The 130,116-nt window shown below is 47.3% G+C and overlaps 4 protein-coding genes across 6 annotated transcripts; 3 read left to right on the top strand and 1 right to left on the bottom strand.

The window, feature by feature from the left end:
• The first annotated feature begins 5,490 nt into the window (after positions 1-5,490).
• Positions 5,491-11,694, top strand: LOC144937939 (transcriptional activator protein Pur-alpha-like). The gene has a single exon (XM_078865566.1). It carries the CDS (start codon positions 5,507-5,509, stop codon positions 6,503-6,505), a length of 999 nt encoding a protein of 332 aa, XP_078721692.1. The 5' UTR covers positions 5,491-5,506; the 3' UTR covers positions 6,506-11,694.
• A 25,275-nt stretch (positions 11,695-36,969) lies between these two features.
• On the bottom strand, positions 36,970-46,027 carry LOC144937938 (CDGSH iron-sulfur domain-containing protein 1-like). Its single transcript, XM_078865565.1, has 3 exons — positions 45,890-46,027; positions 40,548-40,768; positions 36,970-38,326 (listed from the first exon to the last, which is right to left on the bottom strand). Exons 1-3 carry the CDS (start codon positions 45,903-45,905, stop codon positions 38,234-38,236), a joined length of 330 nt encoding a protein of 109 aa, XP_078721691.1. The 5' UTR covers positions 45,906-46,027; the 3' UTR covers positions 36,970-38,233.
• Positions 46,028-52,977: 6,950 nt separating this feature from the next.
• On the top strand, positions 52,978-66,147 carry LOC144937937 (ubiquitin-conjugating enzyme E2 D2). The gene is made up of 7 exons (XM_078865564.1): positions 52,978-53,221; positions 57,774-57,837; positions 59,779-59,810; positions 60,368-60,445; positions 63,313-63,418; positions 65,233-65,326; positions 65,978-66,147. The coding sequence occupies exons 1-7, from the start codon at positions 53,198-53,200 to the stop codon at positions 66,021-66,023; spliced, it is 444 nt and encodes a 147-aa protein (XP_078721690.1). The 5' UTR covers positions 52,978-53,197; the 3' UTR covers positions 66,024-66,147.
• Positions 66,148-71,355: 5,208 nt separating this feature from the next.
• LOC144937942 (prolyl 4-hydroxylase subunit alpha-1-like) lies at positions 71,356-126,162 on the top strand. 3 transcript variants are annotated; one of them, XM_078865577.1, is made up of 16 exons: positions 71,356-71,477; positions 81,002-81,308; positions 84,855-84,957; positions 88,714-88,810; positions 96,735-96,880; positions 98,010-98,147; positions 100,434-100,697; positions 101,868-102,106; positions 103,991-104,167; positions 107,614-107,684; positions 111,989-112,088; positions 112,695-112,748; positions 116,409-116,468; positions 122,906-122,974; positions 124,605-124,701; positions 124,832-126,162. In XM_078865577.1, exons 3-16 carry the CDS (start codon positions 84,870-84,872, stop codon positions 124,900-124,902), a joined length of 1,671 nt encoding a protein of 556 aa, XP_078721703.1. In that variant the 5' UTR covers positions 71,356-71,477; positions 81,002-81,308; positions 84,855-84,869; the 3' UTR covers positions 124,903-126,162. The 3 variants fall into 3 exon arrangements, with proteins under 3 accessions (XP_078721703.1, XP_078721701.1, XP_078721700.1); XM_078865575.1 differs by having other exon boundaries at positions 81,002-81,336; XM_078865574.1 differs by lacking the exon at positions 81,002-81,308 and having other exon boundaries at positions 71,356-71,584.
• The last annotated feature ends 3,954 nt before the right edge of the window (positions 126,163-130,116 follow it).

Here is a 130,116-nt window from a genome sequence, read left to right as displayed (position 1 = left end):
AAGTGATATCTGATCCAGTCCTGAACCCTCTTACTTCACCAATCCAGATCAGCATTGCAAAGAATGGTAAAACCAATCACCATGATTGACACACCACAAGGCTTTCATCCAACAGTAGATGTACAAAAGGGCTATAAACTATATTTTTATTTTAAAGGAAGTGGTGGTGCAGCAATTCACACAACATATTATAGAACTCAGTTTCTTTTTTATCTCATTTATTTGGTATAGCCCTGTGAGCCATTCGACTCTTGAATCGGGTGCAACTGCAACAAACAAAAAACAAAAACATGAACAAGAAAACATCTTAAAGTGACTATGCGCAAACAGAAAATTCCAGGAAAAAAACGGCAAAAATCTTCCAGAAAAAGCACCATATACCAACGCTGTGTGCAAAAATCCCAATGGGATGCAAGTCAAACAACAACAACCACAAGACAACTTAGATTAAAGCCATCAGTTATAACCTGAGTCTGACTCCTGGCAACAGCATCAGTGATTGGTGATATCTCAACTGCTCCTTTGCCCACCACCTTCAATTAACGCGAACCGAGGTGGTGAAGTATAGTCAAACAACCTCATGAAAAACACGGGACGGGGAATTCGTTATCAGCAGTGGATTGACAGAGCTCTTTATTATTGCGTGCAATTACCAGCCTCTGAAAGAAGACAAGTTGCAAAGAAGCCAAGAAGAAAGCACATTTTTAAACGTCATCAAAACTCGGACATTAATTTTCTTCACAGAGGAATGTTTAAGCTTGCAGGCGACAGCCTTTGGTAATCGATCTGAAGGCTCAGATGGCCATTGCTGGGGAATTTCCATCCTTTTCAATCAGCTGATTCTAAAAGTGGCCAGAGGGTGTCATGTAAAAGCGCACACCCCACGTGGCACAGCCACGCTCAGTGTGGGCCACCCAAAGCCAACACACCCATCCATCATCATACTCAAGGTCATCCCAAATATATATATTTTTAATACGTGTATTAATTAAAAGTACATAAAGCGAGATTAAGGGGCACCACAAGCTGTCTGTGCTAATTGTTAATAAATTGCAAATGTAATTGGGAGCTTTTTCTCATTTAAAAACTATTTCTTACCATATTTGAATGGGTTATTGGATTTTCCAGCACAGTATACATTTGGGCGCAAGTGATCTTGAGTTATATTGTACCTCATTTTAAAACGCATCAAAATCTTAATTTGTACATTCATACAATTTTGTTGGCTGACATTTAATATTGAGCACTTCTTCACTGACGTTTGATGTTTTCTTTTCACTTTGCCAAACCCATTTTTGAGGCTGTATACAGTACGTTATAAACTGTTTATTTATTAAACTAGCCTTTTGTCCGTCGAAGGACGGGTAGATTGCAGTAAATCCGAAACTTGGAAGCGAAAAAAAGACCACGACGTGATATTCATTGCATCCAATCGTGTGCAATTTGTAAGGCCGCGGAGACACAGACTTATTTCATTTAAAGGTTATAATCCCTTGTTCATCATGACGTCCTTTTTACTTTGATGTCTCAACAGCGTTACGGAGATCGCGTGACGTGAGGGTTCTGCCTTTGTAGTGAGGGTTGTAAGTTGACGCCGAGGAGGGGGGAGGAGGTGCCTCGCCCCCCCCCCATGTATTCATGCACATCACCTGTTCATGATTATTAATGAAGGGGGCTATTCTATGTGGAGTGACGTCACCTGCTCATGATTATTAATGAGGGGGGTTCTCCATGCGGAGTGACGTCACCCGCTCATGATTATTAATGAGGGGTGGGTCCATGTGGAGGACGTAACCTGTTCATGATTATTAATGAGGGGGGCTGGTCGACGTGGAGTGACGTCACGTACGTTGCACACAGACATTCTTGGGTAACACGCTTTGGTTCTTTCGGTAAAGTCACGTAGAAAGAAAAATACATTAAATAATAGCATACGACGTTTCGATTGCAACACAAGCAATCTTGGGTAACTATAGTAGTAAATGCATGGCTGTATCTTTGAAGGACTCAAGGGGTTTTAAAGCAACTGTCAGTTATAAAAGTATTTTATTGTCACTGTGTGGTGCCGGCCCCAGAGGGGCACGGCGTGCGATGTACTCACATAGCGGACATCACGTATGTAGCGACATCGTGAATGTCACCGAGTAATGCCGGCTCCAGCAAGGCACGGTGTGCGATGCACCGTCATCGCGGACACCCCGTAGGTGGGTGTAGTACCAGCCCTAGAGGGGGCTCGGTGAGCGCTGGGATAGCGCTCAGTGGCACCACGCGTGGCGTGCAGTGCTGACTCCTACAGCAGGGAATGTGAGAGTGTCAGTAATGGGATGAGGTTACCCTAGGCCAGGGGTGGGGAACGTCCGGCCCGCGGGCCGTGGAGGCCCGTGAAATCATTTGATCTGGCCCTGCCAAGGCAACCGCAGGTGGGACTCGAAATTCAATCAATCTAGGAGCAAACCTGGAAAAGCAGTTGTGAGTAGCAACATCATCAACACCAGCTAACATCACACGCCTCACCAAAGAGAAGTAGTTCCAGCCCATCACATTAGGGGTGAGTTAATTAAATGTTTGACCAAGTATAACAGGCTAATTTTTAAGTTGATCATTTTTTATGGCCCGTGAATGATGTTATACATATCCAAATGGCCCCTGGCAGAAAAAAGGTTCCCCACCCCTGCCCTAGGCCATGGCACTCTGGTTGACCCTGGAAGGCACGTGACCAGTAAGATCTACACAAGGGCCCCAGGTGGGGGCTAGGGGGTGGTCACGTGTCCTACGGGAAGGATCGAGAAACGACAAGAGGTTTCTCGAAGGTGGTCGTGGCCAAGGGCGGGGCCAGCCACAACCCAGCAGCATATAAACCGGGTCCACACAGGAACCGGGGTTCAGCATTGCTATCGTCATCTGAAGATCTCCAATCTATGTTCTACGTCCAAGAAGAAGTCACCAACATGTGGACAAGGACCCCAGCTAGGGTCCTGTCCATTGTAGCTACTCCCAGTAACTAGCGTAGTTAGCCTGGTGGTCCACCACCCTAGGTTATTTGGTAAAGGGGCAGTATCCCCTTTGTGTTATGTGTTGGTGTTAATAAATGTGTTGCCTCCAAGAAGTACGTCTGTGACTCCGTTGAATCCACTACACATGTATTTATCTCGTATTGCTGCATGCTTCGCAAATGTAACAACCCCTTTCTTTGGTGTACCACAGTTGGCTTGTGACCCAGGCCTCCCTTGTAATCCACTGCTGGATGAGAGCCCCCTACACCGATTTAAACACAGCTCAGCGCGCACGCTGCTGATCATGCAGTGCAGGCTGGCGAAGTCAAGGCGTATGGGGCCGTCCATAAATGACGTCACGCGATTTTGACGATTTTTGATCCCTCCCCGCCTTCGTCACAGGACGTCACAAAAAGTCAGACCCCCCCTCAAATATGACGTCACAAAGCTCTGTCCCCCCCCCTTAAAAATAAAACATGCTTCAAATCACTTTAAACTATTGCCATTGTAGTGCGTATTTAATGTGCCGCTGCACTTTGATATTGTAGCAGAAAACATTTATAAAAAACTATATTTAATTAAGTAGAACGTGTTGTCTATATTTATTAAAAGTTGCACATTTTGATGTGACGTCACATTTCTCACCCCCCCCCCCCCTCGTCACACATCATCACAAATGTCTGACCCCCCCCCCCGCCTAGGTGCATGACGTCATTTATGGACGGCCCCTATCGAGGTGTACCAATGCCACCGATTTTTCGCACTACCCTGAGACGTGACCTCAAATTACCTTTTGTTGCTAAGAACTGAAAATGCCGCTGGATATTTTTTTTGTGACAGGAGTCAAAGGTGTCGCAGAGATTACAGAAACAAAAGCAACTTTTCAAGCAGTCAAGCGGTAGGTAAGCTCCATAATACAGGTTTTGTGGAGGTTAGATCGAGTAAATGTCGTTAAACCCGCCACCACCCGACACAGCCAATTCGTAAGGTTTGTCACGTAAACAGAACATGCCAATTCGTTACTAGCACAGCAACACCGGTGTGTGTGTTGGAGAGCAAAGCCACGACATTTACAATCTGAGTACAACGTTTCGCCAGTAATTGCAACCAGCATCATCAGGCGACAGCCAGACTTGTAAGCTGTGTTCAGTCATTGCACCTCGTGGGTCTGTCCAATGGGTCAGAACAGACCGCACAACACACACAAAGTAACGACGCAATGCCCCGATCCACAAATACGAAGGAGACATCACAAGGGGCAATGTTTGTTGCGGTTGCACCCGACTTAAGAGCCGCATGGCTCACAGGGCTAGTACCAAATAAATTAATCGTGAAACGCTCCCCACGTGGTTACCATCCGGCTAGACCACCCGAAATGTGAAATTGCCATTTGTCGCTCTGCTCTGTGTCTACATCAGCCATACGAAAGGGCGAACAAGTCAAGTCCACCGTACAGCAATTGCAATGCAGCTTTTGCATTGCAATGCCCTTGTTGAGTGCATTGCAGCGAGAGAAGATGGGAGACGGTGGGGGGAGGGTCACTGCAGTCTCGTATGCAAATGAGGCTCTGACCCGCCGGAGCAGACGTCACGTGACCCCCGCGGAGCACTTCCCACAACGCACGCGCGCGCTTCGTCTCATTTACATATTGAAAGGGAGGGGTTGGGGGGCAATGGGGGCGGGGCGCGAACAACCCACGTGACGCGAGGAGGGGGTGGAGCTACTCATCCACCGCTGGGCAAATTTTAATGCCCCGCCCTCTCGCCGCTTCGATTCTCCGGCTCCGGTTGAAAAAGCCTCGCTCTGATTGGACAAAACTCACCCCCCCTGCCACCCCCCGGCGTGACGTCAAACTGTAACCTAATTGGACCAATCGCAGCGGGTCTTCCTAGAAGCACGCGGGGGGGATTGGTTATGAAGGGGGGGTTGACGGCGCCAACACCGCCTCTTGTGATTGGGTGTCGTGTTTGCGGGGGCCTTACGTCACGACCGCGCGTGCCTGCTCCACCAATCATGAGTTGCGTTATGTAAAGGCACCCCGCCCCCTGTTGGGGTCCTTGTGTTGAGAGAGGGGGGCGGGGTTAGCCGGTGTGGGGGGGAGGAGAAATAAAAAAAGTGGCGCCTCGCTCTCAAAGCCGCGTGCTACGATTGGCTCTGATCCGTTCTGACGTCACCTAAACGCGGTCCCACCGACCAATGGGAAGCGTCGTCTATCCACGTCGGCAATAACCGTCGCACCGATTCGTCGTTTGAAGCGAGTTGAGTGTCCGCGGGGAGGGGGGGGTCAAAAAAGCCCCCCCCTCCCACCCCCCCGGGGTTCGTCTCCGCCCCTTTGCCAAACCGTCACGCGCCCCTTTGAAAGCTCAACGGCCATTGGTCCAGCCGCCGAGCTCGCGGCGCCGCCGACCAATCGTGAGCCGAGTGACACGGAGTTGTCCGAGGGGCGGGGCTGGAGAGGGGGGAGGGGGGGCAGGGGGGGGGGGCTGCGAGGGGAGGGGCTTGGGAAGACGGCAATGATGATGGCGGACAGGGACAGTGGCAGCGAGCAGGGGGCGACGGGCAGCGGTGGTGGCGGCGGCCTTGTTGCCGGCACGGGCCCCGCGTCCTCATCGGGAGGCGGGATGATGATGCAGCAACAGCAGCAGGAGACGCAGGAGTTGGCGTCGAAGCGCGTCGACATCCAGAACAAGCGCTTTTACCTGGACGTGAAGCAGAACGCCAAGGGCCGCTTCCTCAAGATCGCCGAGGTTGGCGCGGGCGGCAGCAAGAGCCGCCTCACGCTCTCCATGTCCGTGGCCGTCGAGTTCCGAGACTACCTGGGCGACTTCATCGAGCACTACGCGCAGCTCGGGCCCAGCTCCGGCATGAGTGGAGGAGGAGGAGGAAGCGGAGGAGGCGGCGGCGGCAGCAGCAGCAGCGGCGGTATCGGAGGTGATTCGCTCCACCACCATCACCAATCCCACCACCACCAGCAGCAGCAGCTCCAGCAGCCTGACGAGCCACGCCGTGCCCTCAAGAGCGAGTTCCTGGTGAGGGAGAACAGAAAGTACTACATGGACCTCAAGGAGAACCAGCGCGGGCGATTCTTGCGCGTCCGCCAGACCGTGAGCCGGGGCCCCGGCCTGGGTGCCCAGGGCCAGACCATCGCCCTGCCGGCACAGGGGATGATCGAGTTCCGAGACGCGCTTGCCAAGCTCATCGATGACTTCGGCGTGGACGAGGAGCCCGCGGAGCTGCCAGAGGGCACGGCGGTGACGGTGGATAACAAGCGCTTCTTCTTCGACGTGGGCTCCAACAAGTACGGCGTGTTCATGCGTGTGAGCGAGGTGAAGCCCAGCTACCGCAACTCCATCACGGTGCCGCTCAAGGCGTGGGCCAAGTTCGGCGCCACGTTCAGCCGCTACGCCGACGAGATGCGCAAAATCCACGACAAGCAACGTGAGAAGAGAGCCGAGCATCTGCCCCAGGAGGAAGAGGAGGAGGCAGGCGATGATGATGGAGAGGAAGATTGACTCGGTGGTGACCGTGCCCCCCTGCCTCCATCCATTGTCTCGTCCCCACTTTCCGCCACCACCTCGCCCTCAATCTCCTCCACCACCACCTCGCCCTCAGCCTCCTCCACCACCACCCCACCACCCTCAGCATCACTCCTGGTTCACGCCGAAGTTTAAAGCCGCTACCCAGATGTGTACACCCACTCTGAGTTCACCACCACCAACCACCACCCTCGCGATTGTCAACTCCACCTACTTAAGCAGATGTAACCGGCTCTATCGTTAATGAATTAAACTCGCAATCTACTAAACTCGTCCTACTGTAAACCTACCCAGTTCCACTCGAAACCCACCTAACGCTAAACCCCTTACCCAACCCCTTCACGCTCTTAATCTCATGCAACCTTACACTCACCAAGTTTCCTCTACACTCGAAACTCACCGCGTGCTAAGTCCTAATTTCCTTCCACTAACCCCCCCCCCAGCTCCTTCCCACTCTTAACACCACCTCTCCAGAATTCCATCCAACTCTCAGACACTATAATCCCACAAATCACGAACTCGTCTAAGGTTACCTCCTGCTCAAAATCCATAACCCCACTGTAAACCCGCTCGACTTTAAACCTGTGTTGGGCGCTTTCCTATTCTAAACCCACCTTGTCATTCCACTCTAAATACATACAAAACCAAACCCACCCATCTCCAGACGAATTCAAAACATCTAACGAAACCTGCCCATGCCCTTTGAACTCAATGCTCACCCAATCCCACTCGAAATCTACCCATCCAGCATAACTCCAAACTCACCCACACAATCTAATCGCCTCCCCAACTCGCTGCCCCCAGAAATTCGCTTAGCCACAACATCAAATGCTGCTAACGCTAAACTCCAGCACGCGTTTCCAACATCGCGTGTCTTGTGTCATTCTTCTGCCCGCTTGTATCACCCCGATTCACTCTGTTAAGGTTGTCACTTTCTCACCCCTCTCGTCGATGGCACCCAACCTCTCAATACTGTATTACGAGTGCGTGTCTCCCTGCTTGTAACACCCTAGCACACTTCAACAACGAGCGTGCCTAATTCTCTCACTTCCCTCGTCACCTGTAATCCACCTCAATGTGTTGTCCCATATCCGCCCTCCTCAACCGCGACACCCCTTTACACCACCACTACAACTTTCCCAATGTCTCTCACTTTCTCTCCGACTGTCACTTTCCCCTCCCCTGCCCTTAACCTTGAGGCCGAAGATGGCTTTGTAGTCGGCCACCTTATTCGAGTCTAAGAAGCCGAAGTTGGCTTCGTATTAGGCTGCCGTTACCACCTTGTGCGAATGAGAGGCCAATTTGGCTTTTTATTCGGCCGCCTTGGACAAGACTGCAGTTGGCTCCTCAAGTCCGCCACCAAACCTTATTCTCATGCGAGGCACGGAAGCTGGCTTCTTATTTGGCACCTCAACCTTCGCTTGCAGAACAGGAGGCCCAATCTGCAGCTACATATTCGGAGAAGTCAAAAGGTCCAAATTTAACCCTTGGGGCTCTAAATGTAGCCAATTTTGTCCTCCGCTAAGACGCCGGCGTGTGACCTCTTGTTGGAATAAGTATTTGGCTGAATTAGAAGTCAACTTTGGCCTTTTTCCTCAACCCACGCTCCCTACCTCTCTCTCCCAGTGGAGAGGCTTTTTTCCCCCCTAAAGGCCCCATTACTTAACCTACCCAACACCCCCAAGGCACCCATACTTTCCCTTTTCCCAGGCCCCGCTTTGCCCCGGGACTGTTTAGCCTAGCAGATCCGTCATCACTTGAGTTTATTAAAGAAAAAAAATATATTAAGGAAATAACAAAAAAATATAAAAAAACGAAAAATTACACAAAAAAATGCCGGCACTTGAACTGTTCCAGACTTAGACTATTCAATTGATAGGTAAAACTACAACTCTCAACAGCCAGCAGCAGCGAATTTGATGAAAACCACTCGTAGAGCTGTAACCCACCCATCCATCTGCATTTAAATCAGTTGAAATATATATACAACAAAAAAATAGGTCATTGCAAAATGTGTATCCACCTCTGGTCTCTATATCCGCTGTCGAGAAAGCCACACACATCGGTAACAGCTGCTATATACTAAGTAAGACGTTGATAAGAACTGTTTTTCCTACTTGACGAAAAAGAAATATAACATTTCTTGTACTAAGCGTTTTATTTCCCTAAAATAAAATTTTGTACTGTAAATGTAAGAGCAATTGAATATTTGCAGATGAAAAGAGAGCATTAGATTATATACATAATTATATGTGTAATGGAGTCTACAATCGAGGCTTTTTTCCATTTGGAATGTAGCACAACAGAGATTGAGGAATATTTTAAAGGAAAATATTGCATAAAAGTTTGAAACTATTTTTAGTTTTGCATTAAAAAAACACAAAAAATTATAATTGCAGTCCATGGTCTAAATTTAAATGCAAAATAACCTCGAATACGCCGAGGCTTTCATTGACCGTAGGTTATGATTTGGATGGGGTGGATGCTCTATGACAGTCGTACCAATGCACAGTTAACCCCATCTGTCCAAAAAGCAACGGTGAACACAACACATTTCCCACGTCCGTAGAGAAAAAAAACAGATACAAAACAATTGGTTACGGTCATTTAGATGTCATTTTTTCCCCGCGAGGTGCACATCCCAATTGTGTCACGAATGAAAAGAGATGCAATATAATTTTTTTGTTGAACCCATCACAAGTTAGGAGTGCACTACTGGGTTGTTATTATGATTACGAGGGGAGGGGGGGTTATTTTGTTTTCTCCTAGGCAGTTAACTGGACCAGACTCGGGCTGCAATCGATTAATAAGCAGGGGGCAATCGGCTCGTTTCGTGCATTGACGCCGATTCGGCTTGCCACTGTGTTATAATATAATACAACCATGGTGCTAAATATGTTTGCATTAAAACGGCTGACAGGGACCACGGGTTGCTTTGGCAAAGCTTCAAGTGGCCTTTTTTTTTTGGGAGGTGGGGGGGGCATTGGTTTGGTGGTGCAGATGGCAACGACTGCATATAACGCCCACCCCCTGGTTGTTGACTGCCCCTGGGAGAGGTTGCATTTTGCTGTACTGCTTTTTGGTTGCATTGAGTAAGTAGAAGGTGGTTTTCTGCGGTTGTTTTTTTTTCATTTCGATTGTTTCGTTTGGAAAATTTGTACGGCTGATTGATGATGAGAGTGCATTGCATCCCCGACCTTTGTGTTACCGTGGGGTGATCTTGTGTGCGTACAGGTGTGTGACCATTAAACAACAAAAAAAAGCTTAAAAAAACAAAAAAGTATATAAAAGGTGGTTTCATAATCTAGTCCATTATTGTGATTCTTGTAATCCTGAAAGGCCCATGGAGAAGGCAGCAGTGGAAAGAAAGTTCTGATTATATGCTGCTATTTTTTATTAAAAAAGAATACACACCAAACCCTATTTTCGTCATCGGTCTGTGTGAGGCGCATGCACCTTCTGCAGTTTTCAACGCAAGCTGGACGTGCCTGTGTGTGAGCTAAGCAAAATTAAAAGGGGGAGATTATAATCAGTACTGTACAGCATTTTCGTGGTTTAACCCAAAGCTTCTTTTCCAACGCTTGTTAAAACTGTCGATGCTTTGAGTTCAAGTTGTTGAATGTGTGTTTCGTGCACTGGTGAAACCCACACAATGTGTTGTACCCTTGGCACTTTTTGGAAGAAAAGAAACCTTGACATGATCGCAAGTTTTTATATTTGTCTCGGATGAAGATAAATCATGGCGAGCAGAAGTGATTTTGAATTGGAAAATGATCATTAATTATTATATTGATTCGCATGATTAAAGATCCAGAGGGAAACATTACATTTGTTTTATACGAATATTGAAATCCTCGCGTAAAAATTACTGAATTGTTTTCATACCCTGGTAGTGATATTTCATTGGAAGTGACGCAATTTTAATGACTTTAATGTGCCGTTCATTGTGACCCGTTCATTTGTAACAGGGACTTTAAACCCTCGTTAATTTACAGTCGCTAAAACATTTCCAGTAATGAAATCAGCGCGTTGCATTCCTGCATCGTGTATTCAGCAGGAAATAGCTTGGAGCCAACGACTCCATTCTCTTTCCCTGTTCCTCTGGTCAAAATTGTTGGCATATTTTGTCGTCAAATATTTACAAGGCTGATAGCGGTTTAATTGAAAAACAAAATGATAACGTGGATCCTCACAGGCAAATTTCCGGCCGACGATGGCGTATGAGATTCGTCATAAGATGCTATTAATTTTGAAATGAATTCCCGATACAATTTCTTCTACTCGTCATATAAAACTAGGTATGGGAAAATGGATTGACCTAAGCCTGACTGTTAATGAAGCCCAGTGTGTTTATGCTAAAGCAGTACCACATTGCTCACACTGGTGTCATTGATTTCTGGTTCTGAAAAATAATTGTGCCGTTTTAGAACCAAGGGCTAACTCAAAAAGCACGAATGCAATCTAAAAAAAATGTCTGTCTCAAACCTTGGTAAACCTCTGCTGCTGCAAAAAAAAACCAGTGCACCTTGTCTGCTAGTTTAATTTTTTGTTCTAATAACGATAAGCCATGGAGCCTTTTCATCGGTAAATACTTTTGAAGTCAACCGTAATGACAATTGCTTTCTTGCAGGAAGTTGGTGCTTCTGTCGATGTCCTCTGCAGTCGGTTTTGTCCGCTGACCCCATTGTTCAATGTTGGCATAAGATATCGTATGTACATGCATACTTGCATCAAGGACTTCTGCATGTATCGTAAATATTGTGTTTTTACGACTTACAGACGTTTGGCCAGTCTTTGCAAAGATACAAACAAAATACACTGCACTGATAACCAATGTTACTGTCTTGCCGCTTTTTGTTTGAGTCAGGGAGAGCGTACGGAACCGGTGTATGCTGGCAAAGGGAGGCACAGCGGTGAGAAGGGCCCAACGTTTTCAGCTATATGAGCCTCCGCAAGGGCTCAGTGTGTGTCCCAGCCAGGGGCAGGGCGGGTGCGTCCAGGTTTGACCGTGGTTCACAGGCCCTGGACGTGAGTGCGCACACACGAGCAATTACAGCCTCAAGTGGGTCTCGCTGTGACCCTGTGGAAGTGCCAAAGCGGTCTTTTATTTCCCTTACAAGACGCACATGTATGCAAAATCTACAACGACGTGTACCAAATATATACGCATGCTGTACAGTATATTATCCAAGGAAGCCTCACTGAATTGCAAGACCCCCAGGAGGGTGTCGCTCAGGATATTACATTAAAATAAGTGCTATTGCACAACAGATTTAACGGTTTACATATGCGCGTCTTCAATAGTCGTTTCCCGACGAAGTGCGTTTGCATGGCATTCTTCTCCATTGGTAGCCCTGAGTCAGCAGTGGAAATTCCACATTCCAAAGATGAGGGCCAGTCTCCGTAGGTTGACTCCCGCTGTGCGTTAACGTGTGTCACTTGTTTCTTTTCGCACAGTCTGTCCGCTGTAATACGTAGACAACGTGCATGTCTCCCATACGCTATGTTTACGTGAAAGTCGCTCGTTGAGGAGGAACGGTGGCACAGAGGTTCGTACGCTGCGCTGCAAATTCCAGTGACCTAAGTTCAGTTCCCAGCAATGGTGCGCGCCCTTGGCGAGCGATATCCAAACCGGTCCTGGCACCCGCCAACTTTACCAAGCCGCACTCACTATTATGGTGAAGTATGGTCCAACACTACGGTACCTTAGAATTTACAATGTTGTGGATTTTACTCTCCAACACACTGCTGAACTAGTAACGAATTGCCACGTTCTGTTTACGTGACAACCCTTACCGATTGGCTGTCTCGGGTGCTGGCGGGTTTAACGACACATTTATATTTACGCGATTTAACCAAAAAAACTTATTGCGGATAATATTGGTCGCGAAAGCCTACATGTTAAATACAGTACCTATGACCAACATATGGGCAGCCTTTATCCAGCAGTGGATTTGCATATTGTTGAGAGATGTTCACAATCGCTCCGTGCTGTCGTTCCCAGGCACCGCAGTCATGAAATGCAGCGTCGTACCAAATTGCTGCAAATGCACTTCATTTATTCAGATCTTGGAAGCTAAGCAGACTTGAGGCTGGTTAGTACATGGATGGGTGATCACCAGGGCTTGGCAGGTGTTGTGGTGTCCAGGAGATGGCTGTGCTAAGCATCACTCCCTCAAATGTGTAGGTATTCTCCGGTTGCTCTGATTTCCGTCCACGTGAAGCAAAACGCCCGTTAACCAGTATTTATCGAAAGTTCCGATGCAGGACTCCCTCCCCCCTGGAAAAGTCTTGAATCTTGGCGAGGCTTTCTTGGGTACGTAAGGGGCATTGTGGATCGTCACAAAGGCTTTGGGAGCATCGTTTGCCACTGCATGATCGGTGCCGATGTGCCGTCGAGGCTCGCGCCGAGCAACGTTTACCTCCCGCGTTAAGTTTCAAGAAGTTATCCAACTCGGGGTTGGGGCTTTCTTGCACCGCAAGCGGCTGCCGTGCTCGTTGAAGGATATCGGCCGGGAATAAATTGCCGGGCTGGCGTTTGAGACTTGTGGCACCATCCCGTGCGTGCTAATTTTGCGTCGGGTTTCTCTCTGTTCCGCGGTCGAAATGCCTTGTAAAAACATCGACGAGGCATTCGACTGCATTTTGTCGTGACGTGGGCTGAGCCATCCGAGCTATGTTTACTATTTAGTCCACGTACACCATGAGAGGTTGCCTCTTTCTGCCGAGATTAGAGTATATATCTGGCCAGGGGAAACTTCCACCAGGCTACAACGAATTACTATTTATGAACAGAACATGTACACAATATTAATTTAGGAGCTTTCGTGACTGCAGGAATTATTCTTTGGTTCTTTTCGGTTAAGTCACGTCTAAAAATAAAATAATAAATTAAAATAAAATAACATATTACGACGTTTCGATTGCAACACAAGCAATCATCATCAGGCATAAAAGAAATAGCAACAAAAACCGAAAAGAACCAAAGAATGTACACAATAGAATAGTAATGGCATGAGAATATATTTTACTTTCATCATGTACATCCCTGTAGTGCATTCGTGGTCATGTTTGGTAATTACACATTACCCAAACACGTGTGTTATCTACTATGTATTAAATCATTTTTAAGTTTGACATTGTCTGATTAACATTTTTTTTAATTGTGAATATTAATACCGCAGTGTACATGGGTAATTGTACATGTAGCCTGTTCATGCAAATGACCTGAACTGACGTCTTCACAGCTCGGTGCACAAACTTGTGTACAGCTTGTCCCGTGATGTCAACGCATGGCGCTCTCATGCGCTGCAGAGGAGTCTTTAACATCTCCTTTACAGTCAACCGTGATGTCTGCGAGGGCCAGACATCTTTTAGCGGTCAGTGCGCCCTTCACTGGAACATTTCAAATTTGATTCCCACGACCTCCCAGTAATTTGTACAATGTAATCGCCAAAACGCGTCGCCATGGGCAGTGTACTCTTGAACTGCCGATGACAATCGTTTACAAGAAGCTCAATGGGATCTCACCTAGTTAAGGAAGTCATTTAATCGATAATGCCAGTAATACGAGAACGAGAAGCGAACCCATTTGACTTTTAGACTGCCGCCTAAGTAGCCAGTGTGCAAGTGCAAGTTAGAATTGATGTGTTTTTTTAATCGCACATTTACCCTACATTGTTTTCAGTTTCAAAGTCCACGTGATGATGTACTCTTTGATTCCACCAACTTGTTCAAGAAGTCTTGAGAGAAATACCTTTTAAAGTCACCGTTGGTTTTCAGCACTCGTCAAATTTCCGAGTTCATCTGTGCAGTAAAAAAAACAACAACCCCTAAAAACAACGTTCCTTCGCCCCGGCCAGCCAAAGATCCCAGTGAAGCCCAAAAACAAATCCTATATCTCCATTTGTTGAAGAGCCCTTCCCTGTGTGGCCTGTCTTCCCCGTGCTCATTAATCGAAATGTGACATCCGCAGCCGCCCATGCGAAGGTCAGGCCACGTCAGCCACTGGAAGCCAAGTTGCGCTGTGCATGGTCACCTCCTCGTACTGCGCCTGCAATTAGTGACTGCAATTAGTGACTGCCACTACCTACGACCATGTTGGGCACTGTTTGTAAGAGCTCATCAAACAGGGCTCTCGGCACGATTATCAGCGATCCATCATCTCGCTGATAGAAAATCAAATGGCGGTTACCCTACTAATCAAACGTGGACACTCGCTTAAGTGTTAACCCACAACAATGCACGGTGGTTTTTGGAAATTGGTCAAATGGACACGCGATCCCCATGGCTTGCTGTGCACAATGAGACTGTATTATGTCTAATTGAGGTGCGGTAATCGGTGACGAGTTCCATTCTGAGAGGTCGGCTTAAAATGAAAGCTCGCGCCGTGCTGATCCAGAGTAACTTGGGTGCAGGTCACTGTGGTTCAAGCGCCCCTCCAGTGACCGTGCGCAGGTTGCTTGTGCCACTGGCGTTGGGGTAACTCTGCATGCCTGCTGGTGCCTGTCCCTAGGCAAGCGTTGCACACAGAGGACGGTGCGAGTGGCCGTGACTCGAGCTTCGAGCGGTGCCAAAGAGGCCAAAGATTTCGAGCTCGCGACGACCTCGCAGGTGAAGGGACGTGCAAATGAGGTACTATGCCCCCCCCCCCCCTGCACGACGGAATGGTTTGGATTTAGAACCAGGGTGGAGAACCTACGGCACGGGTGCTGGAACTCTACCCGCCAATCCATAATCGGTGCATTTCTAATCCCACACCTCCGATTAGCGCAGTTGGCTACGTATGGTGCGAAAGAAGTTCAGCATAAATACACACGGTCCGTGGTCAGGTGAGGCCTACCACTTGGAAAAGGTCACTGCAAGCATCTTGGCGGCACTAATTGGGAACTACCATTAGCGGGGGATATATTTGACCTGGCGCCACTGTGTTTCTGATATTAGCGCGCTCGGTAACTGCTGCCATTGCCAGGACCTATTGCTGCAAGGATAAAAGTGACCGAGGCCTGTGATCATTTGTGGCCTGCCGAAGGTATTTGGAAGTCCGATTTGACCCTCTGGTTAGTATAATAATGTAAACGCCGCCACCGCGTACAAGTGTTGGGATGCAGAGGTGTACGATTTGCTTAGACGGAGCACGGTTCACAGGTCAATGGAATAAAAATTTGTGGTAAAACGACCGACTTTGCAAAAATAAATGTTTAAAATTTGTCAGTCATGCAAAGTCAACCACCTTCGTGGAAATGCATGGATTGTGCTGCAGTCCTTTCGAACGGGCTGGCTAAATGGGAGCAGCTTGGAGAGGTGTGGGATTCGTGCCTAATAGCCGTGCGAGAGATAGCAGGTCAAGTTATGTAACCCGAATACGAGCGCATTGCAGCGCCAAGCGGCATCTCGGCAAGCCGCGATGCCACTTGGCGTGTGCGCATTTTGTACCAGGGCACCGTGGGTGCAAAGCGTGGGCTCCCCCTGCATTGTGAAAACGTTTTGACAATGTGATATAAATATTTAGCGATTTTATTTAGTGGTACGTTTTGATCGTTCACGGAGTGTGTTACTCAATAGCTACTGTGAGTGTAACTGTTCGTATGCCTATTTAAACACGAGGGTCATCAGAAAACATTTTAAGAATATAATTCTCATAAGGCCCCATGACGTTATGCGCTGTCTCATTAGCTCTGCCTCCTCTCGCCACTCAATTCACGTGCTATGAGGATTGGGCATTGCCCGTAATGTCGCCTATTGTATATATATTTTTTGTTCAAGTAAATGTTTTATTGACGAATGTGTTTATTTTTTTGTTTACGTTGTGACAGTGACGTTAAGTGATCCTCGCTCACTCGAACGAATTGAAAAATGGTTTCAGTTATTCCGTGCGAAAAGGGGGATCTGTGAACGTTATTGACGGACATTTTTGTTTCATTCGAGTTTGCCTTTGAGCCCGTCATGAATGTGCATGCACGCACACACACACACAAAACAACAACACCAAAAAAAAAATCTGAAAAATCCACAATGTCATCAAAAAATGTAATCCTTGTGCATGTATGGTGTAGTCCAGGGTCATTGAAAGGCCTCATTGGCATGACAACGAGGGGAGCTGGTGGGAGGGGGATGGCAGGAGGAGGGAACAGTTAATAGTCCAATTTTAGTGCAGTTTTACACAAACTCATCCCATACGGTTATTTTATTTTGCTCAAACCTTCACGGCCTGTTTGCATGCTACTGCAATGCGAATAATCCAGGGGTGCCTCGCCTTGAGCAAGCCATCATCTCCCGGTGGCCAACGAGGTGGCAGTACAGCCAGTGGGTTTATGTGCCCATCTGTGTGGCCCTTGGAGAGTCACGGTCTCATATGCGTGGGGATTTCTCCGAGGACCCGGATTTTCGCCCCACATACAAAATACAGCTTAGTTGGCACTGGATAAATAGATTAACATTGCTATAGCTTCATTATTTTATTATTATCGCAAGTAAAGAGTTTTTTGCAGTTAACCGTTCTACAGCATTTGCGTTAAATCATGTCTTGCTCTGTGTTTGGCGAAAATAAAGTCACGTGGCTCTTGATCAAGATCCAGCCCAAAGCATTAAAATGACGTTCCAGTATTAAAACAAGCATAGCCGATGACATGCAAAGAGTCAATATTATCAATGGTATCCAAGGTAGAAGGAACTTTTGCGGCTCAGGTGAGAGAGGCTGTTTGGAATTGAGCAAGCGAGCAATCGACATTCTGCCAACAGTCCACGATATTTAGTTAGCAAAATCTTTCAAGAGAGAAAATATATTTGGGGTGGGGGGGGGGACAGGTGGAGCTCCCGGGCAGGGGATATAACTGTGACATTCCGTCCAGAAGTCCCTTTTATGGACTTCCTTGGCAAAGACACCTGTCTTTGAGAATCCCTTGCGAAAACACGTACAAGACTGCGCCTGCGAGCTAGCACGGCCATATACGATCCCTTGTGCAGTATCCAGCGTGAATATACATCTCGGGTAGGCACACTGTAGACGTGGTGCTGCTGGTGGTGGAGGCCTTGTGCTAATAAAATGGCAGTGCCGCTGCCGGCGTGAAGGCCACACCATTTGCCAAGTTCCTAGAAACCCCACGTAACCCAATCCCCTTGCCCTATTTTGCAGCCGCGAGCCTGCTACTAATACAGTGGACGTCTTGTTTACAGGATTGCAGGGCGTCTTATCCCCACGCAGCGGGCTGTGGCTTGCCACCACCTCCCCCCGTCCGCGGGGGGGCACCTGGGCAAGGAGGCCCTAACAGGGGCAGCACCAACAACAACAACCACTCAGTGGCGGTGATGTCACCACGGCGCTTTGTGCCAGGCTAGGTGGACTTTAAGGCCACGCGAAGTGGCATTGATGGCACCGGGCCTCACCGGCGAAGGGGCAGCCCCGACCAGAGCTGCGCTCTCCGCTTTGTGAAGTCATCGATTACCCAACCGATTATTCGGTGGCAAATACTCAACTGCATCGGGTGACGATGCATAATGATGCATGTTGAACTTCTATCGCACCGTACGTAGCCAACCGTGCTAAACGCAGATTGCGGGGAAGGACAACGCCATTGCCATCAACCGTGGGCGTAGCTTGTAGGAAGTTTCCCACCTTCGGCAGACAGGATGTTAATTAGGCCACCGTTTCTTTTAAAGAGCCTGAGAAATGGACCACGTTGCCGAATCGACCCGGCTCTCGCCCTGACACAGAGACCGTGGCTTTCCCTGGTGACGGCGGGCCGTGTTGTGTCCGTGTTGCGTCCCCCGCGTCATGTGTTTGAGAATTCGTGACCGACGGTGACGAGCGTGATTGCAATCCAGTAATTCTACTGGGGGCGGGGGGGGGGAGAGGTGGGGTTGGTGGTTCACACGGAGATTGCCATGCTCACAAGGCTCCCAACTCCTGCACGGAAATGTTTACGTCATGACGATCCTTGTGCCTGGACGAACAATGCATTGCCCGTTAGTTCAGCGTGCATTACATCTGAGTCTGGTATTTAAGTGACAGTTTGGCGGATTTTCAAGGGACTTTGTGTTTTACCTTTATACCTCATTTTACCATCCATCTGTTTCAAACATTATGCTTCCAATAATATGAAATAGCTTTATCGTTTGTAATCGGGTTTTTTTTTACATATATACATATTTTGACCCAAAGGGATGCGATTTAGTCTCAATGGGTTCTCACCTGATGTAAATTATGGATTCATTTGACTGAGAGATGAGCCTGCGGCAAATTGAATTAAATTATTAAGTTACACGGTACAGAAAGTAGGCTGTGCACCAGTTTGTGTGGCTTTAAAACACTTTCAAACTCAAGGTTCCCATTGTCAACCCACTATCACCTGGGAAAGCCAGTCTTTGCTGAGCTCTGTCCGTCTGTCTGGTGCAGTGGGGGGGGGGGGAGGTCATAATAATGTTTGTAAATACCATTAAGTATATGTGCACAACTTTAGGATAAAGCTGTGTTGCTGTTAGTTACTAACTCCATAGCGTAGGGGCCACATTGATTTATGGGTTGCCCAAAAACTTTCCCATTCAAACCAAAGTAGATGCCTTGTCGACCAACAGCAGCTGCACCACTTGCACACTCGATAGCTAACGCACTGACAGATCACAGGAAATAGATGCAGCTCAGAGACATAACATGGACTTAAACACGTAGGCTTTCGCAACCAATATTATTCATAATCAACGTTTTTGGGTTTAGATCGCGTTATTTATAAATGTGTCGTAACCCTCCACCACCCGACACAGCCAATCAGTAAAAAAGTGTCACGTTGACAAAAGACAAATAGTTCACTGCTTTAGCCCACCGGTGTGTTGAAGTGTGGAACCACAACATTTACAATTTGAGTACGACGTTTCGCTGGTAATTGCATCCAGCATCATCGGGCAATTCGCCAGAATGGCGTGACACTTTTTTACTGATTGGCCGTGTCGGGTGGTGGAGGGTTACGACACATTTATAAATAACGCGATCTAAACCCAAAAACGTTGATTATGAATAATACGGACTATTAAGAAGAGTGAGTATGGACAGGACACAACAATGGCCGATAGACAATACTTGTGATGGAATTGCAGACCAAGGAGAGAATGTGCGGAGGGGACGCCCCCAACGTGGAGATGGAGCGATGGCAACTCGGCCCAACTACTCGTGTAGCTCCCGTCCTTTTGCCCATAGCCCAGAGGTCGCAAACGGGTTTTGATTCCTTACCCGTACCCGGCCGCACCAGGGTCGCAAATGGGTACCCGTACCCGTACCCGGCCGGGTACGGGTAGCCGTTCCGTACCCTACCCGAAATGAGTGACAAACAGTGACTCACCAGTGACTCACGGCCTACCCGTACCCGTACCCGGCCACACCAGGGTCGCAAACGGTAGCCGGGTATCGGGTAGGGTACGGGTATCGGGTACCCGGTTGCGACCTCTGCCATAGCCGCGAGTCGAGTGAGTGGCCGGCAAATACAAGAGCGGCACAAAAATTCAGATTTTCACGTGGATCTGTAGGACACTGGAGGACAGCCTTTTCTTGAGAGTGGAACTTTTCCTTACCGTCCAGGACGTTTGGTCGCTTGACTTGTAAGAGCCCCTTTAAACACATGGTTGGATAGCATGTGTCAGTGCACAGTAGACATCCCTCTTTTAAGTTGTTTTTGCTGAATCTGCAGAGTGGCCATGCGGGCTGGTATGCCGCACACCCCAAATGGGCACAACAATCATTCTTGTCATTCTCTTTTGAGGTTGGGCGGATGAGGTTGTTTTTTTTTGTTTGTTTGACTCGTGGAAAGAGTGAGCCAAAAAGGCTAAGATGCTCTGGCCTACGTGGTTGCTCTTGAAGCGGTTGCTTCAGAACAAACTAAATAAATACGAACTTGCGCCCCCCCCCCTCCCACCATTACAAAAGTACCGTCTTGTTTGCAAAGGTGCGGGCGTAACGGGAGCGGGCGGCATGGCCGTGTCTCCAGTGAGGCTGGAGGTAGCCGTCGGCCAAAATTTAGCAGACGAACGGCTCCACAAGCTCTCTTCGGCGAGGAGCAAGCCCAAGTGGCCGTGCTGAGTCTGTCACCCGAAGGCGCGTTTGCACCTCCTAATGCATCGAGCCTCGAGGAGACACGCGACGGATCCGCGGGGCTCCGAAGCCAGCCCCTAATTTATTTCGTCAGAAGTTTTTTTTTGTCGTGGTGGCAACTTTTGGAATGTTGTAGGGGTTTTTAAATCCTTTATATTAAGTTCACTTGCTTGCTTGCTTGCGCGCTTACGACCGTGCAAATCTTTCCGTCGTTTTTTTACCCACTTCCCGTGATCCAATCGAGCTGACATTTTGCACACAGACTCGTTGTGTGTGACAATTTATTTTCGTGAAAAAATATTTCCAAAATGTTACACTTTCTAGAAGAAAAGAAATTATATGTAATTACCAATTGCTTAATGGTGGCAGGCAATCATCTGACCCATAGGTGGCAGCCATCTCAAGCCAGAGGACGAGAGGACTCTAGCCGCCACGCATATAAAGGATTTATAGTGAAAAACTTTGTTTTTACGGGTTAATTTTTTTTCTTTCTGTGTGGTGCATTTCAGAAGTGCTGCCCTCTGTTGGGTTCTTTGTGCCTCTATGTGACAGCCCCCCCCCCACGCACACTCTCCCAGAGAGGCTGGTCCTAACCCGGTGGTTCAGCAAAGGCAGCCGATAAAGACGCAGTGGCCAGGGCACTTGGCCGGCAATGCGGCCCAGCGGTGGCCGTTTCGACACTCGTTGCAGAGTTTCACGGTGCGAAACCAAGCAGCGGCCCGCATGATAACTGCGGGATGTAAGAGCCGTGATAATATTAAAAATTTTACTATTTTTTATTTTACCAGGTAAGGCCCACCGAGCTATTTAGCTCTAGTTTAGAAGCCATCTTGTCCACGAATGATAGCTCAACGAAGTGGCTTATCACCTGAATATGTATAGCAGCCAAATACTCTAAACGCATGTTGCTTCGAAATGTGGAGGGGAATAACCAGGGGACCCGGAGAAAAATCCCCACGACCACGGGGAGAGAACATGCAACCTCCATAGATACAGCAAGCGTCAGGGTTGGAATCGAACCCATGACCTCCTGTATACCAGGCGAGGTAGTTAACATCTCGCTACCGTGACTCATAATGCATAATAATAATAATATGCGCCGCCCACTTCATGGTGGTACGTTAAAGATCCCCTGACATTATTCGCAAGAGTAGGCCATTGCGCGAGCCGGCGTCAGGGTGCAAATTCACCGAATTCGAAAATGACACCGCAAAATCTTTTAACGATGATTGTACACAGCAGCAATCACCACTCGCGACTGGCAGACAAATGCCCCAGGTCACTCTTGCAAATGAGTCTCTATCCTGGTACCTTGAATTATCACCTGGTTTAACAAAATAAACTTGAACTGCTGTGCTGATGATCCTATTAATGGTTAAGACGAGTTATGCAGAAGTGGGAGCGGAGAATCGTCCTATTTGCGTTCGTCCGTGGATGAACCATGCCAGCCGTGGTCTCTCGTAAGCGCTAAATTAATTCTTTTGTCTGTGTTTTTGTTGTTGTGGATTAGGTTAATCACCCAGAAGTGATGGAAATTTCGTCATATCATCCGTGGGTAACATCAAGGATACCGGGAGTTGTTGGATCGACGCTGATTGTATGACGCACCAATAGCACACGCCACCTCACATCAATGTGTACGAGAGGAATTTCGCCGTAATGTTAATTGCTCGCATATATCCGAGGACTTCTGTGGAGCACGGTGGCTAACGCTTTGCGTTATGAACCTGGCGACCTGAGGTCAGTTCCGATCGTTTGCTAACGTACGTGGCGAGCGATGTGTGAACTGGTCCTGAAACCCCCTCGGATTTCATCAAACTCCATTGACCAGCGTGGTGAATAATCAACGTTTTTGGGTTTAGATTGCGTTATTTATAAATGTGTCGTAACCCTCCACCACCCGACACGGCCAATCAGTAAAAAAAAAGTGTCACGTTGACAAAAGACAAATAGTTCACTGCTTTAGCCCACCTGTGTGTTGAAGCGTGAAACCACAACATTTACAATTTTTGAGTACGACGTTTCGCTGGTAATTGCGTCCAGCATCATCGGGCAATTCGCCAGAATGGTGAAGTATAGTCCCGTTGTGGAGAGGCATTCATCAAGCCTTGGATTGGCTTCACAAATTGCTGAAATTTTGCTTATCATAGGATCTCGCCGAGCCCCTAAAACATTGCAAATTGTGGGCCCTGCCGGGGAGGTTTGGCCCATTGGCCCATTCGTGTTGGCGGCAAGGCTGACGTTAGGGGTTTGAGAGGGGGGGGGTGGGGAGCTATTTTGGGGGAGGGGGGTGCAAGGAGTGAAGACCAGGGCCTCGGCTCAGTCAGCTGTCATCGTACTCTTGCAAGGGCCCTGCCGCGCCTCCTGCGGCCCTCGCTCAGGGCTCTGCCCACCGCGTTTGTTTAGACCCAGCCACCTGTTCTCCCTTAATCCCCCACTGCCGCTCTCCCACCCCGCCCCACCCCACCCCCCCCTCCAATGCGCTCGTGTAGAGGGTCCACGGAGGGTTTTACTTCTCTGCGCTTCTTAAAAGGTGGCCCTCGGATTTCGTTTAAAATTACTCGCTCATTACTCAGTCATCGTGCTCCGTCGGCGTCGCAAGTAGCGGTGTTATACGGTGATTTGGTTGCGTCAAATTGAGTGTTTCTCTGCTCAAACAAGAAGTGCGGTGGCACTCATTTTGCTTCACTGGTAGCCACGAGCCAGAGGTTGAAATTCCACGTCGCTGTGACTGGGACCAGTCTATTCATATAAGACATTAAATTCTCACAAAGTTTCAGGACTTTTCACAAGGGATCTCATTTTAGATCTGTGTCTGACTGAGTACACCGAGGGGAGAGCCAGACCAGGCTCAAAGACGCTAATTGTGACGTGGCTCAGATACCACGTGCAAACTGGGCCACGATGTCGAGCGCAATCCACTCCCGTGGCCACTCTCCCCTGCGAACGTAGAGCTCCACGAACACGTGCACAATAATTCTAGATTTGAAGCTTTCGTGACTGCAAGGATTCATACTCTTAGTTTTTTCGGTAAAGTCACGTAGGTAAAAAATAAAATAATAAAAATCACGACGTTTCGGAGGCAACACAAGTCTCCGTCATCAGGTGGGACCGTCACAGCCAGATTTGCTGTATCATACATACGTCATACATACAGCAAATCTGGCTGTGACGGTCCCACCTGATGACGGAGACTTGTGTTGCCTCCGAAACGTCGTGATTTTTATTATTTTATTTTTTATTAATTTTAATTTAATTTTTTACCTACGTGGTAACTTTACCGAAAAAACTAAGAGTACGTGCACAATAACCGTCGATGATGCGCGTGCAACACGCGTAGCTAGTGTTCATTCCAGTTAATTCAGGACTCCTTGAGCACTACTGTTCGCAGATTTCCGAGCTCCGGGGAAACGTGGCAGCGCCTATAGCCTCATCGCAGAGAATTCATAGAATATTCTTAGGTTTTTTCGGTAAAGTCACGTAGGTAAAAGATTAAAATTAATAAAAAAATTAATAAAAATCACAACGTTTCGGAAGCAACACAAACTTCCGTCTTCAGGTGGAACAGTCACAGCACGATAAGCTTGTGTTGCTTCTGAAACGTTGTGATTTTTTTTATTTTACTTTTATTAATTTTAATTTTTTACCTACGTGACTTTACCGAAAAAACCTAAGAATATGAATCCTTGCAGTCACGAAAGCTTCAAATCTAGAATTCATAGAATGACAAATAGCAGGAATGCAGCGGGAAGTTCGCTCTTTGACTGTGGGTAGAGCAGCAGCATTTGTCCCGCACGTGTTCATTTTGCCCGATGCTCCCCTTAAACTGTGGCCATTGAGCAGGAAACTCAGAGCTCAAATAGGGGAACCGTGAGACCTCGCATGCTGCGTGCGTGCATACATAGATCCCTTTTGTCAATCCACTGTTGAATGAGGGCCTCCCCGCGCTGTTCGGCTCGTGAGGGTGAAATGTCCATACTTCACCACGTTGGTCGGCGCGGGTTAGTAATGGCAAGGAGAGCTCGAGTGGGGGAGCATACGAAGTACAGTACAACTGTAGCTTTTGTTTGTACCAACCCCTGCATCCCACCGCATAGCCCATCCAAGCAGTGGCCAGGCTATAAAAAAAATCCTGCTTAGCTTTTGTGGTCTGATGAGATTGGGGTTTTCCGGGTGATTTGTTTAAAGGAGCGATACGTGTTGAGAGAACGCGCGGCTCACGTGGTGCGTACAGGTTGGAGGTCAGTGTTTGTTGCCGAGCCACTTGGGTTTAAGGTGTAATTCTTACGGTCATGCTGACTTCTTTTTTTTAATGGCCAAAGCGAGGTCTGCCTTCAATTGCATCTTAAAGACCCCGTGACTCTTCCATTCAGAGAGCAGTCGATGATGCGCCAATTTGAAATTTAAATTCCATCCAAACTCTGAATTGGTTCCATAAAAAAAGTTCCCGTATAATTAATGCAAATATTGTATGCCCAATGCAAAACAATGCCATTGTTCACTGAGCCGATTACGTGAGGCACGTTCGTATTTAATGGCTCTATCTGTACATATGGGGGGCAGCAGTGGTGAGTTAGTGGACTCTGCAGTGAGCTTGATACAGGGCCACAGCTAACGTCACGTGTGGTGGGGTTAGGGGCCATCCATTCAGTACGTACGCATGGAGGGGGCACGGGGGGTTAACCCAAACGCGTACGCTTGCGGGGGATCTACTGATTATGTTGCGTACGCGTAGGAAACGGAGGGGGGGGGGGGAAGCCTCGATAATAATTTGTCTACATTGGCCTTAAAATGAGTTAGATACATCTGCTTTGTTCTTTCGGTAAAGTCACGTAGAAGGGAAGTAATAAAATAATAAAAATAAAACATAATAAAATAATTCTCACGACGTTTCGGCCACAATTATGTTTTATTTTTATTATTTTATTACTTCCCTTCTACGTGACTTTACCGAAAGAACCAAGAAGATGAATCCCTGCAGTCACGAAAGCTTTAAATCGAAAAATGAGTTAGATTGTCCGGCGGTGGACTATCTGTTTACTTAAACACGTTAATATTATTCATCCTTGATCGTTTCTGCGTGGATTAAACATGGGCCGTTCTATAGGATTCGGCGGGGGGGGGGGGTGTAAAAAGTCCGCGTGCGTACAGGGAAGGGGGGGGGTCAAGTTTTGACAGATTTTTACGTACCTACTAAATGGATGGCCCCTAAAAGTGTGGGTTACTCCCACCCCTTCCAATACGCGTGACCACGCGCGAAAGAGTTAGGCCACAATACCCTCCAGTGATCTCATCGAACGAAACAAACGGGACGGGCACAGAGGCGCAACGCTGTCACGTGCTCGCGTGAAATGCCGCCGCACGCTGTGTAGGCAGTCCTGGTGATCCTAGTGGCACAAGTAGCTACATGTGTAGAGAAGTTCCGACGGACGCACTCGAAGACGGAGGTAAGTTAAGGGCTTTCGCCAGGGTTTATTAAAGCTTATCAATATTACACACACAGCAGGGTACACATCTCCCAGGGGCTAGGGGGGTCCTACTCTGAGTCCGGGTCCCTGCCGGCTAGCTCCGGTCTCTCTCTCTCTCGTGTCGGATCGTGGACTCTGCCGACTCCACCGACACACACACAGACACACACAGACACACACCCAGACACACACAGCAACACAGACACACACAGACACACACACAGACACACACAAACACACACACAGACACACATAGCAACACAGACACACACAGACACACACACAGACACGCATCTCTACGGCTACCACCGGCTTCTCCCCAGACTCCCTATTCGATCCCTCTCTCTACCCCTGGTTCCCTCTTCACCCTGCTTAATCTACCCGTTCCCACAGTGACCCCGCTTACGTCACGGGGTATCCCTTAAGTGCCCTAGGAGACGTGACGTCATCGCACTGAACGGCACACCTGACGTCACGTCCCCATTTAACTCCTCTACACATATGTAGCTACGGGCCCCGCACTTTCAAGGGCCCCGAGCTAAATGCTTTCAAGCTATCAATTCCGGTTCGGTGATTCTTGCACTTGCTCTATGACTATAGTACTATACCGCCTTCAACTTTTATGAACGACTGGGTGTTTAAGGTGAACGATTTGTCGTATTAATGAAAACAATACAATTACTTTACCATGCAAGTCAAACAAATATGTTTTTACGTAATTTTGTAATTTAGAGCCAGAGGTGTGGACTCGAGTCATGTGACTTGGACTCGAGTCAGACTCGAGTCATGAATTTGATGACTTGCGACTCGACTTGGACTTGCATAACAATGACTTTGTCCCACCTATGAGATGTGGACTCGAGTCATGTGACTTGGACTCGAGTCAGACTCGAGTCATGAATTTGATGACTTGCGACTCGACTTGGACTTGCATAACAATGACTTTGTCCCACCTCTGTTTAGAGCCCCTTTAAAATATATGCTACAAGCCTCGCACGAGCTTAATCCGGCACTGGCTGTGTGTAGGTGTAGCCAAGGCGCCACTTTACGGAGCTTACGGACGCGCGCGCGCGCGTGCCCCCCCCCAATTTTTCGTGGCGGCGCCGAAAAATGTCACGAAGCCCGAAACGCAGCTGCTCGGACCAGTCGGTTATCGAGCGCGCCCGCAACTGCACGTGGCGCGCCGCTGAGGGCGGAGGGCAGCTGTTGCCTGGCGCACGCGAATTCCTGAATCCATCATCGGGAGAGAGCGCACGGGTCGAATGTGCGGGGTCTCGAGATTTATTCCCGATAGTAGTGGGACTCTCTCTGCCCCTGTTCAAGTCCAGGCTCATGTCTTCCCTTGTGGACTACTCACTGACTCTAGATTTTGAAGTTTTCGTGACTGCAAGGATTCATACTCTTTGTTTTTTTACTGGAGCGGTTACACCTGATGACGGAGGCTTGTGTTGCTTCCGAAACGTCGTGATTTAATTTAATTTATTTTAATTATTTTTTACTCACTGACTGCCTCTCCCTATATATATTTACGATGTACATCCCCCGCTTTGACGTCGTTTTCGCAAATACGTCTTCACTTTATGAAGACCTAATTGGCACCGACTCAACCCCCAGACTTACGTAGCCGACAGCATCACCAATCCGCCCTTTCTCATTATCCGTCGCTTCTCAGCCTTCGCCTCCACCACCTAACCCTGTAAATCACTTCGATTCACATCGTTTCGATTCAAGTCGTTTCGATTCACGTCGTTTCGACTCACGTCGTTTCGATATTCGTCATCGCGCCTTTACAGGAACGCATCCACGACGCAAACCGGGGTATGAGTTCACGCTGTTTCTGTACACGGTCTCGTCGACATCAGTTGCTGTTGAAGTACGATAAAAATCCGAATGTTATTGTGAGTGCAGTGAGCAGCGCACCACTCTGAGTCGGAGAAGGACCTCGGAAGATGGCATCGCAGAACTACTTACAAAGTCACATAAATATGCACCGTTATCCACGCTACAGGGACATCCTTTTTCTTGTCTACTTCTCAAATCAGTTTCAAATCTGTGCAACTAACAACCTATCATAATAAACATGATTCATAACGTGCGGATATTTCGCAAATTGGACGCAATGTTTAATCGAGGTGCTGAGCCGGAGCTCAAAGTTCATGATATGACTGCATAAACAGGTGAGGGCCTAAAGTGGGTGAGCACCTGAACGGGTGAGTGCCTGCACAGCTGAGACCCTGAACAGTTGAGACCTTGAACAGGTGTATAGCTTGAAGAGGTGAGAGCCGAAATACTTTTAATTTACTGAACAGTTGAAAGCCTAAATAGTTGAGAATCTGAACAGTTGAGACCCTGAACAGGTGTATAGCTTGAAGAGGTGACAGCCCAAATACTGTTTATTTCCTGAACAGTTGAAAGCCTAAATAGTTGAGAATCTGAACAGTTGAGACCCTGAACAGGTGTATAGCTTGAAGAGGTGAGAGCCGAAATACGTTTAATTGCCTGAACAGTTGAAAGCCTCAATAGTTGAGAATCTGAACAGTTGAGACCCTGAACAAGTGATGGCCTAAACAGTTGAGAGGCTCAAAAGTTGGGAGAATGAACGAAAATTAATTTTTATCCCAGAGAGGCAAAAAAACGTGCTAACCAATCTTAATTTTGGAGCTTTCGTGACTGCAGGAATTATTCTTTGGTTCTTTCGGTAAAGTCACGTATAAAGATAAAATAATAAATTAAATAATAGCATACGACGTTTCGATTGCAACACAAGCAATCATCATCAGACAGACATATAAGCAGACAGATATCTGCTAAGATATCTGTCTGCTTATATGTCTGTCTGTGGTTTTCTGGTTAGATTTTGTGTCGCTATTTCATTATACCTGATGATGATTGCTTGTGTTGCAATCGAAACGTCGTATGCTATTATTTAATTTATTATTTTATCTTTATACGTGACTTTACCGAAAGAACCAAAGAATAACGTGCTAACCGTCTCTTTTTCTTCTCAACAACGGGGCCACATTGCAAAAGGGCGATGTTTGTCTCGCCCATTTAAGTCAAGGTGTCAATCTGGGCCCCATAACATTTACCGAGCGCACTCTGCCCCATGATATTTGCGCCAAACTCTTGTACGGAAACCTCTCCCCGGTGACGTGGCCTCTTCCAGTGGGGCATTTTCTCTGAACGGCGGCGTGGCGGTTTGACAGGGCTAATCAAGGAAATGTCTCGTCATTTAAGTGGCGCGCATTGTTTGCAGCATTTTATTTCGTACATACCGCATCCGGAACACCTTGCAAAGACACAATTGTCAGCTGCTTGAAATAATTTATAACATTCAACTATTTATCCTTCTCGCTGTTGATCCAGTCACAAATCTACTGCTGGATGAAGTCCTCCGCGTGTCGTGTCGGTCATGGGCAGTTGTTTAACCATACTTCACCCTGCACGTATTGACGTGCACGGTGAAGTATGGTTAAACAACAGCATTGGCTGGTGGGTGAATCACGACGCCACCGGTGTTATCCGTGCCGGCAATCGACAACTCCGGTCATCGGGTTCATAATAGCGCAGCGTTCTAATCTCCACGCTTCCACTTCACCCTCGTCTATTAATAGGGCATTTTTAATCCTGCTGAAAGCCACGACCCAGCGATGAGAAACCACGGCGTTCATTGATTTATGCGGACTGGTCCACCACGTACGCCGTGTCCTGCACTCTTCTCAGCTGTCCACCCATCGCCCTGAATACCAGCTCCCTGTACTCAGCATCACTCAGGCATTTCCTTCCCTGCGATTCATTCACACAACTCGACGCTTCTTCCCCTGCCAACAAGAGCCCTCCTTCCCCCCCCCCACACCCAACCTCTCCACATTCTCTTCTTACTCATCTCTTGGGTTCAAATCGGTGCAGTGAATTGTACCACATTAGAGCATCGGGTTGTTTGTGCAGTCGCATCTGCGTGTGTGGGCGGCTGCAGCGCATTGACCCACGCACACGCGGCTGCGAGCCGGATTGTAACAAGGAGCAGCCCTGCAATTGCCGTGCTCACGCCGCTGCAGGCAGAGAGGCCTCCACGAGAGGGAGCTCTGGAGAGCACCCCCAGAGGGCATTGTGGCCTTCTCTTCTAGATTGGCCAGGAATCCAGGAAGAGGTAGGAAGTGCCCATACTTCACCGCCGTGAAAGATGACAGCTTTCCCGTAGCCCACTCCAAGTGGCAAATCGCGACGAATTCCATCAACTCGGCGACCGAACATTGATCATCGATCTTGCGGTCTCTAGAGAAACAATGCACCGCACCACAAGGCGACCTTTGGGTGGTAAGAGGCCGGGGGATTTAATAAATTTGCACCATTGTTTCGGTTGCCGCGCCGGGAGATTGACCTGGTGACCTCTGGGTCGCAAGTGCAGTGTGCTACCCCGCCACACCACGGCAGCATCCCCCAGGCCCGAGTTAAATTCCCAGCTATAGATAGCACCTGTGACTTTGTAATGTCCAAACCATGTCCTGGGAATCCTCCCCTAGGTCGACTGAGTCATAAATGGGTACCTGGTGCCGTGTCTGTATAGTGGCACACCACCGGCTCGCACCTCCGCTTCGCATGGTTGGCTATGTACGGTGCAAAAGAAGTCCAACATACAAACCCTTTCATGTGCAGTTACAAATGTATTAGGCAATCGATAAAAGGAACTCAGGCTGTAAGGCGGATATGTAGATCTTAAGCATGGAATTCAACGTCGGTCAATTTGCAGATTCCATAGTTTGTGTTTGAATGCGCGATGACCAGTATAGTAAAGTATGGTCAAACAACCCTCACTCCGGATAGGGCATGTGGCAAGGCAGCTTTCATCCAGCAGTGGATTGACAAGAGGGCTGTAAATGTGCAAAGTGTGATGACTGGATGCAGGCTCAGCGTCTCCCTCTCTGGTGGAATAGTCGGTTCGTTTATTTAAAGTAAAGGCCCTTTGAGCGAAGACGCTTTTTTATGAGCGGCCACCCCTGCCACAGCGGCTGATAGGAACGGCAAGGAGCACGTGACGTGGGCACGGAGAGTTCACGTGGGTTGCATCGAACAGAAGCGGGGGCATTTTATAAACGTGGCAATTTCCTTCCCCCCCACCCAAACCACCCAAACCAGCCTGAAATGTTGGAAGGGGAGTGAACAACTCACTTTTGTTTTTGATCTCACCACGAGGTAGTCAGTTCGTTGAACGCCTGTACGTGTTGAACCTGTGAAAAAATCAGGATAGGTTTTTTTACCCTTTTCTGGCAATAAAACAGGTGTTCAGATGTTCAAACACCAAATAGAAACATTTTGGAACGAATGTTTAACTTCATATTCTTGGTTCTTTCGGTAAAGTCACGTAGAATGGGAAATAATAAAATTAAACAATTACATTCTCACGACGTTTCGATATTGTTTTATTTTTATTATTGTATTATTTCCCTTCTACGTGATTTTACCGAAATAACCAAGAATATGAATCCCTGCAGTCACGAAAGCTTAAAATCGAAATGTTGAACTTCTTTCGCACCCTACGTAGCCAAGCCGTGCTAATCGGCGGTGCGGTGAAGGGGAATGCAACAATAGTCAACACAACGTAAATATTCACCCGGCGGAGGAGGAGGGAGCCAGTGATTAAATGACAGCTCGTGGCCAGGAGCGGGGCAGCTGCAGAAAGAGCTTCGGAGCAGCAAAAGCCAAACAAGTGGCAACAAAAAAATGAACCCGTAAAAACAAAGTTTTTCACTATAAATCCTTTATATGCGTGGCGGCTAGAGAGTCCTCTCGTCCTCTGGCTTGAGATGGCTGCCACCTATGGGTCAGATGATTGCCTGCCACCATTAAGCAATTGGTAATTAAATATAATTAATTTTTTCCTAAAAAGTGTCAAATTTTGGGAATTTTTTTTCACGAAAATAAATTGTCACGCACAACGAGTCTGTGTGCAAAATGTCAGCTCGATTGGATCACGGGAAGTGGGTTAAAAAACGACCGAAAGATTTGCACGGTCGTAAGCGCGCAAGCAAGCAAGCAAGTGAACTTAATATAAAGGATTTAAAAAATGGTCTAGAGCAGCGGTCTTCACGAATGTTCAGAGGTGGTGGGAGGAGAGGGTCACTTTCGCCGATAAGACATCGTCAGCGTGAGGGCCGCCACACATTTGAAACCATTGAGGGTTTGACAGCAGCACGATGAAGGTGATGATGGGTGGGGGTGGTGTCTTCATTCGTTGTGTTTCAAGTTTCATTTCAAGTTTCATTTATTAGGTATAGCCCGGTGAGCCATTCGGCTCTTGAATCGGGTGCAACCGCAACAAACAAAAAACCAAAAACATGAACAAGAAAACATTATTACGTTTTATTTTTATTATTTTATTATTTCCATTCTACGTGACTTTACCGAAAGAACCAAGAAGAAGAAGAAAACATCTTAAAGTGACTATGTGCAAACAGAAAATCCAAGAAAAGACAGCAAAATATTGCCATATTGTGTAATGTCAGGGGCCGCACTCAAGGCCACCAGGTGCCGTCAGTGGCTCGCGGGCCTTGCAGTGAAGAGCAGCGGCCTACAGCGTGGACGACGAGGACTGACGTGGCGTCCTGAAGCACAAACATCCGTCACCCAAGACGGCCCTCGTGTCGGGCTGCGATGTAGGCCACGCGGCCGTCTTCACGACGTTAGATTTTTTTTTACATCGATTTTGCTCATCAGCAGGGAATTATCGTATTGGCAGATACGTTTTTTTTGGCAAGATAAACAATTACTGTTTGCCTATTTGTAATAACGCAGTGCTGTAATTTTAACTTGTAATGCGCCGCACGGAGGTGCGAGGAACCACAGACGAATCAGTGAGCCCGTGCCAAATCCCCACCACAAAGCTCTGCAGTCCTCTATACATGAAGGTGTTACCAGCCGACGAATGACCGTTGACATGTGGGAGGACACCGGAGTACCCAGAGAAAAACCCACGCGTGCGAGGGCGAAACGCTCTATCCCATACAGACGACGCAAGTGGGAGTCCACACTTTGCTGCACCACCACCTCCTGGCGAGCCAGGGTATGGGCACCTTCTAGACGCTCACTGAATGAGAGCTTCACGTGTGCGTGTGATCCATCAACCCCTCCACTCTACAGTGCTCGACTGGATTAGAGGCGAGTGTGCAGGAGCTGGATGAATCATTGCATCGCGCAACTGCGAGAGACGGGTTGGAGAGGCCTTCATCCAGCAGTGGATTGACGTGGACGATGATGACCGATGTCGATTCTTGCACTCACAATACGTGCATTGAACGGTGCACGTACAATGTATGATTAAATTCGTAATATGCCGTTACATGGAGCAGACAAAACTGTCAAATGAGACAAAATAAGAAACAATACCAACGAGATGCCAACAATGAGACAAATATGACGATTCTTGGAATAAATCGTGACTATTACTGACTGGGGGCAGGGGTGGATCCATTTAAGACTCTAGTTTATTTAAGCCACATGTCAATGCCACTGCCTTAAATGGTTATATAATAGTATAATTTCTGAGATATGAAGGATTGCCCAAAAACATTGCCAATTATATTTCCTATTATGCAAAAGTTATTGACAAATGTGTTGTGGAGTTTTACTAATTTGTGCTTGTACACCACTGCGAATACAGCAGCATCACCAAACAATGTCCTGTTTAGGTGTTTTTTCTCCAATAATGGTCACGTGGGAATAACGTGGAATTTCCTTTTTAAAAAATATCAACTCAGTAAACAATTGACAGTAATCTTTCATAAGTGTCATATTTTATTCTCCTTGAATAATTTGCCAATTGTAACTACAGTATACAATGATGAACTATTCGATTAGTTCATTTTAGAGGTTCGACTACATTAGCTCCTGTGAAAGCGTGAGATGTATTATGACATCATGGGATCGCGACGGCTGGTGATGGCATGGAGGCGCATTCATCCAGCAGTGGATGGACCAGGGCTCATGATAAAAAGTACAGCTTGGAATTATTTTACTGTGTTAATCTCCCAATAAAATTGGTAGACAACGCTTACCTGTTCTGATCCTCAGTGTGTTGGTACGGATGGCAACACACTAACAGCGCGCTGTTACATTAATAAACACACTAGTGACACATCGCACGCGAGCAACCAACCCACTCACAAAATATGCAAATGGTACATTCACAGCACACACGAGGTCTCGCAGCCCATGCCACCTACCGTAAAATGGCCGTTAAGTCATCTCAGCAGTTCTCATCCCGTGACTCGCGCCTCCTTACCTTTCAAGGGGGTGCAGTCTGCAGCATCATACCTGTCAACCCATACGGCTTACCCGTATTCTTGTGCGGAGAAATCCGACTTTTCAGGTCCATTTGGCGTACAGCCGCTTCAATACGGGCAACCTTTGTCTTGTCAAATTTCTGTTTCTCCCTTGTGATTGGACTTGATAGGATGAACGTAAAGATGTATAAGGGGGCACGGTGAGACCAATAAGGTCTGAATTGGTCTGTAATAAGGTTGGCACCGATAAGAGGTTGCCAGGCATTGCAGCATGGACACCGTGCAGGAGAAATGTCGAACGTCGGCGCCAAAACGCGGCGACGAAACACCCCCCACAGCACGCAACATGAAACAAACGCCTTGACAACACCGCGAGAGAGGTGTGCGAGAGCGTACTCTGTGGTATTGTGGCTTTATTAACCTGGGCCGAGCGGGGGGGGGGGGGCAAGCGGCCCCAGTGGTCTGGATTAGTGGCGGGGGCCGCCATACCAGAAATGTTGAGAACCACTGACTTGGCGCCGTCTTCATGCCGACGCTTGCTTGACTTGACTGACCGGGGCACCGAATTGTTGTTGTTGTTGTGGGCACCGGTATTTATCTTGAATCTTCAAGAGTCTTATTGTAATTGGTAATTTATATTTTCATTTAAAGCTTTTGTGACTGCAGGGATTCATCTTCTTGGTTCTTTCGGTAAAGTCACGCAGACGGGAAATAATAAAAATAAAACATAAAATACAATTCTCACGACGTTTCGGCCACAACGCAAGCAGCCGTCCTCAGGTGAAGAACAGGGCTGTCGGAAAGACAGCATCCGAATTGGACGCTGTCTTTCCGACAGCCCTTCTACGTGACTTTACCGAAAGAACCAAGAAGATGGTAATTAATACCTAATTGAACTAAATATTTACTTGCAATGTGAAGTATAAAAGGCTAAATACAACAGGTATTTCATTTTAGCACTCCCGAAGGACCTGTGTAAATGAGCACGTGGCAGAGCGGAAAGAACATTTTTCAATAAATTAGATCAGAAGTGAAGTGGTTCACGATGTGTTTGCATGACTGCGCTAAAAACCTTGCTCTGGTTTCCTGTCAAATCCAGCATTAAGTACAATGCCATACTCTGTCATCTTTCAAGGTCAGTCAGCATACGTCTCCACTCTACTTAAACCTCTGCCCACGGAGAAGTGCCGTGTTCTTCAGAGCATGTCCCAAGATCTTTTTATCGTCTCCGCAACCAGGAACCGATCCTGGGCGAGTGGCGTTCCGCCGTAGCTATTCCTGTCATCTGCTCCACACACGAAGCATTCAAACTGCCTGAAGCTTCACGCTGACCACACGACGAACCACCAGCCTGCGCTCCGTGCCTGGACCAATCAACTTCAAGGACAGTGCATCTATTATCAGAGTTATGTTTTTTGTTTGCATTATGACTGCAGGTATTGTGGTCTATGCAAACATGACTCCTTGTAAAAAAGGTGTCAGTTTTGTTGCCAGATAGAAGGGTAAAAAAACAATTATCATATTTTTACTGGCAAATGAGGTTCCAACGGAGTTACTAATTGTTTATTATTTAACGGCTGTCGGTCTCGTGCGCTTTGCTGGCCTTGATATTACCCTCTCGTATGTGTTGTTTTTCTCTCTCCAAATTTCCTCCCACAAATGGTATTCACCAAACATCCCAATGCAGGCCCCTCCTGAAAAGACAGTCTTGGGACCTGGTGATGCTTTTCTGCGCACACAAAGGTCATTGCAATATCAGTAGTCCCCTAACACTGCTATGCCCCAGACATAACTTACAAAGTAAACACTTCACGAGTAAACTGCATTTATTAAATGCAATACAAACTAAACCACAGAACAAGACATGTACTGCAGCCGCAAACACAGTACATGTTACAATCATAACTTACATGGTACAACATTTGGACCAATCTTAAAGATTGGAGATTGAACATGATCTTTTTTTTTTCTATTTTTGTTTTTGCTCAGGCGACTTGTGTGCATCATGTGCATACACATGTTATCTCCTACAGTGCATTTCACACCTGATAAGATTATCATTTTTGTTTAAAGTGGCTCAAGCTCAGAATGCAAATCATTTAAAGTGACGCTAACGATGCTAATGTTAATCATAAAATAAACTGATAAAAATAACATTGTCTTTCATCATGCAGAACACCGGACCATCACGTTTGTGTGCCTGTCCTGGCATCGGATAAACCTTTGACGGTGAGAAAGCTGCTTTGTCAATACGAGATTCCTTGCTCAGTTTGTGTTTTAAAGCTTTCGTTCACATTGACTGGAAGCAGTGTTTTAGGAAATGATGCACCAGCCATCATTTTTTAAAGATGATTGCCACAGGCGTACTGTGCCAATCAATACGGCACGTTATATGTCTAAATCACGTCGCTCGTTGCCTTAAACGTGCTACTCTACGAACCGCAACAGAAACTATCGCAGCTGTTTTACTTTCACTCCTTTGGGCCTTGCTCTGGAGCAGCTTTAAGCTCTTGTTAGTCTTGACTTGACCGACCGCCACGTTGGCGATATGTTAACTACCTCGCCTGGTATACAGGAGGTCGTGGGGTTGATTCCGACCCTGACGCCTGCTGCATATTTGGAGTTTGCATTTTCTCCCCGTGCTTGCATGGATTTTTCTCCGGGTCCTCCGTTTTTCCCCTCCACAATTAGAATCAACATGCGTTTAGAGTATTTGGCTGCGATGAATTTCCACTTGATAAGCCGCTTCGTTGGGCTATAATTTGTGGCAAAGTCGCTTCTGAAAAAGAGCTATATACTAAAGTGGGCCTTACCTGGTAAAATAAAAAAAAAGTTTAGTTTAGAATAATCGAAAGGGCCACGGAGCCCACCCATTCGAACGATTGAAGCCTCATGCTTAGTCAAGTTATATGGGTGCAACGCCAAACATTTACTCTGATACTGCAAAACCAATTCCAGCCACTGGTATTACAATATTACCCCTGCTTTAAATATACTTTTTTTTAATCATGTGTGTTATCCACCAAGCCAATACGGTTTAATACACGTTCTCTTTCAGTTTTATAATTGATTGAAAATGCCACGATGCACACATGCACATTTAATGAGCCAATCAGACTAAGGCCTTTGTTTCAAATGTAATTTCACTCCTTAATCTGTGCTCTAGCTTAAGAAGGGAGGACCCTCCTGAAAAAGAGTCCAATGACTAAGTGTGGCTTCCTGGATAAATAATTTAACACAAAAACAAGAAGCGGATTAACACTTGCCATCATATTTAATTGAAAATTTTTATAACTGGAAATACGGGCCGACACAGAAAGCCGAGAACCAATGTGCCATGGGTCGTGGAAATGCTCGCGTCTGTAAGCCACTGACCTATTTCACCTTCAGGCCTAAACCTAACACAATTCAAGGCAACTAAGGCACATAACAGAAGAGAGGCTTAGACTTCGACAGAAAATCCATTGGGAAGGAAGAGTCTGTGGAGGAGGGACTCCGACAGGCAGCATCAAAGGGACCTGGTTAAAAAGGGAAGGCTGAGACCAGCGCTTCTCAACCTGCCTCAAGACAGCGAAGCTATTCGCGTCGCTTTCGCATTCCACAGGCCCAAGTACGGTGGGAAGTGCTGTGTGCAGTGATAAATGTGGAAGCAGTGGCATGCATTTAGGACTATACCAATGCTTGCGCTTTGAGGACCTCAATGTTTCTCGCACAACCACTGGTGCAGAGCAAGTAGGAGAGAGCGTGTATTTGGTTTCACACTTGTGTGTTTGGCTCAAGTAATACAGGGGTCTGAGGTTGAAAGGAACGATGGAGGGGAGGGGCTTGTGATGGAGGGGAGGGGCTTGTGATGGAGGGCCGTGTGCACAAAGGGAGGGGCTTATGAGCTCTTCTTGACCGTGATGACGAGCGGCCCAACGTTGTCTCCCGACGTCTCATTGTGTTTGTTGTGTGTCCCATCGCAGTAAGGGAACTGCAGAGGGTGGGCAGGCAAGGGCGACACAAGCAGGAACAAATGTGAGACACTACGGCTTAAGCTATTATGCAGAACCATTCCACGGTGATAACATGCTCGTTTGTGCTCCGTTTCGTTATCGACTCTATACGCAAGGGGCCAATGTACCTTTTCCAACGGAATGTTGTAGCTTTCCAGATTGGCAAGAAGCTCAAAGAACAAGTTAATAAAAATCCCTCTTATCGAATGTTTGTATTTTTTAATATACTAATATTGAACATGCACATGTGCAGCTCTTTCGTCAATCCACTGCTGGATCAGGACCTCCCCACGCTGTGCAGGTTATGGAGGTTAATTGATCATACATCATGCTGGCCAGTGTGGGAAAGAGGACAGGGAGCATAGACATTGGAGCTTAGTACAGTACAATGGATTTTTCTGCATTAGCCCCTGCTCAGAATATAGCCCCACAGTAGCTTACACTTGTTAATATGCATGGTGATCATCCATCCAAGTAATATCGAGGTTAAAATCTGCTTAGTTTCCGAAATCCGATGACACTGTGTGCATTGCTGGTGATTTAATCATAGGAATTATTTAAAAGTATATTAAGATATATTATATTAAGATATATAAATATGGATGCGTAAAGTTTTTTTTTACAAATAAACTTTATTTATTTATTTTACCACTGAGCCGTAAACTTATTTTTTCAGAAGCGACCTGGCCACAAATGATAGCTCAACGAGGTGGCTTATCGTGTGAAATTTACTCGCAGAGAAATACTCTCAATGCATTATTCTAAATGTGGAGGGAAAAACCGGAGGATCCAGAGAAAAATGCACACGACGGGCGTTCGGGTCGGGATCGAACCCACGACTTCCTGCACGCCAGGCGAGGGAGTTAACATCTTCGCCACCAAAGATCCTGTTCTTTAAGCTTCTGTACTACTCTTGAGCAAATGTAATGTTATAATTTGGTGATAAAAACAACTTCGAAGCAATCGTTTATCTGTCAAGGCAACTGCTCTGGGATGCTTCATAGCAAACCACAACGATACTTCTCAGCAGCCAAATGTACTACGAGGTTATCGTCAAGAGCGCTAAATTATAATACTGCTGGCGCTGGGTACACGTCCTTCCAAGAGTATCCTGTGTTTTAGAATAGACCGGCACTGCTTTGCAAACTTGTGAAATCTAAGCCCTATGTTTATACCTACCATACTCTCGGTAAAAAACAAGTCCTGAATATCAAGACATATTCCTGCAGGTGAAATGGTATTCCTAACCAACGCATAAGGATATGATGCACACTGTGGATATCCATATTTATTAATATACATCAGCCCTCTGGGGATTATTATTAAACTGGGGAATGTTACATTTAATTTGCCAATTACTCTAAAGTACGCATTTGAATCGGTTTTATCATTTATGGAATGTAAAATAGGTCATCTTGGAAAGGTGCTTTTCGACCCATGTCCATTGCTCTGCCAGTCTAACGCAGTTTCTGAATTAGAGTTTCACTCAAATTGGATATAAAAATCAGAATTTAATATTTTACCCTCGTAATTTTTATAAACAATCACGTTGTGCCTAAATCTATAACCAGGCTGACACCATCATCAAAGACTGCACAAAGAACCACCACATTAAATTAGATTTTTCGCTTAAATAAGTTTGACTACCATGCAACACACCTTTCTCGGTAACAGAACATGTGAGGAAGTCTGCCCCCTAGTGTGTCGCTAAAACAGTCGATTGAAGAAATCTTAATACTGTAACAATGCTTACATTTATAGAGTGTCTTTCATTGACGATCTCAAAGACACGGCAGCAAAGACTCAGCAAAAAAAATAACGATCATATCTGCTTCGGTTGGCCATTCTCTAGCACGCAGGGTTGATGCATCACCCTCAAACACGCGAGTTCTCAGCCGAGGTCGCAACCGGGTACCCGATACCCGTACCCTACCCGATACCCGGCTACCCGTACCCAGCCGGGTACGGGTAGCCGTTTGCGACCCTGGTGCGGCCGGGTACGGGTACCCATTTGCGACCCTGGTGCGGCCGGGTACGGGTAAGGAATCAAAACCCGTTTGCGACTTCTGGTTCTCAGACAGACGCAACACATCAACTTGTGACATGATGACAGCTGAAGTCAATAAATGCTTGACTGAAGAAAAAGAAACAGACACACACTCGAGTTGACCCTTCCCCACCGCCGCCGCGGCACCACACCTTCTTGGAGCGCCAGCACCGGCAGAACGCAGACTCGTTGCCCAGGTCGGACGTGTCCATGGCGTGCACCACCTTGGGGTTCTCCTTGTCGATGGAGGGGTTGATGCGGCAGCACGCCTTGGCGCAGCACCGCCCCGGGGGTGCGCGCCACGCGCGGTAAGCCAGCAGCCCCACGAGCGTGACGCCGCCAACCCCTGCGGCGATCTTGAGCCAGATGGAATCTGCCTCGGTGGGGAGAATCGTCGCAAAGTCAGCCGAACGCCGCTAATCAATGTATCTTTTGTTCTTGTGATTCATTTGCTTTCGGTAAAAGCTGCAAAGGATGTGGGCTCCCTGGTCTAACTTCACGTCAAGTGTGTGAGCCAATTATATTGGTCATGCTGCTGGTTCTAAGACTTAATTTCTAGGTGTGTAACGTTGCATCACGTGTATCAACTAAAATTGATTCTTATACACATAATACACGCGTGGAATCATGAGTGTGAGAATCGATTAGGACTTTTCGAGATTATATGGTGCTAGATTTAGGGGAATGCAGTAAACAAAACGTCACATGACACAAAAAAAAATACAATAAATGAAAAAAACGAGGAAGTACAATTTAAGAAAAATCACCTCTACACTATGAGATCTCTTTTACCAGTGGCAAAATATAGTAGTAGGTTTTTACCCTTTTAAACTGGTACAAAACTGACACCTTTATTCAAGGCATCATGTTTGCAATAACCACAACACAAGTAGTCATCTGGTCCAACACCAATGGGGACTAGGCTCTAAAGAAGACCGTCTCGAGTGTGGACCAATCAACTTCAAGGACAGTGCATATTATTATCATTATCAGAGTTGCTTCTTTTTGTTTGCTTTTTTGACTACTTGTGTTGTAGTTATTGCAAACATGATGCCTTGAATAAAGGTGTCAGTTTTGTACCAGTTTAAAAGGGTAAAAACCTACTACCAAAAATCACCTCTTCAATATAATCGCAACCCTGAACTTTGACAGTGTGTTGAATTGCTAGTGTGGGTTATGAATTACATACCCCTCTTTATAATCACTTTAAATGTTCATTGTTTGGTAGGAGTAGTGAATGGTATAGTACATGCTCATTATATCTGTCACATGGAGGCAAGTGGAAGTACAGCTTAACAGCTATTTAAATAAGCAGGTTGGCACATAACATGTTAAGTATTTTTTATCAGTCTTTTGTGCTTGTGTCGATTTATCAGCACGTGTAAATTTAGCCTCAATGTGTATGGTATGTATAACCATGAGCACCATCGTAAAGTACAAGCTTATTTCATTTAAACAGGTGACAATTGAACAAACCAGGATCGTCTCATTTGCAGGAGTGACCTGGACCACCAAAATGACAAAATCAAATCAAATAAAGTGCAACAATGAGGCAAATATAAATCAGAACTAAAACACAAGCACTATACTTCCACCACCACTGTGAAGCAAGAACAGATAGGGTCGTTTGCAGAGGTTAGTAACTCACTTTACATAGTTTTGCATGTCAAAAACTTCAGATAATTTGTTCCAACTGACTGAAGCATTTATTGCACACATGGTATAAATGTGATATATCCTAACAGAGACCACGCCACTGCACAGATTGTTTGGATTAGCATATAGTGTACCAATGTTTTTTTTTAAATCACATATGCAACGCACAGTCCCAAAAGGCCCAAACACCAAGTGCCCAGCAACAAACAGCACAATTGAAAGTGTAACGTATAAAAGTGAACACGCTTGTTGAGAATGTGCAAAGTTACAAGAACCGAAAAAAAGGGATCAAGTGCTGGAATTCCACAGGGCAGCACTACAAGGGAAGACGCAGAAAGATGAGTGCTGTGACCTTGCAATATGGTGGTTGAACACAGTGTGGGTGAGCCAACAGTCAGTCTGGCAGACCAAGTCCCCAACTAGGCCTCGGCAAGGTAAGGTAAAAGGTAAAAACAACGAGCCTACCTTTACCCTACCTGTTACCTTACCACAATACAATCACTCGACCCTTACATTTTACCCTTTAGCAAGGTAAGGTAAAAGGTCAAATCGTCAAATGCAACGAGCCTACCTTTACCCTTACCCCATACAAGTTACCCGATTACAGGGTAATTACTGGGGTACTACACATGAAAAAGGAATACAACAGGTAAATGCTAGGTAGAGCACTTTATTCATATAGAACACTCTCGATGATTCAAATTTTAAATGGAGGCGTACGGACTGCGCCAAGGAGCTTTTAGCGAGCAGTAAACAAGGTATTTACCGGGTAATACTTCGCGCTACCTTTACCCTACCGGGTAATTCTTCCGCGCTACCTTTACCCTACCCTTTACCTTACCCCTTGGCATGTTGACACCTTTAACCTTTACCCTTTTACCCGGTAAAAAGGGTAACTTACCTTACCTTGCCGAGGCCGATCCCCAACATTGGTGTGGGGGAAACAATTAGTACAGTTCACAGGAGCAGTAACCATGACAGTAGTGACATAACCCCAGAGGTCAATGTTGCCTTATCGGTTTTTCACTTCAGAAGCACCATTCACGTAAATGCAACGTGACAACATTTCCCGGTGGTGAAAATATAAGAGGAGTCAAAATGCTCTTCGTCATAATCAACCACGATCAAACCACTGCTGGATGAAGGCCACATGCACTTACACATTGAAAACATTCTCTCCCATACAAACACTAGCAAATTACAATTTGTACATTTAGGCCTTGCATATCCACGTAAATATTCAAAACCACTGTGAGCATAAACACATTCCAATTCCATCGACAAATGCAGAGAGAACACTTCTGCTATGCAACAAATGTGCTATTATGTTTGCGCTAATTCATACTCTTTATAAGCTCTGCCAACTAAATTAGTCCCTTATTACCCAAAGCACCATGGAATTGCTTTCTTTCAGAAACTTAACTCTAATATGCCAATTAACTCATGCTGAACAAACACATTCCAACAGTTATAATGCATATTCACATAGAATAGTTCAGTGGTAGAGCAAGTGGCTCGCAATCAGAATGTTGTGAATTCAATTCCTGGTTTGGGATTAACTCAGCCATAATCCCCCCACGATCGATAAAATTAGTACCAACTTGTGGTTAAAGTAACAGTGTTTGTCCGATAAATTGACTCGCCCCAACCATAGGAATACAGCATTTCCACCACTGGATTCAGGGCTGTAATGAGATAAGCACAACCTCACTTGTTAATTTGAGCAGGGAATCACTTTTTAGTATTTATGCAATAATTTAGATTGTACTCATCGATATCATTTGTCAAATTAAATCGAAGGTCCTGTGTAGGGTGGGGGGGTCTGCGTTGGGAGTATCTAGATGTGTTGGTGGGTAACCCAGATCCTCATACCTGGACTTTCCACCCTACCCGTCTCGGTCCCTCAATAGAGAAACCATGTAGCTCTCATTTTAACACGTAGGCTTTCGCGACCAATATTATTCATAATCAACGTTTTTGGGTTAGATCGCGTTATTTATAAATGTGTCGTAACCCTCCACCACCCGACACGGCCAATCAGCAAAAAAGTGTCAAGTTGACAAAAAGACAAGTAGTTCACTGCTTTAGCCCAAAATGTAAATGTTGTCGTTTCACGCTTCAACACACCGGTGGGCTAAAGTAGTGAACTATTTGTCTTTTGTCAACGTGACACTTTTTTGCTGATTGGCCGTGTCGGGTGGTGGAGGGTTACGACACATTTATAAATAACGCGATCTAACCCAAAAACGTTGATTATGAATGTAGCTCTCATGTTGTCCTATGAATACTGCTCTCATATCTGGAGGGGGGATGGGGAGGGTTCACCCAGTTCCCACCTCACTGTAATTGACAGAATTCAACGTAAAGCAGTGAGGTTAAATGACGATCAGGCATTCTAGATTTGAAGCTTTCGTGACTGCAATGATTCATACCCTTAATTTTTTTCGGTAAAGTCACGTAGGTAAAAAATAAAATAAAAAATAAAATAACAAATGAAAATTCTTTATTGAAAATTTTTTTTAATGAAAATAAAATAACTCAATTAAATCACGACGTTTCGGAGGCAACACAAGCTTCCTTCATTAGGTGTAAAAAGGCACAGCAACTTATTTTGCTGTGCCTTTTTACACCTGATGAAGGCAGCTTGTGTTGCCTCCGAAACGTCGTGATTTAATTGATTTATGTTCATTTATTATTATTTTATGTTTTACCTACGTGACTTTACCGAAAAAACCTAAGAGTATGATCAGGCACTCAATGTGGTCACATTTCACTCGTCGATTCCCCCACCCATGCTGAGGAAGCATGACTCGGGTCTACCAGAGCCGTTTCGTCTCGCACACAACGGCGTCACAATCACCAACACTGCAAGTCATTTAAACACGTCGTAAGGCTTTCGCGAACAATATAATCCATAATGCATGTTTTTTTTGTTGGGGTTAGATCGCGTAAATATGTGTCGTTAAACCCGCCACATCCAAATAGTGAAGGTTTGTCACGTAAACAGAACACGCCAATTCGTTACTAGTACAGCAACACCGGTGTGTTGGAGAACAAAGCCACACCATTTACAATCTAAGTACGACGTTTCGCCAGTAATTACAACAACCTTCATCACAAGCGATGTCATCACATCTACCCCTCTATTAAAGGAACGAAACTGGAGGATTTCTCCACAAATCTGTCTGTCGCCTGATGAAGCTAGTTGTAATCACTGGCGAAACGTCGTCCTCAAGATTGTAAATTAGGGGGCTTAGCTCTCCAACACAACGGCTAGTGCTGCACTAGTAACGAAATGACATGTTATGTGATCTAATTTAATGTGTCGGGTGGTGGCGGGTTTAACGACACATTTATAGACTGCAGGTCACGGCGCGTCTCGACTTTCGGCTCGTTCCCTCTTTCGGCTCGTTCCCTCGGCACTGATCCACTCTTTTTAATTCCCTCCCGTCGTCTCGTTGTCAAAACTTTCTGATAATCTTCTTAAATTCCACGAACGCGTTCACTGTTTAATCATTGCGGTTTTAATCGCGGGTTTGTTGCGTCTTGGCCCTATGCGCAACTACCGTGGCAAAAAGCTACACATATATTAGACACACACACACAGAACATCTCGATAGAGAATCCCTAGTAAGTAGCCAAAGACCCCACCGGGGATCCCGACCGTGACCTCCTACGCCGTCGCCCTCAACGGGGCGGGGATTCTAGGCAAGACCGAGGTCTCAGGCGCGGCCTAGTCGCGGCTTGACCCCTGTCCGAAGCCACTGCGCGGCACGACTCGGAACGCTGCGCCGCGACGAAGAGGAGGGGGGGCGGCGGCGACGTCCGCTGTGCTCACCTCGCAACGAATTCATGGCTCCGTCTCCTTCCCTGCCTCGGACGACGACGACGACGATGCGGCCGATGCTATCGCTGCTGCTGTCGCCCGGGGCTGAAGGACGCACGTCAATTGCTTCCCTCGCACGCGATTGGTCGACGAGAGCCACGCGTCAGAGCCTAGGGCAACGCTGATTGGTCCAACGAGCTGTTTGTTGATATCGGTGACGTCACGCGTCATTCGCCTTCAACGCAACCTCGGAGTTGGCGGGGATTGGCGGATAGAGGAATTTGGATCGGATTAGTGAGCACTCTAATTAACCCGCTTGAATGCATTCTAATTTTATTAATAAACATTACAGTTACCCCATGAAAATGCATTCAAATTGTATTAATAAATACCCCAGTTACCCCATGAAAATGCATTCAAATGTTATTAATAAACACTACAGTTACCCCATGAAAATGCATTCTAATTTTATTAATAAACACTACAGTTACCCCATAAGAATGCATTCTAATTTTATTAATAAACACTACAGTTACCCCATGAAAATGCATTCAAATTGTATTAATAAATACCCCAGTTACCCCATGAAAATGCATTCAAATGTTATTAATAAACACTACAGTTACCCCATGAAAATGCATTCTAATTTTATTAATAAACACTACAGTTACCCCATAAGAATGCATTCTAATTTTATTAATAAACACTACAGTTACCCCATGAAAATGCATTCAAATTGTATTAATAAATACCCCAGTTACCCCATGAAAATGCATTCAAATGTTATTAATAAACACTACAGTTACCCCATGAAAATGCATTCTAATTTTATTAATAAACACTACAGTTACCCCATAAGAATGCATTCTAATTTTAATAATAAACACTACAGTTACCCCATGAAAATGCATTCTAATTTTATTAATAAACACTACAGTTACCCCATAAGAATGCATTATAATTTTATTAATAAACACTACAGTTACCCCATGAAAATGCATTCTAATTTTATTAATAAACACTACAGTTACCCCATAAGAATGCATTCTAATTTTAATAATAAACACTACAGTTACCCCATGAAAATGCATTCTAATTTAATTAATAAACACTACAGTTACCCCATAAGAATGCATTCTAATTTTAATAATAAACACTATAGTTAGCCCATAAGAATGCATTCTAATGTTATTAATAAACACTACAGTTACCCCATAAGAATGCATTCTAATTTGATTAATAAATACTACAGTTACCCCATGAAAATGCATTCTAATTTTATTAATAAACGCTACAGTTACCCCATAAGAATGCATTCTAATTGTATTAATACACGCTACAGTTACCCCATAAGAATGCGTTCTAATGTTATTAATAAACACTACAGTTACCCCATAAGAATGCATTCTAATTTTATTAATAAATACACCAGTTACCCCATGAAAATGCATTATAATTGTATTAATAATCACTACAGTTACCCCATACAAATGCATTATAATTTGATTTATAAGCACTCCATTTACCCCATAAGAATGCATACTAATTTGATTAATAATAACTTTAGTAAAACAATAAGAATGCATTTTTATTGTATTAGTAAGCACTATTTTATTAATTGTTTATATTTAGTGACTTGCTTACCTTTTTTATATTTTGCACTCCTATCGTTTTTTTTATTGTTTGCTGTTGTTACTTGCTGACCTGCCCCATACTGGACATCTGTGAAAAAAGAGCTTCATAGCTCATCGGATTCCTCCAGTCTAAATCAAGATTCTGATTCTGACATTCTTGCACCTGACAATGACTGATGTTTAGAAGCTACTGTAGATGCCAATGTTGAGGTCTGCGAGCCACGATAAGGCTTCAGAAGAGAGCTGGTGTAGGTTTGCTATCCTTCCGTTGAAGAAGCGCAGAATCGAGCGGTTCACTACATGGCCAATATTTTGGGTTGCATGGACAAAATCGCACTGTGGCTTCATGAAGGAGATGTGCACATCGGCCTGTTGATGTTCTGATGTGAGTTGACGGTTCCACCACCTGTGTCTCCGCGGGGCAATGTCAAAGCCAGGAGGTGCAAAAGTTTGGGTTTCGAATGATGTGTTTATTTTGGACGTCCACGTTTTTCCACTCAGCATGCTTTCGGACTTGGGGGAGATTCTAGGATGGTGAACAGAAGGGGGACCAGGAGTTGAGTTTGGCGGCGAGGTACAATATTGAGGTCTTGGTTGATGATGGGAAGGTTTATTGTCATTGGTAAGAAAACATGTAAACACTCTCTTGCAGTTTGCGTGTCTGGGTAGATGTTTGGTGGCGAAACGTTCGCCAGAAGAGGGAGTCAGGGGATTGGTGCCGGTTTAAGTGTTCTGTGGTGCCACAGCGACGGGGCCGCTCTGCCGAGCCAGGGAGCCGCCCGGCTTCCACCACCGCACTGCCCCCCATCACCCCCCCACATAAGCACGCACCCGCACCCACGTAGGGCCTCGTGGTCGGGTCACCTACCCTGAGTTTTCACCCGAGGGCCCCCTCGGGGGGTTACCCCACGGTTTCTCAGGGCCAGGGAATTGGACAGGACCCTTCCCAGGCCAAGTAACACTGCGGCGCCGTGGGCGGATTTGAGATCGCACGACCACGGCGAGCTCAGAGAGCCCCGCAGTTAGAAACGCATACAAACACAAACACGGGTCAGCAGGGCAGATAGCTGGGATCAGGACCCGGGGCGACTGATTGGTCGAAAGGTCAAAGGCCGGCGGGATCGCAAAAGAGCGGGAAATCCTAGGCTCAGGATTGGTCGAGAGACCAAGGCGGTCGGGACGGGGGCGCCTAGCCTTTGATGTGAATAGTTTAAAAGAAAACGCAGGGGCAGTAGGGAAGTCTCTTCTTCTGGAGTTTTGACACGGAGTCAGCGACGAGGGAGTCATCGGGCGAGCCGCTAGATTGTCTGCAGGACGATCTGAGCGCCGCAAGGTCACCAAGAACTACAGACGGTATCGTATTACGCGCCTTACAACACCTCAGAGCGGAGAGTAGGATCCGTAGGAGAGGGTTAGTTCGGGGTAAGGACGAGTAGGAAAGCGGTTTAACAGAGAGCGCAGCATAGAATAGGGCTGCACGCCACCAGAGAGTGGGTTAGAAGTGCCTTGCTGGCCCGCACACACACACGGGTGGCTCGGTGGGTTAACAAGGGCTAATAAAATCTCGAGCGTAGTAACAAAACCGTGTTGTTGGGTGTTTTTGAACGTGGTATTAGCGTGCACTGCATTCGCGGATGTGTGGTCGTTGTATGCGTAAAGGCCGTGGTCTCTGTACGATTGTGCGGGTACGGAGGTGTGTGTGTTAACGCCCGGGGAGAGCACTTTTGTGTGTTGGCGTGCCTACGCAGCAGTGTGAGAGGAGAATCGTCCTTGTACGATACTTGTGTTGACGTGCACGCGCGAGTGCGGGAGGGGACGAGTCGTCGTGTCGGCGTGCGCCCCGCTCGCGTGTGCGAAACCGCGGTGCGCAGTGAAGCTGTTAGCTTTGTGCGAGCTTGCGTGTGCTCGTTACTTGCGTAAAGTGCGGCGCGGTGGTGGGCCCCTGACCCCCAACCCCGCGGCTCGAGCGCGTAATCGGCTGCGCATTGTTGTACGGTTTGTCTCGCGCGCACGGCGGCGGCAACTTGAGTCATTGTGTCGGCGTGTGCCCCGCTTACGTGTGCTCGTTACTTGCGTAAGCTCTCGGCGTGCGTAATCGGCGTACCCCAGGTGCGCGATCGTAACGTGAGCGGCCAGCGCGGCGCAGAGCGGCGCAAGAGTGGGTATCGCGTGTGGAGCTGTGTGTGGGTGTGCGTGTACGTAATTAACCATGCCTGCTACGCAGACCCGCGGTGGAGGGGAATCCTCGGGCGACGGCTCCCACACCATGGGTGAGGAACCTAGCAGCGGTTCGCTTAGCAGCGGGGGGGCGATTGATGATGTTAGCCCGGCCGTTAGCATTATCGAGGGAGGGATCTCGGGGGCTAGCGACCCCCACAGTTCCGGTTATGATGCGTATTTCGTAATCTAAGTGTGCATTTAGCAGTGTTGTGTAAGAGTTCCCGAACCAGGCTGGAGTAGAGTACTGCACTTTGCCACTGAGTGAATCAAGTGACAGAGTGGCAGTTCACAGCACATCAGCTGAAACGCGCCATGTTATTTGTAGCAGGAGGATTTTTCATTTGGGTTGATCACATATCTGTTCAATGTTGGACTTCAAGGACAGGCTGCTATCCAAGATAGTCCCAAGTATGTTTTTCAGTGGGGTCATAGCGCACTGTGCTACCTCAGGACACATCAAGGTTGACATTGTATGTATAATCGTTGATGTGAAGAGTACTTGTGGTGGTTTTGGAGGGCTTGGTTGGAGTTTTCAGCGATTGAAATATTCCTCACTTTAATACGTAATTCTGGCAAATCGCCTGATGAAGCTGGTTGTAATAACCAGCGAAACGTCGTTCTCAAATGGTAAATATTGTGGGTTTACTCTCCAAAACACCAGTGTGCTGAAGTAGTATCTAACTGGCACGTCTTGTTTACATGACAAACTTTACTAATTGGCTGTGTAGGGTGGTGGTGGGTTAACAACACATTTACATTTACGCGATCTACACCCAAAAAACCTGTATTATGAAATATATCTCCAATAACATTATAACAGCTGTCAGATTATTGGCAATGTTCTCTAGATTTGTGCCCTATGCAACAAGGGCTATGTCATATGCATGCCTGAACTTGCTAAATTATTTACATGGCAGGCCACATATGTATGTTGAATCATGACCGTGCTATTACTGGCCTATGAAGGGGGCGATTGTTCATACTTCTCTTGCGGCTGTGTGTTACCGGCGAGGTTGTACCCTTAAAGTATGCTTGCTAACCATGGCATCGAGTAAGTGAACGGCATCTGATGATTTGGGACAACTTCAGCAGCAGGCCAGGATGCCAAAAGTGTTGTAGGCAGCGGAGAGGGCAATCATTGCTGTACCAGATTTTTTATTTGTTGTTGACGCTGAAAACCGGCTTCTATGAGGATGGTGAAGGCAACGATCTGTTTGTAGCAGCAGCTACGGCCAGTTCGAAATCCGGCTCATTCAGGAGGCAGTTGGGGGTGGGTCGATAATGGGGCAAAGTTTGGCGAGCGTGGCACATTCCATCGGCTTGGAGGTGGAAAAGAAACAGAATTAATATCGTCATCTAGGCAAATGGACGTCGTTATTTCGAACCCAGACATGATCAGTAAGTGCTGTAGTTTCCCTATAAGAATGCATTATAATTTGGCCAATAGGCACTTTAGTAGTAAGCACTTTATAGCGCTTACAGCTCAAGTAGTAGTAAGTAAATTTGTGATTTGGTGGTAGAAGTAAGCACTTTAGTGCTTGTGATGGCACTTTAGTGCTTACGACTACCAAATCACTAAAGTGCACACTACTCCATGTGGTAAGCACTTTACATGGAATGGCTGTGCTGATCACTTCAACCAGAATTTGCCACGTTATAAAATTAAGCACAACTTACTCATTTGGGATTACAGTACATTGCAATCATATCCCATTCCTGGCAGATTAGTGCCCAAAATGGGACATTTTGGTCAGTATCAAAATAGGAAACAATAATATTAGGTTTTATCCTTTCCGGCAATAAACCAGGTGTTAAGATGTTCAAACATCAAATATAAACTTTTTGCACGGAATCATGTCTGCATTAACCACACGTACGGAACTGATTGTGTGTTTCAAAGACAATGCATCTAATATCGGAGCATGTTTGTTTGCGTGTTCATCACAAGCACGTGTGGTTAATGCAGGCATGATTCCTGGCAAAAGGTTTCTATTTGGTGTTTGAACATCTTAACACCTGATTTGAAGCTTTCGTGACTGCAGGAATCCATACTCTTTGGTTCATTCGGTAAAGTCACGTAGGTATAAAATAATAGATCACGACGTTTCGATCGCAACACAAGCAATCGTCATCAGGTGGGACAACCACAGCAAGAAAAAACGTTGTTTTTGCTGTCGTTGTCCCACCTAATGACGTGACTTTACCGAAAAAAACAAAGAGTTTCTTACACCTGTTTTATTACCAGAAAGGGTAAAACGTATTCTCATTTTTTTTCATAGATTATTGTCCGTTCGCACGCCAGGTGCCAAGTCACATTGTGCTCACATTGACAGCTGCCACTGTAGGTGCCTTTCAAGTGTTTCTAATACGTAGGTTATGGAAAGTGCATGCTCTGGCGTATAACGCGCGACTTCAAAGACAAATCACTATTAACCTATGCGAATACATCTGCATATCGATAAGTCGGCACTTTAGTCAATATGTGGAATGTTTTGTAATGCGATGAGTGAGCGCGTTCGCCAACCGATCACAAAGCATTGTACGTCACAATGGGACGTCACGCGTCATATCCGTGTTCATTCCGCAAAACAAAAATCGCACGTGGCGTGGAAGTTTGATAAGCACGACGAACGCGTCAAATTGTGCGAATGTAAATAATCCTAAAATACGACGTAAATATTCTCTAGTGTCCTTAAATCCGACAATCATGCTTTGTAGCCCAAACGTTTAAATACGACACAATCGAAACGTCGTGAGAATTTTATTGTTTTATATTTTTATTATTTTATTGTTTTATATTTTTATCATTTTATTGTTTCCCTTCTACGTGACTTTACCGAAAGAACCAAAAATAGGAATAATTAATTTTAAATCGTGAAAATTAATCGAATGGATATCACGCCCACGCGCTGCGGCATGGACGAATATGATTCCAAATGAATCGATTCCCGACGCGTTTTCGATTTCACGCGTGCGTGCCCGCCAACGGTAACGTTCGACACGCGGATCGATTTCTCACCACGAATCGCCGAATCACTTAATCACGTGGGTGGCCGTGCCCCGCAAATAGTGCGCGCGCGCGCGCCACCGCCCCCGCTTGGGATTGGGGGGGGAGGGAGCCCCGCACTATTTTCCCCGCGCGGAGGGACGCACGTCACGTGCGCGCGCGCGCGCGCTCGCCCCGCCCCCCCCGCCCACCACGACACACTCCCCCCCCCTCCGCCTTATAAAAGCGGGGGTGGAGTCCTCCGCGGCGGTGAAGCGTCCGGGCCAAATTCAAGCTCAAGAGGTTTTTTTTCTTCTTCTCTCGGTGACGCCGCGCTCGTGTCGGGCCGCGCGAACGCAGCGAGAATAATTTCCCTTCCGAACGCGACGGTTTAGAGAGGGAAACGTCGTCGTCTCGCGAGTTCTGTTGGCGTGAGCGAGAAAGAAGAACCGCGGGGGGTGGAGGAGAGAGAAAAAAATCATGGCTTTGAAGAGAATTCACAAGGTAATTTAAGAGCTTAATAAGGGGTGACGGCCGCCTCGACTAGTGTAGGCCTCTACTGTGGTGTTGGGGTGAGGGGAGAGGAGTGAGTGGAGAGGGGGGGAATGAAGAGGAATGAGTGGAGGAGGAGGGGGGGGAATGAAAAGGAGCAAAGAGAAGGAATGAGGGAAGGAGGAGATCGTGGCGACGAATGGGGAGGGAGGGGAGTGAGGGGGACGAGGTGAATGGTGACTTGGCACAAAGAGACGTGGGTATGAGGAACAAGCCGAAATGGGGTATGAATTAAGAGAATGATGAGCTTGGAATGAAGAGCAGGAAGGGTTTGTGTGTGTGTGGTAATGTTACTCGTGCGATTGCTGTGAGTCGTGTAAGAACGAAGTTTAATGATAAGGAACACGAGTGCGGTAGTGAAAGAGGAACCATGGGGGTGGGGGGTTAATTGAGGGAAGGAATTTGAGAGAACGACGTGAAGATCCTGGAACGACGTGGTAGGTACGAGGAAGCATGTTGAAGGATTAATAAAAAACGCGGATTTGGGGGGGTGGGACAACAATAGGAACCGAGTGAGGCGAGGGGGATTGCTAAATAATGACGAGCGGAATGAAATACCGGGATCCATGTTGCGCTCGGGTAGTAGTAATCCTGTGACGTTCCTGGATGACGGCTTCTTCCACTGTGCCCCCTACTCTCGCTCCCTTCATTGGTTCTCCTCCTCGTCTCCCTCATCGTCTCTTCTTACCCTTCCATCTCTCTACATCTCTTCTCTCCCCCCCCCCCCTGTCACGAGAGATTTTACACATCTGTACACGCACGGGTTCCGCATTGATGACGCCCCCATTATCGCGAGCGGGGATCGATTCTGCGTCTCCGTTCGTGAGTCCATCGATCTTCCCGATTCGTTCGCTAATTCGACGTCGTTCGATCGTTCTCTGGGTCAAGTTATTGGCGTGTTCTCTTGACAACACCCCCCCCCCCCCCTTACTCATTCTCTCGCTTATCCCACGACTCATTCGTCGGTTGGATTCGTTCAATCCGCATTCGTTCGCTCAGGTCGTTGACCCCAGTCATGTGCTGACTCACACGTTGACTTTTTTTAACTCTTTCGTGTGTAGCGAACTTGGTAATTCGCAGGTTACATTATATAATTACTCCTGAGTGGTTATATATCTTTAATTTAGAATTTCGTTCGTCCGTTCACCAATGGACGCATTCGCTCAGTCGCGTATACATTGTAAAGGTTTGCGTTCCCTTCGGTAATTAATTCACGTATCTTATTTTATGATTTGAGAAATTATGAAGGCGTTGGCGTATTCTTCGACTCATTGGTTAATTATCTCACTCGGTCAGGCAAACTCGGTACATTAACATTCAGCCGGCGTCAAGGCACGAACGGTGATTTAATTTGGCTCTCCGGCAAACCTAAAATAGTCCTGATAAGTCATCATCGATGCGGTCTGTCCCTTATTTAGATGTGTTCGTGTCGAACGAGTTATGTGTGTGTGTGCGCGACTGTGTGTGCTGCACAGTGCATCATTGTGCACGATGGTGGTCGTAATAATGCCGGCTGTTGTCGTAAAGGAACGTGCTTGCAATTGGAATGGTTCCCATATGGCTAATGCCGCATTACTACGGGGATGAATTAAGCCCTTGGTTGGTGGTGGTGATGATGATGGTGATGATGTCACTGGTTATGCGAGTGCCGATTTTATGCTGATGGTGGTGAAGATGGTGGATGATGACGGTGGTGGAGATTGATGATGATGGTGGTGGTAATGACAGTTTCGTGGTGATGGTCTTTATAGTGGTATTGGCCGTTGTGCTGATGGTATTTGCGATATTCATATTCTTAGGTTTTTTCCTAAGCTGATGGTATTTGCGATAGTAATGGTTAATGGTTACAGACATAGTAATAACGTGATGGTTGTGGGTGTAATAATTATTTTGGTGATGGTGGTCGTTGTAGAACTTATGGTGATTGTCCTAGCGATTGTTGTGTTGGTAACGATGGTAAAAGATTGAGGATATGGTGGCCCAATGGTGATATTGATTAAGTGGTAGTTATAATAGTCGTATTGGTGATTTGTAATTTGTAGTGTTGTTATGATGGCAGAAACGATGGGTGTGGTGATGGGATCGTTGTGACGGTGGTAGTTATGCTTATGCCGTTTATGTTGATTGTACTGTACTTGTAGTGATGGGTGGTGTTGATGGTTGTGAATATCATGGTTTTGATGGTGGTGATATTGGTTCACGTTATTGAAGTCATGGCGATGATGTTGATTATAGTAGTCGTGGTGAGGGGTGTTTGTAGTGATCGTGACGATGGTTGACTCATGTTTTTCTCGTGACTCATGTAATTCCATCGTGAACTTGCCACATACTGAAAGCGCGTGCATTGGTTAATAGTACCATTTGGTGTCCTAAATACATTTCCAATCTATTTGTACCCTTTAGAATATCCATAAGTTGACCCTTTTGTACAAGTCAACATTCTGTATAAGGTAAACGTTTTGTTCGAGTTTCAAACGGTGCTGTCTGCACAGGCAAATTGTACATTGAACAGGTCCTCGTACACTCGATGCTGTGTAAAACCATGCACTCAACAATGCTGGGTTCTCATCCTTTACACGGTTACAGTGTTCCAGAACGGTGGAAAATCTTGCACGCACGCAGCGCGTTGTGCTATGCTGCAGTAGTTGCGGATGGCCATCCTTGTGAGCGAAAATGGCCACGGCCCCTTTTGCGTGACCCCCCCCCCCCCCAATGATAGTTTTGGTCGAAGTCGACTTGGCCACCCCGGGCGGGGGGGGGGGACCGTCGTCCGTGTCCTTAAAACGCAGTTTGGAAGGCCCGAAAAGGAAGTGACATCGCTTTGTGGCGTAAACAACAAAAAAACGTTTCAGCCGGGGCCCTCCGACGCTTCCGTCTGGGCGGCTTGCCTCGAGTTTCATAACGAGAACGAACTAAGTGTTTTGGTTGTGCCTTGCCCTTCGTGCCTCGGCCGTTCTTCCACAGGAAATGGCCGTGAGGCACACCACACATTACTCATGGTGGGGGTGGAGGTTTCTATGGCTGGTTGAGTGTGTGACGCACAATTGTATGTGGCCTGGCAGTTGAAGGGTTATGCATCGTCAGGTTGCGCATGACGCTTCTGAGAGGTGTGAATTTGGCACGTTATGCCGAGCAAGGGTGACACGATATTGCTATGTAGAGGCTACCGGCAGTCTCGTTACATCGTGTGTTTTCATTTTTTATTCTATAATTGGAACATGAGCACCTAATGTTACAAAAAACTGACTCGCATGCGAAACCAATTGTGCTTTTATGCTGACTAAAGATGAAGGTTGTTGACGTCATTGTGCCTGCAAGATAAAAAAAACTCAATACCTTTTTGGCTGCCGTGTCCGGTCTAGCTGCCATCTCTGCTTGTATCCAGCCAGCGAGTGAGCGTACAATTTTAAAATTTTACGGCACTGCGGTACAGCTGGACAAAACTGCCATGGGGCAGCCTTGTGAATTTGACATTGAAGTGAACTGCTTTGCCATCTGTAACATGCGGTGTCGGTCAATGGCTTGAGTGTTCAGTTTACAAGCAAAGATGCCTTAATTCAGTTTTGTGGAATTTATGCTGCGGACAATTGTTTCTGCTGAGCGGCTCCAAGCATGAAGTGTCAAACTGCCACAATAAGTATGGTGTGTCGTACACAATTCAAATTTGTTCAGGACATAATGTAACTGTTGGTGATGAAATGATCCTTATTGCGGTACCCCGGGGTACCAAATAATACAAAATGGCCGAGGCAATTAAATATTTAATTTCTGGGACACTATTTTTTCCAGGGGTGTTACTGAACTCCGCGACTGGGGTACCAATCAATCCGAAATCGGTGGTGCCACTCCGCAATGTCGAAACGCAGCGAGGACGATTGCGCTGAAACCCTGAACGCTCGCGGTATGCACCATAGTGCATCGTGTACAGCTCGTCGAGATGAGTCGATTGCCGCATTGCCGACCATCAACAGACAAAAAATAACCGGACATTATGCGAGAGCCGGGGTGGTACTATGGTACCGCTATAAGGTTCCAATGTTCATTGGCTCTACTGAAATTCAACACATTTGAGCGAGCATGTGGCAGTGGGCATTTGCACCAACAATTACGACGGTTTTGCGCATTTGGGAGCTTTACCCAAGCTTCGCTGTGCACACCCAACGTATTTGTTGTGTGAAATTTACAGCGAGTCTCTACTTACAAGTGAAATTGTATTCGCCATTTTTAGAAAACATGTGTTAAGTATCTGAATGTCAGGCCACTGTCCGTGCAAGCAGCGATCAAACATGCTCCACTCTTACACCAGCCCATCCACATTTTTAACCGAAGGCCTCCACACTGTACCTCCTTGCCGCAACAATGCGCGCAGAACTGCATTCCCGTTACACAGGTTTCGTTTTAAAGACTTACATTATTTTAAATCAATCGCTCCTGACGCGCGCCGTCTTCTTTAAGGAAGAAATACTCCTTGTGACAACGTTGGCTCCTTCTTTTCTGTCCACAGGAGTTGAACGACTTGGGGAGGGATCCTCCGGCACAGTGCTCTGCAGGACCCGTTGGCGACGACTGTGAGTCATTGAAACGTCTTTTATATGAGAAGCACAATCGAAATCTTTATTTATACTGGAGGAATCTGATGGGCTTTAAATCTCTTTTTGAACAGATGTCCAGTCGGGCCAGGTCAAAGTTACAACCACAAACAATACAAAATACGATAGGAGTGCAAAGTAGATGAAAGGTAAAAACAAATCGCTTTTAAAATCTATAAAAGTAAAACTAAACTCTTTTTTTGCATCTTACCAGGTGAAGCCCACTGAGCCACAAACTTATTTTTTTCGAAATGACTTGGCCACATGATGGCCAAACGAGGGTGGCTTATGTGGAACTCCACAGCAGCAAAATAATCTACGTAATTGCATATTTCTAAATAAAGATCTTGAACCTTACTCGACAGAAAAAAATCCATCAAACCTTGGACCCCCAATGATCACTACCTTTTATGATTGGTAACCAAAGTTGTATATCATGGCGTGTCCCTCCGCAAGCTGACGCGCACGAATCCTGATTGTGTGAATGCTTACCTAGGCTCTGCTGTGACACTCTGCCAAGGAATCCTCTAGGCCATTCTTCTGTAATGCATCTTTCATTCATTCATGAATGATGCCATCTTGTTTATGCCAAGAGATTTGTGTACGAGAGACTTTAATTTCCATTTGTCTTGGTCTCGCAAGAAACTGATTACTTTCATGGCAGTGCTGTATTGGCTTTTCAGTACTTGGTGCAAAGTACTTGATCAGGGCTAAAGCCTCGAGTGGTAGACATCAAGGCACATGCCCCACCCCCACTGCGCCACCTCGCCCACCCCCCCCTTCATCAATATAGCTGTAAAGCTATAGACGGAGAATTTTATAATAAGCAAATGGGCCCAAACAAGTCGGCTACTCGGGCAAAGTGTTTTACTGCGTTTGGTAACACCAAGTACAGTGCTGTACACTCTCACCGTGAATGCTTGTGATATGTATATGCATCCTTGATCCTGTACCCTGCAAATCTTGGCTAGGCTTCTGAACTTGACACTGCAGGGCACACATGAAAGGGATGGAGAATTTATCCCACCGTTGAAGCAAAATTGCTTTGAAAATGCGTTTCTTAAAATGACGAATGCTGCATATTTGGTAATAATCACGGACGCGCATGAAACGTGCTTTGTTGGTTGTACTGATTTACTTTTATACATTTTTCTAACGTTGCTGTTTAAACAAAGGTCGTTTTTTCCCCATCTTGGCAAATGAGCTCTTTTTTTAAAGAAACCTCATTTGATATATAAAAAGATATACAAGTAAAACTGTCAGTCTCACATCCTGGGAAGTGCATGTCTTATCTCTGGGGTAAAACGGCAATAAGAGTCAAACGTTGTGGTGGTTTTGTCCACGTTTGCAGAAAAACACGACAGTTGTTTTACATAAAGTAGGCCCGCATGGTGTGATGTGGCCATCGGTGTAACGTTGGCTTTGCCGAGTACGCCCTTGACGTGGCTGAGCTTGGGTAATCTGTCTCCACTTCTGGATACAACCACGTCGAGTGTTTTTTTTAAAGAAGACTGCGTTTGTGTTTTTCAATAGTTTTTTCTCGTGAGCAATGTTGGCAGCCGGGTACAGTTTTTACAAACTGCGCACTTGCGTGCATGATTATGGTATATAACTATATTTAATACTGACCTTTTAAGCACTGCTTTTTATAGTTTGAGGCGGATTTATGTTTGAGTAGACGGCCAAGATGGGAGTATTTTTGCTCTTGAATGGTGTGCTTTATAAATACCTGTTGCCACACTGCATTCAAGTATTACATAACACTTTATAAGCATGATGTATATACACCTTCAACGATGGTGTTAAAAATGTTTTGTAAAGCTCATTTGGATACGTCCGATCCCTTTGTTAGGTTCCTATATTTTCACGTATATTTTGTATTCTAGCTGTTATAATGTTATGACTCGTTTCTCTTTGCAGTGTTTCATTGGCAGGCCACCATTATGGGACCAGTAAGTCAATATTTAATGTAATGCACGACACTGTTAAAGGCTTAGCGTCACATGTTTGCAGATGGGCAATTCTGCCCGCGGAGTGTCCTGTGTTTGGTGGAGCTAGTGGAAAAAATAATCGTAAAGAGAACACTCACTGTTGCACCTGCGGAGCTGACTGGTTTATTGGTGTGAATCGTGCCTTAAGTTTTAAATGGGAAGGAAAACACGTACACATCTTAAGTATTACGTTCAAATGGTGCCAAAGGAAACACTATAAAGAGGTAAAACATTTACTTGTGATATTTGATGTAAAACGCACGTAAATTTAACAAGTACCTAACCATCATTCTAATTCCCTTTACCTTTTCATAAAGTACACCAAATTGAGATAGCTGTCGGTGAGTTTGTGCTGCACAAAGCTGAACAGGCCTAAACATGAAAGAGTACAGTGCAATTTCACTAATGTAATCCTGTCACAGCGTCTGTAATACAGTACGGAAAGTGTTTCGGTCGGTGTGTGTGAACGTGTGTGTGCGCAAATGTAATGACTCGGTTCATGTTTGTTTTTCATGTAGAATGACAGCCCATACCAAGGGGGCGTGTTCTTCCTTACCATTCACTTCCCAACAGACTATCCTTTCAAGCCTCCAAAGGTCGGTGTTTGTTTCCTAGGCTGTGCACAGCATTTGTTTTGAATGACTGGAATCCCACGGGGAAACAGAGATTTTGTGAGAATGTAAGCACTTTATATTTTTAGGGAGCTTTTACATTTGGCTAGCAAGACTAAAGTGAAGGGAACCTACTTTTAAGGCACTTTAGAAGATGCCTGTTGAGCTCGATAGTATTTCCCGTGAAAATATTGGTGACTCCTCAGGTTCTAGTAAGCTCGAGAGTATTTATAATCTCTGAAGTGGCGAGCCTCAACTGTAATGATATTTTAGAGGCACCTTTTTAGGATGTGTTCCTGTCCAATATGGAAATTCATGACCTAGTGGTGTAAATTCTAATGGTCTAAAAAAGTGAAAGATGAGATTTGACACAAACATAGTAGAGATTTCAGCTTAATAAGAACCTCTAAAAACCAAGCCTCTTCTTTTGGATCCCTGTATTGCAGAATAAAAAATAATCTTTGTTTTTTATTTGCACCTATGACATTTAGTCTAATGGTTATGAAGAGTGCTGGATCCAGATAGGACAGTCTTTCAAAACTGTACTTTTGTTTTGGTAAAAAAAAAAGCACAGGAAAGCCAATAGAAAGTAGGCAAAGCCCCCCCTATGCTTGTTATTAGCCATTACTATTAATCTGCTTGTTATTAGTCATTACTATTAATTGTATAAAAGCTGTTTTCACATTTGTGTTGCATACCTTCCTTACAGGCATAGTAAATGTAGAGCACAAAATATTAGATTGCATTCGGCAAAATATGGTTTTATTTACAAAGAATGTTTGGCTATGCTATGATGAAGAATGTTTATATATTCTTCATATTTTTATTGGGATTTCATTACTGTACAGGTAAACTGAATTGTGACAATTCATTCCTCGTACTAGGTTTGCTTTATTTCCTATGTCCATGGAGTGCCTGAAAATTGAAAGTTCACTGACATGTCTGTTTAGCTATGGCATGCAAACAATGCAGTAATTCAAGTTTCTCTCTTAAAAGTTGATCCGAAATGCTATGTTTACACCAACCTGAGCCTTGTTTATTTCCAGACTCTTGACAATACAATATTTATGGCAAGTCTGCCCTCTGAGTTTCTCACGTCTCTTGTTCTTGACAGGCCAGGTTCCCACAATGGAAACGGTGACTATTGAGACCGAGCCAGGCAGAGAGTGGTCTCTTGAGGCCCTTTTCAGTCGGGTCTCTCAATGCATTAACACTGGTGCACTGGAGTGCACTGTGCTAATGGCATCATTTTAGCGGGTAGACAAAAGCTTGGAAACACGGGCAGAATATTCTGCGTAAACACTGTAACAAGCTTTTCTCGAACCTCCATTGTGATGTTTGTTTTAGGAAACAAACGTGCTTTCAATAGCTGGTGTAAAATTGTTGAAGATAAAGTTTATAGAGTACGGTGACACGGCCAAGCGGGGGAGTGCATTCGCCACTTGTTCTAGAGGAATACTGTTCGAATCGGTGGTCGCCCTGATTATAACTGGGTATAACATGTGCCGATTGCTTAACAATAGACGTTAAAGATTTGTTGGTCATTTGCAACACTTGGCCATTGTGTGCCGGTGTCGAGGCCTGAATTTGCCACGTTTGAAAAACGACCCTTAAATTACGCAATTGTAATTATACGCAGAAATCATTTGACCCTACTGGCAGACTTTTGACCCAGGGTCAGTCTTGCAAATAACAACTCGTCTTGACTTCTCGCCTACTTAAATGAACTTGAACTTAACGTAACATTTTTAGTCCTAATAGGATTCCTATTTTTTTGTAATGTGTGAAGCGAAAATGTAAATGAATGAATAAACAAACTGAATATGATTGTCCAAATAGGTTTTGTTGTTTTGCAGCATTGCTTTCTAAATGGATATTTTGAGGGATGATTTAAAAGTGTTTTAATTTCGGAATTTTTTTAATGAAAACATGGGTTTCACAAATATAACCGCGCCTGTTTCCTTTTGTTGCTTAAAGTTCTTTATCTCGCGAAGCACATGGTCATACCAACCCCTCGCTAAACCGTATTAACGTTTGCGTCCAGTTTCCCATCATTGCAAGGACAATTTTAATCCAACTTTTTTGGGAAATGAACCACTTTTGTGGGCAAACATTTTGTTAAAAGCTGCTTTTCACAATTCACATTGTGAACTGTAAAACTTTACTCATAGGAATGGACAAAGTCCAAGATTATAGTGCTGGAAGAATACAGCAGGTGTGACTTGAGTAGTATTCACCTAGGCACACGCTGTCAGACACATGGCTCAAGGAGAATTGAGCAGAGTAAGTGTTCCCCTTGTTTTAAACTAATTTTTTATTTTACTAGATAAGGCCCACTCACCTATATGGCTATTGACTTAAAGTTTTCGTGACTGCAGGAATACATATTTTATGGGTCTTTCGATAAAGCCACATAGAACAATAGTAAAAATATCACGACGTTTCGATTGCAACACAAGCAATCGTCTTCAGGTGAGAGGAAGACCATGCTTGTGTTGCGATCGAAACGTCGTGATATTTTTATTATTTTTCTAATCTACGTGGCTTTACCGAAAGACCCATAGAACATATATAGCTCTTTTTCAGTAACGACCTGGTCACAAATGATAGCTCAACAAAGTGGATTACCATGTGGAAATTTATAGGAGCCAAATACTCTTAAACGCATGATTCTAAATGTCGAGGGAAAAACCGGAGAAAAATCCACGCGACCACACGCAAAATCCAAATATACAGGTGTCGGGATTGGGCTCGAACCCACGACCTCCTATATACCAGGCGAGGTAGTTAACCTCTCGCCACCGTGGCGCCCTCATGATGGCAGTGTTTATGGTGACCGTCGTATGTTGCAGGTCGCGTTCACAACGCGCATCTACCATCCGAACATCAACAGCAATGGTAGCATCTGCTTGGACATACTACGCTCGCAGTGGTCTCCAGCCCTCACCATATCCAAAGGTGAGTGGGTTGTCGAGTCGTCATAACCACGTGAGCTATGCACACGTCACTTCATCCCCACTGGTTTTAAATAACGTATTTCTTGCCAGTGCGGTCTCTTGCCCCTATTGTTGTGTGCTCCAAAGGCAATATGAACTGAGGGTTCAAGCTCAAACCGATTGTGTTACAGATCTAACTATTCTGATTCTGAAATGGTTGTGCAATGGGCAGTAGTAAAGTACGGTGTTTTGTAAGAAAGACAAATCATAGTATCAGCAGCAGTTCCGTGGACAGCTTCCCCACATCCTTGCAGACCACAGTCTGGGAACCACTGGCATTTAAGGAAGTGTTTGCATTTTGCCAAGTTAAGGGTAATCTCTTCTTACATCCAACATATTTCTGCATTGTGAACTTGATTGATTTAAAAAAAACAATTTTATTTAGAATCCCTTTTTGGTTAACGGTAGAGGAGCCGACATAGTTGGTACTGTTCCACTATACCATACACTAGCATTTCACAACCTTTCAAAGTTAGCAGCTGCTTGTCATAAGTAAATTATTTCCGCAATCGCCCTAATATTAACACGTGCATGCACATGAAACTCGCATACAAGCGCACAGCCATATACGCAGTTAAACATACACATGTTTCCCTTGCTAAAGGAGCATTGATGTACATATTTGGCTGGGTTCTTTTCATCACAGCTGAAAGAATCTGCCTACTTAGATGTGAAAATATGCTCAGACATGCAAATGCCAATGTATGAACACTTGCATACGCACATCTCCATACATTTGTGTATAAACAAAGATGCATGCACTTACACGAGCACACTTCCTACATAATTGCACTTGTATGTAAATATGCACACACAAAATAATACAAATACTTTACTTATCCGGGAAGCCACACCGAGTCGTACGACTCTTTCAGAAAAGAGCTGCATTGCTTTTTATTTTGCGGTGTTTTTGGCCATAAGGATGCAGCGGAGACACACACAAGAGAAACATGAGGCATGCAGGCATGAAAGAGACGCACGTAGACTGAAACACAAGGAAAGGAAACCCTCGCAACAACTTTGCCTTTGCTAGCCCCCTGGAGGTCATGACCCATTAATTTGTAAATGTGCCATTTAAAAAAAAATGTTACTTTGCAAAACACGTTCCTTTGGAGTGGGCAGGTAGGAACTTAACTTGGTTGGGCAGCGCATTCGTGCGATCCGTGTCACGCGGCGCAAGCTGCGTGGGGCGGCGCGTCACGTGGTGCTGAGCCCGCCTGAAGCGCTCTATGAAATACAAATCGAGGGCGTGGCTATGCACGACAGACAGACAAATAATCCCTGGTGGGTAGTGTGGAACTGTTCCTATCTGTATATATTTGTCATATCGTGTTGTACATGGCATTGCTTTTCGCATCATTGTAATTTCAGCCGGCTAAGAAATGTAATACCTGAACGGTTAGTTCACCGTTAGAAAATATTGCTTTCATTAGATTAACTTATTTGTATGAATTGTCACCTGCTGTGAACTGGCAAGTCCTCAATTGGATGCCGAAGCATTTGCACGGCATACGTTAGGTTGATGTAGCCCACTCCCACGCTTCTGTCTTAACATTGGCTCTGCTGCTCTTGTGGATTTCTGGTGGTTCTGATGCCGAGGCAGCTGGGGATGTGTTTGACGCATGGTAGCGCCTGCTGTGCTTTGCATTCGTGTACCGGTTGGCATCGCACCTGCGTGCCGTGCACCCGCACGCATCCGCTGCCTCGCGTGTCGCGTACACTCTGCTGGGAGTTGAACATTCCTCTCGTGCGTTGTTGTGTCTGTGCCCCGTGTAGTGCTGCTGTCCATCTGCTCGCTGCTGTGCGACCCCAACCCCGATGATCCTCTCGTGCCAGAGATAGCGCGCATCTACAAGACGGACCGAGAGAAGTGAGTGGCCTGCTTTTAAGAGCTTCCTGCTGCTGCATGGTGCCCTCTACCCTTGCCTCTTACACTAAGATCTACAAAAATCACAATAACCACATGCCAAAGAGGAAAAACATGTTGACCCAAAGGATTGTTTTGCAAAGCTTCTTTGTCTTGAGTGTTTATGATCTTGTTTGCATAATGTACAAGTGAAAAAATGAAACAACTGTGGCTACAAACACAACCATGAACCATTTAATTTTGTACTGCCCCAAATGTAAATTTGAAGGTTGTGGGTATATTTGCTATTCACCAACTTTGAGACCAAGCAGTTGAATGGCTCAATAACTTTGAACTGAATCTATAACAGTTCTTTATTGGCCATACGAAATCACATTCGTGTGAAGACTGCAGCATGGCAGTGCTGTAATGCGAGTCATCGCAGAACGAGTGCAGATTTTTTTTTTCATGGGCTCGTGTTAAGATTAAGAATGTACATACACGTCCAAAGTTGCTCACGAGTCTGCACTGAGACTGGGTGCCTATTTTTTTTATAGCCTCATTGCAGTGCTTTGATGCAAATATCGGGTTGTAACTGGTTATAGAAACAAATGTTTTACCAGATTTTCTATGCGATTCTCGTGTACCCGTGACCTGTTCTCGTCTCGTTCACAGGTACAATAAACTCGCCAGGGAATGGACGCAGAAGTATGCCATGTGACACAGCGGAGGGGAAACCTGGTGCTCCGTTTTATACGTCTGTTCTGCTTTTTGCCGCTCGGTTTTATTTTGTTTTGGTTTGGTTTTTTATTTTATTTTCTCCTGACCTGTGTGCACACCAATCCCTTCTGGCCCAGCACCTTCCCAGCCTCCATTTCATCACTTGGCACAAGTGCTTTATTTTAACTTTAATTTCTTCCTCCTTTTTTACCCCTCCTCCCTCCCCCCCCCTATGCAGTCCCCTCCTCCACCTTGTCCCGTTGTGTGTATAAACTCCTGCCCCCTCCTGTACATTTCTGTAATAAAAGAACAAAATTGTGAGATGTTTCTGTTGTAATATACTTGAGGTCTTGCTGTAGAAAACATAATAAAGCTAATAAATGAACACACAAATATACCGTGGTGGCCTGTTTGATTTCGTGTTCATTTGCCTGTGCAGTGCCAGCTGCTGTGTGCACGTATGTACACTATATTTGCATGTTTGTATGTCTGGAGAAGGCTCGTATGAAGGACCCTGCTGGGCAGTTGGGAGGCCGTCGACCCCAGCAACAATGGAGGGCAGAGGAGCGACACTCCCAACAACGAATGGAGTGCCGGGTGGCTGAAACACAGCAAGTTTGACTAGCAGGGGGGCACAGGTGTTGCATCGGCTAGTCATCTCAGTCCACCCGTGGTACCTGGGTCTGTCCCATGACCTGCCACGCGGGTGTTCGACACTTCACGTGGCCTTAATGTGCACAAGTGCTGGGAAGACGTCACTGCCACTTCCACGCTGTTAAAGATTGTTTTTATTAATTAAGTCGCTTTAAAATCCAGTCATGGTAAGCCTCTTACTCATTGGTAATTGGTGACCTAACATCGGTGACATTTCCTTTAAGTGTCGCTAACCAACGTCACCTTTTACCATGTAGTATTAAAGCCTTGGTTACTCATCTCCAGTCCTCATGGGGTGCAATCTTGTGTGTTTTTAGACCTCTTAAAATCACCAACCCTTTTACAGCTAAAAGCAGCTTTTTTTTAAAGTTACTTATTACATTTAGGGTTTGAGCACGTTATTGAGAGAGCAAAAACTGGAAGACACCGACCCGTGAGTTACCGAAGTTTTTAATGTATGGCTAAACTCGCTATGATCAACTAACTGCACTTGCGTAAATACAGTGCATACAGTATTTGCAATGTTATGGTCGATATAAACCGCCTTGTGCTATAGTGCAATATTTACTCTGGAGATGAGAGCTCGACGTTTTATGGGTAGCAAGGGACCAGAGTGCAGAAATGTTTGTCTCGTGGAGTTGCTGGGATGTTGTGAACTGAAGGCAGTGTTTATCACTCGTGTCTGCGACCACGTTAGGTTTTCATAACTACGCCAAATATTGATTTGAACAATGTCGATGTGTTGGTTAATTTTGTCAGCAAACCTGACGACCAAACGTGTGCTGCTTCACTTTTTTTGTTTACATTTGATGTACAGCGCTTTGAGATGGCCAATTTGAAAGGTGCTTTATAACACTTGAGTTTATTCATTATTACTATATATCTTGGTTCTTTCGGTAAAGTTACGTAGAAGGGAAATAATAAAATAAAACAATAAATTCTCACGACGTTTCGGACACCGCGCAAGCAGTCGCCCTCAGGTGAACAGGGCTGTCGGAAAGACAACGTCGTGAGAATTTTATTTCATTGTTTTATTTTTATTATTTTATTATTTCCCTTCTACGTGACTTTACCGAAATAACCAAGAAGATGAATCCCTGCAGTCACGAAAGCTTTAAATCGAAATATTACTATATACTTTGGAAGTGCGTTTCTAAAATATGTACAATCTGGTGGTTGTCTTGGAGACCTTCACAAGCCAATGTAAGCTCTATTAATAGATCACTGCATCTCGCCTTTTCTACGCGTCGATTTGTTTGGATCATATTTGTGCTGAAAATAACCGGACGAATTTGCTACCACTTCTCAGTGGCACTTATCTGTGGTGACCTTGCAGAGTGGTAGCGCATTTACGGCTTGTTGCAGAGCTTCACTCTTAGAGCCCAGCAACCACCCTGGTAAATACTATTAATTTTTATTATAAATACGTGCCGTCTGCTTCGCTGTGAACATTCAAGATCTCGTGACGTTATTTCAACCATGCTGGTGTCGGGAATTAACTTCGCCACATTTTGATAAACTCAATAGGAAAAAGCACGAGGCTAAATCGCCCCCTACTAGCAGGCAAATGCCCATTTGTCGGCATATCCTATATACACCTTGTCACATAGGGGCAGATGCCACTCGGTGTCCCCTTGGCTAGACTGCAGCATGCCATTGGGTGATTGATGAGAGAATGTACAGGTTTTGAGGGCTTTTAAGTGCGCTCTATATGCATATTTGAAAAAAGGAAATGATTTGATTCAATTATTACTTTCGGGAGACTCGTGAAGAAAAATGCAGATAATAGAATTAGCCCTTTTGTGAAATAAAAATACTGAATCGTCAATTTAGTACTTATGTAGTAGATTCAACTGAGTCGCAGACATACTTCTTAGAGGCAACACATTTATTACACCAAAGTAAAACACAAAGGGGTAGCTGTCCCCTTTACCAGATAACAGCCTCGGGTGGTGGACCACCCGGCTAAACTCCATGAACACACTGGGAGTTAGCTACACTGGACCGAACCTCGGTCTGGGTCCACGTGTTTGGAGACTTCGACTTAGAACGTAGATCTTCAGATGACGGTAGCAACGCTGAACCCTGGTCCCTGTGGGGGACCCGGCTTATATGCTCCCGGGTCTTGGCCGGCCCCGCCCTTGGCCACGCCCACCTTCGAGAGAGTCCTACCTCTCGACCCTTCCCGTAGGATCTTCGCCCCCCCCGCCCGTGACCACCCCCTAGCCCCCACCTGGGTCCCCATGTAGACTTTACCGGTCACGTGTCTACGGGGTCAACCAGAGTGCCATGGCCCAGGGTCACCCTGCCCCTGGGATGACACTCTGCCGCTCCCTGCGGTGGGAGTCGGCACTGCACGCCACGCGTGGTGCCACTGAGCGCTATCCCAGCGCTCACCAAGCTCTCACTAGGGCTGGTACTACACCCACCTACGGGGTGTTCGCGGTGACGGTGCATCGCACGCCGTGCTTTGCTGGAGTCGGCATTACAAAGTCACATTCACGATGTTGCTACGTACGTGATGTGAGTACATCGCACGCCGTGCCTCGCTCGAGCGAGCCGGCATTACACCGTGACATTCACGATGTCGCTACACTATTGAGAAGCCAATTCTAGTAGCTGTTCCATGGATTAATGTGTATTGTATAATCCACATGGTAACATGGGTTTTGCGAGTTGGGTACACGGATGAGTGCAGATAATACGTTTATGGATAAGGGGAGTTCCACTATTTAATAAGGAACTCACCAAGAGCAAATATTTGCTGAGGACAATACTCAAGGAAAACATTCTTTAAGAAATTGGCCAAATATCCCAAGTAAGACCACTGGAATAGCGCCAGTGAGCCCAATGCACTTTTATTGGTTTCCTAGAGTGAATTCAAACGAATTGATTATGCCAACAGATGTAACACTATAACTGTAACATATTTTAAGATCCTCAGGAGAGTAAGACGCACCCAAAACTTGTGCCCAGTGTCAATGAGAGGTATCCAAGCTGGTCACACACACATGCATTACCTACAAGATTACAAAACGCACCACCCAAAGGCTTGCTCTATAATACAGTAAAATTGGCGAATTTCATAATCTGAATACGGTAATAGTTTTTTTCGCATGGAAACCTCAATGAGTAAATATTATTCATATGGGTCCTGCATTTGATATGTTCGGCCAATGCCATTCTTTAATATTGACGAGTGTCGAATAAATGATGGATGGGCAGACCCAGTAGGAACAAGCACCCGAATAAAACGCCAACATTTGCACACAAGGGGTTAACATCCGAAGCTGCTCACAGATAGATTCAATAATCCACTGCTCTACGACTGCCACGTTTAAGCTACTTTGCTTTCTGTTGTATGAATTTGCTATTTTTTTTGTTTAAAAAAAATGGGGGTGCATGCTCAGTCGGCTTAGCACTCCCCTCCCACCGCTCTCACGTTACGACATCCACCCACGACTTCTGGTTCAGTTGTAGAGGTGGAGGGGCACGGCTCAACGACTCCATAAAAGCAAGTGTGTTGTTGGTGGTATTTATGTTCAAGGTGGCCGGCAAGGCAGTCAACGGTGTGGTTAAAGGAGGGCACTACCAGAACCGGCCCTAGACCTTTGGGGGCCCTAAGCAAAATTTGGTTGGAGGCCCCTTTGATGTATGATTTTTTTCACCCACTAGCTAGCAGTGACTCTAGGGGGCCCTCTGCTGGCCACGGGGCCCTTTGCAATTGCAAGGGTCGCTTATTGGCTGGGCCGGCTCTGGGCACTACCGTTCGTGAGCGAGAGAGACCAGCATCAGTGCCTCTAACGTTGTATGTGCGTGACTTTACGAACTCGGCAGTTTTAGTGAAACTAAACCAAAAAAAAGGGTAAAGGTGCATCCCTGTAATTTCTTTCTCACGCCGGTGCTGGCGGAAGGGCATCATCTACTGCAGGGGGCTCGAGATTGGAGCCGCTCTAGTGGACGCATCATCAGCCACGATCCATCCGCTGCTGGATGAAGGCATCCAATACCTGTTACCATCTCACACACCCCGGGATCGGTTCAAGATAATGATGCTTCGCCGTGAGTGGCAATCGAACGCAGCGGTGCGCGCTAACCACTGCGCGCTAACCACTGCGCCACCGCTCCCCCCCCCCCAACACACGCACTAAACTATACTAAACTATTTTTTTTCATTTTAGACCAGGCAAGGGCCCCAACTTGAGCTGTATGGCTATTTTTTCAGAAGCGACCCGGCTATCACAAATGATAAGCTCAACGAGGTGGACTTATCGTCGCGTCGAAGAAATTCGTAGCAGCCGAAATGATCGAAACGTGATGTTGATGCTCATGTGTGGAGGGGAAGACCCGGACAAAAGTCCACGCGACCACGGGGTGAGAGAGAAGAGAGAGAGAGAGCGAAGAACATCGCTCAGACTCCAAATATGCAGCGGGTGTCACAGTGGTCGGGGTGGAACCCACGGCCCTCCTGTGTACCGGGCGAGGTAGTCAACATCTCGCAACCACGGACCTTCAGGGCCCCACCGCTTCCAAGACGAACTGCGCTGGCAGGCAGCAGGAAGCGACGTTTCCCAACGAGAGTGGAAACGGGGGTGGGTGGGTGGGTGGAGGGAGGATTTTTTTGTGCTTTCCGTTTAAAGAGGAAGGGAGGGGAGGGATGAGGGATGGAGAGAGGGAGGGAGGGAGCAGGCGAGATTTGAGAGCATTGACGTGGGCAGTCGCCCTGTTAAGGAAGGCGGAAGGCAGCTTTGCTTGCTTGCTTGCTACCCTGTCCACTCGGAGCGTGGCTTAAACTGAAACTGTGAGCGGCACACACACAGAACACACACACCGCAATAAACGTCGGGCAGCAGCAGCAGCATCGTCTAATTGTCAAACGACGTCTTGACTCGGCACGTCACAAAGCAGGTAGGCGTGTTTCGAATTGTGTTTGGTCACAACAACACTCGGGCGTGTGAACAAAAGTGATTAACAATACATTTCGATTTAAAGCTTTCGTGACTGCAGGGATTCATCTTCTTGGTTCTTTCGGTAAAGTCACGTAGAAGCTGTCTTCCCGACGGACCTGTTCTTCACCTGAGGACGGCTGCTTGCGTTGTGGCCGAAACGTCGTGAGAATTATTTTATTATGTTTTATTTCTATTATTTTATTATTTCCCTTCTACGTGACTTTACCGAAAGAACCAAGAAGATGATTAACAATAGTTACGTTCTGTAAGCATGCCTTGCCAATGCTGCGCTGTACAAATACGATGTATAAGTTGTGTACTGCACAGAGTACGGTTATGTAACGCATCAGCTGTGTAATGGGGCAATACACAGAGGTGTGGACTCGAGTCATGTGACTTGGACTCGAGTCAGACTCGAGTCATGAATTTGATGACTTGCGACTCGACTTGGACTTGCATAACAATGACTTTGTCCCACCTATGAGATGTGGACTCGAGTCATGTGACTTGGACTCGAGTCAGACTCGAGTCATGAATTTGATGACTTGCGACTCGACTTGGACTTGCATAACAATGACTTTGTCCCACCTATGAGATGTGGACTCGAGTCATGTGACTTGGACTCGAGTCAGACTCGAGTCATGAATTTGATGACTTGCGACTCGACTTGGACTTGCATAACAATGACTTTGTCCCACCTATGAGATGTGGACTCGAGTCATGTGACTTGGACTCGAGTCAGACTCGAGTCATGAATTTGATGACTTGCGACTCGACTTGGACTTGCATAACAATGACTTTGTCCCACCTCTGGTAATACAGCACGAGTTGGTGTGCTGCGTTGGAGCGATACGGTGCTGTGTGCTGTGTGTGCTGGGTAGTTTGCTAAGCTTGGCAAGACGGAGTCGACTGGCAGTGTTCACTGGAGGGCAGCAGCTCTCTAGAATATTCTGTTGATCCCGCAGAGCAGTGCACTTGTGAACACTGAACACGTGGGCACGATTATTACACACAGTCTAAATTACACACACACATGCTGCACATACACAAACATACATTTATACACAGTGTGTTGTACGGGCATTACACACGCAGTTATAATACACAAAGTGTCTACACACCTACACTGCACATGCAAAAACAATGTCTATGCAATACTTGTACGTATACTGCACACAATTGTGATACAGTACACACGATATATACACAAAGTGTGTACGTACACTGCACAATTATTATACACAACACAAATCAGACATACACAATGTGTGTACATACACTGCACATATACTATATACACATACACAACATATACACATATATAAAATATACATGAACAATACAGTTATACACGATGTACATACATGCACACTACACAGTATATATACACATACTGCACATAAAACACACAGAAAATCCGCACATCCGATTAAACACGGTTTGCCACGTACGGTACAAAAGAAGTTCAACATACATACGTGCTCAATATGTTTTACCTTCAAGAGTGTAATGTGTAGTTCAAGTAACTTATAGGGGGAGTGGTGGTGCAGTGGTTAGCGCACTGTGAAACCCGGCACATTGATGAGTTCGATTCACCAGTGGCGAGTGATATCTGAAACCGGTCCTGGCGGTCCCCCCCCCCCCCTTCATCCCGAACCATGACCAGCGTGGTGAAGTATGTACATTATCAACATTATGACAGTATGTTGCATAGAAGGGATGATTATGGCCAGTGGTCGAGACTAACAACGGAGTTGCAGCCAACGTGCACGTGAGAACATCCACCGGGGAGATATAGCCGAGAAATCAACTCCTTTGATGGAAATCGACAGCTTTGGGTTTGCATTCATTCAGCAGTGGATTGATCATGGCTGATGATTATATATATGCCACCTATGTGCGCGCAATGTAACATTAATACCTTGTTGGGTGTTGGGAAATGAACAACATTCTGCCAATTGAATGAGGGCATTGAGTCGGGGCTATTTGGGCATGTGTGTGTGTGTTTCTTTGAGATCTTGTGGAAGGGAATGCCCCAGGTACACAGTGAAAAGTCTTGTCTCCTCTGTTTATTGGTTATAGGGGCATTCGCATAATTTCCACAAGTCCTCTTTCAGTTAGGGCAATGTGGATTTTTTTGTGGTCGTGCAAAATATGAAAAGGAATTTAGCCCATTAGGACATCCAAAACAGCTGGGACCAGCCTGAAAAATAGTTTTTTTTGGAAGGCTCAGCAAATATTTCATGAGCAATTTGTTAAATATCTCTGCCACTTCTGTTCAACCAAGAGTTATAATTGGGTGCACCAAAGTTAGTTTATTGGTAGATCCCATGTGGTGGGTTAAAACGCGGGTGACTCTCACATCTTCCAAGACGTCTGCCCAGCGTGGAAGAGTAGGCCAAATTGCCTTCTAGAGGGGCACATGGTCTATGAATTCCAAATGTGGCGCGTGTGTGATTGTGACAACATTTGGAGCTTTTTTTTATCCAGCAGTGGAAACGTACACTTACAGTAACATCAGCAAATACTACACCTTTGCTGACATTTTTGAAAAACCGCATAAGAAGTTGCACGTGTTCTTCAAGATCACCGTTTTTATCCGGCGGTGACGTTTTCAAGTTACAATTAGGTCTGGTACGCAGAGAACTTGGGCCATGGGCTTTGAAGTTGCAGTGGGCAAGTGTGGACGTGCAGGTCATCACATACACTCAGAGGGCCGAGACCCCCTCAGCCCCAACGCCCGTCCCCACAACGGTCTGGCACACAGAGAGTAGCAGACGCATTTTTTTGGCGATATTGGCCGCTGGCAGTGGCACACAAGCCCACATAATAAAACTGAACACATTGGTCAATAACACTGTGGCCTTGAATGAAAAAAATACAATGGGTGACGTTTCAAGCAACGGTCCTTCTTCATAGCACATACAGCAATAGCAAATAATTACGTAAAAACTGCCAGTCAACCTCCACTTAGTGGGAGGTCGCTCTTTCTCCTTTGCTGCCCACGCAATGTTATGATGATTTGCACTTATTAGGCACCTCTCGTGGAACTTTCTCTCCAGAAATCTTTACTGTTGACTCCCTGCCCCTGTTCAAGTCCAGGATAAAGAACTTGTATCTTCTGCCTATGACTGTTTATTTGGTAGAATGTTGTAACCGTCTACATGAAATGCAAGCTGCACTGCTTTAGTAGAACATCTAGAGATGCAGTTGTATTTAGGTACTTATATGAATATAAATTGTATTGTTTGTATCATCCCACTGGACGAATGAGCATTCCGTGGAGAGGCAGCTCCACCTATATTGGAAGGCAACGGTGGTTGCACTGAAAGGACTGGCCCCGGCTATATAAAAGAGCAATTGACACAATTGGCCCAAGGCCTCCAATAGAGATGGGCTTGTGTTTACAGTGTCTACAGACACAGCTGAGGTGTAGAGTCTCACATAGCTGAAATGTAGATCTGTCCCTTTTCTACTTAGCACTATACAAATGTAGCACAGACCACGTTTTTACTTCTGTAATTTACTGGGAACTTTTTTTTGGTTGCATGTGGACAATTGCCTAGCGTGTGCAGACAAGATGTGGTATCGGTTTTGTGTTGGTGCTGCGGTGTGGTGTGCCAATTGTGTATGTCCCCACTCCATTGGTGGACGTATAGAAACATCAAAGGCCATGTGGTCCAAACCACCATGTGCTCCACCGTCACGACACGGCCATAATTATTCTCATGAAAACACTTAACACCGTTGCCGTGGCCTGAAAGTGTAGCCTTATGTGTTTCCCTTGGCGTGGGTGGATAACAGTTAGGCAATGTTGGTGGATGGTTTTGGTGTAAGACCCCCCCCACACCCCCACAAGCAATTCGTGGGACTCGGGGGCCAGGGAGTGTAGGGAGTAGACTCGACTGCTTTCATACAACTTAGTAACATCAAGATATCGTGGCGATATCCGTGGATGCCACCACACCGCACCAACACTTTCGACTGCCAGAAACCACAAACTGGTGCACAGTAGGCACGCGAGACCTCCAAGATCTGTTCCAACATTAGCCCACTATGTGGTTTGAGGTCTTCTGTTTCTAATGAATACAATTTTTTTAATACTTGACATTTTTTTCTTTCATTGCGTATGTCCAATAACAGTATATATATCTTCTTGGTTCTTTTGATAAAGTCACGTAGAATGGAAATAATAAAATAACAAAAATAAAACATAATAAAATAATTCTCACGACGTTTCGGCCACAACGCAAGCAGCCGTCCTCAGGTGGAGAACAGGTCTGTCGAGAAAACAGAGTCTTGTTGTGGCCGAAACGTCGTGAGAATTATTTTATTATGTTTTAATTTTATTATTTTATTATTTCCATTCTACGTGACTTTACCGAAAGAACCAAGAGAAGATGAATCCCTGCAGTCACGAAAGCTTTAAATCGAAACAGTATATAAACTTATGCAGATCTCTATGGAAATGCCTTGAGCTCAGCATGCAGGTCATCTCTCAGAAGATGATTGTCCATGTCACGTCTGAAGAAGTAAACTCTGCCCTTAGCAGTAAGATCAAGGGGACATCTCCTGGATCAGATGGTATAACTATGGACATCATCAAAGAGTTGTGAACAATTGTTGGCACGAAATTACGTGTATGGTACCTGGGACAGACAAAACATCTACTCAAAAATAAATACCACAATCATAGATTAATGCCTCAATTATTCTGGTATCAAAAATGGCTGTAAAACTGTCTTTAAGAAGTATAGACCCCATTATCTTCTTATACTCATATAATAGTTTTGTTTCATTGAGATCATTGGGAACAATTACAGAAAGGCCCAGGCGGGGTTAGAAAATACAAATGTTAATCGTATTCTGGTAAGGCCTAATAATTGTTAATTACCAATGTGCCTAGACTTTTGTGTATTTACAAAAGAGCACTTGACTCGGTAGAAAATGATGCAGTCATCCAAATGCTCATAAATATACAGGGTGATTCAAAAATGTCTTAACACTTCTGAGAATTTGCAACAATACCACAAGAAATGTGCTTCCGGGCTCTGGAGACCACCTGGAGAAGATTCTGGGCACGCGTTGACAATGATGGCGAACAAGTGGAGACTCTTTGACTTTTTGAAGCTATTAACATTTACATTTGTTATCATGCGACAGTGTATTAGCAGTTAATTTTCCATTTAAAACGAAAGTCCTAGAAAGTATACTCTTTGGTTCTTTCGGTTAAGTCACGTAGGTAGAAAAATAAAATACCAAAAGAACCAAAGAGTATGGATTCCTGCAGTCACGAAAGCTTCTAATCCCATATAAGTGTTAGAACATTTTTGAAGCACCCTGTATATATATAAAAATTGCAGACAATCGCGGATAATAGGATGAATTTGCCGCGTGACTCAGAAAATGGAACAGCCACACGAAGATCGTTGTAAAATAGCAAAATATTTAAGGGGGAGTCAGACAGTGTGACACGTTTGCACTAAAGTTTATTCATAGCAAGATCAGAAAAATATTTCTTGAGCCTGTGCATACTGCTGGGTGGACAGAGGGTGTGGAGGGCATTTAAGAACCATGCCCCATTGTTTCATCTGGACTTGCTCAAAATGCAAGTCCGGTGTGGTAACCGTTAACGACCCCTGCAGCATCTCCTTCCATAGAATGGCGTGCAAATAAACACTCCACAAAAGGCCATTCGTGCTCACAGTGCCTCTTTAAGGGCTCTAAATGTCACTGCTGCCGTTCACCGAGCGGCTACGTCTGGATTTTTCTCGAGAAATTGGAAGCGGTAGCCTGTACATTGGCTTTGGCTCACATATGGCAAAGTTTGCCGGCCCAAGGGAGGGATGGAGGGAGGGAGGGAGGGGGGCTATGAGCTACGTGCGCTATAGAGCAAGTGGCGTGGGCTTGCTTCTTTCAGTGGGGGGGGGGGGCGTCGGAGGGCGATGCGACGTGGCAATTTTTTTTCCGCCTCGCTGGCCGTTTTCTCACTTCGACGGTGAACTTCAATTTCCATCGTCCTTCTTCCAAGCCCGAAAAAAATAAACGTCCCATTGTTGCATCGGGTTGGTTGTTTGGATTCTCTTCATCCGCGTAATTCTCTTCCGTGCCCCTTTCTTGCGGCACATCGACCGTTCTCATATCCCGTTCATCCACATTCTTCCGTCTCACCCCCCTCCCTTACTTTGACATTAAACGTACATTTCCATATCTGGCACGTTCTCGTCTGTCAAGAGTTCCAAGGGAGAGGTTATACCATGTGACCAGATGTGCGTGTGTGTGTGTGTCTGATCGTACGGTGGTTAGCCCACTCATCTATGTGTAGTGTTGTTCACCAACACGGAGGCACACACTCTGGACTGGGAGGCAACACTTTTACTGAACAACTTCCCTAGCAGGTAACACTGAACGTAACTCGGGTTCTGTAGCAGGTGATGTGGCTAATTACGTGAAGCCCCGGAGATGACGAGACGCGGGACCCAGGCTTGATTCCACAGACGAGCCAAGCTCTGGGCGTGGCCACGCCCCCTTCTAGACCTTTCGAGGAGGATCTCGGCCCAGCATCTCACGCGTCCTCCCGGGTTCACTCAGGCTACCACCAGGAGCAAGCCACCTAGGGCTAGCTGACATGCCGTACCCACTATGGCGCTAGAGGGAGGCTCCAGACACACAGCTGCACTCCTGTAACAGCAGCTGGCGCGAACACTCTAGTGACGACACCATTTATGTCGCTGCATATGAACTGAGAGACCGAAGTTTTTACTCCGGCCGCAGAGTAAAATTTGTTGCGCTTGGCCTTAAATAATTGCAATGTGCGATCGTCCGATCTGGGGAGACAAATGTGGTCGGGTGTGAGTCTACGGCCACGTGCACCGTACCAGCCCCGGTGCTCTCGTTAACTCGCTGCAGTTGATATATGGGAGGGTGAAGCGAGGTTCAAATACCAATCTTGATTTGAAGCTTTCGTGACTGCAGGAATCCACACTCTTTGGTTCTTGCGGTAAAGTCACGTAGTTGGAAATAAAATCAAACAAATCACGACGTTTCGATCGCAACACAAGCAATCGTCATCAGGTGCGACAACTACAGAAAGAAATTATCAGTTGCCACTGGTAATTGGCAACCTTGGTTCAAATCCAGGCCATGTGCATCGTGGCCTGGAATTGACATCACGCCAGAATATGCAGTGCATTGTACTTGTCAATAACAATGACATCATGGTCGGAAACTTTCACCGTCATGAAAAAACGACTTTCACGAGGAGTTATTTTTTTTGACACGTGCCATAATGTGTTTGGCATTTTCGCACTAAATCACGTCGCACTCTTGCCAATGTCGGCGTTTATCTAGTTTCTCCAGGTGATCGTGAATCACCGATGTACTTACTGTACGTGGAAATTCTTTCACACCGTACGTAGCCAACCGTGCGAATCGTTTGCCAACATATGTGCTCGTGGAATGCTGCTCAGCAATGAATAAAAATTTATTCCTCAGTTTCAGCTTATTTTGAATTACCCTGTGAGCCAATAAGCTCTTAGATCGGGTTTCACCAACAACAAAAACAACACCACCGCTTCTCCGACATACACAGCGAGTATGAGACTGGTATCAAATTGCTAACTTTGCCAATAATATATTTATATTTATTTTGCAAAGCATCTGCGCATTAATGTCAGTGACGTGATCATTTCACGTGAATGTCGCGACCGACGTGATACAGGGAAGCGGGCAGTGTGATGGAGACATCACATCGATGGAGACAGTGATTCATTGCATCCACTGCTTGTGGCAGTTCTACACAGTTACATTTGTGCAAGTCACCAACCGACTGGGATTTTTGCACGCAGCGTTGGTGTACGGTGCTTTTTCTGGAAGATTTTGCTGTTTTTTCATGGATTTTTCTGTTTGCGCATAGTCACTTTAAGATCTTCTTGGTTCTTTCGGTAAAGTCACGTAGAATTGAAATAATAAAATAATAAAAATAAAACATAATAAAATAATTCTCACGACGTTTCGGCCACGACGCAAGCAGCCGTCCTCAGGTGGAGAGCAGGTCTGTCTGTTTTATTTTTTATTATTTCATTATTTCCCTTCTACGTGACTTTACCGAAAGAACCAAGAAGATGAATCCCTGCAGTCACGAAAGCTTTACATCGAAATTCACTTTAAGATGTTTTCTTGTTCATGTTTTAGTTTTTTTGTTTGTTGCGGTTGCACCCGATTCAAGAGCCGAATGGCTCACAGGGCTATACCTAATAAATAAAACTGAAAACAGAATTTGGCCCCGCCGTAGAAATGTAGAATTCCATCGTGAGTGCAGCTCCAATTGGACATCGGTGCAAACAAACCTTCGTAGCTCATCGGCTTCCTCCAGTGTAAATAAATATTCTGATTCTTGGTTCTTTCGTTAAAGTCACGTAGAAGGAAAATAATAAAATAATAAAAATAAACCATAATAAAATACAATTCTCACAATAAAAATAAAACATAATAAAATACAATTCTCTTGTGAGAATTGTATTTTATTATGTTTTATTCTTATTATTTTATTATTTCCCTTCTACGTCACTTTACCGAAAGAACCAAGAAGATGAATCCCTGCAGTCACGAAAGCTTTAAATCGAAATTTTAATATTCTGACTCTAAAATATTCGGAGGCATCTCTCGTGCTAGTTTCACGCTGCGAGAAACTCGACGCTTTGACGTGGCTGCACGTGGCAGCAGTTGGGAGGCACAGGAGTCGGTGGATGGTGTCGATTGTTGTCGAGATCTCCAAGTCTGCTGGGATTTGAGGCTCGGGGAGATGGCAGTACATTCACCCAGCGGGTTCACGGACCCACGTGTGCATTCCTCGAGTGTTAGTCACTCGTATAAGCCTTGAGTTGTCTCCGTGCGCTCGTGTTTCCTCCCACGTAAAACACGCGCTCACACTCATTAAACATCCCAATGCAGGATCATCTTTAATCTTGAAACTTCGCGAGACTTTCTTGGGTAAACGATCATAATGCATTGAAACATTACGTCGATGCACTGCGCATGTTTTTGGTGGGTGGAGCGGCAATGCAGTGGTTAATTCCCTGCACTATGAAACCATCGACCCGAGTTCGATTCCAGCCACCAACCCACACGTGATCAAGCAACTTCCATTGCTGGCACGGCGTGGGTTGCGAAGGCTTTCATCCAGCAGTGGATCGACAAAAGGGGCTTTAACTTGTCATTACTCATCGTCGTCAGCCACGGCAAGAACCACGACTGGGTGAAATCTTCCCGAAGTTGCCCCGGCCACCTCTTGTGTGATACTGCGATGTAACAGTCCACTTCGAGCTACCTGCATGTTGACTGATTCCGTCGCTCCGTCTGCTTGTGGTGGTGCTAGTGGTGGTGGTGATGCGTCGATGACTGGTACCAGCAGTGTCAAGATCGGCCTCTGTGGAGGAGGCTCGTGAAGGACGCTGCTACTGGGCAGTTGGAGGCAGTCGCGCTCCAACAACGGAGGGGGGAGGAGCGACGCTCACAACAACGAGCGGAGCGCCGGGTGGCTACAGCACAGCAAGTTGGCACAGTAGGGGGGTACAGGTGTTTCAGCCAGTCATCTCAGTCATCTCAGTCAGTCGACCCGTGGCACCTGGGTTTGCCCCGTGACCTCCTGCCAGTGGGCGTTCGACACTTCACGTGGCCTCAAGGTGCACATAGCCTGGCACAAGCGTCGTGGTGAGGTCACCGCCACTTAGTGGCGAATTGCGGCGGTTGTTGTTGTTGTTGGTGGTGGTACGTCTCGATCAGTCACGTGCCTCGACCTCTCAATGATCGCTCTGTGACCCGCCCGCCATCTCACCTCTCTCCTGCGAGCTGCTCCCCTCAGCTCCCCCTCACCTGCCCGTTCACGTTCCGCGGTGGAGATAGAGAAATACGCCACGGAAGGAATGTGGCCTTGGGCTTGTGGAGAGGCGTGTGACACCGCTGCCGTCGTCGTCGTGAATCGAGGAGGAGGCGGAGGGAGGCCCCGGGGGTTTCGTTTAGTTCTGGGTTCACAGAGCTGGAGGAATGTGGAAGGGGAGAAGTGAGAAGGTGGAGCGGGGGGAGGACATGGGTGGAAAAAACCCTATTTTTCAAGCGGCAGGCATCGGGTTTTTTCTTTAATACAATTAAACCCGATTTCGGGGAATTAAAACCTGGTTTAATGAATACGAAACTCTGATCCAAGGCTTAGGCTGCTTCCTCGTCGGTGCTGCTAACGTACTCGGGGCCGTCGGGCATGGGGTAGTCGTAGAATGCGGCGGGCAGGTTGGTCTTGATGAACACGAGCTTCTCCTCCACATTCGTGGGCACAGCCAGTGAGTTCCTTCGCTTGGAATGGATGAAGCCCATCGTCGAGAAGTTGGCGGTTCTGCAATTAGAACCAATTAAACCGGATTTCTCCCAATCTCAGATGATCGGGTTTAATATAAAAAGACAATTAAACCCGATTGTAAAAAACCCGATTGTGCCACCCTTGGGGAGGGTGGTTGTCTGCTGCTCGTTTGAAAAGGCGGGGTCGGGGGGGGGTAAATGGGACATTTGTGCAGGGTCTAAAAACTTTTAGAGGGACCAATGGATAAAATGCACGTGACTTTTTTTTATCAGGAAAAAGGTAACGTTTTATTTATGCTATTGTTTAAATATGATTGTATGTATTCATATTATTTTCACATCGAGACATCTGCAAACCACAAGCAGGGAAGGCAGCCAGCACCAGTGCCAACAATTTACCAAACTCTGTGGTCCTGTATTGGGATATTTGGCCATCTCTATTAACCCTTTCCCATTCCGATGACGTACGTGTACGGCGTCGGTTCTTCCGATTCGATTCCGAACGGAATCGAATCGGAAATACAAGGCCACGCGGCAGGGCATGTGGCACAGTTTGGCGCCAGCGATTGTCGCGTGCGGTCGTGTCGCCTGGTTCGCTGCGATGAGCGCAGCACCACGTCTTTGAAAAACATCGGCGCGACACCTCTCTAAATAAAATTAACGCCGAGCCGCTCGCGCGTTCCCAGATTGGGCCGGTGAACGGGACACCATCCCTGCAACTTGCACACGTCTCTGAATGGGACAGGGTTAATTTACTGTTGATATATGCGGTGAGAAACTGGAGTGCCTGGAGAAAACCCACGCTAGCGAGGCGCAGAGGGGACACTCGATCACCGTACGGATGGATGTTAACCCGCTTGCTGTGTTGCCATCACACCCTGGCTGTGCGCCACGAGACAGTGACCTCGACAGCCACGGGCAGCGAGGGAGTTTCCATATGTGTGTGATCCACCAACTCGGTAATGAAGATGACGAAGTCCGTCTCTTGCCGTTGAGACTTTAAAGTCAGCGTTGGGCGAACTGAAAAGGCGCTTTTGGTAGGGCATCATGACATCGCCTGCAAGGAGGTGGTGGAACTTCACTGGCTTTTCTCGGTCATTTTTACACGTAGTCGGTTTTCGTGACCATAATAAAGGTTTTTGTGTGAGATCGCGTAAATTTAAATGTGTCGTTAAACCTGCCACCACCCGACACAGCCAATTAGTAAGGTTTGTCACGTAAACAAAACATGCCAATTCGTTACTAGTTCAGCACACCGGTGTGTTGGAGAGTAGACCCATCTAAAATTGTAGATGTTGTGGGTTTACTCTCCAACACACTGGTATGCTGTGTCGGGTGGTTGTGGGTTTAGCGACACGTACGGTGCGAACGAAGTTCAACATACGTACATAGACTCACACAGAGACCTATAGACTCACACAGAGAGCCCTAGTTTGTTGTCCTTCCCCCCGCACCTCCGATCAGAACGGTTGGCTTCGTACGGTGCGAAAGAAGTTCAACGCACATAGTGGAAATTGCCAAGCAGCAGCCATGAGCAGCACGTGATCGCAATGACAAACGCCTGCACGAGGATTCCGCTTTGAAAGTGTGCCCGCCTCGCGTTTCTCAAGGGACTTGAGCACAAATCCCGGTCTGAGATTGGCTCGGCCCAATCATCATTCTTCTGGGGGGGGCGATAAAAGAAGTACCGCTCTGCGGGAAGTCAACAGTGGTTATCCTATGGGAGAGACTGGTCATCTTATGTTACGTAAAAATAATTTATATAGCACCTTATTCAAGGCACTTTACACAGGACTTAACAATGGTGGAGATGAGCTGAATGAAATAGATGAGAGGGAGCAATTGGGGCAAATCTGTGATGTGTGAATTCGGAGAATGCAAAAATGATGGCAGTAAATGACGAATGGATTTAATTAATGGGGTTAATGATTGAAAGCCGTGTAATGAGAATATGAGGAGGGAAAAGTAACGGTGGCGGTTATGAGAGAGAGATTAAGGGGTCGTGCAATGCTCTGGGGAAAAGAAGTGAGTTTTGAGTGCGGAGCGGAAACCCATGAGCGAAGTTGACTGTTTAATGTGGAGGGGAAGTTTGTTCCGGCAAAGAGGGGCAAGAAGGGACATAGATCGACAGCGTGGATTGAGCACAAGGAGGAGGAGGTAGAGAGAGAGAGAGAGACGGCAAAGATTGAGAACGTAGTGGGCGAGAAGGCGACGCAGGAAGATACAAGCGTGGCAAGATACGGTGGCGAAAGACCATGAAGGGATTTGTCGACCAGGGTGGGGCAAATTGCATTTGGACGATCCTTGGAACTGTGTCATTCCTAATGAATTGCGTTGGCAACGTGAGAGTGTCAATGCAACTTCAGCCAACATTACCGCTGCATTTCTATGTAGACGCCCGTCCCCCAGGGCTGTGGTCTCCACCAAAGCAAAGTCGAATTTCCACGAGGCCACCAATCAAGGTGAATGTCACCCTGAGCTGGTTTGGGCAGGTAGACCTCGTGACAACGCGGTGGGGCGGCCCAGCCTTTCGTGTAAAAACGGAGACAATCACAACCGCAGCAAGGAGTCGTGAAAATTCTGACATTTCCCACACTTTGACCTTTTGATGATGACAGCGATGATGATGGTGATGGTTAGCAGCACTGGGACTGTGAGGGATGGCGTCAGCATGGCGACATAGTGAATAGAGAATTCAGCAGTGGCTAGACAATATATGTATGTTGAACTTCTTTTGCTCCGTACGTAGCCACGCGTGCTAATCGGAGGTGCAGATGGTGACTCCGATGACGGTGATAACGGCTGCGGTGGTGGCCCGTGACGATTTGAAAATGAGCTAATCGGAGTGTGTCGCTCGCACTGTTTCCTGCGCGGGACAGGGGTTGGGCCCCATCATGACGGCCAGCGGCGCCCTCCTCAAATGGCTTCTGTTGGCTGCGTTGGTGATGCAGCATGGCACGGCCGAGGTGTTCACGTCCATCGGTGAGATCCGGCCTTGGTGTGCCCACTCCACATTCTCTCGCCACGCGTGTTCAGGCCACGCTTGCAGGATGCACCTCGGCCACAATTGCGAAAGGGTGACCGAGGTCCGTGACGTCCGAGGCTGTACACACACCCACACACGTCTGTGACAGGATGTTTTTTAACGCTGTTTTCCATTTGTATTGTGTTCGCAGTACATTATGTAAATAATTTTAGTTTTTTTACTCTTGTAATATCCTGTAACCGCCGCCTGTTTTATTGCCAAACATGTATAAAACCTATTCCTTTTTTCTCGTACTTTGATATTGCCAAAACGTCCCATGATATAGCTGCTCACCCCGAGCTCTAAATGCTCTGACACATGCGTGGTCTTTGTACTGTTTGCCTTTTGGCTTTCTCTAGTCTGACACTGGTGAGACTAGGCCGTAAAGAAGGCTGTCTGTGGTGTAGACCAATCAGTTGCAAAGACAATGCCCATCTATTATCAGACCATGTGTGTTTGCATGTCCACCACAAGTCCTGTGTGTGGTTAATGCAGACTTGATTCCTTGCAAAAAGGTTTCTATTTGGTGTTTGAACATCTTAACACCTCCTGTTTTATTGCCAGAAAAGGTAAAACATCTTCTTATTTCAATCTTGATTTGAAGCTTTCGTGACTGCAGGAATCCATACTCTTTGGTTCTTTCGGTAAAGTAAAACACAGCAGGAGGACTGCTGACATAGGAACTCCTACGTCAGAGCAGTCCTCCTGCTGTTTGTTTCACACCTGATGACGGTTGCTTGTTGTTGCGATGGAAACGCCGTGATCTATTATATTTTTTCTACCTACGTGACTTTACCGAAAGAACCAAAGAGTATCTATTCTTATTTTTTCATACTTTCATACTGCCAAAAAGGTCCCGTGATATAACTGCAATTCCGCGTGGCTTGTGTTGTTGCTCTGTAGACCGGGAGATTGACGATTGATGATTTGGTCGCCGCGTTGATGGCATTCGTCGCGATTTCTCACTTGACAAGAGTGCGGCCTTATGAAGGCTGCCATCTTCCACTTCTGTGTGTGCAGTCATTAGTGACTACACTGAGGCCATCAACTCCCTACACGTGGCAACCCTGTTTATAATCGTGGGTGCCTGCCCAGATTCGGACCGAAAAATCTCAGCAGTTCCAGTCCCAGCACTCTGACCCTTGAGCCCCCTGGCAACCAGCAGCAGCTGTAGGCCGCCATGTTTAATGCAGCAGTGGTTGCTGCTGGGCCATCTCCAAACCCTGTTCTCCCAGGAGGCTGCGTGGGTTTGTTGTTGTTGTAACTTTCTGACCCGTCCCTACTGGACAGCTGTGAAAAAGATCTTCATAGCTCATCCCATTTCCCCAGGATAAATAACGATTCTGATTCTGTTTGTTGCCCGTAAAACTTGAGACGGAGATAAACCGCTTGCTTGACCCCGCGTCCACGGCACGCCGCTGCTTCCTCTAGCGCCCGCCCTTGCGTCGCCCTTCAGACATTAAAAGGTCGCACTCATTACACACAAAGTGCTCGCCGCAAATTAACCGCAATACCTCGCTGATCTCGTTTGTCAAGTAGCATAAACCATGACACAGGCTCCGGTCATCCTAGCAGCAGCGACTTTTGCCTTACCATTGAACACTGCATCGTGCATTTTCAGATACGCTTCTGCGGCTGTCTGGAACACTCTTCCTTCTGATGTTAGGAAGCCATTGGGAGCGATGCACTTTTAAATATAGATTGAAAACTCATCTCTTTCGAACTGCTTCTTGTGTTTAGTTTGTTGTCCTTTGCCCACACCTCCGCTTAGCACGATTGGCTCCGTACGGTGCAAAACAAGTTCAACATAAATACATACAAGCCGCTGTGACCTCCGACACGCATTCGATTTTAAAGATGGTGATTTCGATTGAGCAAGCGAGAGGGCCGGGGGGGGGAGGCACTGTCACTGTTGTTCGGCGCCACCGAATTGTCCATCGTCGCCACACGTGCTTGGCGCAGAATGCACTTCGTGCGAAAAATGCATGGCAGCATCCCTACATTTTGTATGTGGTGGATGTGTATTACTTAACTTATTCAGAATAATCAAAACGTCAGAACTCCCCGCGGCAAAGCGTTGTGTGCGTTGTGATCTGCCCGAGACCCCGCGGGGTCGGGGGGGGGGGGCGAATAAGCAGTCGAAAACTCGGGAGCGAGGAACAGCGCGTTAGCCCGCTGGCACTTACATTGCGGAAACAAATGGTGCTCGTAAGCTCGAGCCTCGATAAATTGTCCAGCTAAATATACAGGGTGTCCCAACGAGGCATAGTACGCCTTTTAGGATTTGTAATTAAGCAGCCGTTTTTGTGTTGGCTCAGTAAAACTACACGCACACGCTTACTGGACGGTGTCAACATGTCATCTTACACGCGTCTTTCCTCCAAACCTCCAAAGACAAAGATCCCCCCTATAGCCTGAACAGACTGTTTGGGGCAAGTGCTGTTGGCGAGCACCTATGAAGGCCGGCACGGCACATGAGGGGATGGGTGGCAAACACCACGCCGGGCCGCCTTTGTCTCCCCTGTGGCGATGTTTACACACCGCACCAGGTACTAATTTGAGGCTGAGTCGACCTAGGGGAGGCCCAGAAGCGATTGAGATAATCGTCACTGGCTGTTGGCCGTGAGCGGGAATCGCTAACCACGACACTACCGCTCCCCACAAAAACCTCCATACGCTAACACGCACGCACACGCTTCCTGGGCAGTATCAACATGCCATCTTGCACGCTTCTTTCCTCGAAATCTCCACGTGTCCGCCAGTGCTTTGGCGACGCTCGTCGTTACAGGGTTCCGGGAGTCCCAGGTGTTCGCCGGCATCTCGGTTGCGATTATTTCAAACACTTCTTCCATTACGTTTTAGCCCACGTCCCCTACGTGACCCATACCTGTTGCATGCAATGAGGGTACTTTCTCACCCAATTTGCGTGCACTGTGCTATGAGGATAACCCGATTCCAGCGAAGGAGGTCTTTGAGTCGATTTCCTGGGGACTGCTCATCATGACTGCTTTTCACACGGTCAACGGTTTCTCCACACGTGGTGTTTAGGGTTGGCACCTTTTTCACTGTAGAACAAAGGTAGACTTAAGAATAGGTTTTACCCTTTCTGGCAATAAAACAGGTGTTAAGATGTTCAAACACCAATTAGAAACCTCTTGAAAGGCATGTTTGCATAAACCACACTTACTCGTGGCAAAATATGCAAACACGTTAAAACCTACTCTGATCTTTCATCATTTTGGATACTGGCAAAAAGGTCCCATAAACCTCGACTTATTTCTCAGTCCGCCTCGGTCAGTCAATTCCTGTCAAATCCTGCCACCTGAACACGTGCCAAATCGCGGACTTGTTTGGGTCAAACCCAGACAGGTGGCAACCTCTTTCAAGGAGGGCCTTGCCAGCCATCATAAACAAACCACGTGTTCTTAAAATTACGATACCGGCCCAAAATCTCGCGGATAATCCTCCGATGACGGTTCTTCAGGGTGATGAAAAAAATAAGAATAGCCTTAACCCCTTTCTGGCAATAAAACAGGTGTGAAGATTTTCAAAACACCAAATAGACACTCCAATTGCAAGGCATCAATTCTGGATTAACCCCCACGTACTTGTGGCAAAACATGCAAGCAAACATGCACTGACGATATATTCGCATTGGCCTTGAAATCGATTCGTCGAGACTTTGACCGCGAGCTCCGCCTCGCTGTGTGCAGGTCACATGACCGACCTGCTGTACGTGGAGCAAGAGCTGCTCAGCTCGCTCGAAGAGCACATCGCCGAGCAAGAACTGCGGCTGCAGAGAGTGAAGCGGTACGTGTTTGTGAAGGGTTCATTATCGTGTTTTACTCGCCCCCACCCTTCCCGAGCAACGGAATAAACAAACGTTCGCATACATGTGTAGTAACGCTCACGACTCGTTCACACCGGAGTTGGAGGCACACTTGTTTATTTAACACCAACGTTGTGACATACACATTTGAGGGGGTATCGGCCCCCTCACCCGTCTATCTGAGGACACACCTCTCTAGCTAACCCTAGCCTGCCTCTGAGTCCTCCACTAATGGGCTAGGGGAGGCTATCTTGGCCCGACACTGGTCAGTCGGGCCCGGTACCCAGAGTCCAGACCAGCACTGGCTCTGGCTCTGGTACCACGCCACTGGCTCGAGCCTGCGCGGTCCTGATAAGGACGGCGTACCAGGGGGAGTCCAGGGCTCTATCTCAGACGTCTTCCGCCTCCTCTTCTTTAGCTAAACATCACTCCCGAGCCCTTCGATACAATCCCCTTTTATACCCAACCCCTCCCTGAGGGGTGGGGCCCCGGGGGATCATAACGACCGAATCGACCCCCCAGGGTGTCTGGCGCGGACGTCGCAGAGGGCACCTGCTTGTGCACACATGTAGCCCCGCCTACTGTGTTTGTTTACCATAGGCTGCCATGCATAACGGGCTCTCTCTCTAACACCCCTACATCACTCCCCCCCGCATAGCATGCAGCCGTCCCGGCTGCCAACATACAAAAATTTGACAATAAAGGTGCCTTCACCCCCTGACCGCGCGTGTGCCTCACTATTTTTTGAACAATAACAGGAACCAGAACAAGAACGCAACAACAAGATGAGAAACAACCCGACGCACCCCCCCGAATAAATACGAATTCCGTAAAAAAAACAGCTTATATACAACCAGCAGGGAACCCACCCCGCACACACAACAAACGGTGAACCCAGCATATGTACATCCGAGGAGCGGGAAACACACCATCCACACAACACCCAATAAACACAACAGCTATGTACACATTTTCCGGCCTCACAACAGTTTGCGCATTTTAGCGCGCGTCCTTGCAGCGGGCCCCTCACACGGGGTAACCCCGCGTGGCGGACCATCAGGTGGCGACTGTCCGTCTTGAGGTGAGCATTCCTCTGACTCCGCGTGACCCTCGGTATCCGCAGGAGGGGTGATCGGGCGTGAGCCCGTCACTCCTGATGCTCCTGAAGGTGGCACAGCCGGCAAGGCATCAGGTGAGAGCGACAGAGACGGACCCAGCAAGTCGGCCGACCCCCCACATGTTTGGCCACGCGCGTGTGAAGTGGGGTCGTGTACCGCAGCGAAGGGTTTTAATCTGGAGGGGTGCACGAACCATCGCCGCTTCCCCCACTTGATGCGCACGCACTGCGGACGTAACACCTCCACCACTTCCACAGGGCCCCGCCACGGCCGCACAAGTTTAGAGGAGGTTGCCAGTGGCACCTGGGGGCAGTGCAACCATGCCTTGTCCCCCGGCTTCCACTGCAGCATGTGCGCTCGACTCAATCTGAGGCGCTCATTTGCCTTCTGACGGAGGTCAGAGTTTTGCATTGCAGCATCCCGTGCCTCGGTCAATTTGTCCAGATTAAATTTAACGTGGTCAGCCAGATTAGTTTTTCCCTGCGGCACGGGGATCCGCAACTGGGCACGAACAGGCGGGTCTGGTTCTCGGCCGTACATGAGGTAAAAGGGAGAAAACCCCGTAGCCGCATGGGGTGCCATCCGGTACGCCGCCAAGACCCCCTGAATTTGTAGGTCCCAATCCGTTTGCGAGTCCGAAACTTGTTGTGATAACATGGACGAGATGGTGCGATGCAAACGTTCGACCATCCCGTCAGTTTGTGGGTGATATGGGGAGGTCCGAATTTTCTTTGTGCCCAGGAGATCGCAGACTTGTCTGAGTAGTTTACCGGAAAAATTTCTGCCCTGGTCGGTCAGCAGCCTCTCCGGAGCACCTTTGTCCAGGACATAACCCTGAACAAAGGCCTCCACGATGGCTGCTGCCGACTGGTTGGCCAAAGGCCAGGCCATAGGCCAGCGTGTAAAATACTCGACACCCGTCAACAAATATCTATTCCCTCTGGGGGTGGCGGGGAATGGTCCCAAAATGTCCAGAGCGACCAGCTCGTTTATCCTGGACACTTTGATCGATTGCAAGGGCGGGTTAGACTCCCGTGCCGGCGGTTTGCGTTGTGCACATTGAGGGCACGATCCCAACAAATCCCCCACATCCCTCGTCATGCCAGGCCAGTAAAAATCAAGTTGCAGCAAGGCGAGAGTCTTTTGGGTCCCCAGGTGTAGGAGGCGCTCATGAGCGGCCCATACCACCCTACCCCGCAACCCAGTAGGGACAACCAGCCGATGTCGACGTGACTTCCCGTCCCAATGCATTAGCAGACCTTGGCACCTTTCCCATGCGTCGGAACCACCACTTTTTCCCCCCGCCGCACCGCCAACGCGACGTCGCCACCCGAGGAGGGAGACATCCTCCATCTGGAGGCGCCCCCATTCAATGACGGGCAACCCCAACAGGGAATCTTTGCCCTGCTGTTCGATCGAATTAGGAACCATTGCATCGTCGTCGTTGGCGGCCGCCAAGACAGGTACCGATGTGTCCCCTGGAGGCCTGCAACGTCCAGACCCCAGGAGGCATGCACACTCGGAGGTGGTTGGCAAGCGTGACAGAGCGTCCGCGTTGGTGTGGCGAACGCCCTTACGGTATGTGGTTTGGAAATCGTAATCCTGGAGGACCTCCAACCATCGGGACAATTGTCCCGATGGCTGTTGAACCCTCAGGGCGTACTGCAGTGCCGCATGATCTGTGCGGACGGTGAAATGCCGACCGTACAGATATGGGCGATACTGTTGGACGAAATGGACAATTGCCAACAGTTCCCTACGGGTGACACAATACCGTTGCTCCGCTGGAGACAACACCCGACTGCCGTACGCAACCACATGTTCCACGCCGTCAACCACCTGGGAGAGCACGCCCCCAATACCCGTGTTGCTCGCATCGGTGTCGAGCAAGAACGGTTTTGAAAAATCAGGGTAAATCAGGGGAGGAGCGTTTACCAAAGCATCCCGAAGGGAGCAAAAAGCAGCCTCCTCCTCCTGACCCCAGCAAAACCGAACCCCTTTAGATGTTAAAGCATGTAGGGGTTTGGCGATAGTCGCAAAATTAGCGACGAAGCGTCTATAATACGACGCAAACCCAATAAAACTCCTAACCTCTCCCACTGAGGTGGGAGTCGGCCAGGAGCTTACACACTGCGTTTTGGCGGGATCGGTAGAAATACCTGAGCGCCCCACGATGTGCCCCAAATAACGCACCGACTCGCGTAACAAATGGCATTTTTGGGGCTTAAATTTCAAATTAGCAGCCCGCATCTTTAGGAAAACCGCCCGCAACCTCTGGAGATGTTCCTCAAAAGTTTTGCCAAAGACAATGACGTCATCCAAATAAATCAGGCACGACTCCCATTGCAATCCAGCCAAAACCAATTCCATCAACCGCTGGAAAGTTGCCGGCGCTGAGTGTAAGCCCATCGGCAACCGGTTGAATTGAAACAGGCCGTGCGGAGTACGGAAAGCAGTTTTAGGCTTTGAATGATCGTCCAGAGGAAGCTGCCAGAATCCCGAAAGTAAGTCCAATGTGGAGAAGAATCGCGCTCCCGCCAAGGCGTCAAGCGATTCGTCCATCCGTGGGAGCGGGTATGCGTCGGCAACCGTAATTTTATTAAGGCGCCGAAAGTCAACGCAAAACCGCAACGAACCGTCCTGCTTCTTAACCAGGACGATCGGCGCTCCCCAAGGGCTGTTGGAGGGAGAAATTATGTCGGCGGCTAGCATGTCATCAACAGCCGATTTGACATGGTCCTTTTCGGCGGGACTCAACCGAAAAGGATTTTGGCGTATTGGCGCGCTGTCACCCGTATCAATATGGTGACGCAGCAGATGAGTGCAGCCCAAATCGTATTTATCCCGACTGAAAACGTCGGAAAATTCCCTCAGTAGTGTCTTAAGACGTTGGCGCTCTAAATTTGACAGGTCCGTCGATCCCGCGCAAAGCGCCTCGAGCCACCCTTCATCGCTGTCTGAATGTGGTCGCGGTGCAGGGGCAGCGCCGACATGACTCGCGACGGGTTCCTCACAGGGCACCGGCGTTGCGTGAGCAAGCACGGTCCCCTGTGGGACCACCACCGTCTGCGAGCCCACATTGAGGACCGCGATGAAGGGTTCTCCATCCCCTCTCACTATGGTCTGGGCCGGGAGTAAATTAGGTCCACTGACCCCGGCCCTAGACGGTCCCAGCAAAACCCCTTGAGCCCCAATGCCCTTAGCGAAGGGCCGCCGAAGTCTCAAAGGAATTAACATTTGCGCCCCCGGAGGAACGCGCACCGTTCTATCTACGAACGCCGGCACCGTCGCGAACGCCGTCCGGCTCGTAGCGGGGGATGGCAAAAACGCCATGCGTCGGCCCGATGGGAGCTCAATGCATCCCTGGTCGATTAATATCCTAATCGGCATTTTGGCCAGGAAATCCGTCCCCAGCAGGCACGGAACCGCCAGCGAGGAGGAAACAAAAATCGGCCCAGATAATTTAATATCCCCGACACAAATTTGGGCTCGAATTTGTCCGATGATGCCAAGTGAACCCCCGTTAGCAGCAAAGAATGGCACATTAACAGGCATCAAAGGACGGCTCTGGGCAGGGAGAATGTTATAAATCAACTCCGAAATAATGGTCGCCGATGCTCCTGTATCGACCAGGATGCGCACCTCGACCCCATCGATGTGACCCACAACGGCCGACGACCCCGATGACGCGGCTACAACCCGATGGGCCAACACGGACCACTGGCTGGGTTCAATGTGAGTACCCAGAGCGGTGCGTGTTGGTGCCATGGTACGCGATATTTGCCCCCCCTTCGCTGCGGTGTTCGAGTGTGTGACGGGCGTGTGCGTGGGCCAAACATGAGGGGTGCCGCGACTCGCCGGATTATGATGGTGGAGCTTGTGACGAGGGCCGGCGTCCCGTTGAGGTGTCGTTCCGCGCTGCCGAGGAGAGCGGCACCCCGAGGCGACGTGGCCCCGGATGCCGCAGTTATAACAGCGTGGAAGCGCTGGTGGCGACGATGGACGTTGTAGACGGCTTGAACCGGCCCGGTCCTCCCGCGCTCCCGCTCCGTGCTGCCGTCGATGGTTGATGGCGCAAACCTCTTCCGCCGGGAGGGTGGCCGCAGCGACGGCGCGCCCGCTCGCCGCCTTGCTGGCCTTCCGTCGTTGAGAGGACAGGTTTGCGTGGAGGAGACGGGCCGCTTGGAGGGAGCACATCTCTGCATCGTCCTGTGCGACAATGACGATGTCTAAGTCGTCCGCCAGCAAAAGTATCTTCTCTGTCACTATGGCGTCGACACCCTCGTCATCCATTCGTGGAAAGGCCTCCTTCGCCAGTGCCAGGAGGCTTGTGCGGTACGCCAGGGGCGACTCCTTCGTCCCCCGCTGGCGATCGTAAAAGAGTTGGCGACAGTCCGATGGTGGACCATATACCGCCGACAGCACCTGCATCGCCTTCCGCAGCGTGGAGCGCCTCTCCTTCGAAGCCGATGTTAGAGTGGCGAGGGCGTCGCTGTCGAGAAGTGCTGGCAGCGCGCGGAGAGCCTCGGCGTCTGTCCACTGTGCCATCTCCTGGTGAGCGAGGAAGCGCCGCTGGAAGCCGCCCCAGTCGCCATCCTCGCCCACAAATTTCTTGAGTGGAGGTAGCCGCTGATGTAAGGCAGCGGCTGCAGAGGAAGAACGCACTCCCTCGTCCGCCTCACTGAACTCAGCGTCGGCACGAACCAGCGATGGCATCGCCGGTCGCACCCGTGGTGACGCGGCAGGCACTGTACTCCCGCCGTTGGACGCGATGCTTAGAGCGGCCACGCCCTCAACAGCAGCTGCGGCGATGGCGGGAGTTTCAAAATGTTGCTCCGTTGAAATGGCGGGAAGGCGCTGTGGTCGTTGGCTGCTGTCGCCTCGTGGCGGTCCCGCAGCCCCCAGCCGCGTGATGTTGTCGAGCATGGCGGCTGCGGCGTACAGCAGCTCGGCCAGCTTCGCGTGCGCCTGCCTCAGCCCCTCCGTCGACGGCTCCCCTTCCTCCAGCTGCTGTGGCGTGGATGCACCCAGCCCCGGCTGCTCGATGGCATCTTCAGCCATCTCGGGCCCTCCGACTGCAGCGGTGTCCTCCGCCCCTGGTACTCCGACTCGAGTCGTCCGGCGTGTATCCATGTTCGTACTTTGTTTCACTTCTGACGCCAGATGTAGTAACGCTCACGACTCGTTCACACCGGAGTTGGAGGCACACTTGTTTATTTAACACCAACGTTGTGACATACACATTTGAGGGGGTATCGGCCCCCTCACCCGTCTATCTGAGGACACACCTCTCTAGCTAACCCTAGCCTGCCTCTGAGTCCTCCACTAATGGGCTAGGGGAGGCTATCTTGGCCCGACACTGGTCAGTCGGGCCCGGTACCCAGAGTCCAGACCAGCACTGGCTCTGGCTCTGGTACCACGCCACTGGCTCGAGCCTGCGCGGTCCTGATAAGGACGGCGTACCAGGGGGAGTCCAGGGCTCTATCTCAGACGTCTTCCGCCTCCTCTTCTTTAGCTAAACATCACTCCCGAGCCCTTCGATACAATCCCCTTTTATACCCAACCCCTCCCTGAGGGGTGGGGCCCCGGGGGATCATAACGACCGAATCGACCCCCCAGGGTGTCTGGCGCGGACGTCGCAGAGGGCACCTGCTTGTGCACACATGTAGCCCCGCCTACTGTGTTTGTTTACCATAGGCTGCCATGCATAACGGGCTCTCTCTCTAACACCCCTACACATGTATTTTTCCACCCGGACCCATGTTACCGACATATTCCAATGTGTCCCTTTCTCAGTTTTTTTTGCGGTTCAGTTTGTTGTCCATCCCCCCCACACCGAAAGAGGTTCAACATATGTACGCACAGCCGGGGGATAAAGGGGAAGGGAGGGTGGCGGTGGAGAGGTGGTTTAGAAATTCTGCACTGAAGTTGACGACGCTGGCGGCAGCAAGGGGTTATTCCCTAATGGGGACAACATTTTTAGAAACTAGTCATTTCTCTTCTTGGTTCTTTCGGTAATGTCACGTAGAAGGGAAATAATAAAATAATAAAAATAACAATAAAACATAATAAAATACAATTCTCACGACGTTTCGGCCACAACGCAAGCAGCCGTCCACAGGTGACTTTACCGAAAGAACCAAGAAGATGAATCCCTGCAGTCACGAAAGCTTTAAATCGAAATTTAACTAGTCATTTGTTTCTTAACCCATAGCTAAAAGCTAAACTAAACTAGTTTTTTATTTACCAGATAAGGCCCACTGAACTATACAGCTCTTTTTCAGAAGCAACTTTGCCACAAAATGACAGCTCAACGAGAAGTGGCTGATCACGTGGACATTTATAGCAGCCAAAAGCTCTGAACGCGTGATGTTGATTCTCAATGTGGAGGGATAAACCTGGAGGATCCGGAGAAAAATCTACACGACCACTGGGAGAGCATATGAGATGCCCCAGCACTGTCAAAGAAAGGCAGTTGGAACAATGGTGCGAGGTAAATCCCCACCCCAGCCAGCCTCTATCCACCCAGCAGTTCAAACGTGTGCAGCACAGTCGATCGGCAGGTCGCGTGTGGTGCGTTAAAACGCGGCTTCTGCCGCATCTTCCAAATGTGGGTAAGTTTGTTGAACTTATTTCGCACCGTGCTAATCGGAGGTGGACAGGCGTGGAAGAGTAGGCCAAACTCCCTCTTGAGCAGCTGTCTAGAGCTCGTTCTGTTGGAGACCCCTTCCGCGAGCGGTGGCGTGAGCGGCCAAACCGCAGCGCGTTGGTCCTGCGTGCCTTGCAGGTGGAAGGAAATGAAAGAGGCGGAATCACACGTCGCCACTTCGGACCCCGAGGGCTTCTTGGGCAATCCCATCAACGCCTACCACACCATGCGCATGGGGCAGCGCTGGGCGGCGCTCGAGAACTTCCTGCAGGAGTCTGCAGAAGGTACCGGAGGATCTCCCTGGGCAAGGAGACGGGGGCTCTGCCTCGAGCTGGTTTGGGATTGCCGTTCGAGCGCCTGACTTGCCAACGTTGGGCCCGATCTCGTCAGATCTACGAAGCTCGGCAAGTAGCAAACGAGGCTCAAGCGCAGGCATGAGCCTCGTTTGGTGCTTGAATGGGACGCTGTCTGGGAATGCCACGTGTGTGTCGGCATGGACTGCAAGGTGGGCAGGAGAGGGCAGTACAGCGGTGGATTCTTGAATCTATCTTTGCAGAGTTTTGAGCGTCGCCCCTTGTAAGAGTGGGTTTTAGTTTTTTCTCTCCCGTTTTCTGCTCTATGCAGAATGCTCCTTAAAACGGATTTGCTTAGTCCGGCATCTCTACATAGGACCTGGCAAGGATTTCCTGGAAATAAAAATTATTATTTATATTGTGAGGGTTTTATATTATTATTATTATCACCGGCGATGTTCTAATTGTGATAGCGAGCTCGTGTGGAGACGGTGACACATCGTGGCGGCTTGGTAACAGTCAGTAGAGCGCTGCCAGTACTTGCTGTGGTGAGTTTCTACTGTGCGGTGTGTGGTTGACTGTGTGGTGTGGTCTGGATGACCGTGCTGTGCGCTTGACCGTGCTGTGTGATTGACCGTGCTGTGTGATTGACGTGCTGTGTGATTGACGTGCAGTGTTTTTGACCGTGATATGTGGTGTGGTTGACCGTACTGTGTGATTGACGTTCTGTGCGCTTGACCGTGCTGTGTGGTGCGGTTGTCCGAGCTGTGCGGTGCGGTTGACCGAGCAGTGTGGTTGACTGTGTGGTCTGGATGACCGTGTGGTTGACCGTGATATGTGTTATGGTTGACGTGCCATGTGGTTGACCGTGCCATGTGGTTGACTGAGCAGTGTGGTTGACTGTGTGGTCTGGATGACCGTGTGGTTGACCGTGATATGTGGGGTGGTTGACGTGCTGTGCGCTTGTCCATGCTGTGCGGTGCGGTTGACCGAGCAGTGTGGTTGACTGTGTGGTCTGGATGACCGTGCGCTTGACCGTGCTGTGCGGTGCGCTTGACCGTGCCGTGTGCCACCGTGCCTCACCGTGCCTCACCGTGCCTCACCGTGCCTCACCGTGCAGGCTTCGTGTCGCGGCTGGCCGAGCGGAGGGCGCTCTTCCCCAGCGATGAGGACCGTGTCGGGGCGGCGCGTGCGCTGCTGCGCCTGCAGGAGACCTACGCGCTCGACGCCGTGCTGCTGGCCTCGGGGAAACTGCCCGGTGAGTCCGGTCGCTCCGACCGCAGCTGCGCCCGGCACCGGAATGTTTCCTGTTCAGAGAAGACGAAGACCCAGCACACAAAGAGCTCGTGCCGATGCCGAACTGTGCACGTTGTTTGTTGAACTTCTTTCGCGCACCGTACGTGGCCAACCGCGCTAATCGGAGGTGCGGGGGGGGGGGGAAGAAAACAAACTAAAAACAAAAATCTATTCTAAAGAAATTAGATTTCAGTCTAGATTGGAAATTCCATAGCTCCAGTGGCTTCCTAATATCAGAAGGAAGAGCCTAGCTAGGCTGTGTGCGTTTTATAACGCTTTCCACCCACCTAAGTTTTAAAGTGTTCATGCGTGAGCTGTGATTGTCCGTCCATAACTTGGTGGGGGGCGGGGGCACTACAACTCTTGTAGTGATATAATCCAATAACAATGATACTTTAGTGGAAAATCGCGTTATCCTTGGGGACTTTATCCTTTTGAAAACCGATAAAAAAAAGAATCAAGTGTTGCCCAAAAGTTGTAGACTGAATCCAGAGAAAGAAAGGCGACTGTAATGGCAAAGGACTCTCCGAGGGTCTTTACCCATGGCACCCAAACCTGTCAACCCACACGGTTTACCCAGTATTCTTGTACAGGGAAATTGAGTTTTCAGGTCTACACGGCGTTCAGCCGTTTCAATACGGACACATTTTTTTGTCTATTTGTTTGTGTTTCTCCCTTGTGATGGGACTTTTTAGGATGAACGTTGAGATGTATAAGGGCACGGGGTGACCAATAAGGTCTGAATTGGTCTGTAATGAGGTAGGGCACTGATAAGGGGTTGACAGGTATGTGCACCTGGCAGTTCACCAGCATTCATTGAGACGCTGCGTGTGTGCTTGTACTTGACGCTGCTGAAATGATGCACTCCTAGAAGGCTGTGGGCCGACGGAGGGTTGTGTAAGATTTACTCTTTTTGATAATAGGGTTTTCCCCTTTTTTCTGGCAACAAAACAGCTGTGTTAAGATGTTAAAACACCAAACTGAAACCTTTTGCAAGGAATCATGTCTACATTAACCACAATTCTTGTGGTCAGAATGCAAACAAAAAACATACTCTGATAATATTTGCATTGTCCTTGAAACTGATTGGTCCACACCAGCGACAGCTTTCTTTGAGCCTCGTCTCAAAACGGTGTTAGACCAGAGGACGCCAAAAGGCGAGCACAGCACAAAGACAATGCACTATCAGAGTAATGAGAGCTCGGGGTGAGCATCTACATTATGGGACCTCCTTTGCCAGTACCAAAATATGAGAATAGAGTTTTCCCCTTTTTTCTTGCAACAGTTTGGTGTTTTAACATCTCAACACCTGTTTTGTTGCCAAAGAAAAATGGGAAAAACCTTTTATCATATTTTGGTACTGGCAAAGGAGGTCCCATGATTTACTCTTTTTGTTTAAAGATCTCTTTTGTTGTAGGTATCCTCCACAGCGACGATCGTGATTATTTCTAGTTTGTAAATGTTGTTCTAAGGGGCGTGCAATTTTCCCTCACGACCAAACTTATCAGGGAAGCCAATGAGTTAACTCGGTTCACTCATTACATATACATGTAAAAAACTATTCACTTTTTTGAAATTTGTTTGACTACAGTCTCTGATAACGTTGCTTAGTGTTCTATGACTGCTTAATTCTAAACTAAACAAATTTTTTTCTATGAAACAATGTTTTTTTATTTTACCAGGTAAGGCCCACTGAGCTGTACATCTCTTTTGCAAAATCAACCTGGCCACTAATGATAGCTCGACGAAGTGGCTTATCACGTGGACATGAATAGCAGCCAAATACTCGAAATGCATGTTTCTAAATGTGGAGGGAAAAACCGGAAGAACTCAAAGAAAAATCCACACGACCACGAAGAGAGAAACACGCAAACTTCAAATATACAGGGGTCAGGGTCGGGATAGAACACACGACCTCCTGCATACCACTTAATCACATATTCACTTTAAGATGTTTTTTGTTCATGTTTTTTGTTTGTTGCGGTTGCACCCGATTCAAGAGCCGAATGGCTCACAGGGCTATACCTAATTAATGAACTTGAACTTGAATTCTAGATTTGAAGCTTTCGTGACTGCAAGGATTCATACTCTTAGTTCTTTCGGTGAACTTGAACCACGGCGAGAGAGTTAACAGGCAGTCTCATTAATATCGTCTCATCGTGCTATACGATATCCTATCGACATCGCCGCGCTGTGGTAGGTCTTTGCAGTCATCGTCGGCCACCCATCCCGGTCTCTCCTGCCGCAGGCGTCCCGCTTGTCTCGGCCTCCGCTCTCTCCGCCGACGACTGCTTCTCGCTGGGCCGCCTCGCCTACTCGGAGGGCCGCTACGCCCGCGCCGAGCCGTGGCTGAGCCACGCCCTGAGGCAGCTGGACGCCGGGGCCCGGGAGGGAGTGGGGGACGAGGGCACGGTGGGAGCTTCGGACGTCCTCGACTACCTGAGCTACTCCGTGTACCAGCTCGGCGACGTGCAGAGAGCGCTGAACCTCACGCGGAGGCTCGCCACGCTCGGTACGCGAGCCCTGGCGTCCGTGGCGACGCAACCCCTTGCGCGGCGACTACCGAGAGGCCCATATACTCGCACGGAGACACCCACAGCAGTTTCACACAGTTACCCACAGACTCACAAGGAGACTCGCAGGCTCACACAGAGATCCACAGATTCATGTTGAGATTCACAGCCTCACACAGTTACCCACAGACTCACAAGGAGACTCGTAGGCCCACACAGTTACCCACAGACTCACAAGGAGACTCGCAGGCTCACACAGAGATCTACAGACTCACAAGGAGACCCACAGGCTCACATACAGATCCACAGATTCATGTTGAGACTCACAGCCTCACAGAGAAACCCATAGACTCACACAGACACCCATAGCCCCACACAGTTACCCACATACTCAGAAGAAGAAGACTCACAGGCTCCCATATATTCACACAGCGACCAATAGACTTCTCCTCGTGACCCAAAGACTCACCCAGAAACCCATTGGCTCACCTCCACATATTCAGCATGGAAAGTGCAGCCGTACATTGTGTGTGCAGCATCCTCCTGTACTGGATGGCACAGGGGAGTGCGTCGCACCTGCATCTGTTAATCTGGCTGCACGGGCACCGTGGGAGGTCACAGCCGGTAGCTGCTGGGGTCAAATGCAGCGGCATTCCCATCGCCGCTTACCCGGAGGTTGCCCATGGGTGTAAAACCGGATTTGCAACTCGCGTACCGAATCCATGCAGGTCCCGTTACTGTGGCCCTCGATGAGGAACGATTTCAGCGAATTACCTTCTCATGCCGGTACTGGGCGTAAAGGCCTCCTGCAGAGGGCAACGTTGGCCTACTCTTGCAGACTGGACAGACATCTTGGAGGAGGAGTGATTACTCACGCGCGTTGAGGAGAACGATCTCCCGACTGACCGTTTCACCGCACCCACGTCGCATCCACTCTGTGTCCAAACCACCACGCTGCCAGATCACAACACTGCAACTATTTTTGCATCTGTCCGGGCACTGCTCCACTTTGCAATAATTCTCTCCCATCGCCATTATAAACGTCGCTCACCTCGACATACGTGATAACTTTTTGCCCATTACAACTTTCATGGCGCTGTACGTTCTCTCCGTATGTTGCGTGTCATTCCTCGCCGTTTTGCCATCGGTGGCCATGACGTTTCTCCCAGACCCCGACCACCCACGAGCGCAGTCCAACCTGCACTTCTTCGAGTACGAGATGGCGCAGGCCGCGGCCGCGGACGAGGTGACGGCGGATGACGAGACGGAAGGGGAAGTTGCCGACGACGACGACGAGGAGGAGAACGCGACGGTCCCCGACGGCGTGGAGGGCCACCCCAAGGGCGACGGCTACTTCTCGGAGAAGGAAGAGTACGAGCTGCTGTGCCGCAGCGCCAGCGGCCTCATGGTAGGGGTCGCGAGGCCTCACGTGAAGGGCCCCCGCCGCCCCGCGCCGGAGGGTTGCGGCTGCGGCCTCTGTCATCGGTCCGCTTTTTGTCTTTAGGCCGGTGACCTTCGCTAGTTTTCAGAGGTGGGCGGCGGGGGGGCGCTTTCGCCGATAAGAAATCGTCAGTGTGAGGCCGCCACGCCGCCTGCAAGGGCTCTCTTCACATTTGTGTATTGTCAGGGGCCGCTCGAAAGGCCACCATCGGCCGCAAGTGGCCCGCGGGCCTTGCAATGAAGAACAATGCTTATGGGTGCATGCGAGTAGTGAATTGGTTTGGGATTTTGTCGATTTCAATATTTGTCAGTTTTATCCCGGCCGTGCTATTGGTGTCATGTCATGAGACCGAGAATCCATTATTCGAGATGAAGAAAGCATTCTTTGGTTTCATGGCCGGCAGACGTGGATATTATATCGAAGACTACATCTGAGATGTCTTCAAGTGACATCTGAGCCATCCAGTAGGGGGCAGCACGTTCCTAGCTGCCCTGCCACAAAGCGTTGGTGGCATGATAGCTATCAAAGCAATTCTGACTCCTTCTGGCTAAAATTTATCCAGAATTAGCGCAGAACCAAATGTATTAGTGACGTTTTCTTGGTGCACTCTTCGTGCACTGTTCACAGATCCTCAACTCGCTACACACGTGAGCTTGATTTAATCAAGGGCGGCTGTCTGGATTGCCAATCCATGATCTCAGAGGTGCCAGGTCATCACTCTGACGTCTGAGCCACCCAGCCACCTCAGTTTTTGGGAATTTATCACTGTGTAGTGTCGCCCGCAGGGATTTGCGACACGGATTGAGTTGTTTGACTGTTGCTCCACGGGTCTTGATTCTACAACTTATGAACACCACACTGTCTGGGTCCATGTCTCGAGCTGTGTCAGGCTGTGGGGCGGTGGTGATGTTTGCCCAAAGGCGACGGGAGAAGTGGAAGCTGCTTTGCGGCTGAGTGCTTTGCACGCTGTCAATGCGCTCCTTCATTGCTCGGCAGAACGTGACACGAACGCTCACCAACGCCCCAGGTCCGTGTCGGCCCACGAGGTCGGGTCCACAGCAACACGGCTTGTAAAATCGGCAACAGAGCAGGCAAAGTCTCGTGAAGACACATTTTGGTGACTTTGCCAAAGTCAGGGAGTTAGGAAGGAAAAAACAATATCTGGAGTTATGAAAGTGCGACAACATTTGTTTACTCATATTAAAGGTTTTTGGGTTAGATTGCGTAAGTATAAATGTGCGTAACCCTCCACCACCCGTCACAGCCAGTAAGGTATGTCACGTACACCAACCGTGCCAGTTAGTTACTATTTCAGCCCACCGGTGTGTTGAAGAGTAAATCCACAAAACTCGCAAAACTTGGGCGTTCACCCCAGAACTGCATTTCTGCCAACAAATGCCTGCCTCTGCTCCTGATGGAGCTCTCCGCTGCCCGTAGCTTCCAGGCCACACGGCGGTTCCTAAATTTGCTCCAATTTCAGGTTAACTTGGCACACATTCAGTCGGCACCAGAGGTCGCAACTGGGTACCCGATACCCGTACCCTACCCGATACCCGGCTACCCGTACCCGGCCAGGTACGGGTACCCATTTGCGACCCTGGTGCAGCCGGGTACGGGTACGGGTAGGCCGTGAGTCACTGGTGAGTAACCGTTTGTCACTCATTTCGGGTAGGGTACGGGTAGGTAACGGGTACCTGTTTGCGACCTCTGGTCGGCACAAAGATGTGACTTGTTTGTAATAATAACAATAACTTACAATCCTTTGCCAATCCACTGCTGGATGGAGCCCCCCCCCCCTCCCACACCGTGTTGGTCACGGTAGTTGTTTGACCGTACCTTTCCCCACCGCAGACCCCGCGCCGGCAGAGACGCCTCTCGTGCCGCTACTGGGACGGGCGGCGCCACCCGCTGCTCGTCCTCGCGCCGCTCATGGAGGAGGACGAGTGGGACCGACCCCGGATCGTCCGCTACCACGACATCGTCTCCGACGAGGAGATCCGCCACGTGAAGGAGCTCGCCAAGCCCCGGGTGAGCCGTCTCTGCCGCCCGTCGCACAGCGGATTGTGGACGCCGCCCCCCCGCGGCCGTGTCACGTCCCCCCGGCTTGTGCCAACGGGGATGGGTGAAGCCGATTGATGTGTGTGCACATACATTAGTAATCCGAATAGGCTTGTACCCTTTCTGGCAATAAAACAGGTGTTGAGGTGTACGTACGGGTCAAACCCAGACAGGTGGCAACCGTTTTCACGGAGGGCCTTGCCAGCTATCATTTGGTTCTTTATTAACACGCCACGTGTCCTTAAAATTACGATACCAGCCCAAAATCCTCCGACGGTACATCGAGATGATGAACAAAAATCAGAATAGGCTTTACACTCTCTGGAAATAGATACCTTTGCAAAGGCGTCAAGTCTGCATTAACCACACACACTTGCGGCAAAGCATGCAAACAGACACGCTCTGGTAATATTGGCGTTGTCTTTGAAGCTGATTGGCCTACACCAGAGACAGACTTCTTTATGGCCGTGTCTCACCAGTCTTTGACCAGAGAACGCCGAAAGGTGAGCAGTACAAAGACAAATGCACGCTTTGCCACAAAGTACGCGTGGTTCAACTGTTTTATCAACGCATGACGTAGGGGGTTATTTGACCATACTTCCCTACGCTGATCAGCGTGAGTTGGGGCAAGTGGGGAGGATAAATATGGCAGCATAGTAGTACAGTACAACAATGCAATGCTGTCTGCTGCCCACCATGTAACTTCGCAGCCTATAACATCTGGTTCTATGCACGCTGCATCACCCATTAAAGCACTGTCCAGGTTCAACCCTACTTCGCGTCTGAGATCTGGTGAGATTGGGTACATTCTGGGTGAATTGGTCGCAGGGGCATCTTGAAATGACATTTATCTCAATCAAAAGTATTTTTACCACACTGATTTTAAATGATTGTATCTAAAATGTGTGTTATGAACTGTGCTCATCTTCAGTGAAATCCATAATCAACGTTTTTGGGTTTAGATCGCGTTATTTATAAATGTGTCGTAACCCTCCACCACCCGACACGGCCAATCAGTAAAAATGTGTCACGTTGACAAAAGACAAATAGTTCACTGCTTTAGCCCACCGGTGTGTTGAAGCCACAACATTTACAATTTGAGTACGACGTTTCGCTGGTAATTGCATCCAGCATCATCGGGCAATTCGCCAGAATGGTGAATTGCCCGATGGAGTAAGATCCACATTCTTACGGCAGGGGCCATGCTCCACTGAGGGCAACCACTGATTACTGCTCACACAGCAGTACTCACTTTGTTGACCCTTTTAGGATGATGGGCTGAGGTGGCACATGACCCTGATACAAACCTGAAAGCGCATGGTTGTGAGCAAAGCACTCTAACCACAGCACCATCTGGCCGGTTAAAGTCTAACGCCCCATTTGACATGACATACCGGCTTGATCGATATTAATTACTGGCTAAATCGATATTAAATACTGGCTAAATGTATTCAAACGTAACATCGATTTTTTTCTCTCTCCAAGATTGTGATTGGTCACTGCTGACGCATGATGTAAAAATGTGGATTTTCTTTTTAAAAAGTGGAAACCCCCAGTTTTTATCGGAACTGACTTGTCATCCAGTGAAATATGAACAAATAGCACAACACTACAAAAACTTTCTTGGGGGAGTTTCCAAAACACTTAGTGCCAGCTCCCCCTGTACAGATGTTGTTCATGCTGATGCTTTAATCATTTCGTGGCTGACAAGTTACCCATTCTGCATACTTTTCTGAGAACGAGTTCCATAAATGACGGGTTAAAATGGATTACGGAATCGGAGTGGCAAAAACACGATTGACCCTTTTTTTTTGCTGCGGAGAAATCGCATTGATTTTAAACTCAACTCATTTTTAAATGCCTCTGTTTGGTTTCACTCGCGATTAGCACGGTTGGCTACGTACAGTGCTAAAGAAGTTTAGCACACGTGCGTACAGTCGTGACAATTTGGCAACGGACAAAATGAAACTGTTGGGGTGAAGCTCGCACGGGAACACAACATCATGAACGTGAGGTCAGCAGCTCTCGATGGGCAAACCCACGGGGGGCTCGTCATTTGTTAACCCATTCCATGCCGATTCGATTCAAGAATCGATGTCGTTTTTATCTCATTTGCGATGTGTGCCTCATATCTTCAGGCGATTGTTTTTTGTCATGCTATGCTAAAGGTACATTACAGTTGAAATTTGCAAATCGTCATCATTATCTGTCACTACACCGCTGGATGAAGGCCTCCCCACTCCGTTGGCACCCCCTTCACGGCCCCGCGATGCCGTGAGCCATCTCGCTCCTACGCCAGAACTGATCTCACGAGCCGCACTCTGCTTTTGGCTGCCATTCTGTCACCAGTCTCGTCCATCAGCCGTCATCAACGTTTGCTGTTATGTGTCCTGCCCAACCCCACTTATATTTAACTTGACAGTCAAAATGAACGCTCTCCGATTTGTCTTTTTGCCCAGACCCACGTTGGGCCCCTTTCTATCTTGGCATAATCCTACGAGCATGCCCCCTTCTTACGCTCCGTTGCAAACCTTTCCGCGATTGTTCCATTTTCTTTGTCACCATCGTCCACTTTTCTGATCCATTCAACGATAACAAGTTTGCACACTGTTTTCATACATTGTCAATAATTGATTGTAAGATGTTGAACTTGATGCATGTTTGACTTGATGATGATGACGATCCTGAGCCTCACAAATCAATTTTAATTAATACATTGCTAAATGCCCGGGAGTCATATAATAAGCCGCAGAAAGTGCATCTGATTATTGCAATACATTGGCAGATCGGCATGGAAAATCGGTTTTCCAAACTGGGTGTAAAAGGTTTGAAGCTTTCGTGACTGCAAGGATTCATATTCTTAGGTTTTTTCGGTGAAGTCACGTAGGTAAAAATTTTAAATTTAAATTAATAAAAGTAAAATTAAAATAAAAAATAATAAAAAATAAAAATCACGACGTTTCGGAAAAAACCTAAGAATATGGGTGTAAAAGGGTTCATCATCGTCAGCAATCGTCGATACCAGGGCTCGACAACCAAAATAACATGAAGAGCCATTTTTTTTTCATTCCGTAAAAAAACCACCAACCAATATTAGAAAAGCCGCAATGCACTGTGGCTGTGAATACGAGACGGTGGGTCCTCTATAAACAACGGTCACGTGGCAGTCCTTAAAGAGGTTGCCGAACCCTGGTCTATAGAGTGTTCTTCATCTGCAGACGACCGAGTGGTCTGGTACTAACTGTGTGTGCATGTCGACAATCCGTGTCACAATCCCTCCTTGCCCCCCACCACCACCACCACCACCACTTCGACATGGCCGCGCCTCTTTGATGCATCGCCTCTCCCCATCGCTTCCCCTCCTTGCCGCCACCGCTCGCTGCCCTTCTCTCCTCGGCCCTGTCCGTGACGGACAGCTGAAGAGGGCCACAGTGAGGAACCCACTGAGTGGGCAGCTAGAGACAGCCGGATACCGGGTGAGCAAGAGGTAAGCTGGAGGTCACGGTAAGCCCCCCCCCCCCATTCCCCCTTTTGCTACCTCAATCCCAGCCGCCACCTTCTCTTCCCGTCGAAGCAAAATTTTCAGGGCCGCTACCCTCCACAGCAATTCATCTCTGGCTTCGCCCGCCTCCCACAATCCCCTTGATGCTAATGACAGGTGATATGTAGTCGTTTAAGATATCGTGACAAAATTAATCACGCTTTTCCTGCTTTGCTTTGAACGTAGCAAAGCAGGTTTAGTGGCGATGTCCTGTTAATAATGTCACTTGGTGTTGTGGTGCTTTCAAATGTTCTTGGTTTCCCGGTCAGTCTTTCCCACCACTTTCATAACGAGCTATATTATTTTAAGAGTTTTGGCTGATGTTTATGAGGAGGGTGAGAGCCCATTGAGATTATACGTCTCTCTTTCAAGGGAGACCTGGGATTAAACACAGGAAATGTGATCGTAATTACACAACAAGAAACCACGAGGAACAAAAACATTGCAAACAGTAATTCGAGGCTATTCAGGTAATAATAGGTCTGAGCAATTCCAAAAATAACAACAGATTAACGTAATGATCTTAATTCTTCAAGAAAACAAATGTATTGCGCGTTACTTAAAATATTTTAAACGGCACCAATGTGGCATTTTAGTCGTGTTGTTTTCGTTTCAAACGCCTAATTTATTTTTTCAAATAATTATTTATTTTTTCAAGTAACAAACTTGAAAAATCCCTCTTTTTTCTTCCGACGACCGCGTAATGCTTCCCCGTTCCGCTGAAGCTCAACCCGTTTGATCTCGGTGGAGAGAAATAGAGAAACAAATAACTTTACCGATCAGTATCTGAGAAATGAAGTGGTGGGCCTGGAATCAGGGGGCACTTGTGGGAGGCGAGCAGGGAGGCAAGGGAGTGACACGAGACAGGAGGGCAGCAGCTGAGGTTGTCGATTTGTGATTGGTGTCATCCTGGCGAGGGGAGCGAGGGAGAGGTGTCAGGTAGAGGTGGGTTGGGGGGGGGGGTTGCTGGGGGCGGCTTCTGATTGGTTACTGTTCCCGCAGCTCAGTCGAGCGACAGTCTTCCACCCAATCACGGGGGAGCTGAGAACGACGAACAATCGAATCAGCAAAAGGTGGGTGACGGAACACGTGGGAATTGATGGACTCCGCATTTTGCGAGGATTTTGTCGCTCAACGCCCGTGGTAATGGCTACCTGTTTGGGGAATATCCAGAAATTGGCTTTGAAGATCCTGCGACGTGATGGTTCGCACGTTCGGGCCGTTGTTGTGCCGTTGGTGTCGCGACCTGAATCCTGACCTGAAAATTAGCCGCATTTTCCGGCGAGTTGCTTGCATGAATCGCGAAAAAACCCCTACTATTTACACAAATGCTTGAACTCATAACGGTCTTCCCTTTCAAGGGATGTGGTGATTCTCAATGGGCTCTCACTTGAAACAAAACATGCACTTCAGGCGTTCCAAATTGCATTTCTTAATTGAAATAATGATCAAGGATTGCAAAACATATACACGCAGTCGTGCATGATTAGCAATGCAGGAATCTGATCATCTTTTTTCAGGTCTACCCAGCATTGTTTTTCTTCAGTTTCGGCAAACGTCAGGTTGCTACATGCGATGTGTTAACCGGTAATTTAAAAAAAGTACTACCCTTTGTCGATCCACTGCTGGATGAGTGCACTCCCCAACGCTATCCATCACGGCCGTTGGCCCACTGTGCTCTCACCCCGTGCTGGCCGGTGTCGACTGGCGGATGGGAAGCACCTGGCCCAGGTTCGATGTTCATTGACAGCAACATTCGACGCAGCGAGGAATTCAACTCCCGTAGCCAGGCGCTTAGCGGGATGTGCTCACCACTGTATCACTGCTTCCCCCCCCACCACCAGGAGCCTCCAGCGTGGCAAATAATAAAAACTTTTTATATTTACAAATCAAAAACAAAAACGACCTAATTATAACAGAACCGGGCGACGTCATCTTTAAGGCAGGGGTAGGAATTGCTGTGGTTTCTGTAGAACGTCTTGATTACGTTTTGTTTGCGCGTGCCATAACGGGGCCAGTGTTTGTAGACTAAATAAAATCACCCCTTGTGAAAATACCACAATGCTGCCACGGTCTGCGGCTCAAAGTTGCGAGTGCCATGCGTGATGGCAATTCATGGGGGCAAACCCATGTTGCTCTCACCGTGACTAGGGCCACGATCGCCAACTCGTGGCAATACATCTCCTCACTATAATAAACAACGAGATCGTTGTCGTTTTAAGTGTGTGTTGCTTTTTCAACACAAAAATTGCTTCATACCAACAACCACTCTGAATTGAACTCGTGGGTTTTGACTTATAGTTCACAAGCCGTAGTTATGGAACGATATTTATTTATTATATACAAGGGGGAGGTGGGGGGGGTGAGTTATGGGGTAAATGCTAGAGTTGTGATCTCAACCCAAACCTAATCCTTCATCCTAACGGGCGTTGCCGAACCTTAACCTTCACGTCAACTCTTTGCGGCAATCCCCTTGCCCGTGGAGATGGAGCTATCGGCAATAATTCTAAGTTTTTTGGTGATAATGTGCTGGCAGTGGTGCACAAGCACAAATAACAAAAAAAACTCAACACGCCGGTCAATAGCAACGTGTACTTAAAAGCGAAAAGTATATATATCTTCTTGGTTCTTTCGGTAAAGTCACGTAGAAGGGAAATAATAAAATAATAAAAATAAAACATCATAAAATAATTCTCACGACGTTTCGGCCACAACACAAGCAGCCATCCTCAGGTGAAGACCAGGTCTGTCTCCTCTACGTGACTTTACCGAAAGAACCAAGAAGATGAATCCCTGCAGTCACAAAAGCTTTAAATCGAAAAGTATATATATGACAGGCGACACTTCAGGCAATGGCCTCTGCATGGCGTGTACAGTTTAATGTTTGCTATAAACTGTTGCCTAACAGTGGGTTGGGTTTTTTTGTTATTTCCAATAAAGTCTGCTCGTTGATTCCAAGAACACAGGATGAGATGTTACTATCCTTTGTGCAAGCACTTCCAAGAGTTCATGAACATTGAGCCTGGTGAAATTTGGGGAGCGCATCGTCAGTAGTGAACCTTTGGTTCCTAGGGTGTTTCGGCCTTTCACACTATACATTTAATTTAATTAATTATTTTATCTTTAGACGTGACTTAACCGAAAGAAACTATACACCCTCCCCAAAGGCGGCCAGCGACAGGGTGATCAATCCTACGCTTGCGTCCCATTCCCAATTAGTCATAGGAGTTGCCTTGTTGTAGATAGCCAACTGAATTTGTCCATTCAGGCATGACCTCTTTACCTTAACTTATGGATTCAACAACTGACCATTCATTTGGCACGCACAATAAAGTAGTTCACCCAGGAACACCTTACGGAGTCTCCAGATACTTGAACGAGGATCTTACGTAGGATGCTTTAACCAATTCAGTTACTTGTAAGTATTTTAGCGTACGAATACGTTGCGTGTGTGTCCGGATAAAGCCCATGCATACGAGAAAAGAACGCTCAAACTCAGCACTAATAGATCAGCAATCTCCCTGCTGCACCTGCCTGTCACGGGCACCACCTTGCCACCTTGTGTAGCCGGGGGAGTCTCGCACGAATGATCAGAGGGTGGCTAGACTATCCCCGTCTCCTGAGTTGGCTGATTACACTGGTCAACAAAATAAAATAATTTCTGGCCTGGACTTTTGCAGTTGTTTTAGACTAATTCCAAATCTGATCTCAGATTTGCTCTATCACATCTCATTTTTATGCTATCGGCATACCCCATTTTCATTAATTTTACCCGAAATTAACTCTGTCACTTATGATTGCAAGTTGTTGCGAGTCAGTGACTGCTTTAGTGTTAAAATATGGTGCTGTATTTTTAGGATAGTGTGTTTACAATATCATTTTATGTAGATATCCACATTTATTTAATATTTTTCTTCTGCAGTTTTTATTGAAAATGTTTTTTGATATCTCAACAACCTGATGTGATAGACAAAAACTGATGCCAGATTTGGAATCAGCACCCCAAAATTACATTAAAACCGTTGGAATACCTTATGACAGAAAAACTGTGTTGACCAGTGTTATTACATACACGCCTCTCCACTTTATCCGACCTCCAAACACCGATCCGGTTCCGTCGAAGCGTAGTTATTGTTTGTTTGTTGTAACGTGAAAAAATGTATTTATGGCTCATCGAATTCCTCCAGTTCGAATCAATGTTCTGATTCTGGAGGAGGTTAAGCGAGCGTGCGGGGTTTCTTGTCCCGCAGCGCGTGGTTGTCGGAAGACGAGAATGAAACGATTGCGCGGATCAACCGGAGGATAGGGGCGGCCACGGGGCTGAGCATGGAAACTGCCGAGGAACTGCAGGTAACTAACTGCCTCTTCCCCCACCCCCATGCCCCCCCCCCACACCCCACACTTATACTCCCTGCCCAGAAAGGTTTACACACCTTATAAGTGACTTCAGATAACAAATAATGTTGTGCAGGGTTAATTTTGTCCTTTGATCTCGATTTATACCTACGTGACTTTACCGAAAGAACCAAAGAGTTAAATTTCGATTTGAAGCTTTCGTGACTGCAGGGATTCATCTTCTTGGTTCTTTCGGTAAAGTCACGTAGAAGGGAAATAATAAAATAATACAAATAAAACGATGTGTAGACGTAAACTCACTTTGTTCGGCCTTCAGACCTCGCAGCCCTTGCTGCGCTGGTGGTATTAGTCCACGTTTAAGTCCGCTTCATTCTTTGCTGCGTCGATGAGTCCTCTTCTTCCCCGGGACCTCTCGATCCCTTGCCGCGTTGCTCTTTATATTCCCCGTGCAGCCTCCGTGACCTCTGCGGTCATTACTGAGCTGACCTTTTTAACCCTCGTTCTGTTGTTTTCGTTTGAGACATTTCCTCTTGATCTGTTGCTGCCTCGGTGCGTTTGTGTCGGTGACTAAGCTCCCCTGATGGCTCGCTGTGTTGTCAGGTGGCCAATTATGGAATGGGAGGGCAGTACGAGCCGCACTACGACTTTGCACGGGTGAGTTTTTACATTGTTGCCTCAGTTAATGCCAAATCAGCACTGAGCACGTGGATTATTGTCTGGAATTGAGACCGGTTCTCAAATCCAGTCTTGACTAGAGACTGAATTTCGGGACCATAATTTAAATTTTTTACCTACGTGACTTTACCGAAAAAAACCTAAGAATATGAATCCTTGCAGTCACGAAAGCTTAAAATCTAGAATTTTCGGGACCAGAGTCGAGAGTTACGTGTGTACGGGCAGCATTGGTGCAGTGTGCTTGGATACAAGCCCGATGCCTCGAGTTCGATTCCTGGCCCTGGCTAATGTAATTGGCGAGCGATGTCTGAACCGGTTTTGGGTAATGTCTAAGTCGATTCAGCCCTTAAATAATTAACCAGTGCACTGTGTAGATATTAGTACTGGGGAGACAAAGGTGGTCAGGGATGCTGCTGGCCATATCACCCGCTCGCGTGCCATACAGGCCTTCATGGGTACTCGCTAACAACACTTGCCCCAACTGTCTATGTAGGCTACACGGGGGATCTTTGTGGTTGTGTCCATGAATGCGATGGCAATGATTAAAAAGCAAATCTGATTGTGCGTTTAAATCAAATTATAATTACCGTACAAACGAACTTGGTAATGCTTGCCTTTAATCAGCCGATAAGTTTTCCATTTGGAATCCAAAAATAACCATGTTAATTGTTTTGTTTTTACTAAGGCACTCTGTTGACCATGGTCTGCAAGCACACGTAAAAAAAAATCACAAAATTTGTCCTTAACACTGCCTCATTAATATATAAAATAAATAAAACGGAGTAATTGTTTGTGTCTGTTCCACTGGGAAAGGCGGGGCTAGAGGGACCGAGGGGAGGGGCTGTGGGGGATAGATCAGGGCGAGCAGAGTGGCAAATGTTTTTACTGGCAAATGAGGTTCCAATGGTGCAAATGCTTCACCCCGAGCTCTCATACTCTGATGGTGCATTGTCTTTGAGTTGTGCGCCTATTGGCGTCATCTGGTCCAACACCATGTGAGACTAGGCTCTAAGAAAAGCTGTCTCGGGTGTGGACCAATCAACTTCAAGGACAGTGCAAACATTATCAGAGTTGTGTTTTTTGTTTGCATTACGACTGCAGGTATTGTGGTCTATGCAAAAATGACTCCTTGTAAAAAAGGTGTCAGTTTTGTTGCCAGATAAAAGGGTAAAAAAACAATTATCATATTTTTTATTCTGGCAAATGAGGTTCCAATGGTGCACATGCTTCACCCCGAGCTCTCATACTCTGATGGTGCATTGTCTTTGAGTTGTGCGCCTATTGGCGTCATCTGGTCCAACACCATGTGAGACTAGGCTCTAAGGAAAGCTGTCTCGGGTGTGGACCAATCAACTTCAAGGACAGTGCAAACATTATCAGAGTTGTGTTTTTTGTTTGCATTACGACTGCAGGTATTGTGGTCTATGCAAACATGACTCCTTGTAAAAAAAGGTGTCAGTTTTGTTGCCAGATAAAAGGGTAAAAAAACAATTATCATATTTTTTATTCTGGCAAATGAGGTTCCAATGGTGTAAATGCTTAACCCGAGCTCTCATACTCTGATGGTGCATTGTCTTTGAGTTGTGCGCCTATTGGCGTCATCTGGTCCAACACCATGTGAGACTAGGCTCTAAGGAAAGCAGTCTCGGGTGTGGACCAATCAACTTCAAGGACAGTGCATATATTATCAGAGTTATGTTTTTGTGTTTGCATTATGGCTGCAGGTATTTTGGTCTATGCAAACATGACTCCTTGTAAAAAGGTGTCAGTTTTGTTGCCAGATAGAAGGGTAAAAAAACAATTATCAAATGTTGAAAAGGCTAAGGGATGGGAGTTGGGGGCAGATGTGAATGAATAATAATCTACATTTGTAAGGCACATTCCATCCTTATATCCCAATGCGCCACTGGCTGCCCCTCGTAACGTACACATAACCATATTATGCTGGCGTTTCAGGCAATGAGTATAGAGAGAGAGAGAAGGGGACAGAAAGGTTGATTATATATTTGAATGAATTCACTTGTTTTTTTATTTCGTGCCCTACCACGTAACCAAATGCCTCTGCGCACGTATCCTTTAGGGTGCCTCAGCACCTAGCCTGGCTGGCTTTGGGCGTTAGTCGGCCAGTAGCGGGAAATATCTCCTTGTGAGTCATTTGTCATTTTTAAATCCTTTATATTAAGTTCGCTTGCTTGCGTGCTTGCTTGCTTGCGTGCGTGCTTGCTTGCTAGCGTGCTTGCTTGCTTGCGTGCTTGCTTGCGTGCTTGCTTGCTTGCGTGCTTGCTTGCTTGCGTGCTTGCTTGCTTGCGTGCTTGCTTGCTTACGACCGTGCAAATCTTTCGGTCGTTTTTTAACCCACTTCCCGTGATCCAATCGAGCTGACATTTTCCACACAGACTCGTTGTGCGTGACAATTAATGTTCGTGAAAATTTTTTTCCAAAATGTTACACTTTTTAGGACAAAAATATTATATTTAATTACCAATTGCTTAATTGTGCAATGCAATCATCTGACCCATAGGTGGCAGCCATCTCAAGCCAGAGGACGAGAGGACTCTAGCCGCCACGCATATAAAGGATTTATAGTGAAAAACTTTGTTTTTACGGATTATACTTGTTTATTTTTATAGCAAATTATAGAGATCATACTTTACAATGTCCTGCCCAGAGAAAGGTTTTACGAATGCTGACAGTTTTGAATTCACGTATGAACAGTTTTCCATGAGCAGACGTTAAGGAGCAAGTCAAAGATGTAGTGCGCTTACGTGAATTAAAATGGTGACTGCTAAATTATGGCATCACAAAAGCTGGCCAAATGTCACTGAAAATATGTCCATTCCACAGTGATTTTTATTAAATGGCAAAAAATATGTCAATTCCAAAACAAATTACCAACACGATATGAGCTCAGCAATGTTTAACACGCAGCTCCATGACTGGGCACAAAACACATTGTGCGCAACACATTAGCTCATCACATGACCTCCTTTGCCAGTAGCAAAATATGATAATTGGTTGTTTACCCTTCTATCTGGCAACAAAACTAACACTTTTTTTTACAAGGAGTCATGTTTGCATTGACCACAATACCTGCAGTCAGAATGCAAACAAAAAACACAACTCTGATAATGTATGCACTGTCCTTGAAATTGATTGGTCCACACCCGAGACAGTTTCCTTAGAGCCTAGTCTCACATGGTGCTGGACCAGATGACGCCAAAAGGCGCACAACTCAAGGACAATGCATATCACAGTATTACACAGTAATCGATGTAACATTCAAGTTGTGTTTTTTGCTTTTCCGCAATCTGGCCAATTATTATGATTAAATAATATCCGTTGTACGCGTGCAGTGTGCAAAAATAACCACATTGTAAAAGCTGTACGTAGATTCGGGCAAAGCACTGAGGTTTTAAGCACTTATTGACCGATAACGCCTTAATATAGAGAGGACTGCAGAGCTTGGGCAATTGTTGACGTCGGCTCGTCGTGTGGCTGCCTTCCTGCTTGTCTGTGGAACATCCTCGGTGCCTCCGGGTCGATCTCTCTGTCTCCCTACGAGAGTGAGCCAATGTTGTGTGCTGCGTTACAAGTTGAAATTATTCTAAATTATTGTGACGTGTGCTCTTAATTTTGCAGAGAATCCAGGACGCTAGATATGATGGGAAAGGAAACAGGGTGGCTACGTTCCTGATATATGTGAGTATACAATCGTATTTTTGTTTACCCAGGAAAGTCTCACTGAGCCTCAAGATACATTTTCGCAAGGGCCCTGAATTAGGGTGTTTGCCCATTTCTTTTAGATGTGTTTTTGCCTGTAGAATCAGATGCCTACTTGCTGTACTGCCTCCAACAGGCCTTGCAACTAGGCATCTCACAACCATAGTCAGTCTCTGCCTGACTATGGTTGTCAATAATTTTTTTATTAACTTTTTGGAATCGATTATTGATTGCTGAAGTTTTTAAATCGATAATCAAATCTAGTTCAAGAATTCGTTCGGATTGAAGCAAGTGGCAATCACGACGTTCAAACCGCATGGCTTGTTTGAATGTGATTGGTCAGCGGCATTCATCAACGAGCACATCAGTCACCGTGCGGTACGGTATAACATCATCATCATCATCGTCACGATCCACGGGCAGAGAGTCCGTAGGTGTCTCCTGCACGTGTCGTCATTTGTTGTTTTCACTTTCCTCTGTCTTGTGCCAATATGCTCAGGTAGTGGCCCAAGTCTATCTGGCACCAATCTCTTGTGATGTCGTCCTCAAGCCATTCTCTGTTAGGTCTTCAACTCTTTCCGGCTCCGTCCATTTTTCCAAACCACGCACTTTTAATTTTCCTGAAGTTGTGTCCATCCTACATACCGTATATGTCCATACGGTATAGCAAAGACAAAGTACAGATCCCTGGCACACGAGGGTGGGTGGCCAACACCGTGCCCGGCCGCCTTTGTCTCCCCGGTGCTGATGTTTATGCACTGCACTGGGTACTCATTTGAGGCTGAGGGTAGGCCCAGGAGCGGTTTAAATATTCTCCGCTGTTATTGGTCGTGAGCGGGAATCCAACTCTGGTCTCCAGGTTCGTAGCGCAGTGCGCTCACCGCTACACTACCGCTCCTCATAACAGACACAGAGACACACACAGACACGAGGCTAGACCTTTATATTAGTTGATGCCTTCCCGCAAACCCGATAATAATTTGTATTGTTTATGAACGCGATTATTGACAACGCTAAAACCCTTGAATTAACAAACCTAGGCGTGCAGTCATTACTATTCTTATTACTGCTCCTGTGACATTTCATTTGATGTCTTCCCAAAAGAATCCCCTTGTCCTCAGCTTGCACACAAGCAATCAAAGACAAAGATCCCCCGTACACACAAGCACACTCCCGCATGCATACTCCCATTGCATATACCACATAGACTGTTGGGGCAAGTGCTGTAACCAAGCACCTGTGCTTTTTATGCCACCCATGATTAACATTTATGCACCGCAACATGTATTTTTTTATTTGAAGAACACTGTCAGATTATCTTCTTGGTTCTTTCGGTAAAGTCACGTAGAAGGAAAATAATAAAATAATAAAAATAAAACATAATAAAATAATTCTCACGACGTTTCGGCCACAACGCAAGCAGCCGTCCTGATGTGAAGAACAGGTCTGTCGGAAAGACAGCGTCTGAATGTCTTTCCGACAGACCTGTTCTTCACCTGAGGACGGATGCTTGCGTTGTGGCCGAAACGTCATGAGAATTATTTTATTATGTTTATTTTTATTATTTTCCTTCTACGTGACTTTACCGAAAGAACCAAGAAGATGAATCCCTGCAGTCACGAAAGCTTTAAATCGAAATTTGCACATCATGTTTACACATCAGCACTGGATAGTGCTCGGATGGGCGCCCCCACTCATCAACCTGGTGATGTGTAGCCTGCTGCGGGGCTGGGCTGTCAGCAGAGGGCAGTGCCTCCAACATCTATTGCACGACTCTTTGGTTCTTTCGGTAAAGTCACGTAGAAAGAAAATACATTTGATAATAGAATACGACGTTTCAATTGCAACACAAGCAACCGTCATCAGGTAGAACTACATTTGAGAGAGAGACAAAACACAGACAGAGACACAGACACACAAGCATAGAGAGACAACACAGAGACACACACAGAGAGACAAAACACAGACACGGAGACACACAGACAGACACACAAGCAGAGAGAGACAACATTGACACACAGACACACAGACACACACACACATTGACATGCTAATTTCTCTGCTCCAGTAGCTGCCCCAGCAGACCCACCTCTCTCTCTCTGCCCACCCCACCCCCTCTCTCTATTTAAGGCCTCGACACAGAGACATTGGGTCTCTGTGTGTCTATGTTGTGTGTGTTTCTCTCTGTGTGTCTCTGTGTTGTCTTTCTCTGCTTGTGTCTGTGTGTCTATGTTGTGTGTCTCTCTCTGTGTGTCTCTGTGTTGTCTCTCTCTGCTTGTGTGTCTGGCTGTGTGTCAATGTTGTGTGTCTCTCTCTCTGTGTCTCTGTGTTGTCTCTGCTTGTGTGTCTGTCTGTGTGTCTATGTTGTGTGTCTCTCTCTGTGTGTCTGTGTTGTCTCTCTCTGCTTGTGTGTCTGTCTGTGTGTCTATGTTGTGTGTCTCTCTCTGTGTGTCTGTGTTGTCTCTCCTTGTGTGTCTGTCTGTGTGTCTATGTTGTGTGTTTCTCTCTGTGTGTCTCTGTGTTGTGTGTCTCTGTGTCTATGTTGTCTCTCTCTCCTTGTGTGTCTGTCTGTGTGTCTATGTTGTCTCTCTCTCTGCTTGTGTGTCTGTCTGTGTGTCTCCGTGTCTGTGTTTCGTCTCTCTCTCTCAAATTTAGTTCTACCTGATGACGGTTGCTTGTGTTGCAATCTAAACGTCGTACTCTATAATTTAATTTATTTTATTTCTACGTGACTTTACCGAAAGAACCAAAGAGTAATTCCTGCAGTCACGAAAGCTTCAAATCACCTATTGTACTATACCATGCTCCCAGCGTCTTGCGCTCCACCATATATGTATGTTGAACTTCTTTCGCACCGTACGTAGCCAAACGCGCTAATGGGAGGTGCGGGGGAAGGACAACAAACTAAACACAAAAAGCTGTTTTTTTTACAGAAATTAGTTTTCAGTCGAGATTTTAAAGTGCACAGATCCAGTGACTTCCTAATAAACCGACCCGAGCAGGGTGCTGAAGTAAAGTCGTCAACCCCCATGACCTACATGACGTCAGAGGTCGGAGGGGGTCCTTATCCACCAACAGTGGATTGCACGGTGGTTGAAGTTTATGACCATCGCCAAAGGGGCCGTCCATAAATGACGTCACGCACCTGGGTGGGGGGTGGTGTCAGACATTTGTGACGATGTGTGACGAGGGGGGGGGGGGTTGAGAAATGGAACTTCACATCAAAATGCGCAACTTTAAATAAATATAGACAACACGTTCTACTTAAATTTTGATTTAAAGCTTTCGTGACTGCAGGGATTCATATTCTTGGTTCTTTCGGTAAAGTCACGTAGAAGGGAAATACAAAAAAAAAATTGTTTTATATTTAATTATTTCCCTTCTACGTGACTTTACCGAAAGAAGCAAGAATACGTTCTACTTAATTAACTATACTTTTTAATAAAAATACGTTCTACTTAATTAAATATACTTTTTAACAATGTTTTCTCCTACAACATCAGAGTGCAGCGCCACATTAAATACGCACTACAATGACAATAGTTTAAAGCGATTTGAAGCATGTTTTATTTTCAAAGTGTAAATATGGTTGTGGGGGGAGGGGGCAGAGCTTTGTGACGTCATATTTGAGGGGGGGTCTGACTTTTTGTGACGCCGTGTGACAAGGGGGGAGAGGGGGGGTCAAAAATCGTAAAAAAATCGCGTGACGTCATTTATGACCATCGCCAAATGTCCAGAATGCACCGCCTGAATGTTTGCCCCGTGGCGTCCGTCATGGGGCAAATTGGACAGGAGGCCCTGGTCGGCTTGCACGAGACGGGTTGGGGGGGTCTCACCTTGCAGCCACATTCCTCTCCAGGGTTCCAGGCCTCGCTCTAATTGATGGGGGGGGGGGGGGCTGTGTTTGCTTAGACCCATGGGGATGCTTCCCGTGGACTTCCCACAGGGCTGGCATTACCCGACAGGCTCTTGTTTAAATCGACTGGAATGTTGATTTAATCCGCGGTGTTGTCACGAGGTCGCTTTCGCCGCTTTCAACATTCTCATTGTTTTTGTTTGTATGTTAGACCGCCTTAGAGCGTTACTCTTGGGTGCCTTCGATGAGCAAATTTCGTAAATTTCTCATTCCGCTGACCACAGGAAACCGCCGTCGACATAGACTGCCCATTGTACCCAGAGCCAGCACTGTCCTTGGCTGAGCGAAATTTCTCCGTCGATACACGTGCTGCCTGGAACATTCTCCCCCACTGCACACACACGCAGCAGCAGCAGCGGCGGCGGCAGCAGCAGAATCCAATCACCATCGTCAGCTCACGGCTCCCACCTGTGCAAGGCTCTCGCCGGTTCAGCCGCTCAGCTGTTCAGGCTGTCTCCTGTTCTGGCAATAAGCAGTGCTGGCTCTCACCAGTTCAGGCTCTGATCCATTCTGGCTCTCACCCGTTCAGGCTGTGACCCATTCTGACTCTCACCCGTTCAGGCTGTGACCCATTCTGGCTCTCACCCGTTCAGGCTGTGACCCATTCTGGCTCTCACCTGTTCAGGCCGTGACCCATTCTGGCTCTCACCCGTTCAGGCTGTGACCCATTCTGGTTCTCACCTGTTCAGGCTGTGACCCATTCTGGCTCTCACCCGTTCAGGCTGTGACCCATTCTGGCTCTCACCCGTTCAGGCTCTGACCCATTCTGGCTCTCACCCGTTCAGGCTCTGACCCATTCTGGCTCTGACCCGTTCAGGCTGTGACCCATTCTGGCTCTCACCCGTTCTGGCTGTGACCCATTCTGGCTCTCACCCGTTCTGGCTGTGACCCATTCTGGCTCTCACCCGTTCTGGCTGTGACCCATTCTGGTTCTCACCAGTTCAGGCTGTGACCCATTCTGGCTCTCACCAGTTCAGGCTCTGACCCATTCTGGCTCTCACCCGTTCAGGCTATGACCCATTCTGGCTCTCACCAGTTCAGGCTGTGACCCATTCTGGCTCTCACCCGTTCTGGCTGTGACCCATTCTGGCTCTCACCCGTTCAGGCTCTGACCCATTCTGGCTCTCACCAGTTCAGGCTGTGACCCATTCTGGCTCTCACCCGTTCAGGCTGTGACCCATTCTGGCTCTCACCCGTTCTGGCTGTGACCCATTCTGGCTCTCACCCGTTCAGGCTATGACCCATTCTGGCTCTCACCAGTTCAGGCTGTGACCCATTCTGGCTCTCACCCGTTCAGGCTCTGACCCATTCTGGCTCTGGCCCGTTCAGGCTGTGACCCATTTTGGCTCTCACCCGTTCTGGCTGTGACCCATTCTGGCTCTCACCCGTTCTGGCTGTGACCCATTCTGGCTCTCACCCGTTCTGGCTGTGACCCATTCTGGTTCTCACCAGTTCAGGCTGTGACCCATTCTGGCTCTCACCCGTTCAGGCTGTGACCCATTCTGGCTCTCACCAGTTCAGGCTGTGACCCATTCTGGCTCTCACCAGTTCAGGCTCTGACCCATTCTGGCTCTCACCCGTTCTGGTTCTGACTCGTTCAGGCTTAGGTATGGGAGACTTTGAGCTTTGGTTCAGCACCTCCGAGATCTTGATTGAACAACGTGTTTGATTCATGAAATATGCATGATATTCTTGGTTCTTTCGGTAAAGTCACGTAGCAGGAAAATAACTTTACCGAAAGAACCAAGAATATGAATCCCCGCAGTCACGAAAGCTTTAAATCAAAATGTGCATGAGTTAGAAATAATTTACTATCGTTATAAAAGTCGTGTAATTAAAACTACGAAAGTCAATCTCGTGTGTCTTGAGCTGTCGTTAATTTAAAAAAAGCCGAAAGAGAAGACTACTTTTAAAACGTGTATCAGTGATCAAGGTGCTTACGGTGGAAGTTAGCCCCTTTCGAACCAGTAGGTGGAGTAACACCAGCACTGCCACAGACTCTCATCCCTTAGCTTCCCTCTTGCAATCAAAATAAAATAGCCTCTTCTTTCCACACGACCTCGTTTTAGCGCGCGACATTCTTTTACTGTTTCGTGAGATGTTGCATCTCGGCGCTGTATACATGCACTCTTTATTGTGAAGAACCATCAGGCAAACTCCTCGCAACGGCTTTTGCCTATTGAACAAAGACGGTCACTGCATCGCGTGCTTTCAGTTAGGCTTCTGCGGCCGTCTGGAACGCTCTTCTGATATTCGGAAGCCGCTGGGAGCTGTGGACTTTTACAATCTAGGTGGAAAACTCATTTCTTTAGAACTGATTTTTGTGTTTAGTTTGTTGTCCTTCCCCCGCAACCTTCGATCAGCACGGTTGGCTCCGTGTGGTGCGAAAGAAGTTCAACATACATACGAACAATTCGTACAAGAGGGTCAAGAACCGCTTGTGTTTATTGCCGCAACGTGTGGCACCTGACGAGGTCTCGTTTCCCTGTCGCCTTCACAGATGAGCGAAGTGGCAGCTGGTGGAGCGACCGTCTTTCCAGGAGTTGGGGCGACGGTTTTGCCCAAAAAGGTGGGGAGTCGTTTTCATTTAACGCCCTACGCTTTCATGGCCGCTTGCAATCCGAAGTATGCGTTTTGTTGTTGTTGTTGTTGTTGTTTATGGTTTGGGGTTGTGCGTGGAGGATTTACTGGATGTCTGTGAAAAAAAACTTCATAGCTCATCGGATTCCTCCAGTCTAAATAAACATTCGGATTCTGATTAATTCATTCTCTCAAGCTGTCGCCCAGCGCTACCTACCGTGTGCGGGCATCTTCAGGGGTTGAATCCCACTTGGATTATTTACAATTGTGTTATGTACGAGTAATTAAGCGCGGCTGCTGTGCAACTACTTCATGCCAGAGGTCGCAACCGGGTACCCGATACCCGTACCCTACCCGATACCCGGCTACCCGTACCTGGCCGGGTACGGGTACGGGTAGCCGTTTGCGACCCTGGTGTGGCCGGGTACGGGTACGGGTAGTCCGTGAGTCACTGGTGAGTAACCGTTTGTCACTCATTTCGGGTAAGTTAAGGGTACGGGTAGGGTACGGGTACCCGTACCCGTACCCGGCTGGGTACGGGTACCCATTTGCGACCCTGGTGCGGCCGGGTACGGGTACGGGTAAGGAATCAAAACCCGTTTGCAACCTCTGCTTCATGCGTCACCGTCGCGCAAGCAGCAGCAGCATCAGCAGCTACCTTGTCAGCTCGCGCAGGGATTATGTAACCTGCCCCTGTCCCCGCCGGCTCGTGCATCTATTTCCATCTTCCGCTCCCAGCTGTGCGCGCTTCCTCCCCCTGGCTCCCCGCGCAGGCCCGATCGCCCGCAAGCGTTGGTGACACTATTGTAAAGCCTGACCGAGCGTGTTTTTTTTTGTTGTTGCTGCAACGAGCTTGTACTTTGTGGACGTACCAGGCGCGCTCGTTGGGAGCGCACGGGAATAGGAACGCGTCCATAGATTTAGTCACAGGTCTTGTGTAGCTCTTCGTGTTGTCGTCTTGGTTATTGACACTGTGCTTGTTTGTGTGTTTTTTGTTGTTGTTGTTCACACGTTGATGGTGATGGTGGTTGTGGTGCCGATGGTGGATTTCATTGTGCTGGTGATGGTTGTGGTTGATGGGTACTACGGTGGCTTTGGTGCTGGTGATGGTGATGCTGTTGGCGATGGTGCTGCTGGAAATGGTGCTGTAATGATGATGATGGTGGTGATTGTTCTGGTTGTGGTTGTGCTGACTGTGGTTGTGGTGTTGTCTGTGGCTGCGGTGCTGGATGTTGTTGTGGTGGGCTGTGGTGCTCGTTGCGGCTGCGCTGCCTGCGGTTGTGCTTGCTGTGGTTGTGGTGCTGACTCTGGTTCTGGTGGCTGTGGTTGTGGTGCTGACTCTGTTTCTGGTGGCTGTGGTGGTGGTGGTGCCTGTGGTTATGGTGTTGGTTCTGGTGGTTGTGGTTGTGGTGATGGTTCTGGTGGCTGTGGTTGTGGTGGTGCCTGTGGTTATGGTGTTGGTTCTGGTGGTTGTGGTTGTGGTGCTGTGTCTGGTTCTGATGGCTGTGGTTGTGGTGGTTGCTGTGGTTATGGTGTTTGGTTCTGGTGGCTGTGGTTGTGGTGCCGGCTGTGGCTGTGGTGGTGGTTGCTTGTTGGGCTCCCTCCCCGGGCTCGCACAGGGCTCGGCCGTGTTCTGGCACAACATGCTAGCGAGCGGCGAGGGCGACTACGACACGCGGCACGCCGCCTGTCCTGTGCTCGTGGGCAGCAAGTGGGGTGAGTCTCCCGCACCGCACGCACGCGCCACGCCACCGCGTCGCAGCCGCAGCCATACGCTCGTTTTCGCGTGATTCCTGCAAAGCCTCGCCGTCTGTGACGCCTCCTCCTCCTCTCTCCCCCCCGACAGTCGCCAACAAGTGGCTGCACGAGAGAGGCCAGGAATTCCGGCGGCCGTGTGGATTGACGGAGCTCGACTGAAAGCCGGCCGCTTGCTCGTCGCGCGCACGCACGCACGCACGCACGCACGCACGCACGCACGCACGCACGCACGCACGCACGCACGCGCGCGCCGCGCGCACGCACGCACGCACGCACGCACGCGCGCGCGCGCACGCACGCACGCACGCACGCACGCACGCACGCACGCACGCGCGCGCGCACGCACGCACGCACGCACGCACGCGCGCGCACGCACGCACGCACGCACGCACGCACGCACGCACGCACGCGCGCACGCACGCGCTGGATTACATCCTCGACACGGGACAACTCGGGATGGGAAGGGAACGAAACCGACCAAAACCAAAGAGCAAATTTCTCCTTGCACTTGCCACTTTTTCGATTTCCACCCTCCCCCTCCGTCTCTCCTCCTTCCGTTTCTTGTTGTTTTCCGTCGCCAATGTGCTACGGATGCCCGTTGCGCTGTGGAGCTTCGCGGGGTTTTACGGAAACCCCTCCCCTGCCGACGGAGAAGCCACGAGACGCGTCGTGGGACCGGACTGCCGTGGAACTTTGTGCTCAGCCCTCAGGGTCTCGTTCTGTGAAACTCGTCTCTACCCGCCCGCGGAGATGAGGGCCTCATGTCACTTTGCCCTCCCGATGCCACTTGTGTGTTTGCGATCAAATTGGTGCGCATGCGTTGCCGCAAAATGAATGGTTGCGTTTCGTCTTTTGACACGTTTCGCGCACCTCACACCGCCAGAATCTGTTCTCCGTCGCGTGGGCTATGTTTGTGCCTGTTTCGAGAGTTTAAAAACAATGTGTAACCGCTTTTGAATGTGAATATTTACCGTTAATATATTGCACCGCAATTCCCGGCCCATGTGCAAGTTATGGCTGTATCTGAATGTTGATGCAGCTCAGAAGGGAAGGACAATCCCTTTGGGGTTTAACCATCGTGAGCTAATGGGTATTTTTTGTTAATGGCAGGGTAAATGCCTGTAGCGTTCTCATTAATAATGAATATTTTAACGGTCATTTGTAACTCTTGCTTCTGCCGTCCATTTTACATGCTTCCTTTTGTTGAAAAAGGGGCCTTGATGATTCGGGCGCGGAATCTTTAGCGACCGCATTCAGTGTGCGTACGGTATTCGGCAGGAGCGTGTCTTTAAAGGGCACTGCTTTTGCTTTTAAAGTTTATAATTGACATGCAGGGAAGACTGCTAAATTACGATATCATGTCAGAACTGCATGCCTGATGGGCTGACTGCCAAATGACATTAAACCCCTGCATTGTTACACGATGGCGTGGTGTGGTACGTTAATGTCTTTCACCTTGAATACATGGAATGGGAGCAGTATTAATTGGCTGGGTATGTGCTTATACAATGTTAAAACCTAACATCGGTGAAAGTTATGCTATTTGCAGAGAAGTTCAACTGCCTCATTGCGAACGCGATGGCATTTCTCAATTTATTTTTTAAATAACATTTTTAAGAATATTATTTCTGCATGCTGTTACGATTAATCAATCGGAGTAATTGCTTTTTATTTTGTTTCTGGATCTTCTTCCAGGTAATTGTGAAACCACTGATGATACCATTAAACGATGACTGGTGCCTTTGCTAATGATTTGTTTTCTACAGGAAAATGCCAGCAAGAAGGTTTTATTGCACGGAATTAAAAACAACCGATACAGTCTTTTTTGTGCAACATCGCAACATCACAACAACGAGTTCAGGGACTTATCTGAAGTCAAAACAGACGGTTGCGCTGTGTTCGATGCATCCTAGAACATGCACAGCACGTTCCACTTGAAAATGAACTGAGTGTCTGAACGTGAGTGAACTTGCACGCAGTTATGCATAGTTACGTGAAGTTATTTTGTCAATAAACCCCAACTGCAGAACAAAAACTACAACTTACATTTGTATTTTACTCCCAATGTAATGCGCTGCTATTCAGTAATGCGCTGCTATTCAGTGCTACCACAAGCTCCAATTGAAATAAGCGTGGTCGTACGATTGATTGGTGCAGTCAAATCTTGACACTTTTTCGCTTTTGCGACCAATATTATCCATGATAGAGTTTTTTTTGGGCTAGATCGTGTAAATAGAAATCGGGCAGCAGACAGATTTCTGGCTGTCGTCTGATGAGGCTGGTTGCGATTACCGGCGAAACGTCACGGTTACGCGCATTGTCAATGTTGTGGGTTTACTCTCCAACACACCGGTGTACTGTACTTGTAATGAATTAGCACGTTTTTCGATTTAAAGCTTTCGTGACTGCAGGGATTCATCTTCTTGGTTCTTTCGGTAAAGTCACGTAGAAGGGAAGTAATAAAATAATAAAAATAAAACATAATAAAATAATTCTCACGACGTTTCAGCCACAACGCAAGCAGCCATCCTCAGGTGAAGAATGAAAAGAAACGTCGTGAGAATGATTTTATTATGTTTCATTTTTATTATTTTATTACTTCCCTTCTACGTGACTTTACCGAAAGAACCAAGAAGATTAGCACGTTTTGTTAACGTGACAAACCTTACTTCTTGGCTGTGTCAGGTTGTGGCGGGTTTAACGGAACATTTATATTTACGCGATCGAACACGGAAAAACCTCCTGGATGATACTGTAGGATTCAAAAATGTGCATTAGGTTGGTGCAACTGTTTGAATTCAGACCTTGGATCCATTAGACCACCTGCGATAACCTGTGCGCAATAGAGCCTTGGTGACGGGTGGAAAAAAAACAATTACAATGATTTAAATCCAACCTTGCTCCATCATTTCATGTTGAAGTAATTATTTTAATTTCCAAATTGCAACCAACTTATCCACGACGCGGTCGTGCGTGAATGCACCACATTCATCGTTTGTCATCGTTTGGGTGGGTTTTGGACAAACGCGACTTGTTGTTGTTATTGCCCTTCTGTTGTTTTTGCCTGTTAATGGGGGCCTCTGTGGGCTTGCATGCCCACGAGATGGAGTTTGAAGAAATGACGGTCCGATTTGTGTCAATAACACGACGCTGTTTGGGGTCATCGCGTGAAGACACTTTTATTTTGAACTCTCCCAACACCGAGCAGCGTACACCAGAAATACGGAGACATCCTGATGCGGTTTGTCTGGGCTTGACCACCTGCATGTGAAGTTGTTGTTGTTACTCAGCATCTACATCAGCAGCCATACGAAAGTCATGAAGCACACAGCAGCCCAGAATTTGACGTTACGTACCTACACGGAGGGGAATATATTAGCTACCCATGGCGGGGGGGGGGGGTCGCGAACGTTCAGTGGGAGTCTTATTGCAATGCACTGAACGTGTAAGATTGTCATTGGAAAATCTATAAAAGTAAAATACACTAATATTGTTCATCGAAGTTGCAGGTAAGAAACCATTACACGCATTCATAATTTACAGCCGATTGCTAATCCACTGCTGGATGAATAAACTCCCCCACCCCCTTGCTGTTCATGGGGATTTGACCATACTTCACCTCATGGGTCACTGGGTTGTTGAAGGGGGTAATCGCGGTTCAAATATCACTTGCTACTGACGTGATGCTAACCACAGCGCCACCTCTTGGGCGCTGCGGTGGCTAGGAGATGTTAACTACTTCGCCAGGTATACAGGAGGTCGTGGGTCCGACCCCGCATACTCTCCCCGTGGTCACGTGGGTTTTTCTCCGGGTCCTCCGGGTTTTGCCTCCACGTATAGAAACACGCGTTTAGGTTCTTTGGCTAATATCAATTTCCACACGATGATAGACCACTTTGTCGAGCTATTGTTTGTGGCGAAGTCACTTCTGAAAAAGAGCCATATAGCCCAGTGGGCCTTACTTGGTAATAAAAATTAAAATATTCTTACCGTGCGAAATAGATTACAGCGCTATACATTGAAATGAACAAACACACGGACAGCGCCAGTAATCATATAATTAAAAATGAACCGCCGAATATGAAGGGAATGCATAAATGTCAGCGTCATACGTTGAGCAAGTTGCATTTTTGGCATCGCTGGAGATGGGTCCAGTGGTCGTGCTGCCCGCACGCCACTGCAGGTCCCTGATCCAAGTTGGAGAAAAACGCGGAGCATGCAAACTGCTGTTGTGGTACGTCTCGGCCAGGGATCGGCAACCAAAAACACGAAGAAGCGAATTTTTTTTCGAATTCGGTAAAAAAAACAACCCTCGACTCCTGAATATTTAAAGAGCCACAAAGCACTGTGTGGTGAATACGAGACGGCGGTGGTCCTGAATTAATTAGCGTCATGAAACAGTCCTCCAGAGCCGCAGGTTGCCGAGCCCTGCCCATGGTAAACTGGACTTCCAGGGTAAACTGGACTCCCATGGTGAACTGGACTTCCATGGTAAACTGGACTCCCATGGTAAACTGGACTTCCATGGTGAACTGGACTTCCATGGTAAACTGGACTCCAATGGTGAACTGGACTTCCATGGTGAACTGGACTTCCATGGTAAACTGGACTCCCATGGTGAACTGGACTCCCATTGTAAACTGGACTCACGTGGTAAACTGGACTTCCATGGTGAACTGGACTTCCATGGTAAACTGGACTTCCATGGTGAACTGAACTCCCATGGTAAACTGGACTTCCATGGTGAACTGGACTTCCATGGTGAACTGGACTCCCATGGTGAACTGGACTCTCATGGTGAACTGGACTTCCATGGTGAACTGGACTCCCATGGTGAACTGGACTTCCATGGTGAACTGGCCTTCCATGGTAAACTGGCCTTCCATTGTGAACTGGCCTTCCATTGTGAACTGGCCTTCCATGGTAAACTAGACTCCCATGGTAAACTGGACCCCCATGGTGAACTGGACTTCCATAGTGAACTGGCCTTCCATGGTAAACTGGACTCCCATGGTGAACTGGCATTCCATGGTTTAATTGGACGTCCATGGTCAACCGGACTCCCATGGTAAACTGGACTTCCATGGTAAACTGAACTTCCATTGTCTTCCAAAATTACAAGAAGAGACATTTTTTTTCGAATTTCAAGAGCCGCCACTGCAGTCCTTAAAAAGTCACCGCATGCGGCCACGGAGCCAACATGTTTCAGACCCCGTGTTCTCGGCTAACGAGTCTCAATTGATTCAGCAGTCATACTGGCATAACAACGTCAGTACAAGCAACCTTCTTAACCACAAGCTTCACCGCAATCCCACCTCCCACAATAACCTAAAAAAATAACCTAACTCAGACCCATCACAACTTTCCTTAATT

Source organism: Lampetra fluviatilis, chromosome 20 (genome assembly GCF_964198595.1).
Source record: "Lampetra fluviatilis chromosome 20, kcLamFluv1.1, whole genome shotgun sequence".
NCBI classification, from domain to species: Eukaryota; Metazoa; Chordata; class Hyperoartia; order Petromyzontiformes; family Petromyzontidae; genus Lampetra; species Lampetra fluviatilis.
The sequence above is the reverse complement of the archived record's forward strand: the minus strand, read 5'-3'. Positions and strand labels throughout refer to the sequence as shown.

Bases quoted from the DNA above. Each gene is read 5' to 3' on its own strand.
- LOC144937937 (XM_078865564.1), top strand. From the start codon at position 53,198: ATGGCTTTGAAGAGAATTCACAAG. The intron at 60,446-63,312 runs GTCGGTGTTTGT...CGTATGTTGCAG, and splicing joins ATCCTTTCAAGCCTCCAAAG to GTCGCGTTCACAACGCGCAT. The intron at 63,419-65,232 runs GTGAGTGGGTTG...TGCCCCGTGTAG, and splicing joins AGCCCTCACCATATCCAAAG to TGCTGCTGTCCATCTGCTCG.
- LOC144937942 (XM_078865577.1), top strand. From the start codon at position 84,870: ATGACGGCCAGCGGCGCCCTCCTCAAATGGCTTCTGTTGGCTGCGTTG. The intron at 84,958-88,713 runs GTGAGATCCGGC...CGCTGTGTGCAG, and splicing joins CGAGGTGTTCACGTCCATCG to GTCACATGACCGACCTGCTG. The intron at 104,168-107,613 runs GTGAGCCGTCTC...CGTGACGGACAG, and splicing joins AGGAGCTCGCCAAGCCCCGG to CTGAAGAGGGCCACAGTGAG.
- LOC144937938 (XM_078865565.1), bottom strand. The intron at 38,327-40,547 runs GTGTGGTGCCGC...CACCCTCTGCAG, and splicing joins GGTGCTGGCGCTCCAAGAAG to TTCCCTTACTGCGATGGGAC.
- LOC144937939 (XM_078865566.1), top strand. From the start codon at position 5,507: ATGATGATGGCGGACAGGGACAGTGGCAGCGAGCAGGGGGCGACGGGC.